The 144,179-nt window shown below is 37.4% G+C and overlaps 8 protein-coding genes across 11 annotated transcripts; 4 read left to right on the top strand and 4 right to left on the bottom strand.

The window, feature by feature from the left end:
* Positions 1 to 30,991: 30,991 nt before the first annotated feature.
* slc17a9b (solute carrier family 17 member 9b) lies at positions 30,992 to 43,758 on the bottom strand. Its single transcript, XM_081387024.1, has 13 exons — positions 43,122 to 43,758; positions 41,975 to 42,172; positions 40,020 to 40,159; positions 38,285 to 38,384; positions 38,080 to 38,210; positions 37,509 to 37,605; positions 36,319 to 36,415; positions 35,926 to 36,013; positions 35,586 to 35,620; positions 35,073 to 35,188; positions 34,841 to 34,896; positions 33,184 to 33,213; positions 30,992 to 33,057 (listed from the first exon to the last, which is right to left on the bottom strand). Exons 1-13 carry the CDS (start codon positions 43,250 to 43,252, stop codon positions 32,879 to 32,881), a joined length of 1,398 nt encoding a protein of 465 aa, XP_081243150.1. The 5' UTR covers positions 43,253 to 43,758; the 3' UTR covers positions 30,992 to 32,878.
* A 1,305-nt stretch (positions 43,759 to 45,063) lies between these two features.
* On the bottom strand, positions 45,064 to 52,379 carry gid8b (GID complex subunit 8 homolog b). 2 transcript variants are annotated; one of them, XM_081387681.1, is made up of 5 exons: positions 51,918 to 52,379; positions 50,883 to 51,011; positions 50,582 to 50,778; positions 49,959 to 50,156; positions 45,064 to 45,864 (listed from the first exon to the last, which is right to left on the bottom strand). In XM_081387681.1, the coding sequence occupies exons 2-5, from the start codon at positions 51,001 to 51,003 to the stop codon at positions 45,691 to 45,693; spliced, it is 690 nt and encodes a 229-aa protein (XP_081243807.1). In that variant the 5' UTR covers positions 51,004 to 51,011; positions 51,918 to 52,379; the 3' UTR covers positions 45,064 to 45,690. The 2 variants fall into 2 exon arrangements, with proteins under 2 accessions (XP_081243807.1, XP_081243806.1); XM_081387680.1 differs by having other exon boundaries at positions 51,642 to 52,050.
* Positions 52,117 to 74,609, top strand: dnajc5ab (DnaJ (Hsp40) homolog, subfamily C, member 5ab). The gene is made up of 5 exons (XM_081387682.1): positions 52,117 to 52,271; positions 66,071 to 66,231; positions 66,699 to 66,912; positions 67,421 to 67,592; positions 71,185 to 74,609. Exons 2-5 carry the CDS (start codon positions 66,122 to 66,124, stop codon positions 71,286 to 71,288), a joined length of 600 nt encoding a protein of 199 aa, XP_081243808.1. The 5' UTR covers positions 52,117 to 52,271; positions 66,071 to 66,121; the 3' UTR covers positions 71,289 to 74,609.
* Positions 74,610 to 75,146: 537 nt separating this feature from the next.
* On the top strand, positions 75,147 to 82,101 carry trim101 (tripartite motif containing 101). Its single transcript, XM_081385926.1, has 10 exons — positions 75,147 to 75,462; positions 78,083 to 78,231; positions 79,747 to 79,924; positions 80,000 to 80,095; positions 80,188 to 80,421; positions 80,510 to 80,532; positions 80,624 to 80,748; positions 80,828 to 81,063; positions 81,397 to 81,488; positions 81,656 to 82,101. The coding sequence occupies exons 1-9, from the start codon at positions 75,298 to 75,300 to the stop codon at positions 81,481 to 81,483; spliced, it is 1,293 nt and encodes a 430-aa protein (XP_081242052.1). The 5' UTR covers positions 75,147 to 75,297; the 3' UTR covers positions 81,484 to 81,488; positions 81,656 to 82,101.
* Positions 82,102 to 83,693: 1,592 nt separating this feature from the next.
* tpd52l2b (tpd52 like 2b) lies at positions 83,694 to 97,750 on the top strand. 3 transcript variants are annotated; one of them, XM_081386673.1, is made up of 8 exons: positions 83,733 to 83,941; positions 85,039 to 85,190; positions 88,465 to 88,613; positions 89,882 to 89,941; positions 92,239 to 92,286; positions 93,201 to 93,302; positions 95,220 to 95,268; positions 96,114 to 97,750. In XM_081386673.1, the coding sequence occupies exons 1-8, from the start codon at positions 83,923 to 83,925 to the stop codon at positions 96,198 to 96,200; spliced, it is 666 nt and encodes a 221-aa protein (XP_081242799.1). In that variant the 5' UTR covers positions 83,733 to 83,922; the 3' UTR covers positions 96,201 to 97,750. The 3 variants fall into 3 exon arrangements, with proteins under 3 accessions (XP_081242801.1, XP_081242800.1, XP_081242799.1); XM_081386674.1 differs by lacking the exon at positions 89,882 to 89,941 and having other exon boundaries at positions 83,722 to 83,941; XM_081386675.1 differs by lacking the exons at positions 89,882 to 89,941; positions 92,239 to 92,286 and having other exon boundaries at positions 83,694 to 83,941.
* A 1,939-nt stretch (positions 97,751 to 99,689) lies between these two features.
* On the top strand, positions 99,690 to 101,837 carry ppdpfb (pancreatic progenitor cell differentiation and proliferation factor b). The gene is made up of 5 exons (XM_081386059.1): positions 99,690 to 99,995; positions 100,542 to 100,634; positions 100,722 to 100,799; positions 101,185 to 101,284; positions 101,442 to 101,837. The coding sequence occupies exons 2-5, from the start codon at positions 100,580 to 100,582 to the stop codon at positions 101,563 to 101,565; spliced, it is 357 nt and encodes a 118-aa protein (XP_081242185.1). The 5' UTR covers positions 99,690 to 99,995; positions 100,542 to 100,579; the 3' UTR covers positions 101,566 to 101,837.
* Positions 101,838 to 113,500: 11,663 nt separating this feature from the next.
* ptk6b (PTK6 protein tyrosine kinase 6b) lies at positions 113,501 to 128,442 on the bottom strand. The gene is made up of 8 exons (XM_081386323.1): positions 127,963 to 128,442; positions 122,085 to 122,206; positions 121,828 to 121,988; positions 121,314 to 121,482; positions 117,552 to 117,710; positions 117,281 to 117,462; positions 116,506 to 116,659; positions 113,501 to 114,854 (listed from the first exon to the last, which is right to left on the bottom strand). Exons 1-8 carry the CDS (start codon positions 128,373 to 128,375, stop codon positions 114,637 to 114,639), a joined length of 1,578 nt encoding a protein of 525 aa, XP_081242449.1. The 5' UTR covers positions 128,376 to 128,442; the 3' UTR covers positions 113,501 to 114,636.
* A 199-nt stretch (positions 128,443 to 128,641) lies between these two features.
* srms (src-related kinase lacking C-terminal regulatory tyrosine and N-terminal myristylation sites) lies at positions 128,642 to 143,872 on the bottom strand. The gene is made up of 8 exons (XM_081386333.1): positions 142,791 to 143,872; positions 140,977 to 141,098; positions 139,671 to 139,837; positions 139,256 to 139,403; positions 131,318 to 131,476; positions 130,062 to 130,243; positions 129,820 to 129,976; positions 128,642 to 129,565 (listed from the first exon to the last, which is right to left on the bottom strand). Exons 1-8 carry the CDS (start codon positions 143,135 to 143,137, stop codon positions 129,366 to 129,368), a joined length of 1,482 nt encoding a protein of 493 aa, XP_081242459.1. The 5' UTR covers positions 143,138 to 143,872; the 3' UTR covers positions 128,642 to 129,365.
* Positions 143,873 to 144,179: the final 307 nt, after the last annotated feature.

Below are 144,179 nucleotides of genomic sequence, written 5' to 3'. Positions count from 1 at the left end.
ATTACTCTAGAAGGATAATGGCCCAGATGACTTTGAGGAGGATCAAGACAGAACACAACTGATAAACTGATACTGGGTAGAATCACTCTCACATTCATGAAGAAACATATATAGCCCTCAAAAGCTTGATAAACAGCCATAGAGTCTATTATAGAGTGCGCATATTCTAGTGCATAGCATGAATGAACACTGCCTTACTGAGCCTGGTGTGTGTGTGTGTGTGTGTGTGTGTGTGTGTGTGTGTGTGTGTGTGTGTGTGTGTGTGTGTGTGTGTGTGTGTGTGTGTGTGTGTGTGTGTGTGTGTGTGTGTGTGTGTGTGTGTGTGTGTGTGTTCTTACGCTTTCGAGGAGGTCTCTTCATTACTGCCACTCCCCTGCACTTCCTCAGATAATCCTCACACCCTGCAGAGACTACAGGAAAACTGGCAGAAACACACACACACACACAAACACTCACGATCTGCATACACACACCACTTCAAGCAGTAAACTCTATAGGATGTTTTAGAGCCATTATTGAAAAATTAAGCATTTTGCTCTCTTTACAGCAAGCTTAAACTGGAAAAAAAGGATTTATTCCAAAACAATTGCTAGAAAATTGCTAGTAAATTTCATAAATAATTACAAAGAAATGGCAAGTAACACGTTGAATCAAATGTGAAATTTTGATGAATGAAGCAGAAATAGAATTTTCTTACTCCAATAATCTTTTATTACAACTTTCATATTTACGAAAATCCCTAATAAATCTATTTGTTATAATATGAAATGCATACCACTATTTAGGTTTATTTTAAATTCATGTTTTAAGCATAAATTTTTTTTTTTAAATAATTTAATAAAACTTAACTTAATTTAAGATATATTATTCATCTGCAAATGCATCTTGTTTTAAGGATGTTTAGATTTCCGAGACAAAAATACACATTAGGAAAATTATTTTTCGCAGTGTAACAGACAATATCAGTCTTAAGTTGTTTCTGGGCAACTGCCCTTTTAAAATGAACAGCCAAAAACCTTTACATTCTCCACCTGAAGCTTTTTGGGCCAATGGTTGACACTCTGTCCCTGTCAACCAATCATCTCTGGCCCGTGTATATTGTTATCACATAACAGCAAACAATGGCTGATCCGTATCAGAGACTTACGACAGATAAATTTGCGTTCCTCTGCCCCTCCTGATATCTCTTATATTCAGAACATGGGATTTTCCATCATGTTCTTGGCTCTCTTTTCATTTTAATCATGACAATGGGATCAGATAATCCAGGCCAGAGAGAGGGTTTTGATTGTTCTGATTGAGTCTCTTTTGTTGGGCAGATATGTAATATGGAGTTGTAAGAGGATTTAACACAGTAGATTGTCTGATTTAATCATGTTTGCAGAGGTAAAGCAGCACTTACATGCTTGGAGGGGGTTAAACAGAACATGACAGTAGTTTGAGGCAGTGAAGTTTAATACTCAATGGTCTGATCGCCGGTTTAAATGTTTCTAATTTGGAGCTAAAACTCCCCTACACTGCAAACATGAATATGTGCAGTTAAGAAACTATTTCCACCAGAAGTGTCCCTTAAAAATTACACTAAATTATCTGGCACTTCATTATAACCGCATGCCCAGGGCACACACTCCCTCAGATTCTTAAATGGGTTTTGAATACAACTCGTAAATGCATCACACCTTGTGCAGATCAATTACTTTAAATCTTTATATATTTACATGCATATATTTTACATTGTGGGAGTATATAAATTCATAAGAATATATTCTTAAATATTTTCTTGCAGTTATGTTATATTTTTCCTCTATATCTCCATCAGTGAGAGTTTCAGTCTAGCTGAGAGTGAAAGGCAGTGTGAGACAGAAGACACACACACACACACACACACACACACACACAGGGCAGCATGGAGTGTGTGGGGATTAGGGGGAGATATACTCACCCCATCTATTAATCCCCTCAGTGGCAGGAGAAAGAGTCTGCTCACACACACACAAATGCATGACATTTTAGCATGTCTGAATGGCCTTGCTTTATTTCTGTAGACCGGCAAACTGTTTGACTCTGGTTTACAATGACAACATTTCTGTTTGTGTCTGTGTGTGCATGTACATTACTGTCAGTTACCATATTAATTCAGTACTGACCATCTGACAGTGCCAGATCTGGTGATTACTTGTGTATAATCTATATGACTGGATGTTTGTTAGTATATATTTGTGTATGGATCTGTGCTAACAGTCATTATTTACATTAGAGCTGAATGGTTTTCTGTGGTCTCTGCTCTAATGCTCTGCTGTAATCCAGCTGAGAGCTCGAGCCGGTCTCAGACTGAGCAGGAACAATTTCCCTTACACACCCAATACAGAAACATTCTGTTTCATTCATCTCATGCAGCTCTTCGCAAACCTTTGCATTTATAGTGAGATCCAAAAGACTGAGGCCGCATTGGGAATAAAAAAAAAAAATCGAATTTAAACCCAAATAGAATGTTTTGAGAATTATAAAATAAAGCACCACTAGATTTTGCCATAAAATAATAAGAAATAATGTGATACTGCACTATTTTTATGGTACTAATCAAATACTTTGTGGCTTACTGTGGTGATACCATAGTGTGATGATAGTATCTAATATCAATACCAGAGAAATGTACATCTCTATATCTATAAAAACAACATTTAACACATTTTTTCACAGTTTATTTATATTTATTGCCATTTTTAATGATCATTTAGCATTTTTGCAGCAGTTTACTTAAACTGGTTGTGAATAAATAAATTCATTAATTAAGTAATATTCTTTGTAGTCATTCAATTAGTAAGAAAATGATCCATAAAATGGCATGTATAATAATTTAAAAATATATATTTTAAAAACTTTAAAATAGTTCTAGATATAGTGTGTAACTCTGCAGCACACTAAATGATTGCCATAATTATGTTATACTTCAACATGCTTCAAAGGACTTTGCCATGGTATTATTTTGATAGTTTTGTTAGTGAAACATTATAACAAACATGAGAATACTAGCTCATAAATCAGCAATGCATATTACAGGTTTTCCAGTCATTGATGTTAATACCAGTAACATTCTGTTAATAGCATAACTCCGCACATTAAGGTGCATCAGCTCTCAAAGTACATCTGTTATCATCATGTGCCACATGTGCCATTTGGATCAGAAGATCTCTTCCAGACAGGAGAGACAGACCCCCATCTGCCTGTGTCTCCTCCCCAAGAAAGAGATCTCTTCTCTGGGTCATGGGTGGGCCTCTTCCCTCCCCTGTGAAGTATCATAGCTGCTGATTTGTGTGTTCATATTTAATGTGTGTTTGTAAGTGATTATGACTGATATCAGGTCACAGAGGCTCAGATTAACACCAATAACTGTAATGGCGACCAGCTGTTTAGTCTCTTACTGGAGTCTCTCTGTCTCTGGTTAAAATCACTCACTCTCCTGTCCTAGAGATTGTTCTAGATTAGGAGGGGGTGTGGCGGTGAACGGGGGTTTTGTGCTCAACCAAACGATGATCCATATTAAATCTCTCTAAAATGAAAATTGCAAAGATTTAGCCAGGGATCATGAGCAGTGGTGAATTTAATCACAACCTGCTGGTGGTGAAGTGAGTGTGTGTAATGTACCAGCATTGTAAACCAGGATTACTTTATTTATTTACTGTTAATGTACACTGTAAAAAATGGGATTATAGCATAGTTTTAACAGAAAATGTCCTTGCTATATACAGTGAATAAGTATAATGAATCTAATGGGTAAATTTACAGTAAAATATTGTTAAATTTACTGTTCTTGGACATGAAAAAGAACACACCTTCTTATAATTTACAGTGAAAAATTGTAAATTGGTATTCCCATAATTCCTTTATATTTGATGGTTAAATGTTTTTTTTTTTTTATCAGTTATGTACATGTTTATTGCATTATTTTAGTGTTTAGTTTGTTACCATTTTGTGCACCTTCAATACATTAGTAATACCCCAAGTTGTGGAAAGGCTTTTTGGTGAGCTTTGACTCTACATGTGGCTTTCTCATTACCACCTGTGTTTTTATGGTGGTTGTCAGTAAAGTACAAATCAGATTTTTTTTACTTCAGCATGTTGGTAAATTGACATTATCAGTTAATGAAATACTATGTTTTTTTGTTTTTTTTTACTGTATATTTTTACAGTAAAGTTCTAGCAACCTCAGATGCTTAGTTTTACAGCACAATCTTAATTAAAAAAATTAAAAAGGTATTTTCTTGATTCACACACAGGAATTCACACACTTTCTCTTGATCTGAGCGGTAACTTTACTTTACATCTGTGAGTCACATGTGTTGTGTTTTCTACCCCAGGGCTCTGTGTGTGTGTGTGTGTGTGTGTGTGTGTGTGTGTGTGTGTGTGTGTGTGTGTGTGTGTGTGTGTGTGTGTGTGTGTGTGTGTATGTGTGTGTGTGAGAGTGTGTGTGTGTGTGTGTGTGTGTGTGTGTGTGTGTGTGTGTGTGTGTGTGTGTTTTGCTGTGACACCTCTGAGTGTGAGACTCATGTCTGACCGTCCTACTTGTGCTCACCTTCATCTATGTCTGTTCTTTCCCTAAACACACGTGATGGATCGCTCGCCTCTGAGCAAATCTCTCTCTCTCTCTCTCTCTCTCTCTCTCTCTCTCTCTCTCTCTCTCTCTCTCTCTCTCTCTCTCTCTCTCTCTCTCTCTCTCTCTCTCTCTCTCTCTCTCTCTCTCTCTCTCTCTCTCTCTCTCTCTCTCTCTCTCTCCCTCTCTCTCTCTCTCTCTCTCTCTCTCTCTCTCTCTCTCTCCTCTCTCTCTCTCTCTCTCTCTCTCTCTCTCTCTCTCTCTCTGTGTGTGTGCTCCTGGCTTGATCTCTCTATATCTCGTTCTCTTTCTCTTTCCCTCACACATACACACACACACACACACACACACACACACACACACACACACACACACACACACACACACACACACACACACTGTCTTTCCATCTCTGACTGTCTTCAGTAAGTGTGCTTGGCTGTTGATTCGTTCTCAGAACACAGTCGTGTATAGAGCAGATGGTGACCGTATTCAGTTTTCCAGACTTGCATTAAACGTTCGTTATCGACCACAAATGCAGCCAAGCTCTTCTTCCACCACCAGCACCCCCTCAACCACCATAAACTTACCCCCTCCACACACACACACACACACACACACATACACACACACACACACACACACACACACACATTTTCTCTCTCTTTGTCTTGTCATAAAACAAGTTAGATCCATTATCTCTTGGTACTTTTTCTATATTATTATTATACAGCAAAGCTGCATTTACTTGATAAAAAATACAGTAAAACATGTAATATTGTGAAATATTATTACAAATTTAAATAACTGTTTTCTATTTTAATATATTTTAAAATGTAATTAATTCCTGTAAATGCAAAGCTGAATTTTCAGCATCATTACTCCAGTCTTCAGTGTCACGATCCTTTAGAAATCATTCTAATATGCTGATTTACTGCTCAAGAAATATTTCTCATTTTTTATTATCAATGTTGAAAACTGCTGTGCTGCGTAATATTTTTGTGGAAACCGTGATGCATTTTTTCAGGATTCTTTCAATAGAAAGTTAAAAGGAACAGCAGTTTTTTAAAATAGAAATATTTTGAAACAATGTATTTACTGCCACTTGATAATTTTATTGTATCCTTGCAGAGTAAAAGCATTCATTTTTCCAAACCTTACTGATCACAATCTTTTGATTATCATTATATCGGATTGTCATTGTGCTGGAGAATTGTCACTTTGTGGACAGACAAATTGCTTACTGCCCAGAAACGTCCCATGATGCCCCTGGTTAGGACGCAGTGTTGATCTCCATGTTGCATGCTGAGTAATACTAACTCCATCATTACATCCTTCCTGTACATTTGCAGAAATAAAGGTTCTTCAATGATTCAACAAAGAACCTTCTTAAAATTGGTAAAATGTTTGAGGTGGGGATAAGTAAAAGTAAAGCTCTGTCTATGAGTATCATGTCCAATCATATCTATAGCACGAATTGTTTTTATTGTGCAATTTATACGCAAATAATAGTTTTTACGTGCATATGATACGTATACACTCACCTAAAGGATTATTAGGAACACCATACTAATACTGTGTTTGACCCCCTTTCGCCTTCAGAACTGCCTTAATTCTACATGGCATTGATTCAACAAGGTGATGAAAGCATTCTTTAGAAATGTTGGCCCATATTGATAGGATAGCATCTTGCAGTTGATGGGGATTTGTGGGATGCACATCCAGGGCACGAAGCTCCCGTTCCACCACATCCCAAAGATGCTCTATTGGGTTGAGATCTGGTGACTGTGGGGGCCATTTTAGTACAGTGAACTCATTGTCATGTTCAAGAAACCAATTTGAAATGATTCAAGCTTTGTGACATGGTGCATTATCCTGCTGGAAGTAGCCATCAGAGGATGGGTACATGGTGATCATAAAGGGATGGACATGGTCAGAAACAATGCTCAGGTAGGCCGTGGCATTTAAACGATGCCCAATTGGCACTAAGGGGCCTAAAGTGTGCCAATTTGTAGTGCCTTTTTCCTATTTGTAGTGGAGTTGAGTGGTACCCGGTGGGGTCTTCTGCTGTTGTAGCCCATCCGCCTCAAGGTTGTGCGCGTTGTGGCTTCACAAATGCTTTGCTGCATACCTCGGTTGTAACGAGTGGTTATTTCAGTCAAAGTTGCTCTTCTATCAGCTTGAATCAGTCGGCCCATTCTCCTCTGACCTCTAGCATCAACAAGGCATTTTCGCCCACAGGACTGTCGTATACTGGATGTTTTTCCCTTTTCACACCATTCTTTGTAAACCCTAGAAATGGTTGTGCGTGAAAATCCCAGTAACTGAGCAGATTGTGAAATACTCAGACCGGCCCGTCTGGCACCAACAACCATGCCACGCTCAAAATTGCTTAAATCACCTTTCTTTCCCATTCTGACATTCAGTTTGGAGTTCAGGAGATTGTCTTGACCAGGATCACACCCCTAAATGCATTGAAGCAACTGCCATGTGATTGGTTGATTAGATAATTGCATTAATGAGAAATTGAACAGGTGTTACTAATAATCCTTTAGGTGAGTGTACAGTATACCCATATGATATGATATGTAAACCCCTTGGGTAGGATTAGTGGTGTGGAGTAGGTGCGCATTACACGCCATAAAGTGCGTATCATATGCACGCGAAAACTGCGTATCGTATGCACGTAAAAACTCTTTTTTGTGTATAAATGCCAGATAAATACAATTCGTGCTATAGATACGCATTTTCATGAGATCGTGTATGTTCTGATATAAACCAACAGTTCATAAACACTTTTAAATGTAGCAACTCCACTTACAGGATTACATCAGTAAAATAAGAACTGCACATAAGATAATAAACTATTTTTACTGAATAATTATAGTAAGTGCTTTAACAAAAACAAGCTTCACATTTCTATATTTAACTCAGGATCATCCCATTGACTTCATTACTGTAGAAGCATTTTGCGTGCTTTTATAAACTTTAAACCCTTTTTAATTATATTTATTTATCTAAAGTATTTATTTATTTAGCAACTAATTAATTTATTTGCAAAAATCCACCAAGCTTTGCATGGTCCTCCAGTTCTCCAATCTCAGTCTTCCTCCAATCTTAGTTTCCCCATATTGGATGATCAAATATCCCCAAAATCCTAAAAACATCTACTGAAAGTTTCTAAAACCACCTAGAACTTTTAAGCTACCAAATGCGGTACAGACCTTCTGTCTAATAAACTTTACACATAAAGGCTTTTTCAACTTTTTTAAACTTCCAGGCAAGACTTTGTCAAATTGAACATACTGTTGAGTGCTACAGGCGTGGACTAAAACCATAGACTGTTAAAAAAAAAAAAGGTTAAAACCCAGAAGACTAATTGGCCACTGGTTCCCTCAAGATTTCCTATTCTCAGAAAAATGTTTTTTTGTACAGTTTATGGAGGAATAAAATGTTTTGAACAATTTAGTATTTTTTTAAGAATTGTAGCCTATTAGTAGGCTAGCCTACAATTTTTGTGAAGACTTTCAAAGAAATTAATAAAAGAGTACATCAGGGCCGGGTTTCCCGATAACGATGTATCTTAGCTCTTAAGAGCGCTTTCTACGTGCAAGGTTACGAACGTTCGCAGCAATTCCACGAGCGTTTCCCAAAAATGCACTTAACATGAACGCGCGAGAACGCGCTCTACGTGCTACTTAAGAGTCGCTGTCCATTCGTGAAGTTCTGAAATATAACCTTATATGGAATCGTATTCTGAACGTTTAACCTAATAATTGTCATCTGTTGTGGATTAGCAATCAAGACAAGTCTATATAAAGCACCTACAGGCGGAGGCACTGACAAAATTGCTGAAAAAAAAAGAAAAAAAAAAGAATACCTTTCAAATAGATGAAATTAATGTCCTTTTAGAGGAGATAGAGCGAAACAAAGATGTAATTTTTAACAGATTTAAAGGATTTCTTTTATTTATTTTTTGGTCATTCATTTAATTTTGATTAAAATTATTAGATTAAATTATTTACATTTTTTTGTTTTGTTTTCTGACCTTTTTAATTATTTAATTTATACATTAATTTAACCAACAACAAAAAAGAGTAATAAAGTGTACAATAAAGTACAATCAAAACCTTATATTATAATCACATTGCATTTGAATAAAGCTAAAGGTGTAATCTGCCGGTTGTCCTGCAGGTGTCCTCATAAATCTGTCTTCTTACGATGCACTTGGGGATGTACGATTACTCCAGAGCACTCGTAGATCTACGAAGATTTTCAAGTGCTACTTAAGCTACGATGCTTTTGGGAAACAGACCGTAATATTACCGTAAGATCAGTCGTACGATCGTTTTTACGATCAACTTAGGCTTACGATGCTTTTGGGAAACGCAGCCCAGGGCCGGGTTTCCCGATAACGATGTATCTTAGCTCTTAAGGGCGCTTTCTACGTGCAAAGTTACGAACGTTCTCAGCAATTCCACGAGCGTTTCCCAAAAATGCACTTAACATGAACGCGCGAGAACGCGCTCTACGTGCTACTTAAGAGTCGCTGTCCATTCGCGAAGTGCTGAAATATAACCTTATATGGAATCGTATTCTGAACGTTTAACCTAATAATTGTCATCTGTTGTGGATTAGCAATCAAGACAAGTCTATATAAAGCACCTACAGGCGGAGGCACTGATAAAATGGCTGAAAAAAAAACAAACAAAAAAAACGAAAAGATACCTTTCAAAAAGATGAAATTAATGTCCTTTTAGAGGAGATAGAGTGAAACAAAGATGTAATTTTTAACAGATTTAAAGGATTTTTTAATTTATTTTTTTGTTCATTACATTAATTTTGATTAAAATTATTAGATTAAATTATTTCTATTTTTTGTTTTGTTTTCTGACCTTTTTAATTATTTAATTTATACATTATTTAACCAACAACAAAAAAAGAGTAATAAAGTGTACAATAAAGTACAATCAAAACCTTATATTATAATCACATTGCGTTTGAATAAAGTTAAAGGTGTAATCTGCCGGTTGTCCTGCAGGTGTCCTCATAAATCTGTCTTCTTACGATGCACTTGGGGATGTACGATTACTCCAGAGCACTCGTAGATCTACGAAGATTTTCAAGTGCTACTTAAGCTACGATGCTTTTGGGAAACAGACTATAATATTAAGATCAGTCGTACGATCGTTTTTACGATCAACTTAGGCTTACGATGCTTTTGGGAAACGCAGCCCAGATCAGTTACAAGTGAATTATAAGGCAACGGGTTTCCTCAATTTAAGTAAGTAGACAGAACTCAGAAAAACTTGTTAGTTTTAAGTTAAGTAGATAAACATTTTTAAGTAACTGCAATTTATATTAAGTACAACTTAAAATAAAAAGTTATCACAAAACATTTATTTTGTTTAAACTATTACTTGTTTACTTGGTAAACTTGAAATTGGAATTGTCAAGTTTACATAACTTATTTTTTTTTCAATTACGCATAAGTTTATCTATAATTTTAAGGCAACTGGTTTCCTCACTTTTTAAAAAAAAAAAACCTGATCAACTGTCAACTGATCACTTTTTCAGTGTTTAGGGGTTTTCAATTTATGAGTAAAATAAAGCCTGTGGTAAACATCAACATAAAAAAAAATAACAGCTTCAAAATTCACGTTTTCGATATGAGTGTGTGTAATTTACGTTGTATAGCAAAATGTTCAAGTATCATCAAGTTATGTTTACCACAGGCCTTATTTTATAAATTGAAACCCCCCATTATAAAACCCCATAGGAAAATCTTGAGGGAACCAGTGACGGATTAGTTTTCTGAGTTTTGATGTCATTCCTGCACCACTCTATTGTCTTGACAAACTTTCCTTATAGTTTTAATTGGCACATTAATTCAATTCAACAAGTCAATTGCTCCTCTTATGTGCAGAATGCACGTCTTTTAACATCTTCTCATATCTTCTCTCTCTCTCTCTCTCTCTCTCTCTCTCTCTCTCTCTCTCTCTCTCTCTCTCTCTCTCTCTCTCTCTCTCACTGTAATCAGAATTACAGAGAAAGATAAACCCTGTTAGCAGTGAATAAGCTCTAATCTCCTTCATGAGGCAAAGATGAACACTAATCCACATCTGTCCATACAAAATGTTTACCACTTATATTTCATACTGTCCTTCACATGCCATGTATACAATCAGTCATATGTGAGAGAGAAGTATATATAAACTATATGTGTATGTAATGGAGTGCATGTTGTATAAGGTATTTGCAATGCACAGTGTTTTTTTGGACAATTTGAGCTTATGGTCAATCTAAGACATAAATATGCAGCGATGAATGATTTAGCTTATGCATTACTCAAGATTACTCAGCGAGGTCAAAGCTTAAAGGCACTGGCATGGCTTTGTGTAGGTGTTGATGATCACATAAAAAAGGCTGAAAGAGGGAAAACAAGACACTTATGGAGGAAACTTCTGCTACAGCCTTGCACTGCATCTACTTGTATTCTAACACGCTAACTGCATCTGCACTGTGATTCAGTTAATTGTAAGTTAACCAAAAAACTATTTATACAGACATTGACTGTATGCATGGTGCATAGGCATTAAATGGTCTTTATTTCATGTCTAGGTCTCCCAAGGCGCTAGACCAGATCAGTGCTGGGTCTGATTTTTGTATGAATCATCTGTGCAATAGGACACCATCTGGCAAAAGCCCGATTAAGAAGACAGAGTGTATTTTGGCTGACCACGCTTTTGCTCATGCATTAAGCAGAGTGTATTGAGCTCAATATCACCTTTAAAATGCATATTAAATATATTTTTAAATATTATAAAATTATAGATAGGCCTATCCTTGAATTTAGATTAACTTTGGAGTGATTTGACGCACCTAATATAATGTTGTTTCTCTATGCCACTCTTTTGTGTTTTAAAGGAACATGCTGACTTTTTGGGACTTTAGCTTATTCACCTTATCCCCCAGAGTTAGATAAGTCCATACATACCCTTTTCATCTCTGTGCGTGCCGTAACTCTGTCTGACGCACCCACCGCTAGCCTAGCTTACCACAAAGACTGGAGGTAAACAGCTCCAGCTAGCATACTGCTCCCAATAAGTGACAAAATAACGCCAACATTTTCCTATTTACATGTTGTGATTTGTATAGTCGCAGCGTGTACAAATAACAAGGTCACATGTGACACAGCCATCTTCTAACCGTATACATACTGGGAACTATATTCTCAGAAGGCGAAGCACTGCTACTTAGGCGGAGTGATTTGCTCGCAGCACCTGAGAAGCACTGTGGTGAGGAGCAGAGAGTTCGCTTAGAGTTGGAGTAAATCACTCTGCAGACGTACAGTAGCAGTGCTTCGCCTTCTGAGAATATAGTTCCCAGTATGTATACGGTTAGAAGATGGCCATCATTATACGGTGAATAAGCTAAAGTCCCAAAAAATCGGCATGTTCCTTTAAGAGGATATTCCATAAATTGACTAAATAATGAATGTCCCGATAAACAGTTTATTTCTCAAGAGTTTGCTCTTTCACTGCTCTGTAAAATTCCTTAGGAAAAATAAAGAGAGACAACTGCTGACAATTGTTGATATAGAGGTATAAAATGAATATGGATACACCTATACCATTTGGTCTTGGAAGAGTTTGATGAGAAATGTTCAAGTTGAGATCTTTAAAGCAAAGGTCTTCAAACTTTACAGAGAGAATAAAGAGAGATGAAGTAGGGACTGTGTTTTGCATATTAAGCCTGGTCTATAAAACATGCATAGACTACAATATTAATGTATTTACATGCTTTGTTATAATGCTCACATTGTAAAGCCATACAGTACATTATTTAATTTGACTTAATACATTTTAATGTGGGAGGAACAATGAAGCTGTGTACAGCTATGTACACATTTTTTTCTCTCACAACAATCAGTTTAAGATCCAATAATAATTGATAGCCCCACAGAGGTTGAAAAAGGCAAAAGACTTGCAAAATACTCACTTTGCTCTCCATTTAGGAGAAACAGTTAGGTTTATTATTTGTGCTTTTACTTGCTTATGAGGAGTTGTTTGTGGTAACTCTTTACCAGATGTTTCAGAGCACACAATTCACAAAAAGATATTGTCAGTTTAACACCACAACAAATTCACTCAAAATGACATGCCACATTTATTTGTTTGCCATTTACTGACCTGGAAGTCATCTTTGAGTGAAAAGGAGATGTTTGACGGCCACAGTATGATTTGAAATGTTATGTTGTCATTGTATTCGTATGGTCATACTGTACTCCATCCATCCATCCATCCATCCACGTCTCTATCACCCCCCACTCTCTCTCTATCTCTCTCACACACACACACACCTACACACAGCGTGGTGGGCCACCTGTCTCTAATGGCTGTGATCTGCTGAGTTGCGTAACCAGAATGTCCATCAGCTCCGGCCTCCTGCTGACAGCGCCACAGTGGTCCGTGTGTTTGTGTGTGTACACTTGTGCAGAATGCTGCATCTATTAGCGTTCGAGCATAACCCATGGATTCCTGCCGGTCAGAAAACTTTCAAGAGGCGTCCTTGTCCCAAGGAAATTACGAGCGCTTTTCACCCACACTGAGCTGCCCACTGCCCCAGATGACTTAATCTGTTAAGCGACGTTTACCACTGAGGACGGTGCCTAATAGAGAATCTGCAGTGATTTAAAGGGATTGCTTTAATTACTGTGATCTGTGCGCCGTATTTATTTAGTAGGATCTAAAGTAAAAAGCCAAGCGTTTGGCACATAACTAATGCGAACCATTAGTCTGATTATGTTGTCTTGTACTCTGGTACGAGCCGTGCACCTCTCGCTCTCTCTCTCTCTCTCTCTCTCTCAGGAGAGACGGGGTGTAATGGCTTTTAAATAATGGTTCATTGTTGCAGTTAATCCAGATTAACGGAGGATATGCTGTCTCCGTTATGTAGTTAAGAATGAATCTGTCTACTGACTTTTTGGCACAAATTTCATTTATGATCCAAATCCCATAGTAACAGCGATACAGCTGTTCTCCCAACCTGCACTGATATTCATTAATTAAACTTTTTTGTGTGTTGTTGGGACGGCAGTGACAGGACATACACCTTATTGCAGGCCTGGACATCTCGTTTAATATTTGATGAAATGTATTTTACAGTGTTCTTGGACATGTGAGTGAGAAGACAGCTTGACCAGGCACCGTGTTCCAAAATCCTCCCCCGTGCAGTCCACACTTCCCTCACGTCCATCTCTGATGCGTGTGTGTGTTTGGCGTGGTGGTGTTAGAGGTGTGAGATCGGCGTGGATGTGCTGCCAGGTGGCTCGGCCCACTTGTTCGCCATTGACTTTTACCTTAAATACTGTCTCCCTGATCCAGTTCTGCAGCCTGTTATTCAGATCTTTGAGGGACACTTCTGTCATCATTTACTCACCCTCATGTCATTCCAAACCTGTATGACTTCTGCTGAACACAAGAAGAAATATTTTGAAGACTGCTTCTGTCCATACAATAAAAATCAATGGGGTAAAAACAACATTGGACCTAACTGACTTTAATTGTATGGACAGAAAAAGAGATTGATTATTTTGTGTACAAATATGTTTCATTTTTAAATTGTATTTTATCTAATATAGATTAATTTGAAAAACTTGCCTCTACATTTGGAAAACTCCCAGAAAATACCTTTACATACAAGTCAACTGAATACTAGTGGCATTAAAATACCAACAACTTTTTACACAAATTAGTATTGCCACTTTTACATTCATTGGTTTCAGATAAAACTGAACACTTTTAGCACAACTCACTTTGAAAGTATATTATCAGAAAGCAATCATGAGTACTACTGTTGCTCATGTTTTGATACTTTGATTTAAACAAACCCCAACCCAAAGTATTATGGTGTGTAACTCGTCCTGAACCGTTTGTGTGAAACAGAATTTTACAGCTTGTTAACATAAAAAGTGCATTGAAATGGTCACAAATCTATAGAGACCAAAATACCATAGACTGAAAGGGATAGTTCACTCATTAATTATGTCATCATTTACTCCCCCTCAAGTTGTTCCAAACCTGTATGAGTTTCTTTCTTCTGTTGAACACAAAGGAAGATATTTTGAAGAATGTCGAAAACAGTTGATGGGCCCCATTGACTTCTATAGTATTTGTTTTTCCCCATATGGAAATCAATGGCTACCGTCAACTGTTTGGTTACATAATATATTCTTTTGTGTTCAGCAGAAGAAAGAAATGCATACAGGTTTGGAATTACATGAGGGTGAGTAAATGATGATATCATTTTCATTTTTATTGAACTATCCCTTTAAGGAGACTCTTAATACTTGGTCCATAAGAAAATGCTAAAAAAAAAAAACACCTAAAAAAACTTTAGCAACCACATAGCAACACCCTGGTAACCCCCCACAACATCCAAGCATCATGGTAGTGAGTTTTGCATTGTCAAACATTCATATTTTCTTCAAAAAATATAAATATCTAGAAATAAATGAATAATAATTGTATAGTTCATAGAGCAATGAGCCACTATAATGCAGGTACACTGTCACACTCCTCTGTTACCTTACAAAAAGGATTACGTGCAGGATATTTCAAACCATACTTACTAGTGAATGTTCATATCTCTCTCTCAGTCTCTCTTTCTCTCTCTCTCTCACACACACTCTTTCCAGCTCTCAGATTGCAGATTATTACAGATATATTGCTATAATTATCTAACTTTATAGCACCTTTAAATGTCTCATGTAGTCAGAGTTATGGACTTAATATTACAAAGAGGGTTGAGGCACAAGGATGCCTTAATAAAATCAAAATTTCAGCGAAGCCAATCTCCATTTATTTTGTGCCTATTTCTACATATTTAACCTTTGTGTATGTGTGTGTGTGTATGTGTAGAAACAGAAACCAAAAAAATATAAATATAAATGATTAAACTTTGGATCAGATGGTTAAATGTATGCATTTGTAAATGAATGAGATTTTAAGGCATGCGTTTTAACAATCCAGATATAAGTAACTGACAAGTGTCAGAGCTGTGAGGATGAATCATATGTCAGCTGCCCGCAGTTCAGTTATTTATTTAATTATGACTCATGCCATTTCAAATGTCCACTTCTGGAACATCTATATACATGCTATTAGCATTAAACACTCATTTATGAGGTGATAACACGTAATAAGGTTCTCGGGTTCTTGTTCCGTTGTGTAAGCAGGAAGAGAGTATTTGGCCAGTTATGATGTTTCTTTAAAAGCTTCCTGTTCACAGTTCACTTTTCAGGATTCAGTAATTAATTGTTTTTAAGGGCCAACATGGCTTGACATCACATTATATTTCTCTCAGTATCAGACTCAAAGGTATTAAATGGCCTACATCTGTCTGTTCCCATGTCTAGTTTAAAAGTTTAAGGGTGATCGTTCTCGTTTGTGGTCACATGGCTTTGGCATAGTTTGAGACTTCACTTTCGATTCTCTCCCACTGTAGATACTCAGATCAAGTTCAGTTCGGCTATGAGCAGCTCTACAGAAGACAATACTGTCATTATTCAGCTCAAATTAGTTCAGGATTGATTCAGTCAGACGAAATGTTTTTAATATTAATATGCAGTGGGGTCTTTAAAATATTGAATGAAAATATAATATTAAAATATGAAATGTAGAAAAATTCAGCTTTATATTTTTTCTTAGAAATGTCATTAGTTTTCCTTCATTATAATAGGACAGTTGTATCACCAAAAAAAAATCTTTAAAATAGCTTTTTATGTTATATGACAAAAAAGAAACCATGAATTATTTTTATTTGGGGGGTGGGGGGGGGGGGTGTATGATCCCTTTAAATCTCTTTATTTAATTACTCTAATTGTGCAGCTCTTTGGTCACCATTTGTTGTTTTTAAAATGTGCTATAGCAATAGATGTGACTTGACTAACCAAAAATCATGAGTTTAGGCACAGGGGGTTCAATTAAGTTTGTTGTCTCTCCCCAAACAGGTTTGTTTTCGAGTGTTTTTTATGAAGGACTTTTTTTTTTTTTGTGCTACCTGTTTCCAGCTTTGCTCTCACCTGGTGTCACAGTGGAATCCAAAATGAGATATTTGAATGGCCCACGCTCTGCCAAAACCCGGCCTGAGCTGTTTACTCAGTGATGGGAGCACATTTGGGATCTGTTCAAATTCAAAGACATGCCAAATCATTCTCTCTTTCTTCTTCGTTCCCCCTCCGTCGCTTTGTGTGCCCGTGTCTGTGCCTCTCACCCTCACCCTCTCTCTCCCTTGTGGTAAATGGAGATGTGAAATATTTAAACACACTTTGTTGTGCGGGGACAATGCACTCTAGCAGATGGACAGGCCCCGCACGGGTTGGATGTATGCAAATCTCCATACAAAGCAGCCCAGGATGTTTTCAATCTAACACCAGCGCCTCAGGCCCTGTTTTAATCCCCCTTTACCCACAGCCAGCCTGGTTTTTTATCAAGTCAAACGCCGTAAGCGCTGTGTCAACCTGGACATCTGGCCCCACCACCAAACCAGAGGGAGAGCAAGACAGGCGAGCGAGTGTGGGAGAGAGGATCTGGCTGGCCTGAAACATTTGGAGATGGGTATGGGATATGGAAAGACTCGGAGAGATGAGTAAAGGACTGTGTGGGATTGTATTGGAGCTTCTGAATAAAAGCTCTCTAACCCTCTTACTTCACTCTGCCGCCTCTGTGGAGATTCAGGCCTGGGAGGCTTACGTTTGCCTTGGAGGTAAACATGTTGCTGAGACGCTCTCTCTCTCTCTCTCTCTCTCTCTCTCTCTCTCTCTCTCTCTCTCTCTCTCTCTCTCTCTCTCTCTCTCTGTCTTTCGTTTCTCCACCACTTTCTTTTGCGTTTTCAAAGGAAACGAGTGATGCTGGGGGCTGCGGGTTGAATTATTGCTTTCTGATGTGACAAATGAAGCAGAGAGCAGCCAGACACCTGGAGACACCTGGCACCGCGGCGCCGAGCGAGCGCACCATCACACAGTCCGTGTAGCACAGCTACACGGACACTCCTTATTCAATTACTGGCTCAATTAAAACATCGAACCGATGGTGCGTGAAAACTTCACATTTCCATGTTACAACACCCGCTAACTGATGAACTGATAAACCAGCCGGTTAACTGGAGCCGACTGATGTCTGAGAGGAAAGAGGGTGGGTTTGATAGATGGTTTGTCTAATTGGATATGCGAGTATTCAGCGGAGTCTACTAATATCTAGGTCAATGATATATATGATGTTCACAATAAAGGAAAGGAAAAATCTACACTCTTAAAAGAAAAGGAATCTTAAAGAGTTCTGTTAGGCGCTATACATAGAGTCTTTTAAGGGTTGCCATCGTGGGCATTTTATGAATTAAACAGCTTGTAAACACACTTTATCTCAAGGGAAAAAATTAAATAACCTGTTAAATATTATGTTAAGACATTTCTCCTTATATAAAACCTTTTTTGCATAAAGGGTTCTTGAGTCAAAAATGAAGTCAAAATTGAGTCAAGAATCCCATGCAGGGTATTTAACACCCCATTGAACCTTTTTTTTTGTTTTGTGCCAAGTTATTAGAAATGTACTCTTTGCGTTCATGTTCATTTCATATGGTTTTAAAATACATTAGTCAGTGTACTCATCTTGATGTTGCATCCTTTGAAGAAATCTGAGGTAAATTTTACTTTTTAGGTTCGGATCTCACACCACATGACATGACTTTGCTGTGTCATTAAAAGTTCAGATTATCAAATATTTTAAAAGACTTATTGATTTTAACCCACAGTCTTGAGGGTCTTCAGACGCCCTCTCTATGATATCATTTCCTGTTTGATCTTATCACATTATACAAAAGCATACAAAAAGTTTATACAAAAAGTTTCAAAGCAGCTCCACAAAATAATTCAGTAAATGATATTCAGTTCAATAACTGTGTCAATGTTACAAAGTTCTTTAATTATGAAACAAGTTCAATTCAACTCTACAGAAGACAAGTGTCATTATCAATTCAATGTTCTTTCAATTCAGTTGCATCACATGCCTTTGCAAACATTTATTTTTGCAGTGAAGTGTTTAAAATATTTAATTATATATAAAAATGTTAAAGGAAGAAAACAAATCAATTCCCTATTGTCATTCTTTTAGTCTTTTGTACTTAATTTTTTGCATTTTTTTTACTTTATCCCCCAAAAATATTTAATTTAGTAACTAAAAACATGTTCATCAATAGAAGGTGTGTTCAAGTAATTGTATAAAATACACTTTATAAATCTACACCTTCTCTTTGTTTTTTTCCAAAGAAATGTAGAAAAAATTCACCTCTGGCTCTCATGTGAGACGGAAGGTAAGCAAGAAGAAACATCCCCTCTCTCTCTATCTCTCTATATGTGTGTGTGTTTGTGTGTGTGTGGGGCAGACGTACCTGTCTCTTTCACAGCTGCCTCTCAGACTGCAGGAGCCCAGCTAGCATGACACCTCACATCTCTGAACAACAGGGCCTGAGGACTGGAAAGATAAACACACACACACACACACACACACACACACCGCTGCTCCAGCCCTCCAGACCACCACCTGCCTCCATGCACTCGTCTGCACACAAAAACACAAGATTGTCTCTCTTCCTGCGTTTTTCTTTTCATAAACTTCATCTGGCATACCCGCATTACCTTCCTATGCTCACGTTAGTCTACATGCATGCACAAAAATGAATATTTGTATGATTTCTGTACGATTATATACATGATCAGTGCCTAAGGCCCTCGTTGCACGCTGCAGGCCAGGCTATGACCCTGTCCGGTCCCAGTGACCCTCACTGAGTTCACTCATTCCTTCAGGTGCAACACAACACACACACATATTTGACTTTCTAACATGGTTTCTATTGTTTTTTATACAGAGATTTCTCAATCCTCTTCACCTAAAATGAACACTTAAACAAACCTTTTTGCAGTTTTAGATCTTAGTTAAGACATTATTTAGTATGGTTATGAAGCCCTTTTCTCTTGAATATCATCTGGTCCTCAAAATGTAGGTGATTTCAGGTTTTACTGTACATTTGATGTTTGTAAAACCAGACACACACACAAATACGCCATCTATATAGATAACACAACTTGAAGGTGTTTTTTGTTTGTTTGTTTGTTTTTATTTTATATGAGAGATTATGGCCCTGACTTAAAAAAGACAAAAAGAAAGAGAGAGAGATAGTTGGAGAAAGAGCGAGGAAAGAAAGAGAAATCTGGGGGTAAAAGCAAGTGTGAATCTGACAGACCAGATTGCCTGGCAACAGAATGACCATCATCTGGTGCAAGAGAAAGAGTGAGAGAGAAAAAGAAAGGGATTGAACATAAAAAAGAGAAAATATGGTGGCAGTTATAGTTTCCACTATGCCAATACCAAATAATCATTTTGACTGAATTAATTATCTTCAGATGTCCATTTTACATTTACAGTATGTGAGAGTCAGTTGTGTTAATCGTAATTACATGTATCAGAAACCTTTGCAATAATAATGATGCTGAAGCAGAAAACTTCTCCTCTGTGTGAATAGGACATACGAGCAGTGTCAAGGGTCAAATCTTCATTTAACGATGGGGTATTATTACAGAGATTCCCACTGGCCCCATCAGCGAATGACATTTTGGTTTCCTGATGTCTGGTTGAGACTTTTAGCCAAACGTTCTGGGCTGACTGTCACAGCACAGCCTCAGGCACAAACTACACCAGTCCCCTCTCTTCACACACAGCTCACACTCGCTCGAAACACGCTGGAGGAGGGGGACATCAACCTAGACTGTGCCAAATTATGTTTTGTATTCTTAATCTATATTTGATTTAGTTTACACAACAATAATGGTATTGTTTTCAAAAATTTGCTCTTCGAAACCCGTTTTCAAGTTTGGGTTTTCAGGCCCCCAAAATGCTGTTGTTGTGTAAATGAACGGCCAAAATGCATAAAACTTTGCCGTTGTTTAGTTGAAAACGGTGTCGAACTCAATATTTGATTAAAATGCACAATAAATATGCAACATTATGTGATCACTACTGTTACTACTGTTTGAAACAATGCTTCATATGTTCTCTCACATTGGCTTCATGTTAAAATATAGTAGGCAGTATACAATTACAGTATGCATTAGGCTAATGTTGCCTTCTGAATATAACCATGTTGCTAATTCAGGTGTCCCAGATACTTTAACTATGTCCGAAATCACATACTGTGAGAATATTTACTGCATTTGATGAAAAGCTACATTTTCAGCATCATTTCTCCAGTTTTTATTGTCACATGATCCTTCAGAAGTCACTTTAATATGCTTATTTGCTGCTCAAGAAACAGTTATTGAAAACAGTTGTGCTGCTTAACTGTCACTTCCGATCAATTAAATGCATCCTTACTGAATAAAAGTGTTAATTTCTTAAAAAAAAAAAAAAAAACTTTCTGAACAGTGTTCCACCCAGTGTTTCCAAGTCAAGTCTGCTTATTATAAGCGACTTGGGCTTGTTTTTCCAATAAGTCGCTTATAGATTTGGCAGTCACAGGTTGCAGTTTTTTTGGGCCTATTTCCAGAGTACAGTTGCACATTTGTGCTTGCTAGTGGTTGGCACCCATAGGACAGTATGTTTGGCCACTTTATCATTAGTGTGTGATGATGTTTCTCTGTCTGTCAATAGCATGGCTGCTCTGTCTGTTTGAATGAGCACTATGAGTCCGGGTCAGAGGCAAGTAAGCGCACTCTTCTTTTTCACCGAAATGGTCTGTTATTCGTCCCAGTGCTGCATGTGTTTAAAGATATATTACTGAAACCACAAACTGATACAGGCTGACTTCAGCATCTTTATGCCATTACAACAGTAAGTTGTTTTTTTTTTAAAGGGAAATGTTTTAAGGAAAGAAAGCGTTTTTGGTAGAACATAATAGAAAACTTAAACAAAATCATTTTCAGCAGGGGTACCCTATGCAGACTGTGTCATGTGCGTATGTCCCACCCCCAATTTGGGCTTACTTTTAAAAAAACATTTTATGACAACATATGTTTTTGCATTGCTTTAACTCATCAAAATAAGTTAAGCAATTTTCATCTTTTTTTATAAATTAAACCAGATTGAACTCATTTTTTTTAAATCAGTTAAATGTGATTTAAGTTAAAATGACTTAAACATCCAAGTTGATTGTACTAAAAAAAAAAAATGTTTTTTTGTTTTTTACAGTGAAATGTTTTTTCCTGTTGTTTTGTTTTTTCAGACCAGGTCACTTGTTTCTTATGCACATTTCAGACTTTCAGCAGAAGTAAATGTAGGAATTTGTATAGGCTTACTATATAATACAGAATAATACTGAGTAGTAAGTCATGCTGTCAAATGATTGAAGAATGCACAAATCTGTCCTTGACCCTAGTTTCACCTAGTACATTGATTAAAAGTAAATTAATTAAAAACAATGAGATACAAAAGCACATATTACAAATAAAGAAGTCTAATTAGCCTTTAGGTTTATGGCTACGACATCATTAGAAACATGGATATTAGCTACTCACACCACACACTCTGCTGGCATTTTCATTAAAGACGTAAAACCAGAAGTTGTAGAAAACGACATAAATAAGCTGTCTGGAGAATGGTTTATGGTCCGGCTGGAGCTCGTGCTCACCCTCTAAACTTCTTCAATAATAACAGTATCTCGCAGCTTTAATGGTGTCCTCCGTATGTGTGCGAGTCAGTCTTTCTTTTCCCTCTTTTTCACCCAGTAAACTCCCGCTGTACTAATTAATGAATGCTTAGTGTGGGTGCCCTTTCTTTTGAGTCCCTTTAGTATAAACATAATTAATGCCCGGCCTCTTTTATGGAGGCTGTCATCAGTATTCATCCGCATCCCCCGGAGGAGCGTGAGCCGGACCGGCTCGCCTCGGCACAGCAACACTTGGAGCCAGAGTAAAAAGACCTGGGAATGCACACAAGTGGTATTTGTGAGCCGAGATCAAAAAGCATTTACCTTTAGATGTTTTCCTGTTATGAATATTCAGTGGCCTTATTGAAATCTAATTTAGGTCTCCTTATCTCTGGGGGTTTTTAATCAGTGCACATAGCCGGAGGGTAGATCTGATTGACAGCCGAACTTTAGTGAAAGACAGAGAGAGCTGGTGGAGGGGGGAACAGACACAGGGCATGGACAGGAGCAGAGAGACAGATTTAGTGGTGCACTTGTTTTTGGGACACAAGAAATGAAATGTAAAGCAAGGTGCTGTTTTGAATTCAAAACAAACTGGTACCTGAACAACATGCTACCGCAACACTGTTTAACTATAACGAGAACGAAATATAACAGTTCGCCCACAAATGAACATTTTGTCATTAGGCCTATTTACTCATCCTCATCTTGTCCTATATGATATCAATTCTTCTTTTGAGCACAAAAGGACAATTGACCCTTCGCTAAGCCACGCCCGAAAACCACCACAGGCCAATCGTGGCTTAGCAACCGTAACTAGGCGCAGGAGGTCTGGCAAGCTTTCGAGCGAGGGAAACAAGCCGAAGCGTTGTGCGTATGGATTGTGCAAATCTGATACCCAGTATCCTAAAAGTTTGGATGGGGGGGGGGGTGGAATTTTTTCCCTTCCCAAAACCTAAAACCCAAGGGGAGAAATGCGTGGCGTGGATCAAGCATTGTGGGAGGCTCCATTCACAACTAAATGTCGACAGGTTTAACAAAAACACCTACGTTTGCTCCACGACATGTGAGCAGTTAGCCTGGCGCGCTAAAAATATAAGCGGGAGAATGTTATCATTGCAAAGTGGTCAGGCTAATGTCTTGTGTTTATTCAACAAGACTTATGGATAAGCTGTTTGATTTATAATTTTTTGATTATTTTCAAATTTCACTTACCCTGCTGTGCATGAACATAGCTGTTCCTCAATTTGTGTGTTACACGTTTGAATGGTCAGCGTATGAGGCGGCTGCTGCTTGCGCTGGGACCTATAGGCTTTAGCTTCAATTATGATTCAATTATTCTCTAATCGGTTGCATATTATGTCGTGGATATATCCCTCGAATGCATATTGCAGTCCCTTTTGTTTTTTGTTTTCAGATATTTCACCTGTTCACCAAAAATTACTAATTATCTCCTTGGGAATGTCTGACACTGGTGCATACATACTGTAATAAATGTGTCAGGCGCGAAAGCTTGTCAGGCGTAGCAACAGTAACTAAGGAGGGTGGGGCTTAGCGAAGGGTCAATTCAGCTTAATGTTCACATATATTAATTTTTCAATTCAGACACATAATTTTTATTTCAGTTACTCAGCCCACGGACCGTTGGTTGAACGTCTGATTCATATGGCACACTTTACTGGAAACACTTCAGGAGTTTCAAAGACGCGATCTGATTGGTTGAATTCTACAGGATGTACGGGAGGTGTGTGTTGCGTTCTTTAACGGTCCGCCTGGAAACAAATGTCATGACGCCAAACCCCTTCGCGGAAGAAGAATGACGTCATGTTTACAACTGTGACAATGAGCGCTTACCATAATCAGCTAAATGCTGAATTTTCAAAAGTATGTGAAGTTCGTGGCTCCATTGTTGCAGTAAACTTGCAAAATGTTCATGAATAAATAATTTATAGATTTGTGCATGTCGGTCTGTTATTGTAGGGACATTACCATGCTTCTAAACATGACGCTGAACAAAACGAACGTTGATTGGTTGTGTTACTCTGGGTGGTCCTTGGCCAATGAAAGATAGAGTCCAGACCTTCTGCCGTCAGTCTGAAGGTCTGGCTACACGAGACTACCCCGACCTCACGATTCACTCTTAAAGATAAAGGTTCCTTATTGGTATGGTTCCATGAAGAACATTTTACATCCATGTTCTTTAAAGTGGAAATTTGATGTGTTTATAGTAAAAGGAAAGAGCTGTTAGTGTTTAATGCTGTTATGTTTGACATTTGAAAGAGTTCCTGTTATGTTGAAGTTTGTGCTAATGATTAGTGTTCATGGTTAGGCTGTGGATGACAAAAATGTGTTATATAGGTTAAAATGATTCTATGAGCAACAATTGTGCTGATACAAATAGTAATATCTTTACATGTTAAATTCAATCCATTTAGCGTGCGATATGCTATAGCTGTAACAGCTGAAATAGATAAGTTTGATTGGTTCCAGGTCCGCCACTCAATTATGTTGACATTTGTTGGAACAACTTAATTCTTTTGAGTAATAATCATAAAAATGTGTGTTAACTCTACAAGTTAGTTCTTCTACCTCAATTTAGTTTGTTGGTTGAGCATAATTTCGTAGAATTTGTCAACTTCTGTGAAATGAATGCAAACTCTTGCGATATGTTTTTGTGTTGTTGATCAGCAAAAAAAAAATTCAGAGTTTGCATTACAACTGCCCTCTGTGTTGACTTAAGAAAACATGAAATGCAGCACATAAGTCAGGTTACTTGATCATTTTATTTTATGGAACACAGCCACTTGGACATTCTTCCAAAATATCTCCTTTTGTTTTCCACTGAAGAAATAAAATGGGTTTGGAACAGCATGAGGGTGAGTAGATGATGACCAGTTTTTAAAAAATCCAGTTCAACTTTACTAGTCTAAGAAGAGTGCAGGTTTTTTTTTTTTACAGTGAAGCGCTGCTAAGCTTCACTGATAAGCGATGGCACGTTTTGAGCTAATGACTTACAGAGACTGCTCAGTTTGAAACAAGAGAATGAAATTTCCCTGCGTGATGAGCTGATAATCAACAAAGAGGAGACTGCCAGAGGATTGAAGTGGTCCACCAAAGCTCTGAGCTAATAAAGATCCTTTGTTTGGAAAAAGCCTTCTTGTCCAATTCTTAAGGACATATAGCGCTATCACTCCTGCAATTATAAAACACACTCATCGATGAGCACAGCGAGAACTAAGTGAGTATTAAGCACATTGTTGTGTCTGATCATTTGAGACCTTCTGTCAGGGAGAAAAAGATGGAGGGGGTTGGAGTTATTTCTGAAGTGGCCAGCATACGACGACTCCCTGCCAGAGCAATGCATCATATTGTTCTGTAAACATACATTTGGCATTTGTTGCAGTTTGTGTGTCGGTTTAAGAAAGCAGGATAGAGAACTAACTGTCAGAATCAGAAGATGAACGGAAAGCATATTTCGGGGGTTCTTTCTGTTTGTTTATGTCAATGATATCAGGACATTCAAAAGTAAGAAATACAGACAATCCGCAATAACAGCAGCTGTTCTCAACAACATCAACTTGATTAAATAAATTTAAAGCGACAGTTCAACTGAAAATTTAATTTAGTCTTTATTTTCTCACCCTTATTGAGTTACAAATTCATGATTTATTTTCTTGCGGTAAAAAAAAAAAAAACATTAAAAATTGCTCTGTATGACTTGTACACTATATTTCATCTAAAGTCATTATAGCTTTTTATGTGAGGAACAGGTTGAAATTTAATTCGTTTAGTAGTTAATTATTCCTTGATACATTCATGAGAGAAGTTGCTATGTCAAAGTAGTGAACAAATCATTTGTTCTGGGTTGGATCCTTTTAATGAATCACAAAAAGTGGTCAGAATGATTTGTTCACAAATTTAACTGATTCATTTAATCTCATTGATCAAATAATTTAGTCAGCCAACAATAGCTCACTGCAGGATAAAAAATTATCAGCAAACGGTGATTTTAATTTTGGTCTATTTCTCACTGAAAGATTGTATGGCTTATATTGAGCTGTATGGACCAGTTTATATTTAAATGATGTTTTTGCATCCTATTTTAAAGTACATTCAGTGGTTCTTTAGCTAGCATTAGCATGTCTATTCTTTGTACATTCCCGAGCAAAAAGAAAAGGCAATGGCCAATTATTTAGTGGTATTTTAGTCTTAACCTTTTTAATCACAATTCACTGGTCAGGAAATTAGCAAGAATTGCAAAAATACTGAAGATAAAGTAACTTAGCACAGAATAGCCTTCCTCGACTTGCAGACAGCTTTTTACAGTGTCAGTGTTGTTCCACTCAATGTTAATGGCTTCAAACAGTGCATGAGTAGTTGAATAATGTCTCCCAGTTCGTTTGAGTTTAATGTAAGACCAAATATTCACTATAGGGTTCAAATCTGGACTCTGACCAGGCCAAACATGAGCCTGATGGACTTGTTCTCAAGCCACTTCTTGGTTGTCTTTGTAATTTGTGCAGGAGCATTGTCTTGTTGAAAAATAACATCTGATTATTCCACTTTAGATAACAACTTTTCATTTGTGGGAAGCAAGCCATTCTGCAATATTCTCCTGCACTCCAAAGCATTCACCAAAACAGCAGCTAAAAAGACTCCTCACACAATGACACAGTTTCTTCCTCCATGCTTCACTGTGGTAGACATTTGTTTATTATATTTCTCACCAGATTTTTGAAGACACAGCTCTAGAGCATCACCATGCAACTTGTGTTTCATTGTGATTCATCACTCCACACACAACTTCCCAAAAACTTAATTCTGTCCTTGATGTTTGCTGTGACAGCAATTGATTTTTAAGTAGTGCATTTGCTTAAATTTTGCCGATTTCCTGCCAAATAAGACAATTAAAAGCTCAGTGTTTGGCCATTTTGGTCTTGTCCTTTTTTTTCTTTTGCCCAGGATTGTATATAGTTCAAATACTGACACAACTGCCATCTATCGACAAGGTTCAGCAAGGTTCATTATGTAAAGTTACACTGATAAGCTCCTAATGAGTTTTAGAGAGAGGTCAACACCTCAATTCCTTTACGTTTCCAAAATAAAGAAAAAAGAAACAACCTGGGTGCCACCACTCAGGATTTGCTTACATCTTTCCACCCTCATTTGCCGTACCATTTTTTGTCTTGGACTTCTGAAGTGTTCTGCTTCTTTAGCTCCTGTACAGGTATGCCTACTGATTCTCCCATTTTCTCCACTGTTTTAAGCACGATAATAAGTGTTACATTGCCTAATTTCATTGCGTCACCGAACAATACTACGGTACAAGCGTATTCATGAAATTAGAGTCTTGGACATTCATCATTGATTTCAGAGAGATGACAGAGAAGTTCTTGCAACACCTCTTGATATATCATTTTATATGGGTGCTTCGCTGACACTTCCTCAGCACGGCATGAGCGCAGGTGTGAGGTCCTGTCCCGGAGGGCTCCATTAAAACACCGTCCCTCGCTGCTCAGAACTACAGGACAGTGTGTGTAACGCTGGCCATATGCTTACCAGGAAGCCAACAGCTGACTCAGTTAATTGACAAAAATCAACATATCTGGACACGCGCGTGTGTTTGTGTGAGATGTGAGCCGGCGGAAATGATTGGCGATCAGCAATACTAGAGTCGCTCCACAGGGAACGCTAAACAAAGTGAGGGGTAATTTAGTTAGTAGAGGGAGAGTTTATAGCCACAGGGCTCAGCTTTTAACAGGCGAGAAAGACAGAGAGGAAGCTTGGAGCTTTCTTGTGGTCATTGAATATCTTTGTTTTTTTGTTTATTTATTCATTCATTTCCATTAAGCAGCCTCAAAAAAAAAAATTGTTCACCAAATACTCCATTAAATTATTTAAAGTAATCCCATTTGAAGATGCAGTAAAATGTATTCTTATGGATTTGAAGTGTATAATAAAAATATTTTGTTATTGTGGAGTCTAAATAGTGCATGTGTTGGAGTAATTAGCATGCAGATCAGGTCTAAGTGGGGGGGGGCTTTGTAAGGAGAGGGTATTCGTTGAGACGACGACACAGTGACATTGTCATTAGCTGGAAGTTAATTAGTAATTAACGGCGCTATTTCACTCAGGCGCATCTCTCGGTCCTCTGACAGGCTCTTTACTCCTCCATTGCGACGAAAACCAATAATGCGCGGTGGGCTGTTCCTCTGTCACTTCCCGCGTGAGTTAATTAAGAGCTTTGCCACGATCCTTAAGATATGTAAAAGCTGTGATATTACGGCATGTCACAACCAGCTGTGTTAAATTCAATAATATCCCGAAAACATACAGTGCCCTACCTCAGTTTTGATGTTGTTTAATTAAAAAGATTAGTAATGGAAGATTGTAGGCTATTTTATATGGTTTTAAGATTAGATTGACATTAAATCAATTACATTTAAAGGTCTGTGTTAAATGTAACACCATAATTTATCACAACAAAGCTTGTTTATTCATACTAGGAGTATTATTAGTATTGGTAATGGTATCAGTAGAATGGACTGTTATGGCATGTGGATTGAAAGCTGACGTGAACACATGCAAAATAAAACCCACAAAGCTACAGGACAGCCAGTACACTGGAGAATTGCTTCATTTTCAGTCATTTTTTGAACCTCATGATCACTTCCAACACATCTCAAGCATTCTGTGGTGGAAATGATATAAAATGGCTGAATCCTCTGTTTCATAGCTGATTTATAGCTAGTACTTTTATAGGCCTATGTGAAATACACACAATTAAATAATATTTTCAGACTTTTGACGTCTGCCTATGTATGCCACATAAGAAAAAAACTTGTGCTTTGGAAAATTATAACTGAGATGAAAAGTCATAATGAGATTAAGAGTCACGTTTCATTTTATCGCATAATTATATCTTAGGCCTATCTCATTATTTATCTCTTAGTATGTCAATTTTGACTTTTTATCTCATAGCCTAATTAAGTCTCTCATAATTTTGCTTTTTGATGTCATAATAACGCATGATTGCAAGCATGATGTTTTCCCCCTTATGTGGTGGAAATGATCTTCCATATATTTACCTTGATTTTGCTTTATTTTTTCATACATCCGATTACATCTCAAGTTCTTCACTGAAACTGTTGTTTTCTTGGTAAACAAGCTTGTGATCAAATTTTCTTAGTCAATAATTTTTAGTAATTGTGGAAATGATGGCACAATTAAATAACAGTTTATGTAACAAATATAGGCTACCGAAAATCAATTTAAGACAAAAATGCTTTGTTTCAATTATTCTATTTTAAAAAAATAATTAATTTATCATTTTTACTGTAGATTTTTACATTTAAAAACATCGTCCCAGCTTGGGACCAGGTAACACAATAAAACTGCATCTAAAATGCCAGGAGTATTACTGTTGTCTACATGTACACACACAGACATTGCATTCGCACATCAGCACAGATCTGGATATTGTCACCTGTCACTCGAACGGTCTGGACATAAACCGGATCAGACTCTGAGAGCCTGGGGATGTTATTCTCCTCTCACTGTAAAACATTATTTTCATGAATTGTTATCACAACTTTTAAAATCTTTTATCAAAACCACTAATGTGGTTTAGAAAACAATGTTTTGAGTTTCTAGTCATTATACCAATCTCCATTGAATTAACTAATTTTTTTAATTTCAATTAACTCAAAATTAAGGCAACCAGGGAACTTACTTTTCAAAGTTAAATCAACAATAATCTTTAGCCTTTCACACATTTTACAAATATCAAAATCAGTAAAGGCCAAGTGAACATAGACAGTAACTAAATATCCTTTCAGATAATAAACAGTCAGGCTATCTGAATTACTGAATCACACAAACACAATATTTTGTACTGAAAACAATTAGATGTTTTAGATAAACTATTACCAAACAAAACGAGCCCAACATATATGGTCTCTTGAACCTCCTTCAGTACATGAAGCACTTCTCATCTTCAGGTGTGACACGGTGTCGCCCACTTTGCCCCAGGCCCCTGATCTCACCCCCCTTCCCACCGCCATCGCCATCTGTCTCTATGGTAACCCGAGAGAGTCCCGTGAGAGGGGTGACGGATGCCTGGCACACGTACACATTGCCAACTCACCAGCATGGCACGCAGCGACCTGCCATATGGTGCCACCCCATATATCTAGCGACAGAAGCAGAGGAAGACCTGCATGTCCATCCATGCTGATACAGCTCTGGAATTACGACAACAGTTGTATGGCTCAGGCTCTATACGATTAATTAGCGCGCTAGCATTTCTAGTACAGACTACTTACAGGCATATATTTAGGCTACTCACGAAAGTGTCTGTTAGATTATCGGAACTGAGTATACTACTAAAGAGCCTGTGTGGAAGTTGGTTGGACGCAGTTGGCGAAGTTTGACTGGAATTTGAGGTGTAATGATGCTACAAACAGTCAGGAGGTGTTAGCCATGACACTCCAGCTAAATGCACACATATGCCCGCCCTCGCACTTTCAGTTGCACGCATAAAGGCCTCTTTTTCAGCATTTAAATGTTTGTGCCAGACAGTTAGCTGACTGTAAACCTGTAAGCAAGGCAGGGCCGCTACACTACGCCATTTTCTGGACTCTGCTGCCTCCTGGTGGTGTGGTCCCAAACACGTCTTGGATCACCGTTGAGAGTAAATGAACACACAAAACATATTTCCCTTGATAAAATATAGTTTTATATTTCAGCAAAATATGCTTACAAATACAGAATACTGCATTTACATGGGTTTACATTTCTTTTTTCATGTGATATTTGTCTCTAAAAGAATGCAATATTGATTAATTCAGTTTTCTGCAAAACCTATCTTTCATCCACAACTCAGGACAGTATGACATTGCGTTAATTCACAGCTCATCTATTGTATTTCCTAGTCTTGAGTGAGAAAAGTGACGCAAGCGTAATAAATATGCACAGTTTCTTCATCGCAACTCAAATGCAAGTAACTGTCAGCTGTGATGTTGAAACAAGCCCCACAATCATTATCCAGTTATTGCTATTGTAGAACAATAACACGTTTAAATATCAAATTAAATGGAATGGAACATAATATATGCGTGATATGGCATTTCTATAAAGCTGCATCAGCCAGAACAAGAAAACATGACAGGAAAGAAAACATACAATATATATATATGGTGGGCATAGACAATAATCATATAAGCATTTTCAATCTATTCTCTAAATCAAATATAAATCAATAAATATAAATGTATTCTGATATTGTCTACTGTATATATTATACACAGTGGTATCTAATCTATGTATAAAATAAGATTTTAATCACAAATAATCTTTGTGAACATTTCTTATGATTTTATGTACTGGAAAAAAATAAAACTTCTTTGAGTCCCTTGCAGAGAAGAGAGTTATACAATAATTCAAGTTTTTTTTTTTTTCACCGTTTCTTTGCAAATCTGCCACGATCTTCCCTAGCAGTAGGCCTGCAATAACAGCAGAAACCTATTGCATGTTTTAATGCACATTGAAATGAGACCCATTAAAGCCCAGCTAAGCCTTCCTAGGAACTCGTTTTCCTTCAAATTCTTTATGTAACTAACAGTAACATTTACATTACTTCTCAAAGCAGTAACAACTGGGGAATGGGAGATCTACAGCACAATTTATGAGATAATATCCTTATGTGACCCTTTCAGCATTGAAAGAATTGAACTTGGCTACATATTCGAAATAGGTTTTGGTCAAATCATTCCCATAACGTTCTTGTCTCTACATAATAAAGCTTTTCACCATAATACATTCATTTCATTGTGCAACTTCTTGGTCCAAACAAATGACCCACGAGAAAAGGTCCCTGATAATTAAATCAGACAAAGACAAAAGGAAACTAGCAGTTTGTCTCAAAGGCTGAAACAGAAACTTCCTTTAAAGATCAGAAACTCTTCTCAACAGCAGACAGCGGAGACAAAGAAAATGCTTTAAGGAATCAGACAGCTAAAAGATGCACAAGAGCACGTGTTTAACTAACGTTTAACAAGTCAGTAACTTTCTTTTCCAACTGGGACAAACTCTAATTCTGCAGTAACAAAAAAAAACAGTAATCTCTATCAACAGCTCATACCCAGTGGAAGAAACAGACGTCCGAGATGAGGTATTTTAAAATAACATGGTATTAATAATTTAATAAACACTGTAAATTCCCAGACTGACAAACTCTAGCTTTTGGTCTTCATCTAATTAAATGGACTGTGTACTGCGGGTTTCTGAACTAGAAATGAATGAAAGCATGGAACTTAACAAAATACTCAGTAACACTCTTCATCCTGCGGCACCTTGAAATCTATTACAGATCTATTAAGTATCTCCTACAGCTTTTCCCATATTCTCTTCAGCCAAAGAGAGCAAAATAGTTTCCATAGTGAAGAAACCAGTGACTGTTGAGGACGTCCCCCTTCTTCTCAGAGCCAGTCATTTCTCTGTGTCTTTCCCCACCCCTCATCCACAAAACTCAGCTGATCCATAAGCTCCATATATCCTGATGGTGTTGCTCTGCTCCAGGCCCCTGTGCTCTCAGATGTGGATGTTGTGGTAACGGCCCTTCGCTAGATCTATGTCCACTCTGCGAGCTTCTGCGAAGCTTAAGAACGTGGCTAAACCCAGCAGATTCACTACCGTGATGAGGCCGAAAACTGACGCCCAGGAACCACTGGCCTCGATCAGATACCCTGAGAGATACACCATGATGACCCCTAAAAGGACACACAACAGCATTAACACTAACACAATCTACCTGTAAAAAAAAAAGTGTCCCTGTCATATCATTTGATATGAAGTGATTAACATTACATTTTAAATGTAAAAAGTCATGTTCATACCTGTAAAAGCTCCACAGGTATTCATCACCCCTATAAGAAATAAAAAAAACATATTACAGATTCAGAAAAGACAAAGGAAATAATGAGACTTATAATATTCACTGTACTTTGTTTAAATAGCAGATGATCCTATTGCTCATTGTAAAATTACAAAAAAATCTGTCCATCTGTGCAAAACAATGACACCGTAGAACAATATCGCTAGAATCAGGGTTATGGTTAACTGAAACTATTAGAACACATTCTTACTTATTTATGAAACGTTAAACATAACGTCCTTCAAATAATTTCCACTGCGTTCTTTACGAATGAGAAATTAATCATGTTGTTGAAGAATAAGGAAATGAATCGAAATTTTAGATTTATGGTGAAGGTAGACATTCTTATGGTGATTGTAAGAATGATAAATGCATTTTGATGACACAGCAATGTTGAGAATCAAATTTTTTTTTTTTTTACTCATTTTCTTTTTGCCACACTTCATTACGTCTTTCCAGATTAATTTGATTAATTACATTTCTAGTGCTGTTTTTTTTATTACCTATAATCAAGCAATAATGTAGGCTATTTGTTATTCTCAAATCAGGAATTAAAATTAAATTAGTTCGTTCTGAGCAAAAACTCAATAAATTACTGCTTTATTTCAAAACAGAAGTTATTTAAAATGTTATTTGTACAGTATATTTTCATTTTCAATTGATCAGTCTACAGTAAATGTACACCGCTCACAATTTTCTATTTACCGGGACTGGTAACATTGAAAACCCAGAAAGCATGACTTCAGCTGAGAGAAGCACTGCAGAAATATCAAGACACTATTTCCTCATCATATTTTCTCAATTAGATATAATTAAAGTGTAGCATAAATATGATTTTTTGTTGTTGTTGGACAATATAAATAAATATTCAGAAACAGGTGCAGTTACAGCCTGCATAAGCTACCTTTTAATTTTTTCTGTTTAACTTTTATTAGACTGCAGATCGAAATAAAAGAATACTTAATATTATTATAAAAATGAGAGAAATCGCTGCTTTTTACAGAATGCAGTTTCGTCTTTTTTTCGTTTGCAGAACAAAATGATTTTTAATGGCAATGTTAAAAAAATTACTGCAATGTTAACTTATGAAATAATATAAAAGAAACATCCAAAAAACGATGTGTAATCAAGAAAAAGTATTTAACAAAATTACAAAAATAAGGATGAATGATGTTTGACAGGGAATGCATCTCCATGCACAGCACGCAGTCAGTAACTAAAACATTAATAAAAACTATATAGACAACAAAAATGACAAAATAAATAACTAAAATTGAAATGAAAATGAATATAAAACTAAAAACTATATATATTAATGATACCAAAATAATACGTGCAATAATCACTTTATAATTTTTTTTTTCAGCTGATGAACATTAACAAGATTGACAGCCAATCAAAATCCTTCCTACTTTAAAGCGTACACTGAAGAACAGAACACAGAGCATGACGGAAGCGTTACAAAGGTATTCTCCATTAGTGTATATGCCAATACATATAGCATTATGGTTATCATTGAAGTTATCATTTGGTGTATCATCAGTATTCATTCACTTGGTGTGAATGAGCCTTAAGAGTGCAATTATAGTTCTGGTTAGAGCAGAGAGAATGACACTTACCAAACAGAGCCCCAGCACAGGATGGAGCGAGGTCTTGGACATTCACTGAAACCCCACTACAAAGACAGAGAATTATGTGTTTATATTCACATTCATGCATTTGGCATATTCTTTTACATATATTTGATCAGTGCTTGTATTACCCGGGAATCAAACCCATGACCTTGCGGTTGCCCAGTTTGTTTGTCTGTTTGTTTGTTTCAATGCATGTGTAAGCAGTGTGTGGCATTACCTGTGGCTGAATGTGGTGAGGCCCATCGTTGCAGACACGAAAGCCACAGCTGTGGGGAACGTAGTGGTCCCGCACAGTAACAGAGTGAACACACTGGACACGCCCATAGAGAAGAACTGAAAAACACACAGATCAATACATTGTTATATACACTACAATTCAAAGGTTTTTTTTAAACATTTATACAGCAAGGACATATTAAACTGATCAGAAGTGACAATTAAACATTTATAATGTTACAAAAGATTTATATTTCAAATACATGCTGTTCTTTTCATAAAAAATATTTTCATATTTTAAGAAGCATAACTGTTTATTAATAATAATAATAAAAAAATCTTGAGCAGCAAATCAGCATATTGTTTCTGAAGGATCATGTGACACTGAGGTCTGTGGCAATGATTCTTTGCCATCACTAAATATATAAAAATATTAAAATAGACAACATTTATTTTATATTGTAATAATATATTGCTGTTAATGCAGCCTCATGAGAGAGTATTTCAATTGTACCTGCATGAGTTTCCGCACTGACGCAGTATCAAAACCTGTAAGAGTCAGAGAAAGGGGCGAGAGTATGAGTGTGCCAGCTGAGGAACATTTAACAGATTTTATAGGACAATTACAGTTGAGTAGACTTGACATTTACAACACCGTAAAACTCGAACAGATGCGTAACATTGGCAGGAAAGAGCAAAGTCACGACACAATGATTACAGAGCCGTTGACACTAAAGAAAGGAACGGGGACTATTTAATTGCCTTCCTATTGTCAATCAAGAAGACATTGATGTGAGGAACAAATGTGAGCTTATATCTTTAAATGCGTTTGTGTAGTACGTGTGGTTTCGTACCCTGACTGATTAGATGGTCTGAAAGGCATCCACTAAACAGGGAAGAGGGGATGGCCACAAACCATGGGATCACGTTAAACACCCAACCCTGAAGAAACACACACATGCAGACATACAATCAAACACACACACACACACACACAGGAACACGCAATGAACAATAGGTCAGCCCAACGCATGTGGATATACAGTTCTGCATACTCAGATGTGCTGCTGTTATGTGGAGCCCCCTGCTGGAGTTCCACCAGAACAGCATCATACTAACATCATAAACAATCTAGTTATTCATGTTTACATAGAAGGAGAGAAATCTCAGTATGCAAACTGATATTATTTAGCTTTGACACAGATCATGTTCTCACACGCTGTCTGAAAGAGAGCAGTTCAGTTTACCTTGGCATCAGGGAAGGTGTCCTTGAAATACGTTGGCAGCCATGACAGCAGTGTGAAGAAGGTGCTGGCGGTGCACAAGTGTGTAATAATGACGGCACTGAAAAACAGACAGAATGAATGACACCAACGCAGCTGGCAGACAAAAGACACCGAAGGTGCACTCAGTCATTTTTCTTCCTCATTAAAAATAGGTTTTGAAAGATAAATAGGTTTTGGCAAATATGTTTAGAACTATGTACAAGATTCTCCAGTCATGCCACCAAGTTGCGATCACATGAACAGCCGAATACTAACATTTACCTTGGTAAACCCTTATATCTGGAGACTTTCACTCATGGAATAAATGAATCATGGCTAACGGCAAATAGTGCACTTCTACAATGGCATTAGTGATCATTATTTGCGTGAAACTGCATCCACATCACTGTTTACGATAACACAATATTAACAAAGGTTACAGAGAATTAAAAATTGATTGAGAGCATTAGAATATTTTAATAATAATTCATATATATTATATAATGAATGCAAAAAGAATAATTTTAATTAAAAAAATGAATGTGGGTCCTTTAAAAATGCAAGAAAACTTAAGTAAGTCTTAATCGAGTGCTGCAAAAGCCAATGAAAAAAATCCTCAGTTTTTTTTGTCGAGGGAACCGTGGTGATGCAAACTTCCGGATGGCCTACAAAAACACGTCATCACTGCAGTCCTCTATTGCCATGACAATAACATCAGTAACAACAATCACTACTAGAGCACTCACTCTCACTCAACATGGTAAAGTACAGTTGGGCAGTGACAGCAGCATTTTTAAATTCTTTTATAATTACTATCTACTTTTCCTTATACATTAATGTCATTTTTTTTAAATATCACAAAAAACATCCACGTCATGTGTGCAGTCAGAAACACTCTGGCTGACGGGACAGAGTACTGTGTTACTGAGTGCTCTATATATAGACAGACATAGAGTGGATGTGAATCAGGCCTTTATGGGAGCTCAGTAAAGACCCTTTGTTCAGCACCCACACTCTCTCTCTCTCTCACACACACACACACGCACACACGCACACTCACACACGCACACACGCACACACGCGCACACGCACGCGCACACGCACGCGCACACGCACGCACACGCACACGCACACACACACACACACACACAGTATTCAGGTGCTAATCTCACCACACAGCTGGCTGTCTGAAGAGACGCAGCCAGTTTCTCTTAGACACTTTGGACTGGGTTCCAGCGCTGCCCAGAGACTCCAGTGTGATGATGGGACCTGACAAACACAAGCACAATCGGCCTTTAAACAAACCGTTGTTAACACCTGTAATGGAAAAGAATAACAGCACAACGTTTTTTTTTTTTTTTGAAATAAATTACATTTTTATTCAGAAAGGATACAGTAAATTGATCAAGAGTGACAGTAAAGACATTTAATAATGTTACAAAAGATGTTCTTTTGAACTTTCAATTCATCAAAGAATTCTTATATATAGTTTACACAGTAATGTTTCTTGAGCAGCAATATTAGAATGATTTCTAAAGGATCGCGTGACACTGAAGAATGGAGTAATGATGCTAACAATTTGACATCAAAGGAATGAATTACATTTAAAAATATAATCAAATATAAAACAGATGTTTGAAATTGCAATAACATTTCACAGTATTACTGTACTTTAGATTATATAAATGCACCATACACTTCTTTCTTCTTGTGTGTGTTTGTGCTGGCGTATCCTGTACATACCCTCTCCTTTGAGCAGATACTTCCACATGCAGTACGCCCACAGCACAGACAGAAGCCCAGAGACGTAGAACACGCTCTCCCAGCCGTACAAGTCCAGCATGAGAGAGCCGAGACCTCCAATCACCAGGGTCCTACACACACATTCAATCTTAAAGACATCGGCTACATTTCCGCATTTCCACAGAGACAGCGATCAGACACTAACCCCAGGTATGAGCCGCTTCCCACTGTGCTCATGAGGAAACCCCTCTCACTCTCCACCACCTTCTGAGAGCACAGACTGGCCAGAGACGGGTAGTGAACACCTGAGCGCCAAGAAAACAAACACACTCATTTTTGGATAGCCATAAGTGGATAATTATTGTTTATGACTAACAACAAACCAACAAATATGCCCACCCTATACTAAAAACACAGACACTGTGGTACTAATAAATTTACTGATACATGTTATACTGGCCATCCTCACACTTTAAAAATATTCACTGTGTATTTTATCATGTATTGTAGATTCTGCGTTGGAATGTGCAAGTAGTATTGTATCGTATTATTATGTTTTGTACCCATCTCATAATTCTGAATAATAATGCAAAGCTGTTTCGCTGCATACACGCCATGTCGTAATTACGAGATGACATCGTGATTTGTAACAGAAGCATGGAAAAGATGATGCCATTAATAAATTTGAGCAAACTTTAACATTTTTATAACAAAAAGCCAAACTGCAGCTCCCTCTATGCTGATAAAGGAATCAAAGTGACATGTTTTATAGCAGTCCAGAGACTGTTTTTCAGACCCCTTTCACCAGTTTCAAGAGAACACAACAGCAGTACAATGACATACAGCATAATAAAAAAACAGAGCTTTGCCAACCACAGCACAATTATGCTCCTCTTCTAATAAAAAGAGGTCAAAATTTGCAGGAGGGAACATTTAGCAATTTGCAATGATTTACTAAGCAAGCAAAGTTTCCCCTAACAACAGCACAGCTCTGCTGCATTTGCAGCAAACTACTAGCCTGGTTAAAACCAGACCATTCTCAGTAGTAACTGAGTTATGGTCTGGCAAAGCTTCATTAATAACTCATTTCCAAATGGGCGTCACCAACGGACGTCGCTCAAATGCTTCTGGGCGCAATTGGATAGACCTAAAACCAATCAGAGCGATCGTCATCGTGTAAAGCCATATGCTGCGTCCACTGATCTATATAATGACATTATATAATGTCATTCTATATAGATCAGTGGCTGCGTCCCAATTCGCCTAAGTTACACTACGCCATAAAAGTATGTACTCTTTTTGTGAAGAAAAGGTATTTACTTTTGAATGTGTAGCAAAAAAGTAGACAAGCTTTGGGACATACTACTTCGTCATCTTTATCGGACGGATCTGTCGCGTGCATCCCGTCACGTAAACTGCCCTGTCAATCATCTTGTCACAGTTAAAAATCTCTATTAAATCTAATTTAATTTCCTACCGTTTCGGAGAGAAATGTAGTAGCACGTTAATCTGCCAGTGGGTCTTTCATGGAGGCTGTCCTCATGTGTTTGCAATTTGAATATAATAATGCATTTAATAGTTGAATGGATGTCGCTCAAATGCCTCTGGGCGCAATTGGATAGACCTAAAACCAATCAGAGCGATCGCCATCGTGTAAACCCGCTTCAACGTTTCTGATTGGTGCCGCGATTTCGACGGATTAGAAATGGGCTTGAATGAGCTCTTTGCCAGACTACTTGCAGAGTAAATCTAAATTTGCTGGAAGTTGTCTGGGTTTTCTGCAGCCCCACTTAGGAAAACACTGGATATTGTTTTGCAACTTCCTCCAAGCTTAAACTATTGTTGTACTTCAATATCCTTAGATCCTCGAAAGTACACAATCCGCACAGCATGAAAGCACAGCTATGGGAAGTTCGGTACACTCTGAGACGGTCTCTCACCCTGCAGCAGGCCCATGAGGAAGCGGGAGACCGTCATGGAGACAATGGGCTGGGAGCAGAAATGGGCTAAGATCGGAGTGAAGGCTGTCATTGCTCCCCATGCTGCCGCTGACAACAGCATCACTTTCTCTCCTCCCACCCTAAACACCCAACAAAAACACATACACACATTTATGAACATGACATCAAATCCAAACATATCTTTATGAGTATTTCTCCAGCAAAACAGACATTCCATTCCACATTAAAAACGTCACAGTGCTGTTTCAGTCCTTAGATCTGCAGCATGGGACCAATGCAGACCAGCGGTTCATGGCAAGCTTCAGTTGCACCACATACTTCATTGTGTTCAGTCCTGTTTCTGAGCAGGTTGTGGCTCTCTGGTGGCCAATAGACTTGAAAATGACTGCATTTTAGCTCACAGTTTAAAAGTGTATCATATTATTAAGTTCTTTAATATTATTTGAATGTCGGGGAATGGAAATTACTGCTGGACTAAACCGGTGCGATTGACCAGACGGCATGGAAAAGAGTCCTCACTCAGAACTGTTTGCATAATAGCCACAACCTGTTTAACAAATATTTAAAGCAGTTTCAACAGATGGCAAAGGATGACATTATAAAATAGAGCCACACCCTTAAACCAGAGACTGCCATCACATTCACGTCATTTCTACCAATGAATTCACTGTGCACTCGCCCTTTAAATGCTGCCTTACTTTTAATAACGAGATAGTGATTCATTCATTCAACTGCTGAAGCTAACTTATGTGACTGACTGTTGCCCAATTAAAGTTACAAATATTTACATTCTATTAAAGGGGTGGTTGATTATGATTTCACTTTTCTAACTTTAGTGTGTAATATTGCTGTTTGAGCATAAACAACATCTGCAAAGTTACGACGCTCACAGTTCAAAGCAAAGGAAGATATTTGCTTTTAAAAAAACGTTTTTTAAGGACTACAACAAACGGCTGGTTGGGACTACACGACATTCCTCCCGGGTTAGTGACATCATGAACCCAAGAATTTACATAAACCCCGCCCCCGAGAACGTGATTTATAGACCTTATGTAGCCCCGCCCCTTTTCAGCGCTGCGCTCGTTGTCTTTTGACTTCCGGTTTTATTTTCACAGCGATCTTGCGTATTTATGAATGAACGGCTCGTTTTAAAATCTTCCCGGTCTACTGACATTTGTTAAGACACCTGGTTTAAACATTACAATTCTCATGATAACTTTCGTTAACTTCATATTAAGTAAATCCACTTCAAAAGCTAATTACTCCTGGACAGCAATGCCATAGGAATATACAGAGAATATTCTAAAGATGGCGGCACCCTTCGTTCTCTGGTGCATAAGGTCTATAGATTATCATGACAGAATATGTTAATCAATGACTAGAAGATAACTACACTTAAGCTGTATAAATTCATCAACTAGCCATTCAGAAATGGTTACATGTTGTCTACAATATTATCACTTCTTCTTGAGTCTCTCCATCATTGTTTGATTCCGGTTTGAACATAAAAGGCTAAAGGTTTTTGAAATTTTCAGTGCATGTCTGTGTGAGGTAAAAGGACACGAAGCTCCGCCCCCTGTCCTGGGAGCAGCAGCTCATTTGCATTTAAAGGGACAGACAGAAAATCATTGCGTTTATGCTCAACTTCAAAAAGTGACAATATTAACATGCTATATTAAAATATCTGTGGGGTATTTTGAGCTAAAACTTCACATACACACTCTGGGGACACCAAAGACTTATTTTACATCTTGTGAAAAGGGCATTATACCACCCCTTTAAATATTAACTTATAAATGTAAGGGCCACTTTAAATTGTAGAACTCAAGATCCAATATTACTTAATATTACTAACTTTAAATCTTTATGTAAAGTACACAGATAAAGACATTTATTTTCAGGTTTCAGCAACAGAAACAATGGAGTCAGAGGACCTGTCACTGACGTAGCCTCCAAGGACCTGAGTGAAGCAGTAGCCCCAGAAGAAGCTGCCCAACACCATGCCCGTCTCTCTCTTGGACCAGCTGAAGCGCTCTGCCATGCTCACTGCACAGATAGGCATGGCCACACGGGCACAGTACAGCAAACATGTGCCCAGCAACAGCACCACCGTCCATATCCTCGCTACTGGCCTAAAGACAGAGAGATAAACCGTATCTTTAAGTTGTTACAGGCCAAAGCACACAAACTGGCAGGTGCCCATCTTGGTTGATTTGCTTCAGATGCACTAAAACTTAGTTCATCAACCTTTTTACTCAAAAGATTACCTAAATACCAAATTTAACAAAGTTTATTTTAATCCTCTGATTTAGAACAGAACTGTGACTATTATTATTAGTATATTAACACTTTACAATAAGTTTACATTTGTTAACATTGGTTAACTATATTAGTTAACATGAATTAACAATGCATGAATGAATACGTCTAAAGTCATGCTGTCAAATAGATTAATCGCGATTAATCACATCTAACATAAAAGTTTGTATATGTATATATATATATATATATATATATATATATATATATATATATATATACACACACACACACACACAAACACATATATTATGTAAAGAAAATCTTTTGTTAGATGTGATTAATCGATTTGACAGCCCTAGTCTAAAGCATTTATTTCAACATTTACTAATACATAATTAAAATGAAAAGTTGCATCAGATAATATTATTTAATTGACCTGAGCTAACATAAACTAAAAAAGAAAAGCTGTATTTTTATTCAAATTAAATGCAATTTATTACTAATGCTTGTTTATAATGCATTTTCCCATTCTGAATAAAACGTGTGAAATGTTTGAAAAACAGACATTAAAATAGTACTTTTAACTACTCATAATTTGTTGCTGAGATAAATTTAAATTTGAAATGGTAATTGGTGTGCCTTAGGATAAAGTGGATATACATACCATTGATATACTTTTGCTATACAATGTATTCATACTTTATTTAGGCTACTATACTTTCTTCTTATCATAGTAATGCACTTATATTAATTAATTGTTTGCATCAGACTAATAAGCATTATTTAGAGGAAAGTTTGGTGAGGAGGTGGTGGTCTCACCTTGTCCAGGTCTGACTTGACTCTGCCCACTTCTTCTGTGATCCAGCTTGTCCGATATTTTCTGCGGGATTCTCCTTAATACTGGGCAAATCTGGACAAGAGTTCTTTCCATGTTTTTGTAAAATTGCCATTCAACGACAAATATATTCGTTTGTGACTATCTGCTCTGATGTCCTCTCCGGTCAGTCTTTGCGAGCGTGATAGGCAAAAGAGCAAAGCAATGAAAACAATATGTTTCTATCCCAGTTTCTTCGCGGAAGCATCTCCTTATAACATCCCTGCCGCAACCAATGCGCTCCAGCGACCAGCAGAAACCAGCGGACTTTCGGCTTTCACAGCTGCTATAACGCAGCGGGACGAATTTCAGCTTGTTCCTGATTCCTGAAGTATTGATGATGATCCACGTGTCAGTTTCTTTTTTCAGCCACGCAGTTCCTCAACCACTGGTGCCCCAAACCAGGAAGTAACGTGACTCAGCCCCTTCAACATTCAGCCATCATTTCGCATCTGCCCTAGGCAACAAACCTGAGCTTGAAACTGAAAACCTTACGAAGACGGATTTATTTCATGCGAATTGCAAGCGGACAGGTTTAGTAGACGTAACACGACTGATTGGTATTACAGATACACCAGGTCCGACTCATGTGCGCGAATCGATTCTTTTAAACATTTTGTTTAACAAAACGACTCTCAAAAAATCCTGTAAACGACTCATTCCTGTATGTATTATGCTCAAATAAGGTTTAATGCTGTTTTTAGGGTGCTTAATGTAAATTCAAGCATCCCAGTTTGGTTTGTTGCAGTCAAAGTTTTTAACATAATTAGCTTTTACATTAAACAACACTCGTTAACATCCCCTGACTGAAAAAAGTTTTTACTCTTCTTTTACAGACTTCTGTTTATTAAACTAACTCTGTTCCATATAAATGTTGATAAAACGTTATTAATCAAGTCAAATGCTTTATTTTTGTAACATTTCTACGATTAATATATTAAAGTAACTTACTTTTCAGCCTATCAGTAAAATCTTTGGTTAAAGGTATAGCGGAGGATCTTTCCGAATTTTAGATAAGACCCGCCCTCTCCACTTTTTGAAAAGTTTGATTGATTCACCAGAATGATTGACAATTAGGAGGACCAATAGTATAGGTGATCCACCCGGAAGTAAAAAATCCTCCGCTATACCTTTAAATATTGCATCGCTTTATTATGAATCAGACATCGTCTGATAGAGATGATTAGGTTCAGTCCAGTCAATACAGATGAGAACCGAATCTGGGGTGCGTTTCCCGAAAGATGAACTTGCGACCATAGTTGGCCAACGATGCTTTCGGGAAACGCACCCCAGTCCGATTAAGTTAACGACTCCTTTGGACTCGCTTTGTGAGCCGGTTCATCTGATTCATTAAAAAGATCCGACTCAAAAGAACATTTTTTCATTAATCGGATATCGCTGTATTATATACAAAGAAATAATCGTAGGCCCTAGGCTAGGGTAATAATCTTGTCCATTACGTGCACAAGATTACATTGCTAAAGAAATAAACTTTTACAAGTCAGAATCCAAGTTGTCTTGTAGATTCTTGTTCTTCTGACTCATTTGTAGTGTAATTTCTGAGGTTGCGTCTTTACCAGCCAACAGCAAGCAATTATCATAATCAGTCATGAGACAGCCCATGTGGGTGGCTTTCATTCACCACATATTAATTCGTTATAAAAATAGCCTTCTGCAACCTTTAATTAGGCATCACAGCATAAGTATTTGGCCATAACATTCAACAACAGCAGCAATTTTGATATTCAAATAGAGTTTGGGGATTAAAAAAAGAATATTTAATAATACCTATGTAAAGCATCTGATTTCAGAAGCTTACAAATTGATCTCTGCAATATCTATAAATCACAATTGAATGTCAATGTAAGCAGGAATACTATGACAATGTACAGTAGAAAACAATGTCACATGACTTTATAACATTATAATGCAATAACATTAGTACTCAAAAGGGCAGATTTTCTTTGACAGGGCCCTTTTACACGCATACAAAATGTATACCCGTGCACTGCAAATAAAAGTTGTGAAAGCACACATAACTCGTTCATCGTATTGGTACAATCAATTCACTGTCCTTGATGACACCACTATTGTGCCTTAGGTACCTCACAGGACACAGTCAAACAGAAGGTAAATCTAAATAGTGTGGTTCAGTCCTCAACTGTATTTGTAGACTTTCGCTGACAAAATAGAAAGATAATAATCCTCTGCAAAAACAAAATGGCTAAAATGCTATCAATTCAGCTCAGCAAGTCAAACATTGTGGTAACAAAAATCACAGAAATCCATCTGCGATAAAAAGTGTTTCCATTTTGGCTAGAAGTCATCCTTAAATCTTAATCTCATTTCCACAGCCCATTTAATGCAAAGTCTCTGATAAGCGACGAGTAAACGAAACAAAAGGTTGATAAAAGGATGTTTGAGTGTCAGTCACTGAGTATAAATAGTTAAAGAGAGGGAAAGCGTCCGTTTTTGTTCCCCGCAGAACGCAAGCATAGAGATGCCGGTTCGTTTTCACTTGGGGTCCTCGATGGTGCCTTTGCTAAGATCTGTCATTTTGGGGTACTTGACTTTCTTCTGGTCCAACTCGTTCTGAGCCCACAGCAGCAGTTTGAGGAGTTTGGCAAGTTTCGGTGTCGACTCCCTGTTTTCGTAGTCCAGCACTGCCTGGTTTACCTCGCTCCACACCTGTTATAGAGGACCACATGCTGTCAATCACTGGCAGATTAAAAAGGGGCTATATGTAAACATGTTCATGCATTAATCGCTTTTTTATTGCAATTGTTTGAACAGCTTGTAACGAAAGCCTGTAGACTGACTTTTATGTGAAGGGCTCTCAAAATCAAATGGATGTGTTATTTACGTGAGCTCCCGAGATCCTCTCTTCCGTTCTATGACCTGAAATTAATGCGTTTAGGATAATGCAGAAAGGGCCATTCTGTACTGTAATGTTAATGTGTCAAGCAAAGAAAAAAAGGCATTAAGTCAAACTATAGTCTCACATAATCTCAAATATACTTTATAATCAAACTACCATAACAGTGTAATTTTAATGACCTCATCTGTCAACAAAATGCACTATGATCAGATGCTTCTTAATTGCTGTTTTCTCACCACTGTAATTTTTGTTCTGTGTATTGAGAGGAAAGCATGCAGCACATATTTACATATACATCTAAACAGTGAATGAAAAAGAACTTTGCTGTGAGTATATCGGGCATTTAATCACGTATGTTACGTGTGCTCGAGCAATAAGTTGCTGCCTGCAGTTCACATACCAGCCACTGGTGTCGCTAATAACAGGGTTTTCTGAATTCTACATATAGCCCCTTTAAATAAATGATGCCTTTCATTACAGGCTACAAATATCATATCAAGTGACAACTGCAGAAAAGGAAAGTCATTTCAGAGTTATTACATTTTGATACAGATTACAAAAGACAAACTATATATATATTTTTAAATAATAAGCGCTGATGTATAATTTACAGTAAAACTGGGAATGTACATTAAGTACATAGGATAAATTTCATACTGACATAATAATTTACCTTTTTGCCTACTGGCCAAAGTACACTACCTTTCAAAAGTGTGGGGGCAGTAAGATTTAAAAAAAAATATTTTATACATATATTAATTAATACCAGCAAGAAATTTTATCTAACAGGAATATAATTAATCAAATATGACAACAAAGACTTTTACATTGTTAACAAAATATATATATATTTCAATAAATGTTTTCTTTTGAACTTTTTATTCATCAAAGAATCCTGCAAAAATGCATCACGGATTCCACAAAAATATTAAGCCAGTGCAGGAATAAATTATATTTTAAATTATATTGAAATAGAAAATAGTTCATTTAAATTGTAATAATGTGTTACAATATCATTGGTTTAATAGCCTGGTTAAAACCAGACCCTTCTCAGTTGAAACTGAGTGAAGGGTCTGGGGAAGCTATGTAGACGAATCATTTCCAAAGGGGCGTCACCAACCGACGTAGCTCAGCTTGATTGACAGGTGATCTGACCAATCATACTTCGCCATCCGCCATTTTGTCCGACAAAGCAGTCAGGAGAGTAGATTAACATAGGAGGATTTGAACTTGAAAAACGGAGTGTACTGACGCCTTTCCGTGGTTAAAACAACATTCCTTCTTATGTTTGTTCATGTTTATTTGAGGCTATAAATTAACTAGAAGGAAGAGATGATCGGTTTACAAGAACAGCTTTAACTGATGCTCTACAGCGATCTGTCACGGCACATTAAAGAGCAACAAAACGGTATTTATTGTTTAAATTTCTTTTAAAAAATTACCAAATTTGTAAGCTGAGACTTTGTTTAATATGTTTAATATCAAACGTAACCGAAAAGTAGCCTGCTCTGTCCTGTCTGCCAGCGTGTTGTCAGTCTCCTATCTGCTCCGCAATGTATTTTTCACTGCGTGAGAACTCCTTCAGCGTCGCTGCGCTGTCGTCATCATGTAAATCCCTCCCCAAACGTTTCTGATTGGTGCCGCGATTTCAGGGGCACAGTAATAAGTTTGAATGGGCTCTTCTCCAGACTATCCTGAAGAGAGAATTGAAATTCGCCGGAAGTAGTCTGGGTTTTCCCAGGCTATTGGTTTAATACATTGATCAAACAAATACAGCCTTGTTGAGCAAGACTTTCAAAAGATTTTTCAAAGAGATTTTTTATTTATTTTATGTAATGGTTTTAAATGGTAGTACAGCTGATGAATGCACTTTTTAAAGGGGGGGTGAAATGCTATTTCATGCATACTGAGTTTTTTACACTGTTAAAGAGTTGGATTCCCATGCTAAACATGGACAAAGTTTCAAAAATTTAATTGCACGTTTGAAGGAGTATTTCTGTGCCAAAAATTGTCCTTCCGGTTTGTCACAAGTTTCTGAAAGTTTTTTTCGAGTATGGGTCTGTGTGACGTCAGATGTAGCGGAATTTCCTTATATGGGTCCTAAGGGCACTTCTCCGGTAAGATCGCGGGCGCGCGCGCACTCCTAGACCAGAGCAAGAGAGCGAAAGCAGTTCGCCATCAAAGCGCCCTGCCCGGCTTTAGGGAAGCCAATGTCACCAAAGAAGTGTGTTTTTGGTTGCCAGGGCAAGACAACCCTGCACAGATTCCCAAAGAACCCGGCGTTAAGGGACCAGTGGATGGAGTTTGTTTTTCCTGAGCATAAACAGAGTTGTGTAAGACTGTTGTTCCCTGCATTTCGACGATGATTGTTTTATAAACAAAGCCCAGATCGACGGATTTGCAGATCGTCTAATGCTTAAGGATCGAGTAGTCACAATGATAAAGGTTCGGTGAGTAAAACTGCTTCTAATCTATTGTCTCTGTGTGTTGTTACTAGCTCGGCGCGTTAGCACAGCTTTAGCTTCGCCCACACGGCCCGCCTCCAGCCACTCGTTTTTTTCCGGAAAGACTCGGTACATCCTATCTTTCTTAATATAATATAATAAAACTAAAGACTTTTTGGAGATATGAAGGATGCAATACTACTCTATAGGTACTCAAGATTAACAGGAGATTGAGTGAAAATGAGCATTTCACCCCCCCTTTAACTAGCCACTCAGATTTCTTATCAGACATTTTTATTTTTCAATTCAAATATATAAACTACCTTTATCTGCCAATGTGTAAAAGGTATCCGCAACTGGTCGGTGGCAGATGTTTATTTTATACCATACTTAAAGGGATAGTTCACCAAAAAAAAAAAAAAAAATCTCATTAATTTCTCACCCTCATATCTTCCAAACCCAAACCTTCATTCATTTTCAGAACACAAATGAAGATCTTTCTGATGAAATCTGACAGCTTTCTGTCCCTTCATAGACAGCCATGCCACTACCACTCTGATGCTTCAAAAAGTTCATAAAGAGATCGTAAAACTAATCCATATGAATCGAGCAGTTTAGTCCAAATTTTCTGTAGAGACACGATCGCTTTTTATGATGAACAGATTGAATTTTATTCACATATAAATATTCACCAACTCACACATCAGCTGTGGTAAACGGAAGCTCAAGCATGTTCACTTGAAGTGCGAGAACCAGTGAGGTTCATTCTCGTGTAACGCAGCACGTTTGAGCTTCAGCAAGAACCAATGAGGTTCATTCTCGTGTTACACAGCACGTTTGAGCTTCAGCAAGAACCAATGAGGTTCACTCTCATGTTACGCAGCACGTTTGAGCTTCAGCAAGAACCAATGAGGTTCATTCTCGTGTTACGCAGCACGTTTGATCTTCAGCAAGAACCAATGAGGTTCATTCTCATGTTACGCAGCACGTTTGAGCTTCAGCAAGAACCAATGAGCTTCATTCTCGTGTTACGCAGCACGTTTGATCTTCAGCAAGAACCAATGAGGTTTGTTCTCGCTTGTCAAGCAGGTTCGGTAGAGCTTCTGTTTATGTTCGCAGATCATACATGTGTTTACATGTGAATAAAAGCCTAAATTAAATCTGTTCATTATTTAAAGTGATCGAGTCTCTTCAGAAAATTTGGAGTAAACTCAATTCATATGGATTAGTTTTACGATCCCTTTATGAACTTTTTGAAGCGTAAAGATTTTAGTTGCATAGCTGTCTATAGAGGGATAGTAAGCTTTTTTGAGTGAACTATCCCTTTAATAATATATTAAAATAACAACGTTTATAAAGAGACAGACAGCATATCATCAATTGTACTGGTTTCAGGTTCAATAAATAAATAAATAAGATTTTAAAAAATGACGATTGTTTTATGTAAAACAATATGTTACCTTCTGTCTCTGCATCATGTTAAGCAGGTCTCCGAAGGGTGACTCTTCTGGGTTATCAAAAGCCAGGAGTGCAAGGGTGCGCTCCATCTCTGTCAGGCACTCTCGGCTTTCCTCTCCCTGTTCAGCCAGCTGTGTCTGTGCAAACTCCAATGCAGCCTCAGTTTCCCGCAGGCGAATCAACTCAATCAGATGTTGTTGCTACAGGAAGGAAGCACTTGTTGTAAGTTTGGAATCATTCCCCTGTGATTCAGCATCAGACAGTTTTTCTAAAAACTACAAATCTATGATTTACCATGAAACAGTGCAAAACCTTTTGCAAGTGTTATATACATATATATTAATAGGTTAACAGACAGTTTACAAAATAAAAGTCCAAAAGTGAACAACTTACAGTGGCCCCAAATAGTATTTTGGACTCTTAAGCCACACCTTTAAGTTGGTTTGATGTTTTGTTAGGTTCTGAATGATAAAGTAACAGATCTACTTTTCGAAATTGAGATATTATTGTTAGTCAGATGCATTTACATTGAGATTTTCTCAGATGCAATCAACTGAAACAAATGTGTGTTAAACAAATGGTCCACACAATTAGAATCGTCAAATGAATAATTGATCTGCTTTACCTGAAGATGAAAGTACAGGTAGCGGTTAGTGTCCAGCAGCTCAGGATGAAGACTGTTGATCAGTGCAATGGCCTCTTGAATTTGTCCCTTCAAGACCATCTCCCTAATTTTTATCCTTTCATCCAGAGAGTCCAGATCCACACTTGGTTCAATGCCTGATTCCATCCTGAACTTCTCAGCTGCCTCTTTAAAACCCTCTATGTAAATAAAAAACAAGCAAATTATGAAAAAGATCTACAGACACTTGTATTAAAGCTGCAATGTATGGTGAATAAATACAAGTGGTCAGTTGACCGCTTACCTGTCACCAAATAATTCATAATGAGTCGATTCATGTCTGCCCGCTGAATGTGAACATTATTGAGCTTTTCCATCCACTCATCTCGTGTTATGTCGTCTGGCTTTTCAGCATAACTCATCATGAAGTGTTCTGCACAGACAAAAAAAATATACAAACTTGATGTATAATAAGAAGATAATTAATAATAATAAATACATACAATTTTAAATTATAGTTTCAGTTATGGGAAAAGAGGCAGCTTGAAAGCAAGACACTTTTTGTATGTATGGGTTGTTATAATCTCACAGTTATAATCTTCATCTAAGTTAAATAAATGAGTTTAATTAAGGTCATTTAAAATACATATTTGTAAGTGTAAAGTCTGCAAATAACACTTGATATAAACGCATACTATTATGTTTACTTTATAAAGCTTTTTTTAGTTCGAGAAAGACTAGGGCAACGAAACAATAATCTAAAGAAAACGCCAAAGAATCAGTGAATATACAATGAGAATATATATAAGTCAATAATGTTACTGAAATCAAGCAAGATGACATTTGCGCTTATGATGACCGGAAGCTCTAATTATAAAGGCCTGTATCATAACATTGAAGCCTGTACCGCTGGATAGAAGACAACAACAGATTCAATACTTTACGTAACAACAACCACATATGAACGTTAATAAACACAAATATTCTCCAAGCATTTACACAGTACGACTCGTTGGCGACATTTGGAGTAACAAGTCGATTATGCAAAAATGTTGCATTTTACCTGAATGTGTACACTTTCCTCACCAGCAGCTCGGGGAGAAAGGCCGTACTGAGCTCTCGCGATGTTCAAGAAAAAACGAGATTACAACGATACCTCGTTTGGATTGGCTGACGATCAAACGTCAACTTTATAACATCAGCGTAGCGGACTGCTTACATTTTTATAAATTAATGTATTGTCAAAATAATTAAAATATTGCGTTCGTTGTAACTTTTGACTCTTCATTTTTTTGTTTATTTTTAAATGATACATCAGCCATCACTTCCCAGCACTTACCTTGGCGTTTTCTTACAATACCACATATATACCACTGCCCTCAATAATTTCGACAATGAAAACACAGCAGCTTTCACGTTCAGAAATGCATTCGTTAGCTCTGGTCATTTTGCCCATAGACATGATTTTGCCCGTCTCTCGTTTCCGCCCATTATCCTTTCTAGATCGGTTGTGACGTCAGGCACGACTCCCATTGAGCGGAGACGCTGCTTCGCATGATCATAAGACCAGGACGCTGTGTCTGTGCACCGCAGGTTGATTCACTCCTATTTGAAGGCCGTTTATAGCTATAGGATATACTATACGAAGAACTGACGATCTGCACTTCTAACGTTACCTACGTTTCTCTAGACGGTAAGAAATGTGAACGCAGCCAGAGGAGAATCTGTGCGTCTCAATTCTGCTGCTAACGTTACACATACATGCTGCCCTTGCTCGTGGATTAGTACTGCTGTCTGCTGTAGTGGGGTTTTGAGCGAGAAAGATTAATGCAGTCCGGTGAACCAGCATTAAAGGGATAGTTCACCCTTAGTGAAAATTGTGTCATCATTTTCTCACCCTCATGTCGCATGACTTTCTTTCTTCCTGAAAGACCAAATGAAATGGGAAGCATTGACATCTTCAATCACTGTTCACTTTCATTGCATTTTATTTTCCAAACAATTAAAGTGAATGGTGACTGCGGCTGTCGTTCTGCATCTTCTTTTTTTGCCTGACGTCTTACGGATTTGAACAAATAAATGATTTGATATAATAAGGTTAAATGTGGGTGAACTATCTCTTTAACAAGCAAACCAATATGGATGCTGAGCGCAGAGGGATTAAAGGCTCTAAATCTCCAACCGGTCAGTAAACACGCGTTTGGCCTCCATCAGTATTGAAACTCTTCCCCATCAGGCTGTCAACGTGTTTGAGGTTTTTGTTAGATTTGTGCTCCTGCTGAATCTCAATGGTCTTGCTAAACCTCATTGGGTAAGACACTGCCAGTTGGCTTCCCTGTATCTTGACAGAAAATACGTCCTTTGCTCTTTTTTGCTATCTGGTCTCTGATTTGTAATTATCATCTACACATAGGCGCTGATTTGTTTCTGTCAGTGGGTCCTCATCATGTTTATGGATGAAACAGCTTGTTCTTGTTGTTATAGTCCAGATATGACTTGCCATAAACCAAGTTTTCCTTCTTATTTCATCTTATGATACAGATACTCATTTTTTGTGCTCTTTCTGAAGTACTCAGTCTTCCACCTTCTTCTGTTGTCATTAGCACATGTTTAATTAATCAAATCTCAGGTTTGAATTTGGGTTGTCCATCTGTTTTGCTCTAAAATGCTGCATAACTCTAAGTGGTCCATCTCATTGAGAGGTCCTGCTGAAAGCACCTTTGTGCTCCATTAGCTAATTAACTGGATGGTTTCAGAAGTTGTTTTCTCGCCATCGCTGTGCCAGGATTCTTGAAGGGTTTTGTTTAGTCAGTATTGCGATTAAAGTAGGCTAACTAACTGCGTATAGTCTATGACGAGGGTGTTAGGAGGTCCTGCTCTGTGGCGTGAGATGGTCTTCTGAAATGAGGACGAAAAGTCCCCTATCTGCCATGGTTTTTTTTTAATCCAGCCAGTGTAAACTCATGTTCAGTGGTCTCATCAGGTTATGCTTTTTTAATATTACTTCAAATAACCACAATAGTACAGTTTTAAAAAAATCAGGTATACTAACTTTCAAAAGTTTGGGGTCAGATGATTTTTAATGTTGAAAGAAGTGTACTATGTTCACCAAAGCTGCATTTATTTGATCAAAAATACAGTAGAGACCGTACTATAACTGTTTTCTATATATAGAATAAAATTAAGTATTCAGAAATCATTCTAATATGGTGATTTGCTGCTATAAGAAACTCTTATTATTATCATCAGTGTTGAAAACAGTTGTGCTGTTTAATATTTTTGTAGAAACCATTATATATATATTTTTTTCAATATTATTTGAAAGTTCAAAAGAGCAGCATTTATTTGAAATAGCTAGAAGATATTTGGTATCATTATAAACGTCTTTACTGTCTCTTTTGATCAGTTTAATGTGTGAATATTCTCACCCTGAAGTCTTGAACTGTAGTTGGGTCATTCCGTGTCAACTCAGAGGTCCCGGCTAATTTTTTTCGATTTTGATCATTTCTTTTCATTTCATTGTGAAACGTAAAAAGAAATACCCAGGGTCCCATTTACCCAGGCAGAGCCCTTAAATGTTTAAAAGTTTGAGGTATTATCAGTCACTTCACCAAATATTATGCCCCTGTTGATACTACTCAATCTTTGATATATGCTTCACATGTTACAACAATTGGAGATTGCAATGCAATCCAAGCTGGTGAAGCAAATCTTGTCTGTGTGTGAATACAATGTTTGGGGAGAGAACAAACACACTTTTTCCTAAGGCATGAAACTTGTTTCAAACATGTTGCACAACTGCAAATTTGAACTCTAGCTTCAGAAGCTGTCAAAATCAACAAAATTCCTCTTCCAAATATCTCTGAAACGGTTCATTGTGCCACAATCTTGTCAGTGTATATTTTTGGCTCTCAGATGTTTTTTTGCAATTGTTTTAATATAGGGTAACATTTCTAGTTTCAGCATTCAGTTTATTCTTCAGACATTCCGCTTTAAATACATTAAGTATCAGCTCTGCAAATTGGGTACACTGTTAGAAAAATCTGTAGAAATTACAGTATTACTGGCAGCTACTTGCCAGTAACTTACTGTAGATTTAAAACGATGTTATTTACTGGCAACAATTTGTTCAAAATTAAATGAACATTAAACATTAACAAGTCTTTATCTTTACAGAATAAAACTAAAATAACATCCTCATGCAAAGCATTCTGGGAACCAAAATCTGAAGGAAAAAAACAGAAAAAGGTTGATGAAGATTTCTGGTTCCCAGAATGCTTTGCATTAGATTGTTATTTTATAATTTTATTCTTTAAAGACAAAGACTTGTTAATGTTTAATGTTCATTTAACTTTGAACAAACTGTTGCCAGTAAATAACATAAATTTAAATCTACATTAAGTTACTGGCAAACAGCTGCAAAACTACAGCAAATTTTTTACAGTGTAATATTCAACTATTTGAACATGGAGCCGCTTTGAGATCCCAATATGAACCATATTGAGCCTTAAAAATTAACATACCAAAAGAAAAGTACTAAGAGCCAGAATGTAATGTCATATGGAGATATCTCTAATTCTTGAGTTACTGGCACGCAAACTTGGGGAAAAAGAGTATTTATGGAATTCAGACAGGAATGTTCTGTGCTATTGTTTTCATAGAGGGAAACAAAAATTAATTTCAGCATTATTTGTTCTTAAAACATTCCTCTTTAAAAGAAAAAAGCATCAGCTGTATACAAAGTGGCCCACATTTGGTTTTTGACAATGAAAATGTATTCAATTTAATTCTTGGAGCCGTATTAAGATCCCAATATCTCTGGTGAAAAATTGGAATTAAACCATATAGTGTCTTCATGAATGAAGATGCCAAAATACAAATTTAAGAACCAGATTCTAAAAGGATGTTAAGATGTCTTCCTGAGCTATAGCCTATACTTGAAAATGGCTTTTTCTCATTTTTGAACTTTCACCATTGGCATTTAAAGGTGCAATGTGTAATATTTAGCAGGATCTGTTGACAGAAATGCAATATCAAATACATAACTATGTTTTCAGTGGTGTATAAAGACCTTACTTAATGAACCATTATGTTTTTATTACTTAAAATGAGCACTTTCTATCTACATACACCGCTGGTCCCCTTACATTGAAATGTGGCGAAATGGTTCTACAGTAGCCCTTAACACACGTTTCGTTACTATGTTGTTGTTCTAAGTATTACGTCAACAGATCTAAATATCAGCATATATTTATGTAAAAAATAAAATAGTAATGTTGCCATCTTTCTAAAGTCATTTTTATTCCCTTGTTGGATCTAAATCTCTGGTGAAAATTGTCATTTTCATCCCCCTCTACAAAATAGTGGATTACTCAATAAATATCAATCCATGACATTTAATATTTTGTCTTTCTTCACTTTTTATGTTTGTATTTCTTCAGGAAAAAAAAGATAAAACAAAATCAATAATTTGGTTGATTTGACATGGAATGACCCAGTATAGCTTTTAATATGACCAGTTGATCCATATGACATTTTGCTGTTACCCTCCTTACATGGTTCATATGATGGTTAAAAATTTTAGTCAAGGCTTTTTTGTGACTGTTTGGGCCGCTCATATTTGATATGCTACAGAACCTAAAACTGAAAGCAAGAATCAAAAGTTAACGATTGATGAAAATCATACTTGTCCTCACAAGACATTTTTTTATAAGATAGGTGCTAGTTAAATATTAAGGAAAACAATGTTTTTAGATATTAGACTCTTTGCTGCCTTTATCAATTCAGCTCTTTACTTTTTTAAGAGTTTAAGAGCTTCTCTATGGGTTACCCTGATTGAGGAGATCTTTGATGGGGAAACCACCACACATGCTTATACAATTTCCCACTCAGCCATATATATATATGGGACAGGGCAGTGTCTCACACTATATACTGTATAACACATTGATCATCATGTGTTTGCCAGAATGAGGCTTGTTTGTTAGACCCTCTTTCTGAATCTGATAATCAAAATGACACAGTGTTGTCACGCTGGATTAATACAATCATAAAGTTCACAAATAAATGTAACAATTTGTTGGCATGGAAATGTTGCTTACTGTATGTGTATGGTCAAGAGAGATTGTTTTAATCCTGGCAAATGGATTGTTTTTTACCTGACAATCGTTGGTATAATAAGACTCACACAACAGTTTCAGATATGTCTCACTTGATTTAAATGTGCATTGAATAATGCTTGTTTCTCTAAATGATTCAGTTTTGATAAAGCTTACACTTGAGTGATATTACAGTCTTACAGATGATGATTACAGGTGTGATGATCACAGTGAGATTAAAGCTCTTATCACATCTCTCTGATGAGAGTTCATTAGGATTCATAAGGATGCTTGACATTTTACTTTTTTCTTTACACATTTCTTTCATTTGTTAAAGGTGTCATTCACATTATTAAAATAAACACCCTATTACAAACATAGAATTGAGGAAAAGAGAGAAATGTTCAAAGAAAATGAGAATGCTACGAAATGGGACAACGCAGACTGAGAAATGAGCAAGAGCTGGCCGACAGATGCTCATCATCATCCCCTGTCTTGTGTATGTGTATGCATATGTGTATTCCTGACCTGAAAATTACACACCTCACATGGCATGCATATTTAATTTAGGTCACCATAAGCAATCACAGGAGGGAACTTACTCCATCAGCTTCACTTAAAACAGGGATTCCCAACATTTTTTGTCTATCGAAGTCAAACTCATTTGTCTTAAAATATTTGCTTGAAGTACCCCCTGAGATTTTAAATGAACGTTTTAATAATTTAACAACACATTCGTTTTATTTGTGGTTCTCTGATGTCAGTCTCAGCCTCAGACCGTTGGCTGAACGCATATGCGCAGAAAATGGTAAACATCTGATTAGTCATCATCTGATTGGTTGAATTCTACAGGATTTCTGGGAGGTGTGTGTTGCATTTTTTAACGGTGCACCTGTCCTGGAAACAAAGCCGCCATGATGCCAAACCCACTCATCATATAAGAAAGCCAAAATGCGGATCAGTTAAATTCTGTATTTTCTGAAGTGTGTGAAGTTTGTGGCATACAGGGCCGGATCTACCGGGGTGGCAACTGCCACCCTAACAAAGAGCTTTGCCACCCCAGAATTATCCCAGTATAAAATAAAAATGTAAGCAATGTTTCCTGTACCACATTTCAGCAGCAAACGCTTTAATGTGATGACATATAAAAAGACAGCGAAAAATTATGTCAAGAAAACATATCTTTCTATAATTTGTCCTTGCGGGTACAAAATGACTGTATTCTATACAAAATTCTGTATTGTTTGGCAAGCAGATTCTCTGACGGCCCGTTTATATGGTGGTAAATGAAGGGAATGCTAAATATAATTTAGTGTCCCATTCGTTGACCACCATATAAACATTCACTGCGCTTTCTAGATGGTCATCTTGCTGACATTTCTGTCAAATACAGGCTATTTTTGCTGTGTATAAAACATACAGTACGCTTCAAATGATTATTCATATATGTAAATAATATGCACTACTTTGAAGGGGTCCTATTATGCTTTTCCACTTTTTCAGCTTTAACGTTTCCAAATCCCCTTTGTTTGGCCTTTCTTAAGGCAGACAAACTTAGAGTTGTTAATTTATTTTTAACACTATTCCTGAACATTTTAACCCCAACATTTAGAGCTCACAGTTATGGAGGGACGGGACATTTCCCAAACACGCACTACACGGTGTCAAACACGACACACTGGGCCATCTAACCAATCACAGCACATTTCGTATTTCGGAAGGAGGGGCTTCATCAATACAGGACCTAGACGGCGTGTTCGAGCCAGACTGGGGAGAGAGGTGCTGTAATAATGTAAAATATGTGAAAAATAATGCGTTTTTTGAACGTGTATGTGAAGGCAGAAACCAGGCAAACATAGGAAATGAAACGCATGAACCATGAGAAGAGGAACCACATGTCATTAAGAGTCCTAAGACACAAAAGTAATTGTGAGTAAATGCGACGCTGTAGATTTTTGTAAGAACTAAAGTAACTTGACTGGCAACCGTTGATAACAGAATTAGTCTGCGGATCTTAACAACTGCACCATTGTTTCTGTGGCGACTGCAGACATTTCTCGGGGTTAGTGATGTGTCTAACTTATGACTGATGTTACTCAGCATACCCCTCTCTGTCTTCCCAGGTGCTGATACTAAAATCACATCATGTGACAAAGTTTCCTTTCACCGATATTATAGGTAGTTCAACTGATAGCTTGTTTTCCAGTCAGTAGGATGTTGTGAGTTGTCTGATTTGTAGATTTTTTTTTTCTCATTTTGCAATAATTGGCCACATAAATGACGATTTAAAGGGTTAGTTCACCCAAAAATGAAAATTCTGTCAGTAATTACTCGCCCTCATGTTGATCCAACCCCGTAAGACTTTCGTTCATCTTCGGAACACAAATTAAGATATTTTTGATGAAATCAGAGTGCTGGCTCACTCCTCCACAGGCTTATGGACACTATAACTTGCTGGCCCAGAAAATTTTATTAAAGACATTGTTAATATAGTCCAAGTGACTCCAGTGGCTCAATCTTAAGTTTATAAAGCGACGAGAATACTTTTTGTGCGCAAAAACAAACAAAAATAACGACTTTATTCCACTTTTAATTTCCTTCTCTCTGGGCCTCGAGTTTTTTCACGTAGTGTTTTTGCGTAGCGCGTCTGTGTTGCACGTCACCACGTATCACACACATGACCAGCATCGCCCAATAGTGAGCCTACGTGGTGACGTGCAACATAGATGCGCTACGCTTAAACTCTATGTAAACTAACTCGAGGTCCAGAGAGAAGGAAATGAATAGTGGAATAAAGTCGTTATTTTTGTTTGTTTTTGCGCACAAAAAAGTATTCTCGTCGCTTTATAAACTTTAGATTGAGCCACTGGAGTCACTTGGACTATATTAACGATGTCTTAATACATTTTCTAGGCCAGCAAGTTATAGTGTCCATAAGCCTGTAGAGGAGTGATCCAGCACTCATATTTCATCAAAAATATCTTAATTTGTGTTCCGAAGATGAATGAAAGTCTTACAGGGTTGGAACAACATGACGGTGAGTAATTACTGACAGAATTTCCATTTTTGGGTGAACTAACCCTTTAATGAAGGAACAAATAGTTTTACTGTATTTTATATTCCTCGTTTATTTGGAAGTAGTAAAGTAGACTTACATTATGGATGCCGAACAATGACACAAGTTGTGTGACGTAAAGTGGCTGAAATTATGAACTTGATCCTGGGCTATAATGGATTATTCATTTCCATGAGAGTTATCGTGGTATTCTTGTAAGAAGTTGTGGCTCTTGATTTCTTCATATCTCTATATTAGAAAAATGGCAGTTTCCATCATCGACACAAGACCCCGTGACTTTTCATAAAAACCTTGCTTCTGTAGTGCTCTCAGCTGTTTGTTCATCCACACTTCATCTGTTTGGCGTCTGGTCTTCTTCTCTGAGAGCTTTTGTGCCCCGTCCTCATCAAATCCACACAACCTTTAAACGCCACCTGTTTGCTCCTTATGTTGTTTTGATAAATGCTTCAGATCCATTTAATTATGCCTAACAATAATCAATACATGTTGTTTTACGCAGTGATATCATTGATATACTACGATTATAGTTTTTGTAAATATTTTGAATTAGATTTTGTTTGTATATTTTCTGTTTTAACTTTTAGATTAATTTTAGTTTACACTTTAGCAATTTTGTTCTACACTGTACAAAATTATGATCAATAAGTTATGACAACATGTTTTTACATTGCTTTAACGCATCACAATTTTATACTTTTTTTTATAAGTTAAGCAAGATTCAACAGTTTTTTTTTAAAGTCAGTAATGTAATTTAAGTTGAAATGACTTAAACATCCAAGTTGATTGTACTTTTTTATGTCTATATAGTTATTTTTTTAATCAAGTTTTAGTTTGTTTAGTGCTTCAGTTTAAACTAAATAAAAATGAAAAATGTTGCCTTGGCAAATACCTTAAAAATAGTTTTTTATATTTTGTTTTATTTTAATTCATGTTCATTTTCTTTCAATTGATGAAAATGTTTTTTGTGGTTTTAGTTTTGGCTCATGAGAATAACCCTGGTCTTAGTTACGTCAACATTCTGTGTGTGTGTGTGTGTGTGTGTGTGTGTGTGTGTCACAGCCACTGTGTATTTGTTCATTATGTACAGACTCTCATCAAACATGTCCTGCTCTTCCATCCCTCTACAAACAGACCTTTTAAAACCAGCACACATAAAACAAGCTGCATCACTTCACCTGCTCAGATGCACATAGTGGCGTGGGAGGGATGTTAGAACACAAACAGAGGGACCAGACAGAGAATTGATGGACAAACATTTATGGGAGAGACATGGACTCAGTGATATTCATTAAGCTGTGGAGAAGAGATTTTGGCAGCCTTCTAGTACTAGTCCAAAGGCTGAGGTGGCCACTAAAGATTTAGCTGGACCATATGGTGGTGCAGAGAGACGGAGGGGGAAGGGAGTGTGTGAGAGGAAGAGAGATGGATGTAGTGTTTTGGTGAGGCTGCATTGCAGAGCCCTGCTCCTGATGAAAACCCTATTAGTACTCACATTTAATGAGCCACTGAAGCAGGAAGTCTATCTGCTAGCAGACCACACACACACATGCTTATTACTGACACAATATTAGATACTATAATGTGTAATAAAAAAAAAATAAAAAACATATTCTCAGGAAATGTTTGTGGTGCATGGTGCTAAGCTGCTGTTGTGGGAGGTTGATCTGTGCTTGCTAATGCTTGTTTTTAACACACTGCGTTATGGTTTCTGCAGTGTACTGGGGGGTTGAGATGTCACTGCTTATTGGTGGAAGTCAAAAGAGGCTTCGTCCAAACAAGCATAAAGTATGCAGAATAGATGTTACTAGGATTGCATTCATACAAACAAACACTATCCTTCAAAACTGTGGGATCAGTAAGATTTTTTTTTAAAGAATTATAATTCAGCAAGGATAAATTAAATTGATCAGAGGTTACAGTATATATGCTGTTACAGTATGTTACAAAACATGTCTATTTTAAATAAATGCTGCCCTTTTAAACTGTCTTTTCATTGAGGAATCCTGAAAAAAGTAGGCTATCACAAAAAAATGAAGCAGCATAATCATATTAGGATGATTTCTGAAGGACCATGTGACACTAAAGATTGGAGTAATGATGCTGAAAATTCAGCTTTCATATCACAGGAATAAATATAAATATTGAAATATATTAAATATATTGAATTACAAAAACAGCTATTTGTAATAATATTTCACAATATACAGTAAAAATGCAGTTTTTACTGTGTTTTTGATCAAATAAATGCAACATTTCTGAAGACTTCTTTCAATAGCATTAAAAATGACTCCAAACTTTTGAATGGTACTTACATGCATACTTATACAGAACAGTTGACAAGTTCATTAAATGCTTTACATACTCTGACAGCACACAGTTTTGAACAAATTAATGATATTGTGGTCCTCCTTGGATATTACTGTTGTGTGTGTGTGTGTATGTATATATATATATATATATATAATGCCAAGCAAAATTCGTAATTTGTAATTGCAAGGTTTTGAGGGAACAACCGTGTATAAAGACCAGTTATGCACTGAAGTTTCATTTTAAGGGGGCGGTATAATGCCCCTTTTTACAAGATTTCCCCAGAGTGTGTATGTGAAGTTTTAGCTCAAAATACCCCACCGATAATTTTTTATAGCATGTTGAAATTGTCCCTTTTTGAGGGTGAGCAAAAAAACGCATTGTTTTGTTTGTCCCTTTAAATGCAAATGGCACAGAGGGCGGAGCTTCAAGAGCTCTTGTCCTTTGCAGCGCCGATTACCTCAAGCAGACACGCACTTAAATGTCAGAAACTGTTCTGCCTTTTATGTTCAAACCGGAGTCGGACAATGATGGAGAGACTCAAGAAGAAGTGACAACATGTAGAATGCAATATGACGTTTCTGAATGGTTCGTTGATGAATTTATGTTGCTGATGTTGAGTTAGCTATCTTCAAGTCCTTGATTAGCATATTCTGTTATGATAATCTATAAATCGCTAGTGTGGGAACTGTTGTAAAATGCCTACAGAGTGGAATGCTATTGCATTTGTGTTACGTACTGTATTGCAATAAATGTGAAAAGACAGCTGTGACAGCTTGAGCAGACTCACAAATGTGCTCTGCTACAAAACTCTTCCTCTTCTCAACATGGACTCGCCCCCTTTTTTGCGTTTTCCCGGGGGCGGGGTTTATGTAAATTTTAGGGTTTGTGATGTCACTAACCCGGGAGGAATGTTGTGTAGTTCCTATCAGTCGTTTGTTGTAGTCCTTAAAAAACGATTTCTTTAAAGTCCGCGTGAACCGGAAGTTGCAAACGACTTTTCAGTGTTGTGACGTATTTCCCAGTGAAAAGGAATATTGAACATAGGGCAGGGTTTTACTCTAGCGCTCCTCCTCTCCATCTCTGCTCATAGCAGACTAACGGTTTGAGGGGAGTGGTTAAGCGTTTCCCAAACCAAGCCGTCAAACCTACGTCATCAGGGAAGGTCCTCCAATGCAGAGGGGAGGGGCATTTTCAGATTTTGATTAAAGATTACGAAGCCAAAAAATTTTTTTGGTGTGGATTGACTTGCATGGATGAATTGTTCACCACAAAACGATCAATTTAGGCAAACAAAGTAAATATGGTTAATTTTGATTTCATGTGGACTTTAAAAGCAAATATCTTCCTTTGCTTTGAACTTTGAGCGTTGTAACTTTGCAGATGTTGTTTATGCTCAAACAGCAACATTACATACTAACTAAAGTTAGAAAAGTGAAATCATAATCAATCACCCCTTTAATACGAATTTTGAAAATCCTAAGCATGAGCAATATTAAGGACCACTAACATCTGAACATATGGTGTATTTGTTTTGACACAAATGAAATGGTCAAAGGCTACTCTAAGATAACATCTAGTAGTAGCTGTGAAGCCCAACGAAATCTGACCCAAACACACTCTCTTAGAGTATCACACCTAGAGGAATTATGGGAAGAAGCACCTAAGGTTTGAGAAGGGACAGAAATAACCCTTCACTTATTCAGACGCTCCGCTAATACTAATCTGCTAAGACTCTCTGACAAGCTGCACGATTAACCTGTAATGGAAACGAAACTGTCTCGCTAAGAAAGCTCCTTGAATGAAAAAATAAATATATAAATCTTCTTCTTTTTTTTTCTTTTCTTTTTTTTGCTAACAATTGATTCATTTATTGACCTCTTGTGACAGTGAAATGTCTCTTGTTCTCCTTGCAGCCATTTTGTGTGGAAGTGTCTTAACCTGAATTACTCTGGGTTAATGGGTTAATTGACTTTCCTGCGTACAACTTCTGATTCTCCCTGTGTGGAAGACATTGCCTCCCTATCTCCTTCCATGTGTTCACCTACACCTACCTGACGCAATAGTCATATAGCAAATTCTCTGACTGAGCCAGACTTTTGTCCGTCTGCATAAAGTGAGCTTAATGAACTGTTAATGAGGGGTAAAATATGCTTGATTGTCCTGATAATAATGGCACACTGCAAAAAATAAAAATAAAAAAAAAATTCTCATATAGACCTAATTTTCTTTATCAAGAATTAAAGTCGAAAAAATCTGTTTGAAGCTTGCAATTTTAAAAAGCTCTTGGCATTTATTCTTTTTCTTTTCTTTTTTTTTAAACATTTATTAGATTGCAAGATATATCAAAATAAAATCACTTTGTGGTATGGTACTTAGTGTGATTATCAAAACTCAAAGGCTGCGATTTAAATAAATAAATACACTGTGGATTTCCAACTGTTTATTTACCAACGTGCCTTTCATGATATTGTGTTTGTGTTTTTTTTGAGCTGCGTTGTTCTTTTACAGGACTGCCACTCTGAGACTCTGAAACCAAAGATAATGAATTATAAGTGTGTAAATTAACAGTGCCATGCTTCAATTGGAAACCTGCAGCGCATACATTTATTTGACGGCAAATTAGAATAATTTAAATTGTAAATAGTTTTTTATTTATTTATTATTTTTATTTAATAATAATGACAATAAAAATTATAATTATTATTCTATAGTCATATAATCAGATGACACTGGTGATGGGGAAAGTATATACTTTTGAGTAAAACATGTCAGTAATGGGACATGCAACTTGATAGCTTGATAGCTTTTAAATTTGATAGCTTGTTTGATACGTTAGCATCTCCCACTTCCTCTTTATTATACATTCAGGTTTATACAATAAAGTCAAAATGAAATTAAGATTCACCCTATCACTTTTATAAATGCATATTATAGATCGTGTTGTGTACAATTCATCCATGAATATGTTTGTTTGTTTATTTATTTATTTATTTATTGACCTTGGAACGTTTAATCGAAATGTCATAACTGGACCTTCCGGTGAAAAAGTCAGACTTCTCTGGTGACGTACACAGGCCTCCAATAATTTAGTCACTAAAAGTCCACCCTGCAAGCTCATGTTTATCTGCCTCCACTTTTGAGTGCAACGCCCAATAAAGAACAGATGCATATCAAGTCCCGCCCTACAGTTTTGTGTGTGTGTGTGTGTGTGTGTGTGTGTGTGTGTGTGTGTGTGTGTGTGTGTGTGTGTGTGTGTGTGTGTGTGTGTGTGTGTGTGTGTGTGTGTGTGTGTGTGTGTGTGTGTGTGTGTGTGTGTGTGTGTGTGTGTGTGTGTGTGTGTGTGTGTGTGTGTGTGTGTGTGTGTGTGTGTGTGTGTGTGTGTGTGTGTGTGTGTGTGTGTGTGTGTGTGTGTGTGTGTGTGTGTGTGTGTGTGTGTGTTTACTATGCTGAAGCATACTCGTTCACCATGCTCAAAGGCTATTTGTGCACTGGAAGAGCACCCGCCACCTTTGGCATACTATTTTAACATACTATGATTAGCTTGTATGCGAATTAGGGTTAGCCATGGCAAAGAAATCCGCACTTAAAGGGAAATAGCATCTCTCCCTTCCTCTCAAACACCGCCCTGTGTGCTGCAGTCACATGACTTTTTGTAGTGCAGTGAGTGTACACAATGTTAATGCAGTGACTTAGTGCTCTCAGAACAGAGACATTTGGGTCAATGATGAACCTATGACTCTGACTGACATAATAATGGTGGTTCTCAGTATTTTGCTGAGCTAAAGAGTAACAGGGTGAAAAAATAGTGGATATAATAAATTAATTGAACACTGAAAAGTTGTATTGCTGCATTCCTGGGATGGCGGCATGTACATGCTTGCATTTTTCTGTATGTACATGTTATGCTGCTGTTTGTGAAAAGGAAGAAACCAGAAAGCAGTGGAAATAACAGACATATAGGCGCACACAGCACATATAACACGCACGTTTCTCTTCTTTTTCTTTCAGACAGAGGAGGTGGTTGTGTGAGGGGAGAGTGTGTGAGTGTGTGTGATAGTAATGGCGGAGCAGCAGAGACAGCGTTCACTCTCCACGTCGGGAGAATCCCTATACCTTGTCCTGGGAGTTGATAAGAACACGGCACAAGAAGACATAAAGAAATCCTACAGGTGAGACACCCTGGAGGGACATAGAAAGATTTACAACATTACCAATAAAAATAGTGGAGAAATTGCTCTGAATTTTATTTTACTTTACTCAAGAGGGATTGGGTTGGTAAACACAAATTTCCTTGTGTTAAGCACATTTGAGTTTTCAATTAAATCCACTAGAGGGTGACAGAACATTTTCCTCACTTCCATGTGTTCAGGATAACGTTCTACACACTGCAGTATGTAAATTTTCTTTGCGCATGAATACCCAGATGACTGACTACATTTACCAACATTTATTGTCAAATAATGCTTAGTATTTCACATACTATATTAAAATAATAGTTGCCAGATAGTATACCATTCTGTGCATAGCCATAGTTTCACATTAACACATCTAAAAGCAAGATTGGCAGTGATGACAGGAAGGATCATAGTTGCATTAATAAAAGATTCATTCTCATTTCTTCTCTTTTTGTTTGCAGGAAATTAGCTCTGAAATTCCACCCAGACAAGAACCCTGACAATCCAGAAGCGGTTGAGAAATTCAAAGAAATCAACAACGCTCATGCCATTTTATCAGACCCCACCAAACGCAACATCTATGACAAATACGGATCTCTGGGCCTCTACGTGGCAGAACAGTTTGGAGAGGAGAATGTTAACACGTACTTCGTATTGTCCAGCTGGTGGGCCAAGGTTAGTCATACACACAAGCACACATACAAGATATATACAAAGTAACATACACTACCTTTCAAAGGTTTGGGTCAGTAAGCTTTTTTGTTTTTTAAGAAATTAATATTTTTTTTATTCAGCAAGTGTGTGTGAAATTGATCAAAAGTGACAGTAAATACATTTATAAGGTTACACAAGATTTCTATTTGAATGCTGATGATAATAAGAAATGTTTTTTGAGCATCAAATCAGCATATTCGAATGATTTCTGAAGGATCATGTGACACTGAAGACTGGACTAATGATGATTATAATTCAGCTTTTGTCATCACTGGAATAAATTACATTTTAAAATATAAATTGTAATAATATTTCACAATATTACTGTTTGACTGTATTTTTGAGCATATAAATGCAGTCTTGGTGAGCATAAGAGACCTCTGACCCTAAACATTTGAACCATGGTGTAAATACTAAATGTATGTGCATCCTGTTATTTCTGTTGAATTCGTTTTCCCCCTCTTGCCAGGCATTGTTTATATTCTGCGGTGTGGCCACGGGCTGCTACTTCTGCTGCTGTCTGTGCTGCTGTTGTAACTGCTGCTGTGGGAAGTGTAAACCTCATCCTCCGCAGTCAGATGAGCCGGATTTCTATGTGTCTCCTGAAGACTTGGAAGCTCAGATGCAGTCTGATGAGAGAGGTGAGACACACTGACTCGCTCATTCATTCACAATAGTCAAATTAACATGGTTTCAAGATCAAAATAGAAGTTTTGTGGCTATTAGTCCATGCGTGTATTTTTGAGGTCATGTATAAGCTAGTGTATTTATAAAAGTCTAATAAAAGTTCTCTAGAATGAGACCGTCTCCTCCCACCAATACCACCTGACGCTGACAACCAATAGCAAGTAGCATGTTGTGGTCTGGTGACTTATTAGACTTATTAAACAGGGCAAATTAGCTTGAGAGCGCAATTCCAAAAAAGCAGTGATGGAAGTGATAGTTCTGCACTTGATCTGCTGACGATGCACAAATTAAAGAACACAGACGCAGCTGGATCATTTCCATAATGACCAACGCCGTGTACCAAGTACGGCAGTTTTTTTGCTGGTAAATAATGGCTCAAAAAACAGTAAATTGATTAGCACAAACCCAGTAAATCACCTTGCACGATTCATTTAAATTCTTTCCTCCCATAGATTTTGTGTCTGAAAGTGAAACTCCTTCAAATGCATGTGCAATAACTGTGCCAATGCCTTTTCAGTGCTAATTTTTCACTGCCTGTCTTTTAGTAAATCCTGACAGTAGTTTTTTAATGCCAAAAGAGGGTTTGCGCTGGCGCAAGCTGTTAGTAAATCTGGCCCTTAAAGGGATAGTTCACTTTGAAATTAATTTTTGATATGTTTTAGCTTACCTCAAGGGCATCCAAGATGTAGGTGTCTTTGTTTCCGCAGTAGTTTCAATTTTGATATTTTTAGGTCAAACCGTTCTTGTCTGTCAGTCATATAATGCAGGTCTGTGGTCACTGTCTCAAAACACAAGCACAGAGTCCAAATTAAAACAATTCCCCATCGTCCAAATGAAACAATTCCCCATCATAAGTACACATTGATGGCCTAAGACACGAAACGAGCGGTTTGTGTGAGAAAACGAACAGTATTTATATAGTTTTTAGCTCTTGAAAACAGCACACGTCCAAATGGTCTGACGGCGCGGGCGAGTATAGATGTATACGTAGATGTCGCCTTGGCTACTGCAGTTCATTGGAACGAAACCGTAGCAAAGCGACATCTAGTGTATATATCTATGCGGGTATAGATGTATACACTAGATGTCGCCTTCGCTACTGCAGTTCATTGGAACGAAACCGTAGCCAAGGCGACATCTATGTATACATCTATACTCGCCCGCGCCGTCAGACCATTTGGACGTGTGCTGTTTTCAAGAGCTAAAAACTATATAAATACTGTTCGTTTTCTCACACAAACCGCTCGTTTCGTGTCTTAGGCCATCAATGTGTACTTATGATGGGGAATTGTTTCATTTGGACGATGGGGAATTGTTTTAATTTGGACTCTGTGCTTGTGTTTTGAGACAGTGACCACAGACCTGCATTATATGACTGACAGACAAGAACGGTTTGACCTAAAAATATCAAAATTGAAACTACTGCGGAAACAAAGACACCTACATCTTGGATGCCCTTGAGGTAAGCTAAAACATATCAAAAATTAATTTCAAAGTGAACTATCCCTTTAATGTTTTTTGTTTTTTTTTAATGGACTGTTTGTTATTTCAATGTTTAGTCATACAAATAAAAAAATAACAAGAAATGCAGTTCTGCAGGATATTCAATAAATTCTATTTTATTAAAATGACAGTATATGTAAAATAATAATAAAGTTTTCAATATTTCAATGATCTAAAATAATGTTTAATTTGTTTAACTTGTTAATTATTAAAACAATACATATAGCAAGTTCATTTATCAACACTAATAATTTAATAACACTGTTGAATCTAATCTTTAGCAATATTATTATAATGTTGTCATACCTAAATTCATAGCATTTGAATCTGGTTGATTTTCGTTTTTTCTTTTTTTTTTTTTTTTTTTTTTTGACCAAATTGTAAATAATTTTCTATCAGCCAATTATTGGTTACTGGCTATAGCATTAATAATTCAGTTTATTGGTATCAGACAGAATTTTAATATTGGTTCTTCTCAAGTTTAGTGGTCTAAATGCTATTAAGTATTTTTTTAAACGCCTTCAATATGCCCCCTCCCCTACGTTTCAAAAGGAAATAAATCTGGAAATAAAACTACATTCATCAAACAATTTTATGGGGTTTTAAATAAATGTACGGTGCCCGAGAGAGCTCAATTCACTGCAACTGAAGAAAACACATGCAAATAGAAAAAAAACATCTTCATCAGTTTCACAACACACGTTTGCTCCAAATACTCACAACACAACCAAATACAGAAACGCGCTGCAAATAGAACAGAACACAACGAAAATGTTTCCAGGGGACCCCAATAAGTGACGAACCGTCTGGGACGTGCTTACAGCTCAAAGCCTATTTTATTTTATTATTTATTATTTTTATTTTTTGCAAAACATACAGAGATGACATGTTTATGACATACAACTTTGTATACAATTTACAAAATGTATTAACAGTATGTTCAATGCCATCAGAATACTAATGAGAAAAGAACAATGAGCTAAATTAAACTAAATAAATAAAAAAGATAGAGAAAAAGATCAGTTACATTGTACAAATTTTGTCATGTTATGTTTAAATAAGTTTCATAAGAAATGTTAGGTAATGCATGGTCCAAAGATGAGATGGAAAGTTTTAAAGTTGAGACACTCACAGACAGATATATAATGCATATTTTGAAAACTTTTTTGTATAAAATGTATATTTATTTGCAATAGTTATGTTAACAGCAATAATAAGATGTGTCTGGTAATAACAGCTATTCAGCTGATGGACACCGTTGTCATGGGAACATCCCAGGTGAAAATAATGAGGAAATTAAGTTGGCTTTCTTTGCTCCCTTCATCAAGTCCGTTCCAAACGGCTACATAATGGCACACAAGTGCCGTGCTCACTCCAAAGTGCCCACTTCAAGGGCTCTGCCGTCTGCCCTTCGAAGGGAGTAGGGCATAGGGATGCTCACGAGCAATAAGCACGTCCCAGCCGGGTTCGTCACTTATTGGGGTCACCCGAAAACGTTTCCGTTGTGGTCTGTGCTATTTGCAGCGCGTTTCTGTATTTGGTTGTGTTGTGAGTATTTGTAGCACACGTGTGTTGTGAAACTGATGACAATCTTTTCTTAATTTGCGGGTGTTTTTCTATTTGCATGTGTTTTCTTTAGTTTCGACGCGTTGAGCTCTCTCGGCCACCGTATAAATGTCCCTGGCACTATTGTACACAATTCATTGCATGTTGTTGTAAAGGAATAACGTTTGGTTTCATTCTCTTTCGGCACAATGTCATAATTTAATCTGCTTTTTATCTGAAATGAAACTTTTCTTTTCTGCTGGCATAACCAAGGCCGCGCAGGTAGGTCAATAGTATCATTGGTTTCAATCAAATCCTAATGGATAAAATCAGTTCCCGCCCAACATTATTGCCTGTTTCACTTAGAATTGCCGTTAAAGGCCTTCAAAGGTCCGTTCAGCTTCCTGGCGCTTAAAATCATGCCTGAAATGCTTATCACCTGGGTTCAGTTTGGGCTGTTAGCTGGTCGTATTGTAAAGTAGGTGTCTGTTTCCACAGATGGCAGCAGCCCCATCGTGATGCAGCCGTCCTCCGCCACAGAGACCACTCAGCTGAAAGCAGACTCTTACCACACCAGCTACCGGACAGACGCCAGCTATTAAAACCTCCCTCGCTCTCTCACACGTGGGACCACCATCCCCGGAAGAGGTCTCGTGGGGGATGAGTGATCCAGAGGATGAGGGGGGGTTAGTTAGTTACAGATCTTCTGTTGAGAAACCTGAAATGCTCCACTGTACAGGGCAAGAAGCGAGTTGTTATTTTTATCTGCCTTTTACTTCTATCATCCCCAAACCTGCTTATATTCAACACACACACACACACACACACACACAGACTTTCTTACAGTGTCCATACAGTCTTCCTGCTTTGATCCATGCTTCATCTTTCACACTGCATTTGTTTACATGATCAGTGAAGATAATTTTGATCAATCTTATTTGAGAATTAATTCGTAACAACAGGACATACACAAATATTTGTGTATGTTTAAATGCATTCAGCTTTGATAATGGCCAATGAAGCTGGTGTTTCACTAACTTACTGCAAACAACTTGATAATGGTTGAAGTTGTCAAATCATTCAAACACTACCATTCAAAAGCCTGGGTTCAGGAAGGAATTAATACTTTAATTCAGCAATGATTAATTGAATTGATCAAAAGTGACATTTATAGTGTTACAAAGATTTCTATTACAAATAACTTTTATTTTAAGTTCAGTTCTTTTGGACTTATTCAAAGAATCCTGAAAAAAAGTTAAAATATTAAGCAGCACAACTGTTTTCTGAAGGATCATGTGACATTGAAGACTGGAGTAATGATGAAAATTCAGCTTTTGATATCACTGGAATAATAATAATTAAATATTTTAAAACAGAAAACGGTTGTTTTTCATTGTAATAATATTTCACCTTTTTTCTAAGTTTTTAATGAAAGAAATGCTGCCTTGGTGAGCAGAAAAGACATCTTTTAAAAACCTTTAAAAAATCTTACCGATCCCAAACTTTTCAAAAGTTATTGCCCTTTCCATGCATATGATTAGCACAAACCTCACAATCGCATCATAAACGCTGTCCTGGGTTGTTTTCATATTTCCACATTCTGAAAAGTGTTTATGTCTTTGACAGAAAAATTCTGCTCATGTTATATAGACTAGTAACAAAGAGACCTGTGCCATTTTTAAGCAAAAGTCACAATATATAACTTATAATCCTTCCGATTAAAATTTCAAGCATGTTTCGTTACATCAACAGGAAAGGGTTTTCAGTAGTACACATACATTTATATTTTTTTAAACAGGAAAGCAGTGAAGTGTAGTCACTGAGGACACGATTGAGGAAACATTGCTGTGTCATGCTGTGAATGTTTATGTGAGACGGTTATGTGTTAATGGCATCCGGTGGACATGTACTGTCAAATATAATCATGCAGTGCTTAGCTATTGCTTAATATCAGCCACATGTCTTACTGTGGTGTGTGTGTGTGTGTGTGTGGTCACTGGAACAGGAGATTGGGATTGTCCGATACATACTGAGACTGTGCTTGGTTATTTATTCTTGTACATGTGTTTTGTATTTCCATCTGTATTCTTAAAGGGATAGTTCACCCAAAAATGAAAATTCTGTCATCATTTACTACACCCTCAATTTGTTCTAAACCTGTTTGAGTTCCTTTCTTATGTCGAACACAAAATAAGATATTTTAAAGAATGTGGGTAACCAAACAGTTTCTGATCCCCATTGACTTCCGTAGTATGAAAAATATATATATTAATGGTAGTCAATATAAGGCTTTAAGTTAAAGGGTTGCGCATTAGTTTTGCATTCCTCAGGTTTGTGGTTTCAGAGGGCATTGTGGGTAAAGGCATTCATCTGCATAAATCATGTTAACTTATGTTTCCCATATAATTTAGAAACATTAAGTTCACTGACTAATTGATTCTTTAGTTTCACACTGACCCGAAGTTGTTTTATTAATGAAACATTTTAGTAATTGTATTTGAACAACTGTGGTTCTGTTTGTTTTGGCTGTAATTGGACCCATAATTTGATCTTGATCCCTAGTGCCTGGTTTAATGTAATCAGGTCTACATAACATTGTGCTCTAGTTAATACACATCAACAGTATTATTACTGTTATTATGCCAAAAACTCTGTGATCTGTATCCTTCAGACTATTATAGTTCATGCTCGCTGGTTTTGATCATATCATTCATACACGGTTCAGGGTTCCCACACTCATAGAAAACCTGGGAAGTTTCCCAATTTGTGACTTGGAATCTAGCAAATAAGTAAACTTCATGAGCTACACTCCTAAAAAGGAATTTGCAAAGCCTTATCTAGTAATCCTGGGTGAATGGAAAGGTCATGGAAAAATCATCATTGGTTGAAAGTTTTGGGAACCCTGACACTTGCAATCTCTCTGAATGCATGCATTTTAATTTTGATAGGAGTGAACATGCTATGGACGCTTGTTTCCGCCGAGAAAAGTGAGTGAAAAAGTCAGATTTGTGAGATAAAAAGTGGCATTACTTTTTTTATTGAGCGGCGGAAACAAGCTTCAATAGCATACAGACTTTAAAGTAGGAAATTTCTGTTTTAGACACTATATGTGTTTGTGTGTGTGCTGTTTAAAACTGAGTTTAATCACTGTACCACCATCTATGTACTGTGTTCACTTGTCATTTCTTTAAGCTGTATAGCTGTCACTGTTGGGCATTTGTATTTTAAACATTCATTTACATGCACTTGAAAGAGGATGTTTGGAAAATGTGTGTAATTCACCCCAAATGTGTATGTTTTATTTGTTTAGGTTCACATGATTGTGGATATTTCATAGGTGTCTAGATGTATCTCATAGTTTGTTTTGTAATTCATTTATGTCTGAAGCATTAGGCACTGGCAGATTATATTAGTGATCATGTTTCTAAACATTTCTAAAACTGTTCACAATGTGTAACGCTTTTTATTTGCAAAATATTATTTCTCAACACAAGCTGTAACACAGATGATCTATCTTTGGTTTCAATTATCCCAGTTTTCCTGTCCAATTATTTGTTGTATTTGTTCACGATCATAAATGAAAAAGCATTGATCAGATATTGATCCTGTTGCTTCCAGTCTGAGAAGGAATGGAGCCTTGTGTCTGAGTGCTACACCTAAACACAATCATGTTATAAATGAAGGAAATAGTGGTGATGAGAAACAAGATTTTATTTATTATTTTCCTGTTTTTAATAAATGTTAATAAATAATAAAACGTAGTTCAATATGTGTAAGCGAAAATGACCATTGTACAGAATTATTTTGCGCATTCTGGATCAAATCAGCTGAAATTGTTGTAGCATGAATATATTGTGTCAGAGAGATGTAACATGGATAATTGGTCTGAATTACAACTGTAAAATAAATGTGAAAGGAAACTTAAAATGTATCCGTGGTGTTTGTGTGTATTTGTGCAAAGCCAATGATCTGCTAAAAAAGCGCTAATGTTGCAAGAAATAAATCTTAGTTCAATTAATATCAAACCAAAAACACATATTTAAGTGAAAGTAAGAAAAGTTATGTATGTATTAAAGTAAAATGTTTGAACTTTGACAAAGGGTGTCCCATCGGCTTTCATTGTATGGATGAAAGCAGTTGAAACTCAAATACACCCGTACAAGCATAGACGTTTTTGTGTTAAAAGATTCAGGTACACTTCATAAACATTCTTTCCTTATGCTGTTGCTATTCTGGTATTATTTACTTTGTTGGCTGGTTTTAAGACTGAGGACATGAATGATTGGAGTAACAGGAGAAAGGGCATCATCTATATTTCCCAGCATTCCACTGGCTGCCTGAAATGGGCACAACTGATCAGTGAGCCAGCAAGAAACCAGACACCTTCCCCTTCTGGCACATGCACACATTTCCAGCTGCAAACCAACTCAGGCCCACATCGTCCCGTTCGAGCTCTGGGGCAAAGCGACTGCCCTCTGTCTCGAGAGACTGGAAATCCACATAAGAACTGCACAGAGACATGGAGACGGTGGCGTCTCATCTCCTCAGCTGTGGTTTCGCTCTCCTAACTTAGTTTTCCAGTGAGCGTGGGGTCAGCGGGGGCACACGGCCATGTCTCTTCCACTGGATATACGCTCTGACCACAAAGACCCCTCGATGGGGACGCTGGAGAAACAACTCATCTGTCCCATCTGCCTGGACGTGTTTACGAAGCCAGTCGTTATTCTGCCCTGTCTGCACAACCTCTGCCGCAAGTGTGCCAATGAACTGTACCAGGTGTGTACCATATGCCAAGAGGAGGATGGTTTATGTGTGGATGTAGGAACATTTACGTGTTACCCTTATGAAAATTAAGTATACTTCAATTTCATTTTATGAAGTATACTTAAGTGAAGTTCAAGTGTATTTTAAGTATACTTTATGTAAGCTAAGTACACTAATATCAATGCACTAGGGGTATACTGTTTCAATACTACTTGGGACTAAATTGGCACACTTTTTAGTGTATAAAAGTATACTTTTTAGGATACTTTAAATGTAAACTTTGAGTACACAATTGTTTTCCAACTACGTTTTTCGTTTGTACTGCAACTATACTTCAAGTGATCTTATACAGATAGTTTACTAGTCAAATACTTGTAGCATATTTTTTAGTTTATGAAAGTACACTTTGAAGTATACTCTCAGTAAACTACTAGTTTACTATAGTAGTTTTATACTGCAAGTATTCTTGTATGTTTTTTTAAGTGAACAACATCATACTTATAGTTTTCTATTTCTACATTATTTGCTTTTCATGTATTACTATAAATTCCTATATACTTGAAATATACCTTTAACTACTTTAACTCTTCCCATTTTAAAAACATTTTATTCTAGCTTCATGTGTCATTTTTATCAACACTTCAATGTATTTGTTTCTTAAAAAAAAAAAAGCAATATTGTAAACAAAAAGCTAAATCTGAATCCACAGATGCGATTCAGAGCGATGATCAAAACACAGATGGAGTAGATCAAGTCCATCAACACCCCAAAAGCTTCACAGTTGTTAACCCTTTCTGGTTTGACTTTTTTATTTTTAGTTTCAAAGAAATATACGAATAGCACACTTGAATGAACTTCTTTTTCGTAAGGGAAACCATCAGAAACAGGTTCTTCGGATTATTAAAATATTTTTTCAGATTAAACATGAGGTGTCAGTTTCCTTCATAAACCATAGTCTTTTCTATGAGCTAAAATGCTATTTGCTAAGAACTATGGACGCTCAATAACATGTAAAAGTGTCATGACTGCAGTAAACAGACAGTTTTCTAGACACCTGTCATGCTAATATGTGAAACCCAACAGGTGGGGATTGTAAATGTTTAAACTCAATCCCCTGCCTGAAATCTGAGGTATAAAAATAGGTGATGGCCTACATTTGATGCATTTGAGCCGTCAGGGGTTTAGCGCTCATGCACTGCACAATGGGTGTATTGATATGAAAAGAGAGTCCTTAGTAATGCGAAATGTTTTGCCTGCATAATCCTTCTCCTCCTCTGCACCTAACTGAAGTTTGATACCTCACCAGTCTTCCATTACACTTCCACATATAGGCAAAGGTTAAAAGCCATGAGTAAGTTGGGAAAGTGGTCCAAAGGAATGCTAAAAACACTTGTTAATCTCTTCTCCTCTAAGAACCATTGTTGGACAAAATTTAGAATTTAAGAACTGGAATTTTAATTCTAGTGTTAAAATTGTAATTATTTATGCTCAGGAGGTTAAATTAAAATCTGAATTGGATTATTAGAAAGTGACATTTTAAACTGCAATTCAGAGAAATTCATCAGATAATGCCATTCAAGGAAATGCATGAAATCTGGTCCATAAATCTGTAAAGAATATAAAACATCCAAATCACTTTCAAAAACATCAGTTCAACAACCTAAATTAGCCTACAGTTATTGGGGTCAAATGATTTTTTTTTTTTATTATTCATTTTAATTCCACTTAACCTTCATAACCTTTGGCGTTCTAGCGGTTGATAAACAGAACTCCATGCGTCTTGCGGAAGAACATTGTTGCCGGAGCTATTTTTCTCTGTTTATGTCTATGATGAGTCACGCAGGCACTAAGCTACTCCGCAGCGAGGCCGACCCGAACCAGTCTAAAATAGTCCGAACATTTACACTTACAGGTGTACCATAGTGATTCAGGATAACACAAAATTATGTTATGTACTGGATGTACTTGCTTATTATATATATATATATCTTTTTTTTTTTTTTTTTTTTTTTACATTTTGAACACAAAAAAAGCTTTAAAATTCAAATTTGATTTGCAGTTCACAATTCATATACACTTGCCTTTTGACCTCTCGGAGTCACTTTAAAACTCAAGCCAAGAACAAGTTAGTTGCATTAGTATATGACTCGCCGCATAAGCCTCAGCTGCTGAGACATATTAAAGAGATGACTATTTTAGGATTCCTGTCTCAAACTCCTCTGTTTACAATCTCTATTCATGCTCAGGAGGACAAGACTTTCTGTGTTGATTAAGGCAAATGCAAGTAAATGGTTGTTATGTGGACTGTATTGCACAGTTAGTTTACATACGGTAAGTACATATGGGTTAACACATTTCAAGACAGCAATTCTGAAAGGACACACAGAACAAAACGCAGATTCACACAACCACAGAATTCAGACCATATAAGATCATCTTACCCCCTTGAAGAACTCATGGTGCATCTCTATAGAGGTAGCCTACAAAAGAGTCCAATTAGTCTAACAAAGTGATGTTATATTTTAGTCCAGTTAACCATCCTAGCCGTTTATTTTGTATATCTTCCTTAAAAAGAATTGATACACAAATCATGCTGACAGCTGAAGAACAGCATGCTGAGTAAGATGTGCAGCCATCTCTCTTCCAGGTTGGAATTGGAGGCCGTTTCCGCTGCCCTTCCTGTCGGCGTGAGGTTGTCTTGGACCGTCATGGAGTTTATGGACTGCAGCGCAATTTACTTGTGGAGAACATTATTGATGTTTACAAGCAGGAGTCTGAAAGGTCAGGTCAGGTCAGGTCAGGTCAGGAGTGTATTGATTGAATAACTTTTGTTAACAAAGATGATCTAGTAAATAATAATAATAATTTTTTTAATAGAGTTTTCTAAATGGAACAAATTATTGAACCTTTATAAAAAAATTACAACAAAAAAATTAAATACTGTAAGTTTGAGTATGTGTTTTTTGAGTATTATATTTGATACATTAGGCTTTTATGGCTCATATAGTATGATATAGGATATAATCAGAGGTGGACAGTAACAAAGTACATTTACTTGAGTATCTGTACTTTACTTGAGTATTATTTTTTCTGGACATTTTTTACTTTAACTTCACCACATTTGAAAGACAAATATCATACTTTTTTACTCCACTACGTCCTTGAGTAGAAGGTAGATAGATAGATGTTGGATATTGGTTGGAAATGAAAGTCGAGTTGACGTCAGAACCCGACTGATGTTGGTTTCTGATGTCAACCCGATTTTCATTTTCAACCACAATACAGCGTCTGCCCAATGTTGGAGATTAACGTAAATCTGACGTAGGATTCTGACATCAACCTGATTTTCATTTTCAGTGTTGGGAATGGTCTTCTAAATACGAATTTTGTCACTGTTTTGTGAGGCCAATATGTTCATACTAAAAGTCATACAACTTTAAATAGGGCACTGTTTGAGGGAACAGCCATTTGGGTGTCCGAAACCATGATGTAGGACGTTATTGAGTGCACTTATTCAATCTCACATTCAATCCCACTACTGTAACTGTGTTCTAGAAATAAATTTGATATTGATATATGGGTAGGTAGACAGGCATAGATTCAGAGCCATAAGGTACTATATTACATACAACAATAATAAAACAATGCATTGACATTTACTTTTTACTTTTGATACTTAAAAACAAGTACTTCTGTACTTTTACTTAAGTAAAAATCGGTCTTTACAACTTTTACTTGTAACGGAGTAATATTTGACCAGTAGTATCTGTACTTTTACTCAAGTAAGGAAGTTGTGTACTTTGTCCACCTCTGGATATAATATAGTTCATACTTGAGAAGAATCTTTTTTTGAATAATATAAAAAAGTAAACTAACTGAGAAAAAAAAAATGCAATTTGTAATGTAAATTAATTAGTTTTTCAGCATCGTTTTAATCATTTTGATAATCATTTTGTTCATTTAGTGGCTATAGAAATGTGTGTTTGAGCTGTTTTAACTGGAAGCAACTTGCACTGATTTATCTTAAAATATGTCAGTGCTATTGTTTTTTTCTCAAGATGCACATCATTAATGTTTTATTATTATTTTTTATAAGGCACGTTTATAAAATCTACTTAAATGCCCTAATTGAACTAGGTCTAATCCTGGCTTAATCTAAGCCCTGTCTGGTTAAAACTCAAGGTTATCAATAAAATATTCTGGTTAATATATAGCCCCTTCTAGTAACGCTTTGGTTGTTGGTATGGTGTATGAACACTTTGCCTTGATCTTGAATTTAAATCAGTGTGTTTCTAGCTCTAGGCCTCCTCCACCAAAGCCTCTTGCACAGTTTAACTGTGCAGAGCATGAAGACGAGAAGCTTAATATTTATTGCATCACGTGTCAGGTGCCCACCTGCTCTCTCTGTAAGGTGTTTGGGGCACACAAGAACTGCCAAGTAGTTCCCCTGCCTGATGTTTACCAGCAAAAGAAGGTATGGCCTATATTTGTTTTATCGTGTTTCATCTTGACACCATTCAGAACAATTCATTAATTTCACTTCTTGTAGGCTGAACTAAATGACAGAGTTGCTTCTTTGGTTGCCACAAACGACCGTGTTCAGTCATTTGTTAATGAACTAGAGGCACTCTGCAGGAACATAGAGGTTTGTGTGGATCTTTCTGAAGAAATTACTTTTACAATGTCATTTAACAACAAACAGATTATCCATTAATGCTTACAATGCCCATTTGACAGGAAAACAGCAGGATTCAGAAACAGATTCTGTGTGAGAAGTTTGATCGCATGTCTGCCATTCTGGAGGAACGTCGTAAGATCATGACCCAACAAATCACTTCTGAGCAGGAAGGAAAGAGTGGCTGGGCCCAATATTTACTGCAAACCTACAGTGAGCATGTGGACACAAACTCAAAGTTGATCCAGGAAGCCCAGAGTGCCATAGAGGACCCAGAGATGGCTTCTTTTGTCCAGGTGTTATATCTTTTGTTTGGGGCTCCTCAGTAATCCTCCATTTTGAATGTCAACTTTTGATATATATATTTGTATCTCTTCCTAATAGACCTCAAAAGATCTTATTGAGAAGTAAGTCTCATCTTTTTAGCTAATTTAGCATCAGTTAGATTGTTCAGAAGATTTATCTAACCATCAACAGTATCTGTCATTTTCTCTGAAGGGTTGGTGAAGCATCTAATTGCTTCACTCTGGAGACCCTGGATCCTGATTATGAGAACATGAATCACTACAAAGTGGATTTCGATGCAGAAGAGAGAGTTTTGCACCAGCTGGATTTCTTGGAGTGTGAGCATCAGAGACCCAATAGATTGACTAATATCCTTTATTTTTACAACTCATCTGATTAATGCTGGAAACTTTACAGTTGAAGAAGAGGTGGAGGAAACTCCCGATGAACAAGAGTCAGAACCTGAATCTGAACCCGAACCAGTTCTGACACCAGAACCTGACCCTGAACCAGATCAGGATCTGAAATCAGAGGCTTCTGAGATGACAAATCCAACACCGGAGACACCGGAGGACAATTGGCAACAAGAAGATGGCTGTGCAGACATCAGAAAAGTGGCTGTTTGCGAGAAGAATAGCTTAAGCACTTCACAGGTATACATCAATCTCCTAGTATGTCCATCTGGTCACCGTGATTTTGCCAAGTAAACTTGACATAAACTGTAAACTTGTCCCTCAAACCTGATTGGTTGATTGAAATATTGTTCCAGATTCAACAAATGTTGATCCAGTAACATGTTGTAGTTGGTGGAATCACATTCGCCGTGTGGCTCTACAATTTCAGTCAAAGTTTTCAAGAACGTTTTCTGGACATTTCAATAACTTAAAGACATAATAAACACCATCATCTTTGGTTTTTGATCTCATTCCCAGTCATACTGCTATTGACATACATGTCAGTGCTAATACTTTTCCATCTTTCCTCAGGTTGTCACTCTAACCCTTTATTTCCTGGCCTTTCTGGTTATCCTACAGCGAATATGGGGAAACATTCAGTACCTTACTTGTATATAGCAGAGGTGAAGAGACACAGTCTAATAAAGCTCATGTTATTTTGAATAGCTATACAAATAAAATCAAAGATTTGTGTTTAAATTGAGGAAGGTTTAAGATAAGACTGGATTAGTAAAATGTTTTTAATTTGCTCATGCATGAAAATAAAGTCACTTTACCTAATTTTCTGCAGACTGGCAAACCTGTGAGCTCCGCACTAGAAGGACTGAGCCCTCCAGGTCATCAGTGAGCCGCTTCATCTCTGATTCTCCTTCTCCTGGTTCATTGCACCTACCAATAAGAAGTGACCCTTCTGCTCAAAGCAAGAATGATGACAGAATGGGGTCATGTGGACCATCTCCTCCATTTGGTTCTTGACAAAACCTTCCCTGTGTTTGTGCAAATAATTAAAACATCATGTCTACTTATTTTTGTTTTTTTAACTTTACTTCAATTACTCTCTTCCAATAATAATCAATGACAATTCTCCACTCCCCCATTTGTTACAGGAGTGCTTCAAGGTAATATATTACCTTGAGTTTTAAACACCCATCTCCCACCCTAGGTTGTCATGAGATGAATGGATGAAATGTTTTTTACAGTAGTGTTATATTCAATAAAAGGCTTTTCTTATCTGTTGATGATTTTGTTTGTATAAATAGTGTAATCCTAAGAGTTTCTGGCTTCAACTGTAAATTTTTCTTTGGATTGCCTAACTGCTTTGAGCTGCGCGTTATGTAAAATTGACAAAAAATAGCCTAGAAAATCACTGTCATAACAAATACAAAAACAACATATTGTGCCCATGAATTAAAAACTCCTTCACAATTTATTAACTAGCCTATTAGTTCCCTCATTTTAGTTAAATTGTCGATTTAACTAAATTAAAATGAGGTTTAGTATCCTACAACATGGCCATGATTTTGCAAAAACGAGAGAATGAATTAATGAAACATAGCCACGATCAAGTCTTGAGAATGAATTCTTATGTGGCCACAATTCTTCCGCATGTGTCAGGGCTCGGCATGAAACAGATGTTGCGATAGTCTTTTCTTCCTTATTGTGACATATATCTGAGAGAAATGGCTTCTCAAACAAGAACAAATTTAGCATGGGACTTGATTTTGTTCATCGGTAATTTATGAGATTGGATGGTTGTCGTTTGCTATTGCTGTAATGTCACGTGAGTGACAGGTTACCCCGCCCTCACGCCAGTAAACACGTCATAAGAGAAGAGGAAAGGGGTGCTTCCTATGGGTGCTTCTCAATATCCCTCCTCGTTTCCCCGCTCCTCCGTCCTCCATCCTATGACCCGGAAACCAATCGAGCTCAGCCATCTTGAAGGACATCTCAATTCTCTAATTGCACCGCGAGGAACGAGGAGTGAGGAAGCTTCCAGAGGAGCTATGAGCGAGGATACACATCCTATATGCTTTACCTTTCCTTTATATATTCACAAATATATCAACAGGGCATCTTGCTTGTTATTATTTATTCATTTCTTAAATAACCACACTTTAACAACATAAGGGCAGTGCAGATCCTTTGAGCGCAGCTGAGGCAGAAGTGACACTCGAGTGATCAAGGATATTCCAATATACAAATAAGCTTTCCCTCAGTTCCTCCATCCTCGTTTTTCTTTCCTTGCAGCCTTCCCTCGCATCCTACAGGAAAATGAGAATGCACAAATAAAAATTGAGAAGCACCCCATATGTCACTGCAAGAGGGAGGGGAAGTTATTTTGATTAAAGATTACAAAGTAGGGCAAATTATTTTTAGGCTATTTTTTAAATAATGATGTGCACAGATAAACCATTTATAATAAACACTGCAACATTCCATGAAAATAAGAATTGTTATATTGATTTCATGGTGACTTTAAAGTCTGAGAGCTGTTGATTCGAGATTCGCTTTAACCGAATCAGTTCGATTCGTGAACGATTCGTTCAGAACGGCTTTGTTAACAGGATCGATTGATTCTCTGCAAAGCCAAAAGAGCCTTTATCATCGATGTTCTGTATAACAAAAGAATTGTCAAGACACATGATTTGATGAATAATTCAAAGAATGCTCATGTGTCCTCTTATAACCAAAGTTTAATATCCTACGTGCAATTTCTGGTATTCGGTTTGTTCTATAGAAATGGCAAGCTTCTCTTAAGTAATGATATGCTAGATTTTCCTAAAAAGAAACAGCAGTAATTGGCTAATAGTGTTTTTCACAGCTAATTTGTTGATCGCAGGAAAAAGGACGCTAGTAGACGTCATCTCAAGGCGCCGGAAAGAAAGGCACTTGACTTGGGTAGCTCTTAAAGCTGAGCTGGCTGATCGCTCGGGATCTTGTGTTGGCTTGTCAAGCTTTTGGATGTTTTGATAGAAGAGGGAAGACACGTAGTTTTTTGCCCAGTCCTCTGAATTACGTAACTGTCAAAGCAACATTTTGAAGATCCAAACTGACGACATGGATTCCGCCAATCAAGGTAAACTAAAACAAAGCAATCGAACACGATACATTGGATTGATAGAGCAGCATGTTTGTTTATTGCGTAATGTAGCGTAACTGTAGCCTTATCTCTTGATCCCAGCGTGGTGAATATGTGGCGGTGAAGGGGAGAACAGGGCAGGGCAGGCGATCGGGTTACTAATGCACGATAAAAACACGTCGAGACTGAGTGGAGGTGTTTGTATTTTATTTGATTAAGTTAACCTTGAAATCAAAGAGATGATGTAGGAAAGTTATGGTGCCTTTGCTCGACCTGTGCTTTTTATGGCGTGATGATTTTCAACTTGGATTTGGTATTTTAACATTAACCCAACAGTTATGACAGCACCGGTTCTTTGTCTTTTGTGTCACATTATGTGATGCTATTTAAATGGGCAGTTTAGGGTCAGCAAGGAGCTGATGACATGTCTCATTAATATAAATTACACCCCACGTGACCTCTCTGTCACAGCCTGACCTAAATTGGGCACAGTTTGATCAAACCTTTGAACTGTTTTAAACGGCTTAAAATATATACACAATAAATATATAAACAGCATAATGTATGCTGTTTTTGTTTATAATCTATATATGTGTGTGTGTATATATTGTATGTTATTTAATGTCTGCTGTTTATGCTTTTGCTTCTGAATGTGCGTTACTCTCATGTGAAGAGTGATTATACTCTTTTATACTTTTTTCTTTCTGTGGTGACACATTTACTATTGAAAAAGGAAGTTTGGGTGGAACAAATTGAAAGGCTCATGCCTTTAAAAGATTTTTCACATCCACGAACCATGATTTGCTACTCGCTTGTCTGTTGCAGGTAGTATTACAGGGACGTTCTTATTTTAGACAATTGATTGGTCAAAAATCTGTGCAGTGCAGAATGAGTCATCATTTTGGGGTGAAAAGAAAGGCTTTTACATTTAGATGTATCTGCCAAAAGTAATAAATAAAAATAAAAAAATATATATATATATTCTTATTAGTGGGATTCTGTGATCACAACTTTTACATTTCTGTATAGCGTCACAGAAAATATGCACTTCACCTTTAACTTATGTCATTAAACACACTCTCTCTTTCTTTCAGACATCAATCTGAACTCTCCACATAAAGGCCTGGGCTCCGACTCTCTCTCGGACGTTCCTGAAGAGAGGGGAGCGGCGGCTGTGAGTCCAGAGACTCTTCCCCCAGGTCTGACAGAGGAGGAGGCCGAGGAACTGAGACTGGAGCTCACCAAGGTAAACGCCTACAGTCACTGCATGACACTGCCATACTGAACCATAAGTTTGAAGATGTGCTCATCTTCTCCTATAGAGCTGGTAAGTCCTGCCCCCTCCGCTAATCCCCCTGGACCTCTAGGTTGAAAAATCGTCAATGCAAGTGAATGGGAGAAAATAATTATTTTCTGGTCCCGTTTGAATTTTGCCATGAATGTGAACATATGTTGTCTGTGAGAGTAATGTAATGATGATTTCATGAAGTTCTTCACTGAGAAAATAGAAAACATCAGAACCACAATTGTAAACGTTCAATCCTCAATCGCGCCTTATAATTCAGCCTCAATTATCACGCCGCAAGAACAATTACAGTGCTTTTCAACTATAGAACAAAAAGAGTTAAATAAATTTATCATTTCCTCTAAAACAACAACATGTTTATTAGATCCCATACCAACTAAACTATTGAAAGAAGTGTTACCTGTAGTGGAAGAGCCTCTCCTCAATATTATTAACTCGTCTTTATCTTTAGGTCATGTTCCAAGAACATTTAAACTGGCAGTTATAAAACCTCTCATTAAGAAACCACAATTAGATCCGAATAATCTAGTAAATTATAGACCCATTTCAAATCTACCTTTTATGTCTAAAATACTAGAAAAAGTTGTGTCCGCTCAACTGGGCTCTTTCTTACAAGAAAATGACACCTATGAAAAGTTTCAGTCTGGATTCAGACCGCATCATAGCACTGAAACTGCGCTCGTTAAAATCACAAATGATTTACTTTTAGCTTCTGACCAAGGCTGTATCTCAATATTAGTTTTACTTGATCTTAGTGCTGCGTTCGATACTATAGATCATACAATACTCTTAGATCGACTACAAAATTATACTGGTGTTCAAGGACAAGCATTAAGCTGGTTTAGATCGTATTTATCTGACCGCTACCATTTTGTTTATTTAAATGGAGAAAAATCTATCATAACTCCAGTAAACTATGGAGTGCCGCAGGGATCTGTGTTAGGCCCTCTATTATTCTCAATATATATGCTACCACTTGGAAATATTATAAGGAAACATGGAATTAGTTTCCATTGTTATGCTGATGACACTCAAATCTATATTTCATCACGGCCAGATGAAAACGCTAAATTATCCAAATTGACAGAGTGTGTTAAAGATATAAAAGATTGGATGACGCATAATTTTCTTTTATTAAATCCAGACAAGACAGAGGTACTACTTATCGGTTCAAAAAACCACCCACAAAACCTCTCACAATACAACTTTAACATAGTAGGATGTCCTGTTACTTCATCCTCTACAGTAAAAGACCTGGGTGTTATATTAGACTGCAACCTGTCTTTTGAAAATCATATTTCATATGTTACAAGAACTGCCTTTTTCCACCTTAGAAACATTGCTAAGCTACGTAATATGCTATCAGTTTCTGACGCAGAAAAGTTAGTTCATGCATTCATGACCTCGAGACTAGATTACTGTAATGCGTTATTAGCCGGTTGTCCTGCATCCTTAATAAACAAGCTACAGTTAGTCCAAAATGCCGCCGCTAGAGTTCTAACTAGATCAAGAAAATATGATCATATAACACCGATTTTATCATCCCTACATTGGTTACCTATAAAGTCCCGTATTAATTACAAGGTATTGCTACTGACTTATAAAGCCCTAAACGGCTTAGCTCCAGTCTATTTAACCGATCTTCTATCGCCCTATAATCCATCGCGCTCTTTAAGGTCACTAAATTCGAGGCTTTTGGTCATACCTAGGATATCCAGATCCACCAAAGGAGGGAGAGCATTTTCACATTTAGCACCAAAACTCTGGAATAGTCTTCCGGATACTGTTCGTTGCTCAGACTCGCTCTCCCAGTTTAAAACTAGATTAAAGACGCATCTCTTCAGCCAGGCATTCATATAATACTTTTAATCCTACAGTTAAATCCGACCTCTAGTTCATAAACGCCAGAGGAGAACTGGCCCCCGACTGAGCCCGGGTTCTCCCAAGGTTTTTTTTTTTCTCCATTAGGTCACCTGATGGAGTTTTTCGGTTCCTTGCCACTGTTGCCTTTGGCTTGCTCAGTTGGGGATATTTGGGGATATTTAATTGAATTAATCAATCAACGATACTATTGATCAGCATTACCGAACGTAGACGTTCCACTAGAAACAAACATTGATGTATTGTTCTAATTTATTACTGTGAAGCTGCTTTGATACAACCTGTGTTGTGAAAAGCGCTATATAAATAAACTTGACTTGACTTGACTTGACTTGTGAATTTTTTATATAATCTTTCGTGTGAAGAATGCTACAATTTAGCGGGTAGAAGTTTGATACGGTTAGACTTTGTGTGAGAGCACTTTGTGGACTACAACTCTTCGCTGCTTTCGACGCGTTTGAAACGTCACCACCACTCGCACGTGGACACTAGCTCACGGATCCCGCTAAACATGGCTGTGTCTTTGGTGCACTTCACCGCCTTCTTTCAGGGAGAGGACAAAATCTTTGAGGTTGGCGAAAACCACGGGTAACTCAACTTTATGGGGTGACGTCACATAGGCGACATGTAGTCTTTCTCGTTATGTCTTTTCCACAACTGCTAGCTGAAGAATCATACCATATACTGTCAAACTCGTAACATGAAAGATTATATAAAAAATTCACAGACAACATATGTTCACATTCATGGCACAATTCAAACGGGACCAGAAAATAATTATTTTCTCCCATTCACTTGCATTGACGATTTTTCAGCCTAGAGGTCCAGCGGGGTTTTTACGGAAGGGGCGGGACTTACCAGCTCTATAGGTCTTCAAATTAGCTTGTTTAACATGTTCATTCAGAGTGTTTAAAGGTGCAGTCTGTAAGAATGACAACTAGTGGTCGAAATAGGTACTGCAGTCCAATATCAGAGATCGTTGTTTCTCCCGCCACCACGCCCTCAGACTGGGCGGTGCTCACACGGGTTGCCAGTTTGAGCACACGCAACAGGAACGAGCACTGTGCAGTATCACAGACCAAAACAAAAACAAACATTCCAGCCTGAAACACACATTTCAAAGTAAAATAACTGTCTGTAGAAGTGTTTTTCAGAGAAACGAGTATGTGAATTTAGCATGTTTCCTCAATATATGCAAATATATTATGGTATTTGTATGCTTTAGTAGAGTGAAAATGTTACATACAGCACCTTTAATTATACATAGAAAAATATATATTCCTGTTGAGGCCTGTTACCTCTCTAAAAAAAGTCTGTGATATCCTGGTATCAGGTTGAGGAGGAGATCCACACCTTGCGGCAGGTGCTGTCGGCTAAAGAGCGCCATTCGGCGGAGCTGAAGCGGAAACTGGGACTCAGCCCCCTGAGCGAGTTCAAACAGAACATCACTAAAAGCTGGCAGGACGTCCAGACCTCAAACGCGTAAGGATGCCTTCCTTCTACATGTCCCGCTTACTCAAACTCAGGAGGTGACTGGGATGCCATCTGCAAAGTCGGAACCCTAAACCCGCTTCACAGTGATTTGACATCATTTTGGACGAAATGTAACAAAATTCAGAACAATTCAGGTTTGTTGAAGTGGCAATTGGGTAACGACTCTGTATGATGGCAGATCCTGTAGCTGCGAGCTGTTAGCTGGTGCCATCAGCGGAGGAATTCATGGCAGAACTGAACCTTTTTGAACTAATCCACCCTCAATTCGCTCTCCTCCGGCTCACACATATTCCCCTCGCTTTACGCTGCTGGAAATCAGCCTAAAAATAAAGTCAAAGTTGTCTAGATGCATTTTCTGTAGGATTGTACATTTCCTCATGAAAGCATTAGAAAAAGCTCTTTGAGTGCCTGATCAGGCAGAGGAGATGACTGTGGTTTTCTGTGTATATTATAGGCGGGCATCTATGTCATCCGCTGAAAGCCCTTCAGTGTAATTGTTTTATCAGTTGAAAAATGGCTGTCTGGTTCCAAAAGGCTCTGTGGGAGGATTGTAGTCGACTCATGAATCATCACTATTTATTGTGTTCCAAGCTGGGGCTCATGGCCATTGGTTTGAGTGTGACTCTCGAGGTTTTAGATGTTAGATTTTCTTGATGTTTGCGGTTTTCGATCCTGTAGGTGGATCAAAAGTATGTTAAATCAAAGATCAAATTTGCCTACAAGCTTTAAAATGACCTCTATGGTTTTTTAAGCCAATGCCATTAACAATATTTTAGAGGGGGCTGATGGTCAATAATGGACCCTTTTCACATTTCTGTACTTTATAGAAGTGGAAGTCACCATAGATGGGTAAACTTATAGGTGAACCATAATATAACATTTAATGCTAAGGTAATATACTGCAAAGTATAATATTATAAATGTACATTAAATGTAAAAAAAAAACTTTATTCCATAATTTTAATGGAAACGCATCAACACAGTCTGAAGATGATCCATACAGTAAGATGTATATAGAATTTTACTTTGCTCACTATCTATTCAAATAAATACTGAAATTAGCCAATGGAAACTCCAAGTGAACAAATATCAGCAGAATAATTTGCCTGGCCAGTATATCAGTCTGTCAGACTCATTCTCCAGATCAGAGAATATCAGTCATTTTTTGGATTATCAGTAACACCACACTTTGCTTTAGTGATGTTCACTATGTGCTCTGCTCCAGGCAGCACATAACCATGTCTGTGTTTTTTAAGCTATGTGAAGATGTCAGAGAAACTGGGCCAGTGGAATGACAAGGTTACAGGGTGCGATGTGTGAGTGTTTGACCACATCGGCACGTATCCAGAGTGTATTTGCAGTGAAAGCATGAATTCCTCTCACCTACTCTCTACACGTCAGTGGGGATGAAGCATTTGAACACCTGATCCCAGAGCTCAACCCTTCTCACCGTCAAACAGCGTTTCAGGAGGACACATAACTGATGCCTTGGGGTTTTTTTCTGGCCTGTTGATCACAAATCAGTGGATGCAGTGTATCAAAATATAGATTCAGGTGTTCAAATGCTCTGCCCATTGATGTGTTAAATGAACCATTCATAACAGCCTGACACAAATAACTAAAACCTGTCTCTCAAATTGAGACGGATGGTTTTTAAAATGCTATGATCTGGTTTTCCTGTAGCGTCGACTCTAACCTGCTCTACAATACATATATTTTTCAGCCCTGTTGATTCTCCACTCAGAGACTGACTGAAACCTTTCGCATTTTTGAAGGAAAAAGGCTGTTAATAAAAGAAAATAGTATCTTAATTGACATGGTGAGGGCCAGAGGTATTTTTTCTATATTTAGTGTAAGTGGGCTTCTGAAACACTGAATCGTGCCACATATTTTTGATGTTATGTGTTCACAGTCAGATTTTTCTTTTTGTCCACCCATGCAAATAGCACATGATCTCTGAAACAAACAGGATTATCACACAGATGTTTCCTTCTTTAAATGCTATGCTGCTTTCATGTACCCTGAATTAGCAGCCACTGACATTTGAATCAGCTGTTCACATTCTCATGTATTGAGTTTTTTTTTGTGTGTGTATGTCTGTGCAAATACTTAATCGCTTCATTAATTCAAATCTATTTACAATACTGTTCAGATGTTTGGGGTCAATAAGATTTTTTTAATGTTTTTGAAAGAAGGCTCACCAAGGCTGTCTCTTATTTATACAGTAAAAGCAGCAATATTGTGAAAAAATATTACAATTTAATATAGTTTACTAGCTGAAAATAACAGCATTTATTTGAAATAGAAATCTTTTGTAACATAAATGTCTTTAACGCCATTTAAACAAAAAAAAATCAATTTAATGTCTTTGATAAATAACATTTTTAATTTCTTATTAAAATCTTACTGACCCCACACCTTCGAATGGTGCACCAGCCTACTCTGCCAATAATAAAATGGCATATCAAACAGGTTGTTAGCTAACTGTTAAAGCCACTGACAATTTGCTTGATTTACCATAACAAAAAGGCCAAAATTCAGTACCTTAACTTTTATCCCTTAAAGGGATAGTTCTCCCAAAAATGTAATTTCTGTCATTAATTACCTACTCTCATGTCGTTCCAAACTCGTAAGACCTTCGTTCATCTTCGGAACACAGATTAGGATATTTTTGACGAAATCCGAGAGGTTTCTAAACCTGCCATAGGCAGCAACATCATTGCCACTTTCAAGGCCCAGAAAGATAGTAAAGACAAAGTTAAAATAGTCCATGTGACTACAGTGGTTCAACCTTAATTATGAAGCAACGAGAATACTTTTTGTGCGCAAAAACACAAAAATAACGACTTTATTCAGCAATTTCTTCTGTTCTGTGTCAGTCTCCTATGCTGAAACTACGTGATTACTGTAATTACAGTAATATTAACAGGTTTAGCTACATAAATCAGACCCTGTGATGAGACTAAGGTCACTAAGGGCCGCTATGTTTTTCCCCGTGTCCCATGAATCATAGCGGCAGTCCTGATGTAGTTGCAGCTTCATAGCTGAACCTGTCAGACAGGCTACATTATCACGAGAGTGTGAGAGATCTCCCACTTCCCTCTTTACACACACAGTTTGAATCACACATCCAGACTGAGGCGTCTACAGACAGAGAGCATATGTTTGTGTAAGGAAAGTCTTGTCATGTTTAGATGAACGAATGCCACGTCTGCGTCAATTCAGACCAATTTATGCTTCCTGAAACTATACTTGCTGTAGTCATGAATATTACATCAAATCCTACTTTGCAATATCCTGCACGCTAACATGCTACTTGTTTTCCCAAAAGCTAAGGCAGCCTATGATGTCACTTTTTTTCTTGGAAAGCTGAAATATACTCACACATCTTATTTGATCACCTGGAGTTTGTGTGTGTAAGAATGATGTGAATTAAAATGCCATTTCTTTGCTGAATGTGCAGTTTAGCAGCGCCTGACACAATCAAGCTTGTGAGGCAGCATAACTGTATAATCGTAATTTAAAAATGAAAATGTTGAATGCATGTGTGTGTTTATAGCACCTTGTGGTTGTGAGAGTGGAGATTTGAATGTATTACCCTGTTCGTTTGTAGCTATGTTTCAGCTTCTTCCACTCTGGATGACATTACCAGCTCTGAAGTGTGAGTTACTTCATTCTTTACGTTCATTTTGTGTGTGTTTAAAGGTTGTTTTCTGGTTTTGTTATGGTCCTGAAGGCTTAAAGGATTGGTTTAGGGTGGCTTGCTTTGCTTTGTGGATATTTTGCTGATGGGTTATTATTTAGATATTACAGTCTTGTATTGCTTTTTTTAGTAGTGGGAATTGCAATTGCAAATGCGCTTACTCTGTAGATGTTTTGTGGTGATACTCTCTTTTTCAGGATTATTTGATAAATAGAAAGAACAGCATTTATTTGAAATAGAAATGTTTTGTAACATTATAAATGTCTTTACTGTCACTTAATACATTTTTATGCATCCGTTTGAACAGTAGCCTATATTATTTTATTTTTTTCAGGTGCTGTCCAGTGAGACAACAACATTTTTTTTGTTAGCGTGCATTGGCCGATATCGATAATCGATCATTTTTTATATTTGAAAGCCGATTACCGATACAAGTTCACATTATCATTTTATGTACCCTATATGACAGACTTGTGCTGCACATGTTGCGCTTAACTGTATTTTCTTTTTTTGATTCTGTTCATTTTTTGCGAACAGTGCACATCTGAAGTGTCTCAGCAGAAGGAAGTAATCCATTATTTATCAGCTTTAATATATCGGTCAGATTTTCTTATTGGGCCGATAACCATAACTTTAAAAATTACCATATATCGGCCCAATAACGATATGGTGGCCGATATATATCGTGCATCCTTAAATTTTTTAACGAATTTAAGGGTATCTGACTTGATTTTGTCATCTGGAAGCTGAGGTCATGTTGACTAACTCCTGAAAAGTGGAGAAGTTCTTGGACATTAATGAGTTTCACATGTGTTTTTTTTTATTTCTTTCTCTCCCCACATCCTCTTCTCTCTGTGCTCTTCCTCTCACAGGTATAAAAAGACTCAGGAAACGCTGTCTCAGGCTGGACAGAAGACCTCAGCCGCCCTCTCCACCGTTGGCACGGCCATCAGCAGGAAACTGGGGGACATGAGGTAATGCACAAGTCAAAATGCCCACCCGTGTTCTTCCTGTCTTTCTCTTGTACTCTTATTCCAGTGGCACTGCAATCACTTGGGGTGCTATGAAATATAAGACAATAATAATAATATAATAAGATTTACTAATAGTTCCCTGTTAATGTCGTTGTTAATTATTTTGTCTAACAGTTTTGTTGTGTCCACTGCACATGATTTATCTTAAACTGCATTTGCATGTGTGGCATTTCATGGACTTCATCACATTCCCATTACTTTTTAGCGCAATTTTCCACCGGACAAAATTGCGATTAACTCATGATTTCTGTTCTGTGCGTCTGTGCGCACCAATCTTGCACTTCTATCTACTCCTCAACCAGACCACCTAGAGACTTCGGGTTTTCGGCATTATGTTAAGGAAGGTCTAATCTCGGGAACGCACAAAAAAAATCCAGGAAAAGATTTACTATCTCTTAGTGTTGTGATCCCATGAGGTGAGAAAATTGCGCTAAAACACTCACCGAGTTTTTATTACTTTTTTCATTTTGTCTTTGGGTTTGTTCACACAGGCAGTACAAATCAACTCAAATTCATTATTTGTAATGGCAAAAAAAGATGAAATCTAAGTGCGAACAGTCATTCTAAAAGATTGTATTGAAAACTGTCCCAGCTCTCTTTGGTTATTGATCCACTTATTTTCATTTGTGTCACATCCTTCATCACTATAAAGCCGTGATTATCCATAGTGAGTGTTAGTGCAGTTCAGAAGAGCCACTTCAACTGCATTCAGCTGTTTTACTTTGAACAGAAGCTCTCTCTAACCTGTTTTCCTGGCTTCGCTTCACCACATTGTGTCGGTTTCTAGTTCCTATCAATATTTGCACACATTAATTGAACTTCCTTCACCACCCCTAACACAAACAGAAGTCAGAAGATATGGAGTTTTATGGAGGCCTGTATTTTAAAACATCGTGTTGCTTTCTGAAATGCGGAGGGCCTGAGACTCAAAATCATGCGACTGGTGTGTTGAGCTGCTATGATACATGACAGAAAGAAGATATTAGCTTCATTCAACAGATCAAAAGCTTCAGCCGTGATTTATAAATGAAACCTCCACTGCTCTGTCCTTTCAAACCTCACCCTTCATTCATCAGACAAATAAGTACATCACTCAAATTTATTCAGTGTGCAAATAACATCTATTCATGTTCATCCCAATAAAATGATTTGTTGATTTGTTTTTCTGGTAGTCAATGTATTCACCCTGTAGTCCTCTATGTCAGTACAAACTGTAATTCTCATCATTTGTTCTTCCTGCTTGCTCCGGTCATGCTTAACTCCCAATCTGATTGGTTTTGTATTCCCGTTTCTTTTTAAACGCTGCCTTTGCTTGGTCTACAGAGCTCTTCCTTTTTCTAACTCCTTTGGGTAAGACTGATTAATGTCTTTAATGCATAACATGGAGCTCTGTTTTTAATAGCAAGTCCATTTAATTTAGAAAAAAAAAGCTTTTATTATCATTTGAAATTAGTATTGATTTTAATGTTAATTTAAGTCCAAAACCCTGCTTTTGCATGAATGAAATGAAATGTGCTAGCAGTCTGTGTCTGATCTCTCTTGCCTTACATGCTTTCCTGCTTGCTTGCTAACACACACAACTTTTTCTTCCTTTAATGCTTTCGAAGTAGCAACTACTCCATTCGCCATTCAATAAGTATGCCAACTATGAGGTAAAGTACTAGTGTAAAACAATGGCACTCAACACAAACTGTTTCTGATTCAATGAACATTAAAATATTAGATATTGTTCACACAAATGACTACACTTTTAACCTTTTATCTGCCAGTTTTCTGTGCACATTTGCTTATGTATAATTAATCTGAATGCTTCTTTCACTATGAATTCTGGGATTTATATGTGTGTTTGTTAAATAGGAACTCTCCAACCTTCAAATCGTTCGAGGACAAAGTTGGAAACATCAAGGTAAGAATTCACTTTTGAAACTGGGTCAATGGCATGACGCTTATTTTTTTTGGCAGATGATTTAATAATTTATTTAAAAAATACAATTGACAAATATTTTTTTTTTAAATTCCATCCGTAAAATCAAAGTCATGTAGTGCATCCAACAAGAGTCAGCAACAACCATATATATACTCTAACTGTTCAGAAAGATATTTTAATGCTTTCGAAAGAAGTTCCTTAGGCACACCCAGGATCAATTTATTTGATAAAAATTACAGTAAAAACAGCAAAATTGTGAAATATTATTATGATTTATAACTGTTTTCTATTAAAATTTGCATCAGCCTCATTACTCCAGTTTTCAGTGTCACATGATCTTTCTAATATGCTGATTTGCTGCTCAAGAAATATTTCTGATTATTATCAATGTTGAAAACAGTTCTGCTGCTTAATATTTGTGTGGATTTTTTTTTTTTAATATAGAAAAATATTGTGTAAAATGTACTGTCACTTTTGATCAATTGAAAGTGTACTTGCTAAATAAAAGTTTTGATTTCTTAAAAAAAAAATTGGGGAGGAAGAACTGTCCAAGAACCAAGAACTGTCGTGTAGAGTAGTGGACCCTTGAAGTCCCTCAGAGCCAAAAAACTTAATGGCTTCTTTTAAAATAATATTTAAGATGCAAGGAAAATATGGTATTACTTTGTTCTTGATGATTACACCACATGTAAAAATTATATAAAAGTTTTTCAAAGCCAGATAAAACCACATGAATGCGGAAGAGTACATGTCTAAAAACTTGACGGATGCATTTTAAAGTAGAACTGCACTTTTCTTGATCTTTTTCTGTTTGTGTGTCTCAGTATAAGGTGGTTGGAGGGAAAGCCAATGGTGAAAGCGCTCACTCTCCGAACGAGTCAAACCCAGTGCAGGACAACGCTCCATTCTGAGAGCCCACCCTCTCCGTTCAAACACTCATCTCATTTCTGTGTGAATCCTGACTACACCCACACTTCAGTTCTCCCAATCGTTCCGTTCTCTCTGAATTCTTTCATCCCTCCTTTGATACTCCTCCACCTACTGCTAGCATGTGCTTGCTCATCTCACTAAAAACACACACACACACACGACGCATAGTACAGGTTCTGTGACATGAAATCATCACAGGTTGTACAAAGGAAGAAAAATGTTGAATCATTTTGTATTAGAAACTATTTTACACTGCTTTGCATAATGTTTTTACATAACTTTTATCTATATATGACTATAAAGGAATACAAATAACTATATTTAATCAGTACTGCCAAGCAGCATTCATCAGATGGCAGAGGGGTACAAAACACACAGAAGAAACATTCAAATCTGAAGGGGGGGGGAGGATTCTAGGCCAATAAAGAAAAAAACAGAAACTTTCTGCAGGTTCCTATGCTGCTGAGCATTCAGTTGAGTTCTTTTTTACTCTCAGTACAATGTGAAGCGAGGCTTCGCTGTACACCTGGTGAATGTCTGACCTCCTCAGTCGGCCTTACACTCTCACTCTGTATTGCTTTATTGGACTTTTGCTGGTAAAGTTTTTTTTTTTTTTTTGGCTTTATATCCTCTTTTACCTTTGCTCTTGTTCGATTATTATTATTATTTTTTGATTGATTAATGGGAATGTTTTATTTATGTTGGAAATCACTTGCCTTTGCTTTGTGCCATACTGTGAGTGCCAGTTAGTAGATGCCATAGATCTTTTTCTGTCAGAATGTTTCACACGCACACAAACTATCACGTCACAAAGATCACTTTGTTCAATTGTAAGAAATAAAAATGCAATTGCTCTCATGTGCACTAACCCAAAATGTCAAATGGCGAGTAAGACAGATTCCTTTTGTTAGTGGCACTTGTTGATTTTTCCAGACAGATGCAAACTCTAGTGTAGTCTGTATGGTAGCACAGTCACTTTTTACCTGAAAGATATTGGGATATATTTCACCATTAGCAAGTGTAGTCTCTTATTTTACCCTTTTTTTTTAAATCCGTTCTTTCCTGATATTTCATTCACTTGTATGGGTCAGTGGGTGGCCTTGTTTCAGTATATTACACAATGATGATTACATGCCTCATTGAGTGAGATGTAAGGGATTACATGCATTGACTGACTGATGCTGATGAGGAGGATGCCAATTTCACATGACTTCCTACTGAAATCTGTGTGTTTGCCATAGAATTAGAATGCACCTGTAGTTCTGCATAGTGCAAAACTTTGAAAAGATGAGGAAAAGATAGTGAACATTCAGAGGGAAAGGACTTTATTATTATTATTATTATTAATTTGAGTAGTATATTAACAAGTCATTTGGGAAGGTTGTTTAGGGAACAGGCACCGTATAGCTTTAAATTAGGGATCTCAGCCTAGCTGTTCAGGCTCTGATCATTTTTTTTTAAACAACAGTGGTGTAATGCTTCATTTATTTTGTCAATTGTTTGTATATCAATAAAACATTCATTCAAATGGCTTTTTGTTTGTTTGTAAGTTTGTTTCTCTCTTCCTTTTATATTCTCCATGACGTAAATCTGCCACTAGATGGCAGTGTACATTACTTGAAGATTGGAGAGGTCATGTGCTTCTGGGTCTTTGCTCCTTTTTCAGCAAAGATGCCCAAAACATGCCATATATTCATGTTTTAACATTTTTCTTTTGTTCTTGCATTAACATGTAGATAGGCATGAGCACCTTTGATTTACAGACTCTGAATTCCACTTTCAGTCTGCCCAGGTATTCTCAGTATGATCATTTTTCTAGCCAACACTTATTGTATAATGCCTATCAGATCATTAGTTACCATATTAGTAGTTAGAAACGTTTATTAAAATTATTTTAATTAAATTCTGTGTTACAAACCAATTCTTATCGGACCAAATTTGAAAACGGTGACAATACTAAAGGACATCCAAAAATAAAAATACAATACAAAAAATAAAACCATGCAGCTGTCAGTGTCTAGTGAATACAGTATTATGATTATGTATATAAAAACTTAACCGAAACTCTCCTTCCTAGCTCAAAAGCAAACATCTGCGTCAGTCTCACACGATGACTATGAGTAAGCTGGTTTTATTCGTCAAACGCAGAGCTAAATCTGATTCGAATAATCAATTACAAACTAAATCACAATATTAGTGTAATATGTTTAAGCTCAATTAAAGAGCTGTGGGTATTATTTGTTTTACAAATGATAAGTGGAGTTATTGAGCAAAACACTACTTCCCTGACCGGGAATCGAACCCGGGCCGCGGCGGTGAGAGCGCCGAATCCTAACCACTAGACCACCAGGGATGCGTATGATAATAATTTGTTGAATGTCATTAAAACAAATTACCAAACTTATTAAAATGCTATATGTATTCATTATGTGCATTTATTGATATTGTTATCCGGTATTATTCACAAAATTTGTTACAAGACCAAATCTTGGCAACACTTTCATTGTTTCTGAACATTTCAGAAAGAAAGCACCAACCCTCCCGTCCTTGATTTCCAGTGTTGCCAGATTGGAACGGTGATTTCCAGCCCAAAAGCTCACCAAAACCCGCCCACTACAAGAAAAAACCGCCCAAAATTTTACTGCCAAAATAATATGATATAATTTCATTACCATGTCATTCAAGGTTGATAAGCACAATTTGTATCTCCTTAAAACAAATAACAATGATAAAAAAAAAAAAAAAAAAAAAAAAAAAACCAGGAAAACAGATCAAAACGGCAATAATTAAGGAGAATTAGCCAATATGACTAAAATGTCCAGATGGACACTGTCAAAACGGCAATCAAGAAATGAACCGATGACTTTAACCCTAGGAAAGTACACAATGCAGAACATAACGCAGAATTTAGCAGTCAAAACTGATTCATCGTTGATTCAAACCTTTTTCAGCAGGTGTCAGGGGCGAGTATAGTGCAGTCTGGACGGTGTAAAGTTGACGATGTCTGGTACAGTTAGGCTAGTGTGCACATGACCATGGACATAACTGTGCTCTCCTCTCAGAGTTATAGTCACCATCGATATCTCCCACCACGTGTACATTTTTAGAGTTGCTCACTATCTCACTCTTTACTGTGTACATACAACTTAGTAGAGGCATTAGCCATCACTTGAATATACAGCTACAACTTATCGCGCTCAATCGCATCTGCCTGCTGATCGCTGATTGGCTAAAAGTGCGTGCTCGTCGGTGATGTCAACACCAATGCCAGCTGACTCTGCATGGGCGTGTGTGTACAGTAATGTCATGATGACTGATTTTATGGACTACATGCACACTTTATTTTAGTTTTTTAACCAATTAGACTTTAAAATGTAGATGTTTGAAAACCGCCGAACTGATCCCAAACCAGCCCAAATTTTGTCCACCCGCCCAAACCCTTTTTTACCCGCACAATCAAATTCAAAACCGCCCAATTGGGCGGGAACCCGCCCAATCTGGCAACACTGTTGATTTCGCTGGTTTGATCCGGTTTCACGCGGAGCTGTTTATATAGAGGAGAGAGACGCCCCGCCTCCATTCAAACGTCTCTGTATAAATGGCAGCGAACGTGTTGTTTTTGTTAGACAGCATTGCGGTAGTTATTTCCTGACGTGGAAGGTCTTATCCATCCAAACCTTTTCAAATGGGCCCCGTCGCCTAGCGTTTTCTCCCCAAAGCCTCCGACTGAATCGAGCAGGGTGCTTTAATAACATCAGCACGAGCGGCAAAAGAAGGTGAGGATGTGGTCTTACACCTAATATTTTAAAGGGTGGTCATTGTTTGGGCTAGAGAATCTGAGCCAGAGTAATGTACATTTAGTCTATCACTGTTAATGCTATGCATCTTGCTGTAGTGCTCTACATGCATGTTTTTTCATGTTTGGGGCAAAATGTTTCTTTTGTGAGTGCATGACCATGCCCCTCAGTCTCAACTGCCAAAATTCCTATGGGCTTAGCTGCTACTGTAAGTAACTTCCTCGCGTAGTCTTCTGAAACATGCGGTGGAAAGCCTTTTCTTAATGAATGCCTTGTGTGGCATAATGTCACTTAGGTTAGTATTGTGGTTTGACTGTAAAACCTAATGAGTAACCCTTACAATAACAATATCTAAACAAAACAAGGTGTCAAACCACACATTAGTGATACAACCTCTTAAATGCCTTCTTTTGAGTCGATCTGTATTCATTAGAAGCATTTTTTCAGGGTTAAGAAGGTAAATAATAGTATGGTTGCTACAGAAGCTGTCATATCTGACCAAATCTCTTTTCGCTCTCCTCACAGGGTTTCCATCTAAGTCACGATTTACACAAGTCTGTAAAATGGCAGCCATCCCAGCTAGTGGTTCTCTTGTTGCCACTCATGACTACTACAGAAGTAAGTATCCTTGACTGTTATAGTAAATGCACCATTAATAGTTGATGTTATACTGAGAATTTGCCTTATAAGACTGTTTCTTTTCAGGGCGCATTGGCTCTACATCCAGTAGCAGCTCATGTGGCAGTTCAGAGTACAGTGGGGAGGTTATTCCACATCATCCTGGTCAGCTGCATTTCATTTCAATCTCTCTTCAAGCCCCCGCCTAAATCAATATTTTATTGCAAAAGTTTTGACAATTTACACGCATTATGCAACCATTTGCACATTCACCACCCACATCAGCTCTGTTCTCATAGGTGTCCTTCTGATTGTTTTGGGTAATCAACTTTTGATGAAGTCACTTCCTTTAATTTAGAAAGAGGACTGTTGCTTAGTCATCTGGCAGGGCTCTGGTTAGGCCATATACACGCACCAGCCTACATGTCTGTTTAGAGACTCTTTTAACAGTGATTGTGTTAGTGCTAGTGTATTTGTATACTAAATCCATTCAAAGATTAGGAAAGACTGGTGGTGTTTTGTTCTGACCTGTTGTTTAATTGTGCTTTAGGTCTGCCCAAACAGGATTCTGGTCATTGGTGGTCCAGTTTCTTCTTTGGGAAGCAGAACCAGCCTGGTATGGGAACTCTTACTGAGGAGGCGCAGCAGAAGTGAGTCACTGGATTGAGTTTCACCTAAATTGGTGCATGTAACATGAAGGCCTTGCCAAGTGCTGATTTGAAATGCCTATGCAGTTGCAAATTTGTAACGAGGTATCAGTTTGTCGTATCAATGGCTACAATTCTTAATCTGGTTGTCTCTCTGCAGGTCAGGGGTGGTGAGCGTGACCAATGGGCAGGTGACATGTGTCGCCCGGGAGATGGTGATGAGGCAAGCGAGCGAATGTAGCGATGGAGGCAAGTCGGAGGCGGGGAGTTCTCCTCGTTCCTGAATCCGAGACCAGATCAGGACACCAACGCTAGGGGACGGAAATGGTTCCCTTTTTTATTTTATTTTCCCATCCATATAACTGGCTGTTTTAGTACTTTTTCTTTTTGTATTCATTGTTTTTTTTATATATATATATCACGTAATAAATGAAAGAGCTGAAACTTGCAAATATTTTGTACATTTTTACACATCTGTAACTCTGGAGATTTTGTTACTCGTTTTTGTCTTAACCTGTGTTTTTCAGCACAATAAATTGTCTTAAACAGCCCACTACTGCTACTGTACTTTGTTGTGTATATAATACATCAACCATACACCATCCTCATACATTTGAGGGAAAAGACCTCCTTTTCCAAAAATCCTTTGCTATGCATTTAGTAGTTTACTGGAAGGTGCAGTTGAAATTGAATAATAAAAGCTGAAAAATATATGGGGTCTTGGGGAGAGACTGCAGTCATTGTCCATTTCTTTTGCACATGGTTCTTTTATACTCCATGGTAATCGGGAATTCTGTATGTGTGTACATTACAGCTGATTTGTATTAAATTAATTCTAAATGTACAGTGTGGAGGAAAGGCTCCTGCATTTTGTTCATTTAAAAGAATGATCAGATTACATAAGCATGCAGACACTAAATTCAGCAAATGCTTTCAACTTGGACAAACCGACTGTTTGATCGTAACTGAGGGAGACAAAATGTCATGGCCATGAAGAACTGCCCTTGAGTGAAATGTCAGTTCCCCTTGTATAGAAATGATCCAAGAATAATTTAAAAAAGCCAACAGTTAGTTTTTGGAGAAAACGTTTAATTCAAATAAATGCATTGAGCTCAGCATCCTTTTGAACAGGCTGAGCTGCAGGTCCAGGAAATAAAAATAGGTTCAAAATGCTCTTGAGTGGAATAAAGTATTTTAAAGACATTTTACTAAACTAGTGCATTGCTTTCTGAATCGAAGACACCAAGTACTTCATACCTGGACATGGTTTATGAAACCCCAAAAGGACAGAATCTAGTGCCTGTGGACTTCAAAATATGCAGTGTGGGCGGTAGACCCAACAGTGAGTATGGAAAACTGCTCTGTAGAGATGACGTTGTACGGCTTTGTTCCCATGTGTACATGGATTTTCCAGGTCACTAAGTTCTGATGGTTGGTTAGATACATGGAAAAGCCTCTTTGTGGCATGCTGACTCTGTTCTTTTTCAGGCATCATTTTTCCTTTGTTCACAGCAACAGGACCAAACTAAGAGACTGTGACAGATGCTGTGTTATTGATAGTTTACTTTAATGTACTTTTTGAAATGCAGAATAGTTGGATGACCATTAAAGACAAATCAGTTTGCTCAATTGCCATATTGGCTATTTTCTATTTAGGCAATAGATACAGTTCCTATGAATTTGAATGATGAAAGAGCAAGATCTCCTAAATTAAAAACAATATTATAAATTATTCTCTGTCAAATCACGTTACATTTCAGGTTGGTCCAGCTAACGAGCATGCAAAATAATAATAATAATAAATAAAAAAATAAACAGGCAATGGCTATCTTAAAAAAATAGATATTTTAACTGCAAGCTAGGACCGTCTTCCTATAGTAGTCATATTGTGAGCTGTTGGTGGGAATATGCTTTGTGTAAATTAAGCAGAGTGAATTCAACACATGACTAAATGGACATTACACAGTATAATTACACACCCGTTCAAAAGTTTGGGGTCAGTAGCACATTTGTTTAAAGAAAAAAATATTACTATTTTTTATTCAGCAAGTGTGCATTAAATTGATCAAAAGTGACTGTAAAGACATTTATAATGTTACGAAAGATTTCTATTTCAAATCAGTGCTGATCTTTTGATCTTTCTATTCATCAATGTATCCTACCAAACATTATCACAGTTTCCACTGAAATATAAATAAGCACAACTGTTTTTAACTGATAATGATAATAATGTTTATTGAGCAACAAATCAGCATATTAGGATGATTTCTGAAGGATCATGTGACAGAGGACAGGAGTAATAATGCTGAAAATTCAGCTTTGACATCACAGGAGTAAATTACATTTTAAAATATATTCATTTATTTTAAATTCTAATAATATTTCACAATTTTACTGTTTTTATTGTATTTTTGATCAAATAAATTAAGCCTTGGTGAGCATAAGATACTTACTGACCACAAACTTCTGAATGGTAGCAGATAAACTAATTTGTTGTTTTCTAACATGCAAGTCTTCTGCAGACAATGCAAAAAATAAAAAAAATCTACTAGGTAATAATCAGCAGAACATATAAGTCATACCCTTTTTTTCCAGCACTCTATGCATTATTTCTGTGCAGGTGTCTACTTGACCACACGATCAGCAGGACTTATCCGTTTGGAAGAGGTTTCGCTTGACGTCTGGTTCCTTAAAACCACATTTATTGTCCAGCGATTGTTCATAGGCCCTGAGAAATCTGCATTCAGACAGGAATAAAGAGACATTCTTGTCAGAAGTGCTAAATGTACATCTAGTTAGATCAACAGATCTCAGCTGAACTTCTACCATACCTTGCTGTTTGGGTTTGGTCAACCAGGCAGTCACTTGTCTTTGCTCTGGTTCCATTAAGTTATCAGAAAGACTATTGACTGCCTTCATTTTGTCTGTTGGGTAGATGCCTGCAAACAAAATCAATCACACACTCATAAACACATGAGAAAATCCTCTTAATCCATTTGATAAAAATAAATCTGAATTTGCACTTTATTCAGCATTGATAAATATTTTAAAGTCCCCCTGTGGTGAAAATTCAGCTTTTAATTTTGTTTTTGTCTATGTGGTGTTTTTATGCTTTAAGACAAACCATGTGCATATTCACAAGTCGACACCATTGCTGAGTATTTCCTCCTTAAAACTGCAGTGATCTGTCTTAAAAACGCGGTTTGAAATCGCTGGTGTTTCTGACATCACAAACTACCTTGTAACCAATCAGGATCTCAGTGGATCTCTGAGCTGGTGTGAGTGAGTGGAGGCGGGGCTAATTTGCATATTCATAGAACCTCATATACTAGATGAGACAAGGGTGTAGAGTTACATTCAAGCTGTTTTCAAGGAAAAAACATTTAAATATGTCATTTTGGTGATCAAAGATGAGTTTTAAGGGATAGAATTATTGACTACAGGGGGACTTTAAATGTAATTTTAAACATTTTTGTTTTCTATTATTTCTTACGATGTTTTTAGTACCCAGTAATGTTTAAGCAATGTAATTAGGTCTATTTCTGTCAATTCACAAAAAGAGGAGCAATGTTTTTATTTGTTCAACAAATAAGTCAATGACTATGTCAGTTGATAAGGCTAAAATAGGAACAGTGTGTGCTGTACATTCAGGTACAAGTTCATTCAGGAGAAATAAACAGAGCTTTGGGAAACTGCAGACAGTCAGAATTACACGTGTCCTGTAGCTGGTTAAACATCAGAGAGCTAAAAATAGTGCTGCACTTACTCCGATAAAACTCATTCCGAGCGAGCAGACACACGGGGGCATTTACGGTGGTCATGGTCAGCTTTTATGTGTAAATATGACAGAACCAAATGCTCGGAAATGGAAGTGTTCTTTGGAACCTGGAAAAATATAGCAAAAGAGGTGGATTTAAGGTCAGTGCTGAATAAACTTTATTTGTTTTATGGTCAGGGAACAAATATCCTCATCAGAGCGACATAAACATGATAGAAAAAAAGAATTCTGGGAAAAAACCTGGTCAAAGTCCATTTTGGAAAACTAAAATCTTATCATACTTTAGACCAAACTTGTTGACGCCACATAAAACAAACATGCTGATTGTAGGTGCATCACAGGTGTGTCAAAAGTCATAGAAAGAACCTTTGTCCCAGTTTTGCTCAAATTGTAAACAGAATCCGTTGGTCCTATGTAGGGTTGCTGTGCACATAAGCTGTATTAAATATGTATGGCTTTGCGTGAGCAACATCGATGTTGTTCTGAGTAGCAGCATGGCTGTGATTTCGTCCACAGCAAGTTTCTAAACGAATCAGTGTTTTTGAACAAACCGGGTTGAGTGAATGATTCAGTGACTCTTTCATATAGAGAGTCACTTGTCGCCACCTACTGGGGAATCAATGTAACTCACACAAAGAGTGAAAAACGGTATATTATGTCTGCCTGATGGGAATACACTAGGGCTACTGATGGCTGACACTGTAATATGATTTGGCATAATTCCTGTTTGACTGACAGCTTACTCTTCGTCTTCAGGGTGTGTTGAAGTAACTCTACCAAAATACTTTTCCAACTCTAAAAATAAAGTCACTATACCTTCACACAAACAGTCTGAGAGAGAACAGAGTGTGATCATAGCTGGATGATGCTAATTATGGAAATGAACTTTACTCTATAGCCAGCCAGAAGTGTATAATTTGATCTTGTCTTATATATTGGGAGCCTTGTTGTGATGCTGAATATAAAAGACAATGCTTCTCAACAGATCTGCAGTCTCCTGCATGGTTCTTTTTTATTATTATTGACTCATAACAGGCTTTTTAGCCTGTTAAGGCTCTCTTAAGCACTAATCCTTCACTGAGTCAACATGAAATTGGTCTTGAACACAAAAGCCTTTGTGTGAAGGAGGTGTAATCCACAATGACTTAACACCAGTGGAAACTACGCTTCATCAGCACACTCTGATCATTTTAAAGAGCGAAGCAGTGAGGGATTAAAGGAAAACCTGATGTCGTTTAATCTCATTTGAAAGATCATAAAAGGTTAGCACATTAGAGGTGTCTGGAATTGAATGCAGCAGTCTGAAAAGTTAATGGAAAAGGGTGTCATTCTTCTATAAAGATCGATGTCCCCTAGGCAGTTTACAAAGACCAAAAGACAAAAGTTTTTCTGTGAATTGATGTATGTGTTGGGCAGTTGTGTATGAGAGAAAGACAGAATGAGAGACAAAATAATGAAAGTAAGAGAGACAGAGAGCTGGCCTAGAAAGAGCAACAAAGAAGCAGAGGAAATCTAATCCTCACAGATGTGAAAATTCCCCTGCTAAACTCCATCCGCAGTCAACAAAACACATTAACAAGCCCCATTTCTAAAGAAAAATTAAAAACAACTTGACTCAATTCAAAAAGTCCTGGACAGACGCAATTTCCAGAGACCTGCTTGGTTAGTATCATGTCAGCCTATTAGACATATCTAGGTCAGTTTATATATACAGCTTGTGGTTATACAGTCGGCTTAATGTTTTTAAGTGTTTAACGTTCCTTCAAATCTAAAAACAGTCACGTTGCTGATTATATATCTGCAAATCAGCCATTTAATTAGAAAGGCCATGCATTATGCCTTGATCTTATCTTTAAGTGGACCTTGCCTTTTTGTCTGTCTGTCATGTGTAAAATCCTTAAAGTCCAATGGCAGTATAAACGTCCCAGAAAAATACTTTTCAAATCTTGTGAAGAAGGGAAAGCCTGAGGAATCGTTGAGCATATCCAAACCAGCAGGCAGACTGTAGTTTTATATCAAACCCCTCCTTTGCTCCAGGCTCAAGGACTGAAAAGCTATTTGCTAAGGAGCTGAAGGTCCCACCCTGAGGAACACCCCTACGCTTTCTTAACCATTTGGAAAAGACTCAAGGAACGGTTGGGATGCCCTGCTTATGCTCTGCAACAATATCTTCCAGTTGTCGCAAGTGCCAGTGGAAATTCATTGCACAAGAGAAGCTTCTACTTTTACACATGAATGCTACTGATTTAAATAGACTTTTAGTATTTATTGTAAAAAATTATAATAATAATTATAATGACACTGTTTATTAAGCACACTGTCAGTAGATTGTGTTTGTTTTTGTTGCCTTTTGTTGTAATTATAATCTCACATTGCAGGTCTTTGAGATTAGAGAAAACCCTGCAAGCCATCAATCCACTTTGACCTATATACTCCATGGTAAGAAAAACAGGACTATTCCATGTGACATGCCTGCTAAAGAGTCTTGAACAGGGGGAGCCATTGGGCTGAAGCATGTACTTCTCCTGTTTACTCTCCTGCCTTATATTTGAAAGGTCATTCTGTATAAAGGTTAATGGTGGGCGGAGAATAAAATTGGGGAAAGCAGGAGATATAGATTAATGAATAAATAAGGCCTTCAGAAAAAGTTTTGTGTTTGAGATGTTCTTACTATAAGGACGTAGCAGGGTAATCTGACTAGTGCTTTATTATTATATTTACAGCCTTTTGCGATGAGATTAAGATCAGTTTCCAAATCTCTGAAATTAATCTTAATTATTTGTTGCATCCATGAAAAAAATGGCAAATTATTATTAATATTTTAAGCATAAAGCTGAAATATGCAGATTGTGCCCCATTAGTTAATCAAACAAAAATATATCGATTGACCAAATTAAAAAAAAAAATTGTTTGCCAGGTTAATGTACTGTATATGTATAAATATGTGTAGATAGTTCTCACAAAAAGGAAACTTCTGTCATCATTTACTCATCCTCGTGCTGTTCCAAATCATTGCTTTCTTCAGCAGAACATAGAAGAATATTTTTATGAATATGGGTAACCGAGAACTTTGAAAACTGAGAAACTTTGCGTCCGCTCCCTAAAATTGTGACAGAAATAATAAGGAGGTCGGAGGCAAAATGACATTTCAATGCTTTTTACAAGTAAACAAAGAAATCATGCAAAACCTTTGTGAGACATAAAAAGTTTTGTGTGCAAATGTGAAGTTATTCAGGGGAATGCAAAATCATTTAATCATTATTAGGGGCTCCATATTAACCAAGTCATTATTAAGTCATTATGTTCTCAATATTTTATTTTTGTGCTCCACAGAATAAAGTCATTTTTGGGGTGAGGGTGAGTAAATGATGACAGATTTACATTTTTTCAGAACTATCCCTTTAACATTAATTAAATTAAAATCTCTGGTACTGTTTCTTCAGAACTATTAATATTAAATTACTGTAATTGTATTACTGACTTAAGTACAGCTACTACAACAACAGATGCAGAAAGGCCCTTTATTTATATTACTCACTCCTCAATCACACTTTACATTTAAAGGAACAAGAACATTAATTAAATATCAAGGCCTTTAGTTGGACAGGTTTAAACCTGAAACTTACACCCACATGAAAGCACCACTGAAACAGTACATGGCGGCGGCAGTTACCCACACTGCACCCACAACACTGTAAAAACTTTGGCTTGATGCCAGTTAAAAAGGTTAGTGGGTGCGTGTCTATTTGTGGTTGACCTCAATTGACTGTATAATTTTGTAAAAGAGCAACACGAAACCTGCTGCTATATTCATAAATACAGACTTTCCAACACTGTTAATATTATCTCCATCCTTAAGGTCATATAAACTGCTTAGTTAGTTGTGAGGTGTTGCCCACATCATTACCATATCATCACTCACGTGGTTAGCATTATGCTGGCACGCGGCAGGCAGATGTTGCTGCTCTGGGAAGCCATGCAGGCCGCATGACCTATTTTCAACTATATAAAACCACTTAAGGTTGCTGAACTGCTGAGTCACAAAAGTGATAGATTTAAGCAATAGCCATCACAGCGCCAGGCATATAAAAATATAAAATAGTTATTATTATAAACTTATATTACACGAGTAAAAAGAAATTCCTACAGGCACTCCAAAACTGTATATCAAATATGTTGACTTATGCTAAATATTGTGCTATTTTTGCTGGATTTATTCAAGTTAGCCACACTGTGATGCATAATCGTGTCATTAATAAATAAATAACTCCTTAAACTTGGCCATTGGCCATGTATTAGTTTTTTCTATTAAGAATTAATCTAGGGTTTGAATTTTTGAGACTATTGTTGTTTTTTGTTGTAGCTGGTTGTTGTATTTTTTATTTAGGTCTAATGTTAGGCTACCTCAGGTGAAGAATGTAAATGTTATTCAAAAGTCCAGGTCTATGAACCAAGCCTGACCCAGAATCCAGTCAGAATTTCCCTAATAGCTATAATAATGAATCCGTTTCAATAATTAGGTGCAAACAATTATACATTAATCACATGGAATTGCCTACTTGCAACTACTGTAATGGTTAGTGCAATCACGTGACTTCCGAAGAGATAGACGCGCAGTTACTTAAAGTTTGTTTGTTTTATTATAAGTTAGAAGGTTTGCAAGCTCAAACTTAAGACAAACGAGGAGTCAGAATTATTGATTTTCCAGTGAAGTGAAAACAGCTGGTTTAAAGGGGAAAGAGTGTCACGGGAGCAGGTCGATGTTCAGAGTCTGTGGAGTGTGGACTGACTGACTGAAGATCACGCACTGACCGCATGAGCAGCTCCGCGAGCCTCTTCCTGCATGGCCGATCATAAAGCACTCACGCAGGGAACTAGAGCAGATTTCCCTGGAAGAGATCATGTCACCATTAAACCATCATCACAGTCCTATAGTCTGAGCGGCCTCAAGCAAAGTTGAATGTGTAAGCACAACAAAACCTTTTATATAATTCGATATTTATTCCCATGTAGACACAGGCCTAACATTTCTTCACTTTATTTATTTATTTGTTTGTTAGTTAATTCATTTTTAGACTGTGGTAAGAAAAAGAAAAAGACACCCAACTGGAAAGAACCAGGCAGGATGGAAACAAGCTAAAGCTAGCTGAGCATGTAAAATTAGTTTTTTACAGTCCAAAAACAATAACATACTCTACTTGTCACAGTCTGTTCTGTTCTGTTCTATGAGTAATCATGGACATTCAGTTTTTCACGTCACATGCCTTGCTTTGTTTGTATTCCCGCCATTAATTACCATGATCACATTATGAGTTCATTCTGTTCAGCTGTGTTGCTCATTACCTTTTGTGTTCCTATAAAAGTTGACTTTCAGTCACTCCTTGTCTGTAGGCTACACTGCCAGCTCTCACGCATTCAGCATTTCTCACACACACCATACCTGTCAACATTTGGATACCAAAATACGGGAAATCTGAACGCTGGGGGGGGGGTTAGAGGCAGGCTAAATAGACATTAATTGCGCAGATATTAACATAAATAAATACATACATACTATTCAATTAAAATAAACATAAGACTTATTCATGTTTCTTTCTTTATTTTTATCAATTGCAACAATTAACTACATTAATTAATCACGATTAATTGCCATTAAAAAAACTTACATTTTATAATGTAATAATTTCACAATTAATCTCCAAATTAATGTAGAAAAACATAAAACAGTATATTTTAAATATTTGTCTAACAGGTAGGAAAAATATACAGAAATTGAAGTTATCAAACAGTTTGCACTGCATACAATTTAAATTGTACATAGATTAATCCTTATTAAAGTAAAAAAAGATCTTTAGTCAAGAGCAGTGAGTGCTTTTCTCTGTTACCTTAACCTTTGTTCTTTGATTAACTTTACTGACAGAAAGCTTTATTGACTACTGTCTCTTTAAAAACAGCCGCTGACGGATCTCACACGCGTCTCATTCTCTCACAACTCTTTACTTTCATTTACGACTTTTTTTTTTTTTAACTAATAGACTGCTCAGACTGTTCTTATGAGGATACTCGACAAAACGGACATTTTGACATAATTGCGTGTGTTAATGCCATCTCTCTCATGTTCACCCATCCTCGGATGCTGCTGTTCTTTGCGCGATTTTTCCCCCCAAACTACTTCAGTGGAAATCCCGCCCTGCAGCCGATTCTAAAGATTTTATTGGTCATGTGAATCACAGTACTGATTGCCTACACCAAACACTGACCCCTAAACCTACCCGTCATTGTAACCTTAACCAATGAAATTAGCTGTAGGGCGGGATTTCCGCTTAACTGGTTTGCGCCCTTTGGGATTTTTTTAAAAAAAATTATAGAAAGATTAAAAATACGGGAGAAATACGGGAAATTATTTAAACGGGATGATAGCGGGATAGCAATGTAAAATACGGGAGAATCCCGGGAAAAACGGGAGGGTTGACAGGTATGACACACACACACACGCACGCACGCACGCCGCACATCCATTATCTCATGCACAGAAAAATCAAGGACAAGGAGACCGACATATAAGACAGAGCAGGATACAATTTTTTATTTTTTTTATTTCTCAGATTCTGTAAATTTTATTATGAATTTCAAATAAAGACGTTTGGGCGCTTGTAAATGTGACGTGACAGATATAGGCTACGCCTCAGTTCAAGCGGCACCTGAAACAATCATCAAGCTAATAGTGAATAAACACGAATGAACAATGTTGAAAGATACAGTAGCCTACAACTGTATATTCCTCATACAGAATATGATCAGTCAGTGTTTTTCAACCGCGGAAAGAGGTCAATAAAACAGCTAGAACAACTGTCACATAACATTTACCTCAGGAAAGCCATTTAATCACCATAGCACGTTAGTTGGCTAGAAAAAAAGTTAAATATGTGTTCTTTATTACATATTTATTATTTTTTTACTTATATCATTAAATAAAGTTGTTATTATAATAACAAATCCATTATATTTAATTAAATAATAGGCTAGGCTACTAACAGCGGCTCTCTTACATGCATTAGGTGAGATTTTTCTTTTTCTTGAGAAAAATTAACGCCTATCTTGTGTACCTAATATTTATCCAAATGAGTCAATATTGAATCAAATCACAAGAATTGAATCGAATTGAAATCGAGAAAGTTGTGTCAAGCAATAAAACAACAACAAAAAAACAACAACAACGTAGGCCTAGCTTACCAGAAATTGTACCATGTAAACATTGTGACATGTCACTAAACCTATAAAATTCTATTTAGTTACTAAAATGTTTTGACAATCACAATACACTTATTGTGATGCAAGATTGTTAATTTTATTTATTTTTACATTGATGTAAGCTGCTCTTTGCACTTGGAAACAGTACCCCACATTTTCTGGCATTGTATTCATGTCAAAAAGGTATGGTATGAGGTGTCTGTTTATTAAGGAAAATATACTCTTTAATTTTGTCTGCATTTTGAAAATGTATTTTTTTTTAAAGTAGGCTATAATAAGTGTGAATAAGGAGGCTTTTGTAATTTATTGAATTTTATTAGTCAAATTTCACATTCATAATCATAAGTAAGTTATGCCCCTTTTCTCAGTATTCCTTAAGAATGTGAATTACTTTTCTACTATTCAATCTAGTACTAATGGAAAAGCTATTAAAACTGTTCATTTGCCTGTCTTCCAAATCTTTGATTGATACAAAGGTCTTGTATTTTTGTGAATGTTTTTTATTTTATTATATATTTTTGTAGGTGTTTTCTTTGCTCCCCTGGCTCCAAAATGTATGTTGTTTTGTTGTTTAAAGCATTTAAAAAAAAAAAAAAAAGTTAAATACAACTTCTCCAACAAATGTAGGGCGGGGCTTGATTTTGTCCATGGGAAATGGATTGGATTGGATTGGATGGTTGGTGTGAGTGACAGGTTGTTCTGCCCTGGCGCCGGCAAACACGTCATCAGAGAAGGGAAGAGATGTTGCTGAAAGAGGGGAAGTTATTTTGATTACGAGGGCAATAATAATAAAATAATAATAATGATAATGATGTGCATGGATAAATCATTTATAACACTGCAATATTCCAAAAAATAAACATCGTTTATTTAAATGTCATGGTGACGGTCTTTATGGCGTATCACCAAAAATTGGAAGTGAAAAGAAGTGAAAATATTTAAAGTTCACCCCATGTCCACCTCAATGTGATACTGAGATAAAAAAAAAAACATTTTATTTTCTTTAAAATAGTTCGTTTAAAATTGAAACATTTGGGTAGCCTATATTAAGAAATATGCTAAAAATGCATAACACATAAACACATACTTACAGTGCCAGAGCCTCCATAGGGGTATAGCCTATATCGTGTTTGTTGTTGTAGTGAAAGCATGAAGGTCGCAGTGCTTATGGATAGGCCAAGTACATGATTGAACATGGTCATGAATAATTATTTTATTTATTTATTTGCAGTTTCACGCTTTATGACAGCTGCACTATGATAACATGCCACTGAATTAAATTAAAATACAGACTTCTTGGTTGCAAGCTATACATCTCATCAGTGAAATAATAGTGTGTCGCCATCTGCTGGTGAATTTTCATATTGCACAGGCCTGATTCATTGGTTCACCTATTGTGAGAACTTGTATCACATCTGCCAAAACAAATAAAAACTGTTATCTAATAGACCTTTGAATTTGCAGATATTTGCATGATATGATCGCAATCCTTCCCCATCTTTACTGTTTTCTTACGCAATTAATCTCAATTGAGACACACACCAGGGTTGTGCCTGTCATAATTTAATGTAGAATAACAAAGGAGCTCTAACATATTTGTGTGTCTGTGCTCTTTTTCTTTAGAGTTTATCGGCAATGCAAGATTGCCATGGGGAATTTGTGTAGGTGAACTGCAATAAACATTAACAATGAAATACATTATAAAATATAATAAAGTATATTACGACAGTACAGCACAATTTAAAGTGTACAAATCAACATAAAGCAGCATGTCTTATTTGTTGTTTTATAGCATTTTGTACATATTCTTTGGCATTCATAGCTTCATATTTAATTTTATAATTCCACTTGAATGATGGAAAATCCCTCTCTATTGCTTTTCACAGTTGCATTAAAGGCTTGAGAAGAGGAAAAAACATTAAAAACAAGAACACATTCAATACGTAAAAAAAAGAAAAAGAATAGTAGCCTACTTTTAACTGGCCCCTGAACAGATTGTTGATTACAAATTTAAAATGGTTTCATGGTCTTCTAATCAGTTCAGTCTACTCTACCTGAGAACAACAAGGTTTATTATTATAATAAACAACAACAACACCTACAGCATCTGTCTCATTATACATTATATTCAAGTCTAAACACAAATAAATTATTATTTGCCCTTAGCGCTCCCAAAAAGTGCTTCATGTGCACATCTTCCTCATTATCTGAAAACTGACATGTTGGACTAATCGACAGTCCATCTAATCCAACAAGGAAAATTCAAAGATGATTTTACATTGCATCTGTCTGTTGCAATTGTTCATGGCCAGTCTTGTTTTGGTTTCTAAGACTTTAAGACTTTAACTTTGCCCGAATAACTACAGACGCTGTCTTGATAGTAGTTTAGTTCATGCTTCAGAACCTCAAACGTGGGACGGTCCTCTGGCTCTGCACTCCAGCAAGATTTCATGATGTTATAGATGATCTCTGGACAATTGGCTGGTGAAGGCATTCTATAGCGTTTTTTTGTGACGAGATCATACACCTCAGAATTATGAACACCTATAAAAGAAGATAATGGCTTCAATACAGACTCAAATGTTAAGGACTTAAGGCTGCAAGGCAAGAACCCCAAGATGAACAGGGCAAAAAAACAGTTCACTGATTACATTTAGCATCACAAACATTTTTTATATTTAAAGTTTTCTGAAATGTTGCAAATGAGGCATTATCTAATGAAATATTCACAAATTTGCATACTTTTCTTGAACAGAAATCTGAATTCTTGTTAACTTCTTAAAGGAGACATATCATACTTTTAAATTGTTCCTTTTTACATATAAATCATACATTTGTAGTCTATATAAAGCGGAACTGCAATGCTTGGGTCTGAATTCCTCATTATTATAGCTCCACAGGCCCCTTTTTACCCCTTTTCTGATGTGCTTCTGACAGCAACTCGTTTTGGTGCGGTCTCTTTAAATACAATTGAGACACTTCATACCCCGCCCCCTCTCCGCGTTGCAGAGGTTCAACTCCACCCCGTTCGGCCATTTTTGTAGTCTGATAGCAGAGATAGGATTATCTAGCGGTACATAAACTTTTTATGCACACGTTATTAACAAAATGTCAACAACGGAAGACTTGTCCAGCCAGCCTTACATGTTCGAGCCAGAGTCAGAGCCGGAGCGAAATGAAAATGAAGACGACGAACCTGCAGAACAACGTCTTCATATGGATGTATCGCAATGGTGTGTTACTGTATTTATACATGAAACTTTGGTCTTCCGACCTTTTACCACCATGTCGATTTATTTTGATTAATATGTGCGAGGGAGAGAGAGCAAGACAGCGTCTCGTTTGGAGATGGTGAATCTTGTTTACACTTTTGCCGGGCTCCGAGAGAGAGAGAGAGTGCGAGCGCGCGACCGGGTCTCTCTCTCTCTGCTCGTTCTTTCAGTTAAACATGTGGATATGGCAGTTCATCTACATTAGACTGTGTAATGAAGCGTGTGGGTTACTACATCCAACAACCGAACATTTTAACTTACCCTCTCGTAACTTCTGCAACCTTTAGCTTGGACTACAAAATTGCAGCGAGAAATAATAATGGCGGATTGCTCGAAGTGTTGGGCCGGAAGTCAATGTCCTTATTTGGCAGTTCCGCTGCAAATACTGTGACGTGATAGTTCAAAAAACGTCATAGATAACAGAAAAATCTGAACCGGTTGAAAAATATGACCAAAACAGAATATAAAGATATCAACGAAAAACCTGAAGAGAATAATTTCATCTTTTCTGTACTTCTAAACACTCCAAATATACAACAAAATGCATTTAAGGGGTAAAAAAGTGCATTTAGCATGATATGTCCCCTTTAAGGGGTTTACAGGAGGAATTTTTTGAAATCCCATTTTATCACTCTCAAAATATTGTCAACAGCCAGAAAAAAACATTTTTCTCCATGTTCTCACATGTGAAAAAACACCCCCTCAGAAAACGCCCTTTTATTTGTACTGTAACTTAAATCTACATAGATAAAGTACAATAAAATATACACTTCATATTTTTATATTTTATACAATAATAAAATATATAATAATAAAATAAAAATATGATTTAAAAATGATAAATATAAATGATAAATATTCTTAAGTCTTAAACTAAAAACAAAACAAAAACATGCTACAACAATTAGCATGTTAAAACTGACCTGGGTAAGGCATGGCTCCATGTGTGACAATCTCATAAAGGAGAATCCCAAATGACCAGACATCAGATTTAGTTGAGTATCGGCCATGCCCTATAGCCTCAGGTGCGGTCCATTTATATGGTATTTTCTTCTCATCAGATATATAAACATGCTCCTAGAAATGTTAAAAGACAACTTCATTGAACAAACGCATGCGCTGAAGAGCACTTAAAAATGATTGTAAAATCGCTCTTGGGAATGGTTAAATTTGATTGTTCGGTTTCATAATATATACCAAAGCTATAATTTCACAGGATCAGGATCACAAAACCATGTTTCATACTGCTATTTCAACAAAGCAGGAAGCAAATGTCCCTATAAATGTCCCTATTACATTTCAAGAGTAATTTCCAGGATGCAGTATATTTTGTAAGTTGACAAAATAAGGTGCCGGTACTCGCTTTTGTATGCATGCTGGTATGTGTATCTATCTATCTATCTATCTATCTATCTATCTATCTATCTATCTATCTATCTATCTATCTATCTATCTATCTATCTATCTATCTATCTATCTATCTATCTATCTATCTATCTATCTATCTATATACACACACACATGTAGTGTGTAATAGTTAGTAACATAATATACTGTACATTTAATGTAATATAATCTGAATACTTTTTGATTACTTTTGGCCTAACTAGTTTATCACATATCACTCACTCACACACACACACACACACAAATTATATATATATCAATCACTTAAGATCCAAATTGTGAAGTCCTCACCTTAATGACTCGAGCTAGGCCAAAATCACCAATTTTGCAGATGTATCCCTCTCCGACTAGAACATTTCTTGCAGCAAGGTCTCTATGAATACTGTTATGTGCCTCTAAATATACCATCCCATCTGCTACTTGAGCTGCCATGTCGATCAGAGACTCCATCTCCAATACCATACCCTCTTGACCTGAATGATGGGGAGTGATGTATAAGATTATGAGACAGCATTATCAATGCAAGACATCAATCAGTCATATCTAGGGGACAGTGACTGACTTCTGAGGAAATTAAGCAGGTCGCCCTTCTCTATTAGTTCGGTGATGATGTAAAACGGGGTGGAGGAAGAGCAGATGGCAAAGAGAGAAATCAGGTGCCTGTGACGTAGACGCTTCATGATCTGCACCTCCAACTGAAAGTCCTTCTGATTCAGAGCATCTGTGGTAAAAAAAAGAAAAAGAAATAGACAAAAATATTATTTATTATATTTATTTATTACAAATATATCTATTTTTTTTTTATTTATAAAACTATATTAAGTATTTATTAGAAAATCAGCATTTTTACCTTGTTTACCAGAAAATATATATAGATAAGATAAAGACTTTTCATGATGATGTATCTTTAATTTTTCAAACTCCTTCGGAAAATGTTCTTGTATTTTTTTTTATTTCTTGTTTTAAACATATTCATTAAATTTAGTCATTACATTTATCTTGTTTTAAAGTTTTAAAGTTTTTTATTTTATTTAACAAGGCAAAAGTGTATTGCAACATATAGTACAAAATTTATTCCACATTACTTATTTTTCTGTTCGAGGTATTCAGTTGCAGATTTACCAGTGTAATGTTGAGGATCACTTGCCATTCTGCATGACTTACATCGTGTTCAGCCTCAGCTCACATTTACCTCACCAGTAATGTGTGCAATGTACAATTCATGCCCTAAGGCTGCAAAGCAGGTGGTTGCCTTCATAAGGATACATTTGTTTTGTCTGAATTATGCAGCTGATTTTAGCCCAATGTCACATTACCCATTTACATCCAAAAATTGCCTATCCATGTCATGCTTCAGTTCTTTCCCTCAAGGCAATTCCAGAACACTGTAACTGGGAAAAGAAAGAATTCCCAGCAGATCCTGGGGTTCTGTCTGGAGTATTGTGTATCTTACCTTTGAAATGTTTTTACTCAGATAAAAGTGGTTCAAAAACTGGTTTGAGTTTATTCTATTTCCTGTATGAATGTGTTCATGTTTAATTCCTGCCGTGTATCTTCTTCTAAGGCACTCAAAAACCTCTTTTGATCCGCTGCATTAACTTTATTTTTCACTGCATTAACTGCTGTCAGTGTCAAGTAAATGAATACATACACACTCTTGTGTTTAAAGCTATGAAAAGGTCATATTCAGCATTTTTCCAACAAACAATGCCTATGCTGAATCAAAGACTGTAATATCGATGTGAAAATGTTTTCATCTTTAAAAACAAACTAGATGTACCGCATCGCGGTACAAAATATGACCGCCGCTCAGGCCTGCACTGGCTTTCCACAAAAATAAATGACGTGGAGTAATTTGGCTGTATTGCGTGTTTATGTATATACCTAAAAAAAGTAATAGTATGTGCATGTCTGTCTGTGTGTGTGTGTGTTTGTGTGTGTGTTTGTGTGTGTGTGTGTGTGTGTGTATGTGTGTGTGTTTGTGTATGTGTGTGTGTGCGTGTATGTATGTGTGCGTACATGTGTGCGCGTGTGTGTTTGTGTGTGTGTGTCTGTGCATATGGATTTGTATGTGTGTGTATGGGTGTGTGTCTGTGCGTGTGGATGTCAGTGTGTGTGCATGCTTGCGTTTGTTTGTATTCCTGCATGTGTTTGTGTGACAGTATCATCCTAAACCAGCAACCCTTCGCTCAACAGCACCATCTACAGGCCGATGAGTGTACAGTCACTAAATGTGCACATAAATGAATTTATTTTATACCCCCCCCATGGATGAAATTCTGTGGCCCCCGGGGACCAAACGAAATTTTTCCGTAAAAGTCTAGTAGACCAACATACCATAAAAATTTCTTCATCCTCGGTGCCACGGTTCAAGTAGTTATTTAGGAAAAACTGCATTTTTTTGGGTTTGGGGGGGCCCAGCGCGGGGGGGGGGGGGGGGGGGGGGGAGTGGCCCCCGGGGACCAAACGAAATTTTTCCTTAAAGGTCTAGTGGGGCTACATGCCCACCAAATTTCATGTTCCCCGGTGCTTCGGTGTCCCTGGTATCGTTGACGAAAAATTTACGGGGGCCCCAGCGCGGGGGGGGGAAAGTGGCCCCCGGGGACCAAACAAAATTTTTCCTTAGAAGTCTAGTGGGGCTACATGCCCACCAAATTTCATGTTCCCCGGTGCTTCGGTGTCCCTAGTATAGTTGACGAAAAATTCAGTAAGGTGACAAAAAAAAAAAAAAATAAATACATTTTTGACAATCCCTATATGACCGCTTTCGCTAGCTATGCTAGCGGCGGTCATAATTAATATGTCAGTCCTCTCATATTTTAGAATGAATTAATTGCAGAGTTTGTGGAATTTTTTTCATTTAAAACTTAGTAACAAAATTGAATTCTTTTCATGTTTAAAAACAGCCAGAATTTCTTTTGGATAAAAAGAACAGGCAGAGTTGAAACTAGAAGACTTGTAAGTTGCATTTGTAAAGGTCTGTGACACACCAAGCAGACGTCAAAGAACTAGCGGTGACGAAAGCTATGTTGTCGCCTCGCGTTGGCCGAAAAGCTGCACTTGAACACACTTAAAGGGTTAGTTCACCCAAACATGAAAATTATGTAATTAATGACTCACCCTCATGTCGTTCCAAGCCCGTAAGACCTCCGTTCATCTTCAGAACGCAGTTTAAGATATTTTAGATTTAGTCCGAGAGCTTTCTGTTCCTCCATTGAAAGTCAATGGACGGCATACTGTCCATGTCCAGAAAGGCAATAAAGACATCATCAAACTAGTCCATGTGACATCAGTGGCTCAATCATCAAGCGACGAGAATACTTTTTGTGCGCAAAAAGTAAACAAAAATAAAGACTTTATTCCACTATTCATTTCCTTCTCTCTGGGCCTCGAGCTATTTCATGTAGTGTTTTTGTGCAGCGCGTCTGTGTTGTACGTCACACGTAGGCTCACTATTGGCCGACGCTGGTCATGTGTGAGGCGTGTGACGTACAACACAGACGCGCTACGCAAAAACACTACGTGAACTCACTTGAGGCCCAGAGAGAAGGAAATGAATAGTGGAATAAAGTCGTTATTTTTGTTTACTTTTACTTTTTACTTTGTTTACAAAAAGTATTCTCGTCGCTTGATAAACTTAAGATTGAGCCACTGATGTCACATGGACTACTTTGATGATGTCTGTATTGCCTTTCTGGACATGGACAGTATGCCGTCCATTGACTTTCAATGGAGCAACAGAAAGCTCTCGGACTAAATCTAAAATATCTTAAACTGTGTTCTGAAGATGAACTGAGGTCTTACGGGCTTGGAACGACATGAGGGTGGAGTCATTAATGACATAATTTAAATTTTTGGGTGAACTAACCCTTTAAAGGACCACAGCTGGCTGCCAACTATCTTGTGCGTTCTGCGCCTGCATGTAGGGAAATAACTGTCTATATCAGCAGGTATCAATAGTCTATGTTCATCATACCAATCACGCTGATCACTTTCTTCATTCCAGGCGGCTCATGTTGTTATGAAAATATTCTTGTATTTGGAATGCTCAGTGCTTTCATCACTTTAGCCTTTTTTTTCTTGTGCACTGACTCGCGCGCTAAACTGAACGGCCGATGATCTCTCACCAATGATGATTCAATATCCTGCTGATGTGAGCCTGACAACAGCTGACGTGTGGAACACACCGCAAAAACTAGCCCGAGTCGGTCGATGGCCGACCGTGGGATTGGTGTGTCATTGCCCCTTATATGTTATTTTGCTGTGCAACATTTACATTCTTATTTTTAGCTCTGCTCTGTGGCACCTCTAGCTATGAGCTCACCGTTGTTCTTGAGGATTTTGATGGCCACTTTAGTGTGATTCTTCCACGTGCCACTGTAAACTTCAGCAAAGTGGCCACTGCCCAGCTGCTTCTCTAAGGTAAGTTGTTCTTTAGGCACCTCCCATTCATCGACCGTGGAGGGTGGCAGATTCTCAAGCCGGGGCTTTTTCTACAGGAAGATGAGTCAGTGGTGTCAGGAAGTAAGCTTACAAATGCAGTTCATTTTATTTCTGCTACTGTATATATACACGTCCCATATTTACTGGGTTGGATGCTTTACATTTAGACATCAGCATGTGTTTGCTGGAGGACTGAAAAATAAGTTTCTTGATGTTGCAAATATTTACTGTCTCTAATGCAAATAGACAGAAGCTGGTGTTCTCATAAAAATGAAGAAACTCTTTCAATCACTTCCTCATATGACAAAACTGAAAGAGAATGTGAGAATAAGGGAGCTAAAAAAACAAGCATGAGAGGAGAATGGGGAAAAATGGGAAGAAAAAGAGAGTCTCACCCGAATACAGGGTCGCTTCAGTTGGTCTGAAGTGGAGAATGGGTGAGTTTGATAATATTCAATCAGCTCTAATACACTGGCGAATGTAGGAGATGGATCCACATAGAACTTTCCACCAGACTGGTAGATCTTGAAGTGCTTTGCTTTGTCTTGTGTCCTCACTAAGAGAGAAGATTCAGAACTTCAGTCTCCAATAGCAGCTTTAAGGATATGCGGTAACAGACTCACTATTGACTGTGAGAAAACAACACACACACCTGAGATCACAAAGCCCGTGCTGTCTGTCTCACTGATTCGTACAAGGAAGGATCCATTATCATTTCCTGCAAACATGAGGTGACTCAATGCTTCAAAACGGCTCATCTTTCCAAAAAACCACCTAAAGATACAGAAAACAAATGGGTTGTACAGTATAATTTCCTTTAGGGTACAATTGATAGTGGAGGATCACAAATTATTAATACATTAATAAACACCTGTGCTATTTAATTCACATTCCTTTGAATCAGAACTGTTCAATGAATCAATCAATCACCAAACTGATTCTCAAAACGGTCTGAACGATTCATTCACGAAACAGACTGATCAGTTTCTTCCGTTCAACTGTGTTTCACTTAGTAAAGGGCCATTCACACCAAGGGCTAGAACTATTAAGTTTTAATAATCGTTGTAGTTCTATGAGAATAGGGAAGTCCACATCACAGCTACAACAATAATGACGCAGAGAATGATATGGTTGAAATCACTTTCAGAGAAATATTTCCGGTTCATGAATGATAGAAACGTTGACAGCCATTCAGAATCCATCCTGCTTTAAAGAGCTTGAGTATTTAAAGAGGCAGATGACAAAACTGCATGCTTAAAATAAACATAAAAATATCCTCCATTGGTGTGACACTGTCACGTTAATATAATTATCGATATAGTTATCTTTATATTTACCGTTATTGGTGTGAACAGGCCTTGATCCTTCACAACTGTTATTAGCTCACTGGAGGAAAACATTATCAGTGAATAACAACTTAAATTTCTGTCATTTCTTCACCCAAAGCTTCAGTACCAAGGACGTTATGATTTTTTTTATGGTACTATGACATGGTTTTTTTTTAACCTTGACAGCTTCAGCATGCATTTGGGATTGGTGGGGAGAAAAAAATAAATAAAAATCGCACAGGTAAATGCAAGTACACCTGGCTGCAGCCTGCAGATCGGGGCGGGGCTGCACATGTCGCCCCGCGCACACTTACTCTGATTGGCTAATTGGAAGGCGGTCAGGGTCAAAAGTCTTTAAACGAAACGTGTGAATTTTGACCGCGTCAACACGCACAGCAGCCAATGAAATTGTTGTATTTGAGACTACATTTGCATATGTGACGGGATGGTACGTTGGTATATATGTATACAAACATCAGACGTCATGTTTATTCATGAAGGATGTCATAATGGTATACTGGTATGCACGTATGCAAACATCAGATGTTGTATTTGTTCATGAGGGATAATGCATTGGTACGTTTGTGAGTGATGTCAGTCTTATGTCATGATTTGTCATGCCCTTTTAAGTTGTTCGTTTAACGTTCTTTCTCAAGATAGAAAAGTCGACTCAACAGCTTAAACGATGGCTTTTAGAATGGCTATATTATTTTAGCAAACTGTCAAAAAAACTTTTCAGATTGTGTGCAGCTGAACCAAGAAAAGCTTAAGATTGCATGGAGCTGATAAGCATGAATGGCAGAAGAAAAAGACTGCAATTAAAAAACAAAACAAGAGAAAATTATTTTAATGCAAGCAGTAAAAAAACTGCACACATCAGCTGTGGAATAAAAGAAAAGAAATGCACGATTAACTAGATCAAGGCATACTGCTGTCTTAATTTAAACCCTGTCTGGGAAACCACCACCCACAAAGGTTTCACAAAGTTATTCTTACCACTGTAACCTATAGCTTCCTAAAAACAAGTTTATGGGTAAAAAAATTAATAATAATAAAAAAATATATCAGGGCTCAACATTAAGCCATTTCATTTGATTGTGCTTCGGTCGGTCATTCACTTGTCAGAGTAAAAACATTTGTTTGTCCAGGAAAAATTTTGGATTTTTTTTTGTGTGTGTGTTGTAAATATAATTTATATATAAATCGGCATATTTATGATATTTTAACCTTTATAAAGGGCATTTTTCCCTAATCGTTTTAAATATATGCTTCATCTTTCATTTAAAATTCTTAAATTTGATCAATAAATTAAAATAGAATAATAAGATGCTAAAGGGCTGTTACCAATCAAATTAAACTGCATTAAATAATGTAATAATATTATTTTTAATATTTTTTGAACATACAAATAAGAAATTTTGGAAAGAAAGATGCTTTTAAATATGAAACTAAACCACCAGTAGGAGGCGGCAGGTGACCATCTTAATGAGTGAGTTATTGAGTCATTTATTCAAACGATTCATTCAAACGGCTGATTCATTCAGGAATGATGCGAGGCAGTTGAAAATGAATAGGAATTCATTAAATCTTTGACTCAATCGATTCGTGCAAAACCCTGTATCATTCGGTAATGAGTTGAGTTTTCCTTTGAGATGCACGTTCAAATCAGTCGTCTTAAAGTCCCCGTGAACCGGAAGTTGCAAACGACTTTTCTCCAGTGTTATGACGTATTTCCCAGTGAAACGGAATATTGAACAGAGGGCAGGGTTTTCCTCTAGCGCTCCTCCTCTCCATCTCTGCTCATAGCAGACTAACGGTTTGAGGGGAGTGGTTACGCGTTGCCCAAACCAATTCCTCAAACCTACGTCAGCGGAGAAGGTCCTCCAATGCAGAGGGGAGGGGCATTTTCAGATTTTGATTAAAGATTACCATGGTAAAAAAATTTTTTTTTAAATATTTTCTTGCACGGATTAATTGTTCACCACAAGACTAGTAATATGCGCTAACAAAGTAAATAGGGTCAATTTTGATTTCATGGGGACTTTAACATGGTAAAACTATGCGTCTTTAAAAGTACTAAAGTAACGCGATGACAACTGACGCCTTAACACGATCAGAATGTGCGTGTCTACACACAAAAGAAACACGTAAAAAATTGCCGCGTTAAGGCGGACAAACAGTGCGTGTTGACCATAGATTGTAAAAAAAAATGGACGACGCCCCTTCCCTCTCTTCCATTGGTGAGAACTGAAGCCGCCAGTGTCCCGATATGGCGCTGACATTTTGGGACTTGAGTCTGCGCAGTAGCGATCTCGGGACCAGACCTGAGCAGTAGTGAGCAGGAAATCAACGCGAAAGCCGCGAAATCAACGCCCCACCCTCACTCTTGCAGAATGCACTCTCCCTGCACTTTTTTAGGTGGCCTATGTCTGCTCCGTTCCTCCGTTCTGCTCCAATTTTTATGTCTGTTGATTGCAGTACGACAAGAGGCTTGTTAAAATAAAGTAAATACAATCTCCTCAGTCCTCCGAAGATCCCGAAAAAAAGTCTGTTGGTGCTTCATTGACTACTTCGCTCAGATAACTTGTCAATCACAGCTGTCAATCATGACGTTACACCACCGTTTTTATAACATCGCTATAAAAAATGTAAAAAAAGAAGCCATCGTTTTGGTTTCACTTTTCAGGGCTTGTGCGGCACGCTTGGTCAACACCAAGCGTGCCGCACAAGCCCTGAAAAGTGAAGCCAAAACGTCTTGATTGCCCCCCGGTGACTGTCGCATGGTTAATTATGATGCAATCGTTAGCCTATTTTTACAAAAACTGCTTCTACGGGGCCATAACGTAAGATACAAGGTAATGGAGCCTTTTATACATTTTCGTGTTTCTTTATAAATAAATAATGGACATAATGGTCATAAATAATGGTCTTTAAATGCCTCAGATGTAAAGTTATTCGCTGTCAAAGTGACGCCAAAATGAATGGGAGTCAATGGAATGCTAACAGCAGGTGATGGTCTGCTAATCAATGGCGGCCCCAGGGAAGCTTTAGTTTTTTCTGAAAGATTACCCCCTTGGTTCTCACCAATGGAAGAGAGCGAAGGGGCGTCGTCCATCTTTTTTTACAGTCTATGGTGTTGACCAAGCAGCAACATTCTATTCTGAAAAATGAAGAATTTTTTTTCTAACTCTTTAGTTTAGATTGTATTTAGATATAAAATGTATGACAAATAAGGGCGTGGTTAACTTTGATTGACAGCTTGATTGACAGCTGATAACAAGCACAGGCTGCGCCAAGGAGAATGACAACATAAGAAGCACCATTTTTTAATATACAGTTGAAATATAATACTACTGTTTTTGTATTTTGTATTTAGTTTTAAGAGTTTTTCAGGCGAGAATGTAGTTGTTTAAAGCTCAAATCTGTGGTTTATTTATAAAGATTTATGAAAATTTTATCCAGGTTGTGAGATCCAGACGATCACCGGGCCCTAGGTGCTCATGTACCCCGCCTGGAACAGCCTTTCCTCGGCTAGTCGTTCTGACATTTGCCGCTGACTCTGGCGTCTCTGTAGTGGTTAAACATGAGATATAATTCGTCTTGTGTATATCTAACGGGTTGATTTTTGGTCTCGTGAATCTATATTTTGTTCCCTGGCCAATCGTTTTGGCTGAGGCCTAAGTGAAGTTTCATAACTTTATAAGCTATTTAACTTTACCGTTGTATGGTTAGACTAAATCGAGCGCTGATGTTTGACTAAATTGTTTGCTTTATTTGTATAGCTTCTTGTAACTTTACCTTTTACTTATACTTTTATAATGGCTAATATTGATAAAACTGAAATTTAACAAAAAGAGACTGGGTTGAGTTTTGTCATTTTAAAATTTAATACAACGAAGATGATCTGTAATGTTGTTTACTGCAACATCTGTTGTTTAGTACAAATGCACATATTGCCTGAACCATATTAAAATGTTTCATATTTTTATATTATATTTAAACGAAAAGAGGCAGGGTTGTGTTTTATATTTCGTTTTTTATAAATAGGCTAACGTTATATGCAGTGAATATAATCAATACGCGTTGCCTGAACCACATTTGTGTGGCTATAATGTTTAAGATTTCTTTAAATGAAAACTAAAAAGAGTTAGTGTGGTGTTTTATAACATATTTCGTTTTATTGTTGCCTAAAATATACATACAGAGATAGCAGAGCGAGCTGAGTGACGCTTTGAAGAACGCGCTGTTCCATTTATCACCGGACTCGTGTCCTTTACCCATGGATTGGCCAGAAGGTGGGCGGGGTTAGGATTTCCCAAAATTTTCCAAGATGGCCCCCGATACCCCCCATAAACGGCCTCAAAACCGTTCTTCAGAAAGTCTATGGGTGACGTCACAGACAATTTGTCCATTATTTTTTTTATTGACCCCGTTCGCCTTCCATACTATACGAGTATAAATCTAGCTTTATTCGTCTTCAATAGGCATTCATGATAGAATGGACAATGTGTTCGTAGTTGGTGTAGGTCAGAGTCCACATAAATAAGATAGAGTTGAGCTCAGTCTAGAGCACACCTAGTTTAAGAATCTGAGACAACTTAAGTTGTTTTCTGTTAACTCGCTATGTCCGTATAATTTAATCACTAAGTTTTTAGCTAGGCCTACTGCAAGTTTAATCTTCTACATCAGTCGAATTCACAAATCAATGTTATTTATTGTGAACCAATTAATTTAAAATAATCGGTTAAAAAATCGGTCACGAAAGAGATCTTTAATTTAATTAATTAAAAAAGCTAATTTAATTAACTTTAATTAATTATGAGAGTATTTAATACTTCATAAAGTGAATCACAATATGACCGCGGGGGCTAGCTGTGAGATAATGATTTTCGGATAGCCTGCAATCTGAGCTAAAAATGAGTCGAAGTGTGATGTTCTCAAATCTAATTTTGGCCACCTGAAACGGAAACCGAAGTTTAATCGCCTATTCAAGGCAAGGGCGTGCATTTATTGCATGGAAGTGTCTAAAATGCGTGAGGACAGTTCAGTTGAATGATAAATAAAAATGTTACTCAATGCTTCAAGCTGAATTTACGAAACTGTTTGCTGAAATAACCACAACATTAACAACAGCACTGAAATAAAAACGCACTGTGTAATAGTGTTAACAAACTACTTTTCAGAAGTAGCTTTGACACTCACGGTTGGGACTCTATGGATTCCGCTCGCGCCAGATAATTGAACGGAACAAAGCCGGTGGTCACACTGCCGAATGAGTCGATTTTCTTCGCAGTCCACCAGTCACCAGAATTGTTGACAATCTCGAACATATCACCAGCTTTGAACGACAACTCCTGTCCGTCGCGTGCCTCAAAGTCCCATAGAGCAGTATAGACAGCACTATTCGGACTCGGATGCAGAGGTGGCGGAGGCGGCTGAGGCTGAGGCTGGGGCTGGGGGTGTGTGTACCGATCAGTCTCTGTATTACCGGGTCCTTCGCCCGTACAGTCACTGTCAGTCTTCATGCTGTTTTCTCCATCGTCCGCTGAGGATCCGCATATTCTGTCCCAACATGTCTTAAGACATGGGCAAGTTTTACTCAAACATTCCCCCATGAGATAAAACCGTCCCCGAGAGACACCTCTAGAGGATTCCCACACGAGTGTACTAATTTAGGGAACTGACATTAGAGTGAAACCTTCCGCATTTGAACCACGCCTGTGGACGACAATGACACAAGCAAAGTAGGCTAAACAGGCAATCTTTATTGTTTGAGGTTAAGTGCTTTACAGTCTACCAGCATGCTTAAAAATTTCTGGTCAATCTCAAAGTCGGGTTACATATTAGGCAAACAAATGACCAATAAACTGCAGAAACATGTATACTGAAAAAATACTTTATTTACAAGAGTTATTTTAAGAATAATCCATTGGAAGACAACAGACTTTTGACATGGATGTGATTTCTACGAAACCGATCATGAGGAAACCTACCCAGGTAGTTTTTGTCATATGGCTCCTGTGTTAACCACAGTATAGTTACACGATCGTGTACCTGGTAGAAAACAGTTATTTGTGCAGCCTGCCTTTCACATAGGCTAAAGACACTCAACAGTTATAACTTAACAGCTGTAGTTTTCACCGTCCCGACACCTGTCCGTACACTGGCAGGTGAATCTGTTGTAAACATAAACTCTGATCTGAAAACGTCAGATTAAATAATCTCCTGTTCCTACTGCTACAGAAACTGAATGGGCCAGATTAACTCTAGCGCAAAATAAACTTCAGTGCAGGGCAAATGATGCATATTATAAGGGTGCATAACAGCGCTCGACATCTTGATCCACTGATGATCAGGAGTCGCTATGACAAGCTACAGATAATCTGGCCCTGTCAGATTAAGACGATGCCCGTTTCCTCTTTTACAATTTCAGTTCCTTTCCTCAACTTTCATGGAATTTTTATAGAAGTCCTTTAACAAGCATTTATTATTGCACATAACTTCATTAACATAAGCAATCAAAAAGTCTTATGTGCACTTTTGTCCATGCAAATCTTTCCGTCCCACGGGATCTTCTGTTTCAGTCCACCTGTTCTCCTCGTGTTCTACACCTCAATGGTTTTAAAGTAGAGTCTGGAGTAGATATTGTCCAGCTGACTGTGAAGGGCGTGGAACGAGGGCCGTTTGGAAGCCTCCGCGTGCCAGCATTCCATCATAATGCGGTATATGTTTGGGGGGCAGCGATTTGGACACGGTAACCTGTAACCCGACGACAGGATTTCCAACACCTCCTTATTGTTCTTCCCTGTGGGAAACAGAGAGCGCAAAATGTATAGAAGACTATCGTTCAAAAGTGTGGGGTCAGTCAGTACGTTTTTTTAAAGACATTAAATTGATCAAAAGTGACAGTAAAGAGATTTATAATGTTGCAAAACTTTCTATTCATCAAAGAATCCAGTTGAAGAGCCATGGTGAGCATAAGAGACCTCAAGCTTTTGACCGGTAGTGTATATAAAAAAATGGAAGGCATTTAAGTGTTTCTGTAACAGAGACCCATACCATCATACGGCATCTTTCCACGTGACATCATCTCGTACAGCAGCACTCCAAAGGACCAGACATCAGATTTGACGGAGAAACGCTGGTAGAGTGCAGCTTCTGGAGCCGTCCACCTCACAGGAATCTTGGTGTTTCTACTAGCTGTATACACACTATCCTGCACACAAACACAGAATTACGTATTAACCAGAAACAATTTCATATACATATTTCCAGCAGCATCTTTGACATCCAATCATTACCTTGATGATGCGGGCCAGACCAAAGTCAGCTACTTTACACACCAGGTCTTCTCCAACCAGGATGTTTCGAGCTGCTAAGTCTCTGTGGACGATGTGTCGATCTTCCAGGTACGCCATTCCTTCTGCTATCTGACTAGCCATGTAGATCAGGTGAGCGGAGGTCAACACCTGACCCTCCGGCGCTACAGGAAGAAATGGCCAGGGGAACATCAAGGAAACGAAAGGGTCCACATGTCTGAGACTACATTGAAAATGTGGGATTCTATATATATTTTATATCTGGAAATAAACTGGAAAAATATTTATTGATTTAAAATAAATAATAAAATGTATAAATGTTTGAAGATTCAGTTTTTCTAGGCCACTAATCAAATTTGTTTTACTAAGTGACATTGATCATGTGACTCTTTGTACAAAGTCAACATGCATCACTGTTATTTTAGTTTTATTCATTGAATTAGCTTTTATTTTTTTAAATGTTTAGTTATGTTCATTTTAGTTTATTTTTTGCAATTTCATTATGTGCTTTAGTCATTTTGTAATAATGATATTTAAATATTGATATTTATTTTTAATTTCTTTTTATTTCAGTTTTAGTTTTTCTTTATTTCCAGTTACAAATCAAACTAAAACTTAGTTAAGTTTTTTGCGAAGGCAGCATTTCTAACTTTAGTTTAAGTTTTTCAATAAATATTTGTAATTTATTTTATTTCAGCTTTATTTCAATTAACAGAAATGTTTTTAATTTGACATGTTTTTATTTTAGTTTTAGTTAACGATAATAGCCCTGCTTTGGATTTCATTTTGTGGATTTCATGCGGCTCGAGTTATTAAAGCAAAAGGGGAAGGTAAACAATCTGAAAGCCAATCTGAATTTTCAATTCAACTTTCAGTCAAATCGTTATGCTTAAAATATGATTTCAGTTCAAGAAATGATGCACTGATTCACAGAAAAGAAAATTAAACATTTTATTTTAAGAACTTGGTACACAGAATGAAGGTTTATAGTCAAGGATATACTTTTGTGTTAATGACTTCATGTACTTTTGAACTGTAACTATAAAACTACGTGGTCAGATAATGCCATAAATGTTTACGAGTAGAGACGTGATTGTCTGATAAGAGAAAAAAAATGCAAAGCACGAAATACCAAGACCATATAGAGTAATCTTGTGCAATTTATAATACATTATTCATAGATAAATATGCAGGTGCAGTGAATGTAGTTCAGGGAAATCGGGTGTAGTAACACTTACAAGAAAGGTATGATTTGAGACTTCCTTTAGTCATGAGCTCTGTGACGATGTAGACGGGCTCTCCTCGTGTGCAGAGAGCCAACAGCTGAATGAGCTTCGGATGGTGCAGGTTCTTCAGTGCGTGAACCTCCTTCACAAACTCATCCACCTTTGTGTCCTCTACAGGACAGAGTAACAGAACAAAAGTTAGAACACATCAAAAATCACATTTATCCAATTATATTTGTATTAAAAACCATTTGTGTACAGACAATGCTCCTTTTCTCAGGGTTTGATCCAGATCCAAATGATGGACAATGTTTTGAAATCGAAACAAATCTAAATAATTGAAATGAAAAACATTTGTGGGCAAGTCTGAAATCCCAAACAACATTAAAATTGAATCAAATTATTCTTACACAGCAACATTACATAACTCCTATGCTTAGATTTCACCGTATGAGAAAATTGCAATTTTGGTTCATTCCAGTTATGCTTTTCAAATTTATTTTCACATCTTCATATGTCTTAATATATTACATACAATATTTAACTTTAAGAATGGAAATCATATTTGTTAGGTTTCCTTTATCACAACATCCAAATTAAAGTCCCTATTATGTTATTTTAAAGGCTTGTATCTTTATCTTATTTTGAAGGTCTCCTACGACAAGTTTATATTCATCCAAGGTTAAAGTCCGCGTGAACCGGAAGTTGCAAACGACTTTTCTCCAGTGTTGTGACGTATTTCCCAGTGAAACGGAATATTGAACATAGGGCAGGGTTTTACTCTAGCGCTCCTCCTCTCCATCTCTGCTCATAAAAGACTAACGGTTTGAGGGGAGTGGTTAAGCGTTTCCCAACCCAAGTCCTCAAACCTACGTCATCAGAGAAGGTCCTCCAATGCAGAGGGGAGGGGCATTTTCAGATTTTGATTAAAGATTACGAAGCCAAAAAATTTTTTTGTGTGGATTGACTTGCATGGATGAATTGTTCACCACAAAACGATCAATTTAGGCAAACAAAGTAAATATGGTTAATTTTGATTTCATGTGGACTTTAAAAAACACCTTAATTTTCTTATATGTACGTTGCAGCATCACCTCTTTACTCACAGTGTCTGAAACAGTTCAATAAAGGATTCGATCTTTCTAAACCCCTCATTTCCGACAGCCTACTCTGCTCTGATTGGTCAGATGGCTCAGACTATTGTGATTGGTTTCCTCTGCTCTAATTGGTTTCCTCTGCTCTGATTGGTCAGACCGCCCAGTCTGTTGTGATTGGTTTATTCTGCTCTGATTGGCCATACCGCCCAGTCTGTTGTGATTGGTCTACTCTGTCCTGATTGGCCAGACCGCCCAGTCTGATGTGATTGGTCTACTCTGCTCTGATTGGCCAGACTGCCCAGTCTGTTGTGATAGGTCTACTCTGCTCTGATTGGCCAGACCGCCCAGTCTGTTGTGATTGGTCTACTCTGCTCTGGATCGATTGCTCCTGTCTGCCTCGCTGCCTGCTGTGAGTGTGTTTGTTTGATTCGGTGCGATAAGTTCCGTCTTAGCCATATATTTCTTTGTTTTGAACCATCATTTTACTACCATTTCTAGTTGTTTATACTACTACATTTTACCCAACATCTCAGATTAACCTGACATCGCTAGCTTTTGTTATTAGTACTACTAGCACAAAACGCTAGTAATTCGCTAGCCTGTTAACGCGCCACCCGTGCGCTCAGCTATTTTATTTATTTATTTATTTTTCTCTCGCGCGTCCGCGCCTTTGAGTTCATAAAAAGCTCAGGTGAGTAAGAATCACTCAACAAACACGGTGAGTAATGTCTTGTCCTGTTATTGTCACTTGCACTTCATGTCACATGTTTAGTATAGGCTTCTCTGTCGACAATATAGGATTTATATGTGATAAATGTAAGGAGACAGTTAGGTTGACAGAGAAGATTTCAGAATTAGAAACACGCATCCAAACTTTAATTGAGGATAGTAAGAGTGCTAGTGCTTTAGATGTTTTGGATGCGCATAGAATAGTGCACACTTTACATGAGTCGGTTCTGGCTGAAGTAGAGCCTGTGCAGCCGGGCAAATGGGTGACAGTGAGGGATCGCTCTAGTCGCGGATCTAAAAACCACTCTTCCGTTCCGATTACCATAACAAATCGATTTGCCCCGCTCAGTGAAACACCCACTGAGAATGATTGTGCCCTAGTTATTGGCGATTCTATTACACGGAACGTGAAAATAGAGACACCAACCACCATAGTCACATGTTTGCCGGGAGCCAGAGCGCCTGACATCAAAGCAAATTTAAAAGTGCTGGCTAATGCTAATCGTAAATTCTCTAAGATCATTATTCATGTCGGCACTAATGATGTTCGACTCCGCCAGTCGGAGATCACCAAAATTAATATTAAAGAGGTGTGTGAACTTGCAAGTACGATGTCAAGGACTGTAATTTGCTCTGGCCCCCTTCCTGTTCGCAGGAGTGATGAGATAGTTAGTAGATTGTGTTCGCTTAACGGTTGGCTGTCTAAGTGGTGTCCGCTTAATAATATAGAATTCATAGACAATTGGAAAAGTTTTTGGGGCAAACCTGACCTGTTGAAAAGAGATGGTATTCATCCCTCCTGGGATGGTGCTGCTCTTCTCTCTAGTAATATGGCTCATAGTCTTAGAGCTCAAACATGACAATCTGGGGCTCAGGTCAGGAAGCAAACAGACTGGCTAAACCGACTGTCTGCTAGCGGCCTCTCGTCACCAAGGTCAGATAAATCCCATCACATAGAGCCTCTTTCACCTAGATATCATCATATAGAGACTGTGTCTGTTCCCCGAATTTGGAAATCCAAAAAACGTTTAAACCCAACTAAGGTTAAAAATTTAATTGATGTTCAACAAATAAAAAACAGCTATAATACAGATGAGCAAATGCTAAAGCTTGGGTTGCTGAATATTCGATCGCTTACTTCAAAAGCACTCATTGTTAATGATATGATTTCAGATAATAACCTAGATGTGCTGTGTTTGACAGAAACCTGGCTAAAACCAAACGATTACATTACTTTAAATGAATCAACCCCGCAAGATTACTGTTATAAACATGAGCCTCGTCTGAAACGCAAAGGGGGTGGTGTTGCTGTAATCTATAGTAATAGTTTCAAAACCACTAAGAAATCAAGTTTTAAATATAATTCTTTTGAAGCATTGGTGCTTAATGTAAAAATATATAGTGTAAACGATAAATCACGTTTGAGATTTGTGCTGGCTACTGTATACAGGCCACCAGGGCACCATACAGACTTTATCAAAGAATTTGCGGACTTTCTATCAGAATTAATATTGACTGCAGATAAAGTACTAATTGTTGGTGATTTTAATATACACATCGATAATGAAAAAGATGCATTGGGATTGGCATTTAAAGACATTGTAAATTCAATTGGAGTTAGACAACACGTGTCAGGACCTACTCATCGTCGTAATCATACTCTAGATCTAATATTATCACGCGGAATAGATGTGGATGCCGTTGAAATTCTGCAGCAGAGCGATGACATCTCAGATCATTATCTAGTCTCGTGTAATTTGCATTTAGCCAAGGCTGCAAAGCCGACTCCGTGTTTCAAATATGTGAGACCTATCACTTCTGCTACTAAAGATTGCTTTATTAATAATCTTCCTAATCAGTTTCATCATCTCAGCATCTCAGATAGCTTAGAAGAACTAGATATTACAACAGAAACGTTTAACTCTCTCTTTTCCAGCACTTTAGACACAGTTGCTCCGTTGCGCTTAAAGAAGATTAAAGAAAATAGTCCAACGCCGTGGTACAACGAGCACACTCGGGCCCTTAAGAGAGCAGCCAGAAAAATGGAGCGCAACTGGAAGAAAACAAAACTAGAGGTATTTGGCATTTCATGGAAAGAGAGCTCAATTACTTACAGAGAGGCTTTAAAAGCTGCTAGATCTGCTTATTTTTCAACCCTATTAGAAGAAAATAAACATAATCCTAGGTATTTATTTGAAACGGTGGCTAAACTAACGAAAAATAAAGCTTCAAGCACCGAAGTTTCCAAGCAACACAGCAGTAATGACTTTATGAACTTCTTCACTTATAAGATTGATAATATCAGGGACAAAATTATAACTATGCAACCGTCTACTACAGTATCGCATCAGGCAGTGCATTGTAGTCTCCCTGAGGAAAAATTTGATTCATTCGTTGCTATAGGAGAGGAAGAATTTACTAAACTCATTAAATCATCTAAATCTACAACATGTATGTTAGACCCTATACCGACTAAGCTACTGAAAGAAATACTTCCAGAGGTCATAGATCCTCTTCTTAATATCATTAATTCGTCTTTGTCTCTAGGATACGTACCAAAAAACTTTAAGCTGGCTTTGATTAAACCGCTTGTTAAAAAAACGCAACTTGATCCTTCAGAATTAGTCAATTACAGGCCGATCTCGAATCTACCTTTTCTGTCAAAGATATTAGAAAAGGCAGTATCCTCACAACTGTGTTCCTTTCTTGAAAGAAATGATATCTGCGAGGATTTCCAGTCCGGATTTAGACCGTACCATAGTACCGAAACAGCTCTCGTTAGAGTCACAAATGATTTGCTCTTATCATCCGATCGTGGTTGTATCTCTCTATTAGTGTTACTCGATCTTAGCGCTGCATTTGACACCATCGACCACAACGTTCTTTTAAATAGATTAGAACATTATGTTGGCATTACAGGAAATGCACTAGCATGGTTTAAATCATACTTATCTGACCGTTATCAGTTTGTAGCAGTAAATGATGAGATGTCTCATCGATCACAGGTTAAGTATGGCGTACCACAAGGCTCAGTATTAGGACCGCTGCTGTTCACTCTGTACATGCTACCATTAGGAGATATCATTAGGAAACATGGAATTAGCTTTCACTGTTATGCTGACGATACTCAGCTCTATATTTCTTCAAAACCTAACGAAACTTATCAATTCACAAAATTAACGGAATGCATAGCGGATATAAAAAATTGGATGACTTGTAATTTCCTACTTCTAAATTCTGAAAAAACAGAGTTTCTAATTATTGGACAAAAAACTTCCTCACGTAATAATCTAGAATACTGTCTAACACTTGATGGCTGCTCTGTTAAGTCTTCGTCGTTGGTTAGGAACCTGGGTGTGCTCTTTGATACCAATCTTTCATTTGAAAGTCACGTGTCTAGTATCTGTAAAACTGCATTTTTCCATCTTAAAAATATATCTAAATTACGTCATATGCTCTCATTGACAAATGCGGAACAATTAGTTCATGCGTTCATGACCTCAAGGCTAGATTATTGTAATGCTCTACTGGGTGGTTGCCCTGCACGCTTAATAAACAAACTACAGCTGGTCCAAAACGCAGCAGCTCGAGTTCTTACCAGAACCAGGAAGTATGACCATATTAGCCCAGTTCTGTCAAAACTGCACTGGCTACCTATTAAACATCGCATAAATTTTAAAATATTGCTGATTACTTACAAAGCACTGAATGGTTTAGCTCCGCAGTACTTGAGCGAGCTCTTAACGCATTATAGTCCGTCACGTCTATTACGATCTCAAAATTCCGGCCAGTTGATTATACCTAGAATATCATAATCCACTGCTGGCGGTAGATCCTTTTCCTATTTAGCACCAAAACTCTGGAACAGTCTTCCTACCATTGTCCGGGAAGCAGACACACTCTGTCAGTTCAAAGCCAGATTAAAGACACATCTCTTTGACCTAGCTTTCACATAATACATTATAGACTTCTATAATTTAATGTTATGCTGCATAGATTAGGTCAGCCGGAACCGGGAACACTTCCCAAAAATCCTGATGTACTCGTTACATCATGAGAAGAATGGCATCTACGCTAATTTTAGTGTCTGTGTTTATCCCAAGGTTTTTCCTGCAGCCTGCCGGATCCAGGCCGTATCCAGATCTGACGAAGGACCTTCACCTGGACCGATGACAACGCAGTGCTGAAGTGCCAACTAGTCTCTCCCTATGGAGGATCCCACTACCACTCTACAGATAAGGCGTTGTCGGGAAAATTCGTCTTGCGGTCCTACCCCAAAGCAACAAATAAAATAAAATTCCTTATCAAAATTTATAAGGAAAGACAAGTATTTTGTTTAGGCTTGGCTTGTAGGGAATTCCAAACCTGCGTATATTCTAACGCACATAACTATAGAACCCATTCTAAATGCGCATGTGACCGCCATCAGCGTTTCTCACAGGTTCGCGTTTAAAGTCTGTGTAGAGAGAATGGTGTCGTCTTAGCGGCCCCTAATTTAATAACAAATGATCATTGCGACGGAACCAAATCAATTAAAACTAACTTTAGATGGAAATAACTTAACTCTGCTGTAAAGCCGAAACAATCTCTGTTACCTTAAATTATACGCTTATCTCTGTAAAGCTGCTTTGAGACAATCTACATTGTTAAAAGCGCTATATAAATGAAGATGACTTGACTTGACTTGACTCTGATTGGTCAGATGGCCCAGTCTGTTGTTATTGGTCTCCTCTGCTCTGATTGGTCAGACGGCCCAGTCTGTTGTGATTGGTCTACTATGCTCTGATTGGTTATATGGTCCAGTCTGTTGTTATTGGTTTCCTCTGCTCTGATTGGTCAGACGGCCCAGTCTGTTGTGATTGGTCTACTCTGCTCTGATTGGTCAGATGGCCCAGTCTGTTGTTATTGGTCTCCTCTGCTCTGATTGGTCAGATGGCCCAGTCTGTTGTTATTGGTCTCCTCTGCTCTGATTGGTCAGACGGCCCAGTCTGTTGTGATTGGTCTACTATGCTCTGATTGGTTAGATGGTCCAGTCTGTTGTTATTGGTCTCCTCTGTTCTGACTGGTCAGATGGTCCAGTCTGATGTTATTGGTCTACTATGCTCTGATTGTTTAGATGGCCCAGTTTGTTGTGACTGGTCTACTATGCTCTGATTGGTCAGATGGTCCAGTCTGTTGTGATTGGTCTACTCTGCTCTGATTGGTCAGATGGTCCAGTCTGTTGTGATTGGTCTCCTCTGCTCTGATTGGACAGACGGCTCAGTCTGATGTGATTGGTCTACTATGCTCTGATTGTTCAGATGGCCCAGTCTGTTGTGACTGGTCTACTATGCTCTGATTGTTCAGATGGCCCAGTCTGTTGTGACTGGTCTACTATGCTCCGATTGGCCAGGTGGTCCAGTCTGTTGTGATTGGTCTACTCTGTTCTGATTGGTCAGATGACCCAGTCAGTTGTGATTGGTCTTCTCTGCTCTGATTGGCCAGGTGGTCCAGTCTGTTGTGATTGGTCTACTCTGTTCTGATTGGTCAGATGACCCAGTCTGTTGTGATTGGTCTTCTCTGCTCTGATTGGCCAGGTGGTCCAGTCTGTTGTGATTGGTCTACTCTGTTCTGATTGGTCAGATGACCCAGTCTGTTGTGATTGGTCTCCTCTGCTCTGATTAGCCAGATGGCCCAGTATCTCACTCTTCTTCGACTATTGCACAGTACATAACAACTGTGCATATAGCCACCTAGTGGACTCTTCTATCACAACATTCACCTTGCACATGCACAGTTGTACGTGGACCCTCCCGATGATAAACAAATACGTCACGTGGACAGTGCGCGGACTGCTGCGGAAACGCATACTTTGTACTTGTGGATGTCTTGATTTTCTCCTCTAACCAAAATGTTTAAAAGAAAAAATCCTTTGTTTTCTGTTTTCTAAAATTTGTGTTCAAGTCCTCAATTTTGTAATATCCCCTTACAAAGGAGTTAATTATCATCCAGAATGTCAATTTTGGTGGCGAAAACAACAGCACAAACATAAGTATTAGAGATTGATTGAACAAATTCTGTGATGTTGAGTGTTATTAGTTGGTTTATCGCATGTGAAAACATCCCATCTGATATGATGTCACACCTTGTTTAAGCATCTTGATGGCCACTTTCTTCTTCTCTGTAGTCCAGACAGCTTCCCAGACTTCTCCAAAATGGCCTTCCCCCAGCTTCTTGAGTAGCTGAAACTCCTCCCTCGGCCGCTCCCATGGCTCCATGTCAAACAACTCCCTCTGCATGTGGACACACACGCAACAAAGGTTACAAGAGATCTCTTCCTAGAATCTCTCCGCTATATCATATGTTGCCAAGGGCCACTTCTCTAGAAACAGACTGTTTCTCTATATGGCTAATTAGATCTATAATGCAGAACTGATACCCATGAATGCCAATGGAACGCCTATTAATAAGCATTTGCTTCATGAGAGCAAAAAGTGATGTCTAAAATTAAGAAGTCTTGTGTGTGAATGTGTGTATATTAAATATTAAGAGTGTCATACTTGCTGTACGCACGGCTGGTCTAAGGGGCATCCCAGACTTTTGGAGTTGTGCTGGTAGTATCTGATGAGCTCATCCAGAGTGCCAAAAGAGATCTTGTCGGACACAAAGTAAGCACCAATAGCTGAGCGATGAATACGGAAATGGAAGACACTATTTTCACTTCTGGCTGTGAAGCAAAGAATAAAAATATTTTTTTATTCAAAGACAGACTCATTTTATTTTTATTTTTTTAGATTGACTGCTTATATGGTCCCATAAGCTCCAATGATGTACGTACAAAATAATAATTTAGAAATGTAATATAGCATAAGTATCTCTTATCTTCCCATCAAATTATTTTATAATGATCTCAGCAATCGGCCGGTTTAATCAGACTGCATTATATTATATTATATTATATTATATTATATTATATTATATTATATTATATTATATTATATTATATTATATTATATTATATCACGGCATTATAGTAAATCATATGGGGCTATTTTATTATAGTTTGTATTATTATATTATTCCAAGTAAAAACATTTTTTATTAGGCTTACACTGTAGTGGCATTAAAAAAAAAAAAACAGAATTAAAATTGTTAATTGTGATAATTTCTATGTTGCCCAGCAGCAGGCAGATGTTAATGAAGCTGAATCACACTGTTTTATGAGTAGATATGCAGTTTTCAGAAATGTGACTGGAAACTAAATTTTTGAATAACGATATAAATAATTAATTGCATATATTTACATTTTATATCTGAGACCTAAATATAAGTAAACTAATATTTTTAGTGTAGGACTTCAGAAGCATGTTATCAAATTGGAAATACTGTGTATAATCAATTTTTAACAAGATTAGTCAAAAATGATTAAGTATAAAACCGCTACTTCAATGTTACGCATATATTTCAGCTATTAAAATGGCCTTGGGGTTTTTGAGACCTTAAACAGAATATTATGGGGGTAGAACGCAACTGCTACTCTCCAGAGGAGACAGAAAAATGCTTAGTCTGTTGTACATGGATGACCAATATGGTGTTACAAGCTGTGGGGTAGAGAGAGAGAGAGGGAGAGAGAGAGAGAGAGAATGGAGGATAAAGCAGAGAATGGATATCTTATGCAGAAAATAATAAGATTGATGAAGTGGAGGCTGTTGTCATGCAGATCAGACAGAAAATGGGTAGATGAGGAAAGAGAGATGAGAATGGAGATGATGTACGAGAGAAAAACGGACAGGCAGTACTGTAGGCCTCCAGGCATTCAATCGAGAGAGTGCATGTGAGAGAGGGAGAAGGAATAAAGGAACGAACCTGAGATAGTATATTCATCGCTGTGGCTCTCACTGATCCTCACCAGAAAGGAACCCGTTTTATTCTGAGCAGCCAAAAGCAGCTTCTCAGCCTTTTGTCTGTTTATATTCCCATAGTACCATCTGTAAAGCAGACACACATAGCATAGCTGAATACCTCAATGAATGAATGACTAAATACTTGTACTTCCTAACCTATCGAGACTATGTCCAGCACATATTTTACAATAAATAAATACTTATATAAAATAGTCATATTGAAAATTTGCATATTTAAATAGTCATATTCAAAGTATTTTTATTCATCATATTTGGTGATGTGCATTTGATAATGCTGGTTTAATTAAAACCAAGAGAAATGTGCATAAAAGCCATGAATATTTACAATATTATTATGTACTGTAATTTGATGTTGATAGATAAAAGCAAACACAGCACAGTTACTCTCTACTGCATGTACCATTTTTTATCTAATATATTTGAACTATAAGGTGTAATATTAGTAATATAATAATTAATAATGTTTAATACTCTACCTTTACTCTTTTTGCCTTAGGTATTGTATTACTAAGAAATTGTAATTACTTGCTGAAACATACTTACTGTCATTCTTACTGTAATTATGTCAGCATGTTCAGCAAATTCTCAGTAAACACTGTGGCGTCATTCAAAGTGTTGCCATGTTAAATATGGGTGCGGCAGGTGCACATGCTTGTTTAACACAATCCCATGGTGCTTCAGTTTCAGTGAAACTCTGACAGGTGCACTAGCACACACACCTCGGACATCATAACCCCGTTACCTGTCAACACTATTTAGGAGGCCTTTATAGTGAAGACAATTGACTGACCCCATTATAACAGCAACCAAAGAGTAGCAAACTATAGCGCAAATAAAAGAAAACAGAGCACAGCTCATCATTCACACGGACAGTGATAAAGGCCATTGTGAATGAAACGAGACAGTGCAGGCGTATGAACCTTCCTTGGCTGAGCTCAGACTAGGGGCACTGCTAATTTCGTTATTTGCTAATCAGAGTGAAATATACAATAGTTTTCAGGGTCTACTCAAAAAGAATCAAAATTTTAAGACAAATCAACGCCTGCCAAATCTTTAAAATGTACAGCAACTAGTCTAGTGCCGTCAGCCAAACGTCAATTAGCCTAACTAAAGACTTTAAAAACACTAGAGGTTGTTGGTGATAATTGGTATCAGGGCCCCTGTGCAGGTTGTTGCTGTTGGCCCTCCTTGGTTGAATTTGTGTTCCGAAAGCCAGGGACCCAGAGAACTGTCACCACCTTCCTCTTTAGCGACAGCCTTATGAATGTTATTAAATTCTATTCTATTTTAAAGACTATTCTATTCTATCTGGATCTATCGTAGCACCAGCAACAAATCACAACAGAAGCTCGCGAGCAATGTAGCCTCCTGTTATAGACTTGCCTCTTCTGGCTGATTGCTAAAATGTTCTTTAAAAAAAAAAAGTCTAATTAAGTAAAATTTACTAAGACACTTCATCCTTTTGTTATGACTTAAATTTCAAGCCTTAATTGTGATCATGTTAATAAAATGCCTTGTTTGATGTGTAGCAGTAGAAAATATTAGCCCAGTATGAAAACAACAGAAGGCTAACGTTAATTGGAAAGTTCAAGCAGTGACACGTGTATAGTAGAAAGTGTCAAGCTCTTCATTCAACTTTAGGAAAAAATATGACAGAGTGATCATTTTCCATAAAATATAATGAATATTCTAATTGAAATAAACCATCTCATCTCGAATACAGGTAGGATAAGTCTATTGATTCTCAGGACTTACTTGTAGTTAGCGAACTCATCCTGTACAAGGGCCACATAATTAGCAGGGACCAGTCCGGACTGCAGGGACCCCGTCAGCTTCTTGGCAAACACATAATCTCCCCTCTTTTCGATGACAGAGAGTTTGTCCCCTTCTTTCACCGTCAGCTCTTCCTCACTGCGGGCTACGAAGTCGAACAGAGCCGCGTACAGCTGCGTGGGCTTCTTCTTAGGAGCCGGGACCTGGATATCACCTGAGACGGTGCGGATCTCGGCAGGACGAGCGACGTTCGGGTAGTAAAACTCGGGCCATATCCAGTCCCATAACCTCTTCAGGCATGGCATGCAGCTGCGACAACACTTCTCCATCCCAGCCCTTTCCTTCTACGGACTCCAGGGTAGCTAGAATATTTGGAGGCTGTCCACCACGCGAAGCGGTTGAAATTGTAAATAAGAGAGGAGTGCGGGTCCCTTACCGATGGCGACAGAGCGTCCGTAGCGATTCTATACCGGGATCGCCTTTGTTGAGCAAACGCACTGGCCGTGATCATAGCGGAGGATCAGGTGAAACCGGTTTTGTTTTGGGATGGATCACAAAGGCATGCGGAAAAGACATGTTGGATAGTTCAAAGATACCTTAAAACGAGGAGACGATATTGTGGTCGAAGTACCTTGAAGAACATCCTCTTTTCATCTAAATCTCGGCTCTATTTGTCCATGGCGTCCCTCGATCTTCTCTCATAATGACCGTTGCAGTGCGCCGCAGCATTTGTGCCTCTCTCCGCTCCGGAGCAAAACGCTTCGCAGTGTGTAAACTTGGCTGCAAGCGTCCCTTGTCTCCTGTAGTGCGATCATCTGTTCACTAGGCAAGCGCACACTTGGAGCTGGAAACCAGTTACCATTTATTTTTAGATTCGCCTTTAATCGTTAAACGTATAGGCCTACTACTACTCTTAAAACCTCCTTGCGTTTATTAAAACGCGTCCCTCCTGTGACATTAATTTGCATGCACATGCATCAAACGTTTTGCTATGGAAAATAACACTAGGGCTATAGGCTATCTATAATTTTTTAAGACACGCAAACACATATGCCCGCGTCTATTGTTATACAGGATGGGTGACTTTCAATTATATGTTGTTTTAAATTAATATGTAATTATTTAATCCAGTGGCGCAAATAGGTCCGCCCACACACGGTGACGTCATTTATGGATGTTTGTATCGGTGGTAAATAATGGAAACGTGTCTTATTTGGGGCAATTTAGCTCTTTATCTCATCATTCTTCTCTCATTTTTTTTGTATATTCTGCGCTGAAAATGTTCCGCATACTTCCAGCTCTGTTCTGAAAATGTGCATAGGTCAGGAAAGCAACTTTTCTGGCACCAGTTTCTTTGGTGCGCAGATATTT

The sequence above is a fragment of the Scardinius erythrophthalmus genome (assembly GCF_964197995.2).
Source record: "Scardinius erythrophthalmus genome assembly, chromosome: 15".
Lineage (NCBI taxonomy): Eukaryota > Metazoa > Chordata > Actinopteri > Cypriniformes > Leuciscidae > Scardinius > Scardinius erythrophthalmus.
Note: the sequence above shows the minus strand (reverse complement) of the source record. Positions and strands in the feature narration are given on the sequence as shown.

Excerpts from the sequence above, each read along its gene's own strand:
- slc17a9b (XM_081387024.1), bottom strand. The coding sequence starts at position 43,252 with ATGGCAATTTTACAAAAACATGGAAAGAACTCTTGTCCAGATTTGCCC. Across the intron at positions 36,416-37,508 it reads TTCAGACAGCCAGCTGTGTG|TGCCGTCATTATTACACACT; the intron begins GTGAGATTAGCA and ends TCTGTTTTTCAG. Across the intron at positions 34,897-35,072 it reads CTCACCACATTCAGCCACAG|TGGGGTTTCAGTGAATGTCC; the intron begins GTAATGCCACAC and ends CTGTCTTTGTAG.
- gid8b (XM_081387681.1), bottom strand. The coding sequence starts at position 51,003 with ATGATGAGTTATGCTGAAAAGCCAGACGACATAACACGAGATGAGTGG. Across the intron at positions 50,779-50,882 it reads TATGAATTATTTGGTGACAG|AGGGTTTTAAAGAGGCAGCT; the intron begins GTAAGCGGTCAA and ends TTATTTACATAG. Across the intron at positions 50,157-50,581 it reads ACCTGTACTTTCATCTTCAG|CAACAACATCTGATTGAGTT; the intron begins GTAAAGCAGATC and ends TCCTTCCTGTAG.
- dnajc5ab (XM_081387682.1), top strand. The coding sequence starts at position 66,122 with ATGGCGGAGCAGCAGAGACAGCGTTCACTCTCCACGTCGGGAGAATCC. Across the intron at positions 66,913-67,420 it reads TGTCCAGCTGGTGGGCCAAG|GCATTGTTTATATTCTGCGG; the intron begins GTTAGTCATACA and ends CCCTCTTGCCAG. Across the intron at positions 67,593-71,184 it reads GATGCAGTCTGATGAGAGAG|ATGGCAGCAGCCCCATCGTG; the intron begins GTGAGACACACT and ends CTGTTTCCACAG.
- trim101 (XM_081385926.1), top strand. The coding sequence starts at position 75,298 with ATGTCTCTTCCACTGGATATACGCTCTGACCACAAAGACCCCTCGATG. Across the intron at positions 80,422-80,509 it reads AGATGGCTTCTTTTGTCCAG|ACCTCAAAAGATCTTATTGA; the intron begins GTGTTATATCTT and ends TCTTCCTAATAG. Across the intron at positions 80,749-80,827 it reads CCAGCTGGATTTCTTGGAGT|TTGAAGAAGAGGTGGAGGAA; the intron begins GTGAGCATCAGA and ends GAAACTTTACAG.
- tpd52l2b (XM_081386673.1), top strand. Across the intron at positions 89,942-92,238 it reads AAGGTTACAGGGTGCGATGT|CTATGTTTCAGCTTCTTCCA; the intron begins GTGAGTGTTTGA and ends GTTCGTTTGTAG. Across the intron at positions 95,269-96,113 it reads ACAAAGTTGGAAACATCAAG|TATAAGGTGGTTGGAGGGAA; the intron begins GTAAGAATTCAC and ends TGTGTGTCTCAG.
- ppdpfb (XM_081386059.1), top strand. The coding sequence starts at position 100,580 with ATGGCAGCCATCCCAGCTAGTGGTTCTCTTGTTGCCACTCATGACTAC. Across the intron at positions 100,635-100,721 it reads CACTCATGACTACTACAGAA|GGCGCATTGGCTCTACATCC; the intron begins GTAAGTATCCTT and ends GTTTCTTTTCAG. Across the intron at positions 100,800-101,184 it reads GGTTATTCCACATCATCCTG|GTCTGCCCAAACAGGATTCT; the intron begins GTCAGCTGCATT and ends ATTGTGCTTTAG.
- ptk6b (XM_081386323.1), bottom strand. The coding sequence starts at position 128,375 with ATGGGGGAATGTTTGAGTAAAACTTGCCCATGTCTTAAGACATGTTGG. Across the intron at positions 117,711-121,313 it reads CAAAATCCTCAAGAACAACG|ATGCTCTGAATCAGAAGGAC; the intron begins GTGAGCTCATAG and ends TTTTTACCACAG. Across the intron at positions 116,660-117,280 it reads GCCTAGCTCGAGTCATTAAG|GAGCATGTTTATATATCTGA; the intron begins GTGAGGACTTCA and ends TAACATTTCTAG.
- srms (XM_081386333.1), bottom strand. The coding sequence starts at position 143,137 with ATGGAGAAGTGTTGTCGCAGCTGCATGCCATGCCTGAAGAGGTTATGG. Across the intron at positions 139,838-140,976 it reads CGATGAATATACTATCTCAG|CCAGAAGTGAAAATAGTGTC; the intron begins GTTCGTTCCTTT and ends TTTGCTTCACAG. Across the intron at positions 129,566-129,819 it reads TGGAAAGATGCCGTATGATG|GGAAGAACAATAAGGAGGTG; the intron begins GTATGGGTCTCT and ends TGTTTCCCACAG.